Source organism: Trachemys scripta, chromosome 12, assembly GCF_013100865.1.
Source record: "Trachemys scripta elegans isolate TJP31775 chromosome 12, CAS_Tse_1.0, whole genome shotgun sequence".
In the NCBI taxonomy this organism is placed as follows: Eukaryota; Metazoa; Chordata; order Testudines; family Emydidae; genus Trachemys; species Trachemys scripta.
This window is the reverse complement of record NC_048309.1, coordinates 5,363,780-5,504,463: the sequence shown is the minus strand read 5'-3', so window position 1 is coordinate 5,504,463 and position 140,684 is coordinate 5,363,780. Positions and strand designations below refer to the sequence as shown.

The following is a 140,684-nucleotide window of genomic DNA, read 5'->3' as shown; positions in this document are numbered from 1 at the left end:
GGGGGGGGGGGGGGGGGGGGGGGGGAGAGACAGGCAAGGACTGCTGGGATCCTCTGCACGGGGATTAAGCATTGGGATGTCAGGGCAACCGCTGCTGTGGGGAAAGGGGAATGACTTGCAGGGATCCGGTTACACTGCGGGTACAGAGTTTGTCTGCGCTGGGGTGTTTATTTTAATAAGGGGGCTGTGGAGCAGACCCACTTCTGGAAGGGACGGGGAGTGCTTCCAAGACTGTGCAGGGAGACTTTGCTTATACACAGCAAAACCCTGATGCAATCTGCCTGCAATCTTTCCCCTCTTGGTTGTTTCTCTTCATTGACCAGTAACCCAAACTGTTACTGAATAAATAAGGAGTTTTCCTGGAAAGGAGGCCAAAATAACCCGTAGAGCTGGCCTGAAGACAACAATCCATTTTGCAAGGACTTTCAAGGTTTCAAAATTTGGGTTTGTTCCTCCCTGGAATGAAAAAAACCCAACCTCTCGACTGTTTCTGTGAAACAGATTTTTGTCAAAATGTCCATTTGGGGGATCAGAAAAGTCAGGTGTTCAATTCAGGTTCTTGCTCTCTCTGCTGAGACGTGACCCCAGAGTCCACCCTGAACCTCAGAAATCTTCCCATCAAAAACGTTGCTGAAATTGATCCATCTCCATGGCACGTTTCAGTTATGACAAAACAGCGTATTTCAGCCAAAATCCATTTAGTCGAAAGCATTCTAACCAGATGAAATAACCAGTGATATCATTTGTCAGGAAGGAAAACTCCAAACCTCTTTTGCTCAGCAGAGGGGAAGGCTGGCCTTGTGGCTAAGGCAGTGTATCTACATTGCTGCTTTTAGCCCCATAGCATAAGCCTGAGTCAGTTGATCTGGGCTTACTGCCCCTGGGGAGTTGGGGGGGGAGGGTTTCTTGCCGTGTAGATGTACCCTATGAGGCTCTGTAGTCTAATGGTTAGAGCAAACCCTTACGGAAAAGATCCTTTGAGTTTAATGGGTATGAAACTAATAGAATTTGATAATAATTATTCTGAACGCCTTAAAAATCTCAGAGAATTATAGTATTCTATTGGATGGCTTAAAAATCCTCAAGAAAAGTTATATTCTCTAGAACTTTTCTCCAAGGAACCAGAAGATTTCTGGGTCCTATTTCTGGAAAAGCCACTGATTTACTGTGCCACTTTGCACCTAATCAGAAAATGGTATCCAGCTATATGGAAAACGGGATGCTGAATATAAGTTCTAGTGTCCTAGGAGAACACTAATAATAATCAGTCTTTAAGGCAGTGTTCTCAATCCCATTGCATGTAACAGGGACACTCACGTTACAGCTCTGAGCCTCAGTTTCCCCATCAGTAGAATCTGGATGATAAAGCTTGCCCACCTTTCTAAAGCAATTTTGAACTCTGTGGCTCTGAATACATTTCTGACTAAACACGGAATATTGCTCTTAGATGCACTTCTGCTTGTCGTCGCCAGATTGTGTCTGTCAGTGTAGATGAGACCTCTCCAGGACAACCTAAACAGGAAGCAAAGATCTACCTTTGAGCATGTGCTCTGCTCTTCTGATCTGCACTGTGACAGTGAAATCCCTGAAAACTGTCCTGCTGTGTTCTTCTTTCAGTTTTGGGTGGTGGAATACGCATCTTAGGCAACAGGAAATGCTTGTCTAGCTTGTTCCACAGCAGTCTTTACAGGTAGATCCCATGTTGTTTCCAAATAACCCTTTCTGTTCTCTACCATCCCCACCCCACATGCAGCACTCCTCACAGCCTGCAGGTGGCACGGTGTCCTCTGAGGTTGATTCTAATGATGCTCTAACAACAGGAAACACTTGAGTCCCATTGTGGCGGGGTTTGTACCCCCTCAACCCCCCTGAGTCGGGGTGGGGGTAGGAGGTACCCCGCCTATCTATGCCTCGGTCTGTTTTCTACGCTTCCTCCGGTAGACCGCACGGTGTGGCCCACTGACCAGGGCCTATCCACTGTCTCTTCCCACGTGGGGTAGCACGGCCTAACAGCCAGAGTCAATTCAGTGTGTCCCTCTAAGTTTCTTCCCCTAGTGGGATAGCATGGACTAGCGGCCAGAGTCATTTCAGCCACCTTTGTCAGTAGGGTAGAGTGGCCTGGAGGTCTGAGCCTGGGGGGTCGTCCCACGAGGGTGGCAGCCTCCAGTAGGGGGGCCCGGGCCCACCCGACTCCACCAGGCCCCAACCCAGGATCCTAACAGCGGGAAGCACAGCCCACCCCGGGTCAGCGGGGAACCCCACCAAAACACACTGCCCTCATGGGGGTGGGAGGTACCACTTCCTCACCCCCCCCCAGGTCACTTCCTACAGGCGCTCCTGCTGCAGCAGTCCATGTAATATCAGGGTCTCCAGGCTCCTCAGCTCCATGCACTTCTTGGGGTTCTGACAGCAGCTGGCCTCTGGGTCTGATTTTGGGCTCTTCAGTTCTCGCAGCTAATGGCTGCAACGGCTCCTGGGCTGGCGCCTTTGCAGGGCATCCTTCCGCCTCGGCGGTCAGTCCTGACTGAGCAGCTCTGCCAGCTTTTATACCTGAGCATGCCCAACAGAGCTTCAGGGGTGGGGTTAACACTCTCGGTCCCTGTGTGGGGCTGGTCCGTCCTGTCACACCCATCCACATCTGGAGACCCCCCAGGTGTGCCCCTCACACCCATCCACATCTGGAGACCCCCCAGGTGTGCCCCTCACACCCATCCACATCTGGAGACCCCCCCAGGTGTGCCCCTCACCTGCATGTGGCATGAGAGACAAGTGTCCCCTTTGCAGCTCTCCACTGGAGGTAGCAGCTGCCCTTCATTTTCAAAGAGGGCAGCCAGGGCCACCCTTAGGAACAAGTGCAGCAAGTGCGGGACTTGGGCCCCTGCAGTTTTGGGGACCTCGCCATGCTCTGTCGTCTTTGAATTTCACAGGCTGGTTCACCTCACCTTTGGGAGCAAATATAGAGCCAGCTTCTCACGCTAATCAACACCCTGGAGCGCTTGGGGCCCTCTGGATTACAAGGGGTTAGATCAGGGGTAGGCAACCTGTGGCACGCATGCCGAAGGTGGCCCGCAAGCTGATTTTCAGTGGCACTCACACTGCCTGGGTCCTGGCCACCGGTCCGGGGGGGCTCTGCATTTTAATTTCATTTTAAATGAAGCTTCTTAAACATTTTAAAAATCTTATTTACCTTACATACAACAGTAGTTTAATTATATATTATAGACTTATAGAAAGAGACCTTCTAAAAAGGTTAACATGTATTACTGGCACGCGAAACCTTAAATTGTGAATAAATGAAGACTCGGCACACCACTTCTGAAAGGTTGCCGACCCCAGGGTTAGATCTTGCTGCTGTTGACCTTCAAGTAGAGGCAGGCACAGATCCTAACACATTAAATAAGAGATTCTTGCAAATGTTGCACATAAATCACCCAAGGGAGTAGCTTATGTCTGAAACTTTGTTTCACTTCCTGCTTGCCTATCGGTTGTTGCTGTTTTTACCTAAGTAATTAATTCATGTGTGCGTAGCACTTTGCCGTTGGAAAGTGCCTGGATCGTCACTAGGCCCCAATTCTGAAAGCCCTTTGAAGTTTTGGCTGAGGAAGGACTAAATAAATACTGAGCAAAGGATTTAGCCCCACCTCATGCATGATCCTTTCTAAAGGCAGAAAGCAGGTGACTATATTTGTTTAAGTCACTGAGTAAAGCCAGGGGCTGATTGAGGGATCTCAAGTTGGTACAATTACTGGCTCTGCATGCAGCCAAGGCTTTAGTAACAATTGTGTGGTGTCTGTGGGTGATCCTGTCTGCTGAATGGAAAATTAAACAAGCTGGGAGCTGCTAGAGTGCTGGTAAGCCTGGATTCATTTCCGTTTTTTCCACCACCGCCCCTCTTCCTGGCAGCACGGTTGTGTAACCAAAGCTTTGGGTTTCTCATAGGTTAGTAACTATGAACAATTAGCATTTGCCACGTGCTATTCTGGTTTTGAACCAGGGGGGCAGAGGGGTAGATGCAGAGAGGGGAACAGCAGTTCTGTCAGCCTAGGTCTTATTCTATTTTTGTTTCAGTTTTTACACTACTTGGCCATGGAAAAATGAAAAACAAATTGATGGTAATGAACAGCAGAGCAAAGATGCCCATTAATGATCACACATTGGCAGTTGCAGAGTCCTAAGAACCTGATTCAGGCGATGCCACCTGGGACCAGGACACCTAGGATGGCTGGGACCAGATCCCATAGTAACCCACTAACTGCAGGCAGATAGTGACACATGGTAGATCTGAAGTGAGGCTTCGTGTATTTGTTCTTTCATCGCCCCCCCCCCCTCCCAAATAGATTTCAGACAGTGGTCTCTGCTCATTAACATGATTCCCCCCCCCCATCAGTTCCTTGTTGGGCACTTGATTGAACTAGCCAGGGTGGGTGAGAGTCAAAGCTAGTCCAAGGTTTTGGATTCAATTTTTATAACCATTTGATATTATTTTCGCCAGCATCCGTCCTAGATGAAGGGAAACCAATAAAGCAATGGGGCACCCCTTAACAGGGCTGTGATGCACTGTCAGCCAAGGCATTTCAGTGCATCAGGCCATAGCCAGCCATCTGGGGATTCCCTTGACATAGGGGACTATAGCTGGCACCGCTCCTGGACCTCTCAGATTGGGACATATGGAGAGCAGGCCATGGGGTGACTGGAATGTGCCTTGCTCTTCTAAAATGGAAGAGGTTTGAAGTGAAATCCAGCCAAAACCTGAGGGACAGTCTTGAAGGCGGGAGGTTGTCTGGGGATGCTGGATTCCCCGACCCCCGTTGGCTCGGGCATATGCTGGGAAGCTGTTCAAAGGCAGCAGGTCACTTGTATTAGAGGAGGGATTTTATCTAAGGCGAGGTCTACACTACGGGGGGGGGAGGGATCGACCTAAGATACACAACTTCAGCTACGTGAATAGCATAGCTGAAGTGGCCTATTTTAGGTCGACTTACCTGGCTGTGAGGACAGTGGCGAGTTGACCGCTGCTGCGCCGCCGTCGACTCCGCTTCCGCCTCTTGCCGCGGTGGATTTCCGGAGTCGACGGCAGAGCCATCGGGGATCAATTTTATCGCGTCTTCACTAGACGCGATAAGTCAATCACCAATAGATCGATTGCTACCCGCCGATTCGGCGGGTAGTGAAGACGTGCCCTAACAGAGCAGTGTCAAGCCTGAAGTAGCATCTTGATGTTTACTCACTATGTAACTAGTACCTGTTTGATCTCCCTTATTATTGCCTCTCTGAATCTGTGGGTTTTCTACTAAATAAGCACGGCTCTATTGTGCAAACGGTGGCGTGGGGGGGCCAAAGTGGCTGATTTCACACCTTGTGGGGTGACAAACCGGAGGGGAAAAGTTTGTGTGTCTGGTAGTTAAGCACTCGGGAAGGACGAATTTGGAGAGACTCAGGACTCAAAGGATGGTTGATGTCACTTTGTGAGGAGTAACTAGGCTGGTGGAAGCCAGGAGAAGAAGACCTTGTGCTAGTGGGCTGGCCATTGGTGTGAGCGATCTGCCGCATTCAGGCACCCCAAGGTCACCGGGGAGGTGGTGACCAAACCCCACACTGCTCTGGGGGATCCCCAAAACATCACAGACAGTTTTTTACTCCAAGCATCCCTCTGTAAAGTTGGAATGGCCGCTGCTGGTTCCTATAACTGAGGTGAGTCCTTGGGTCTGTGGCGGAAGCACTCATGGGTTGAGTAGTTGCTGGCCTGTACATTAGAGGGAAAGGACTCTGGCTGATTGTTTTAGAATCTTATATACAAACTGATTTTCCCAAGCACCTGTGTACACTGCCAGCCGGTAGGGAACTGCAGGCTGAAAACCACTGAACCCTCCATGGGCACATTGGCTGAGGGAGTTTCTCTTCCTGGGGTCAGAGAGTAATAAGGCCCCTCTTTTCTGTGCTGCTTCCAGCCGGCCCCTCAAGGCATAGCCCATGACAGACTGTGCCAAGCCATATACCTTGGAGAGCTATAAAACAGGGATTTGGCCTGGGTCTGCAGCTTTGCCTCAGTACCATGGCTCTCCCCACTAATCCAAGCTATCTGCTGTCCCTGGGTGAAATCCACCCCGGTGCTAAGCTCCCATCACACCACATAGGCCCTGCTTAGGCGCCTAAGGGGTGCAGGCCTTTAGGGAAGGGTGTGCTGGATGGGATGAATTTGACCCACCTGCCCTTTGACCCCCTTCACCATGGGGAGCCTTTCATTCTTATATACAGTGTCCAAGTGGGTGAGAGACAGAGACGGGTCTTTGGTGCCCACTCTCCTCTAGAACCACAATGTCCCGGCAGTGTCTCTCCTGCTCTCCAAAAGCAAAAGGAAGGAAGAGGTCTTAAAGCTTAAGCACACGGCTGCGGGTTGACCATATAATATTCAGGGCTGGAAGCTGATGTGGAGGGGATGGGTCAGTGAGGTTGACTGTCCCTCCTATGTTGATGGCGAGCTAGGCCATGAGTTTCACGCCTCGCCTACCTGCTGCCAGTCCCACGTCTGAAAGGTGGGGAACAAGGCTGGCTCCAGGCACCAGTGTAGCAAACAGGTGCTTGGGGCGGCCAGCGGAGAGGGGCGGCACATCCAGCTCTTCGGCAGCAATTCAGCAGTGGGTCCCTCTCTCCCCCTCGGAGGCAAGGACCTGCCACTGAAGTGCCGCCGATCATGGCTTTTTTTTTTTTTTCTCGCTGCTCGGGGCGGCAAAAACGCTAGAGCTGGCCCTGGTGGGGAATATACTCTTTTTAGCTGGAGTGGATATTCAAAGGGTTGTTTCTGTTAGGAGGAGAAACTGATGCTACAGCCAGATATTTCACTGATGCAATCCTGTTTATGTACAAAGATTGTTCAGAAAGTCCTGTTTCCCTGAACACAGTAGGCATTAGGCAAAAGGTAGCAGTGTCTTTGCTCACAACTCCAAGGCTCTTTTCAGCCAGCACTCTGCCCAAAAAACCTTCTCAAGGCTTTCTCTCAGGGCCACGCTATGCACTACTTCACTTGTTTTCTCCTTCTGGTTGCTTCTGACTCACACAGACACACACAGCGCCACCAAACAATAACCAGCCCCCCTGAGTTTGCAGTCTGACCCCAGGGAAACTCAGACTGCATGGCACAGCTTCTATTCCAGCCTTGCCATGCTGATCTGTGATTTGGGCACTGGCTTCAATCGTTTCAGCTATCACAAACAAGGGTATATGTTCCTTCATCTAGCCGGAATGGAAGGCAGCTAGCAAGTCTGGCAGCTTCAAGGATGGATGCATAACAACCCTGAGCCAGGAGTGCATAGAATCGTAGATTTTAAAGGGCAGTTCTGAGCATCCAGTCTGATCTCGCCCATCGATCTTACCCTCCGGAGCTGCACTCCTTTTCCCCATATCAGTTGCAGCGAGGGGACATCATGCCAGACGTCTTCTGCTCTGGTCCTGCTCCCAGAGAGAATTGCACCATGAGTGTTTCTCCTGATATCGGGGGGCCAGGGACTGGGCTTTGTATGCCTTCCTCTCTTGTGTGGCTTCCAGAATGGGGCGTGCTTAGACCGGTAGGGCCTTGCTGACTCCCCCCCCCCCCCCCCCCCCACACACACATCCCATAAAGGGTCCCAGACGCCAGAGGGGCAGGAAGCGTGATGGAAACACCTTGCTCGTGCTGCATGTACGGGGCACAATCTACTGCAAGGAACGGTCCAACGGTCCTACTGGGTCAGTTTGGGTTTGAAAGCTGAACCGCGGGCCAGGACTCAACAAACACGCAGCCCCTTTCTGTTTGGTGTCTGGGCCAGCTAAAGTGGCCCCATGCAGTGGAGGCTTTGGGTTAATGAGTCCAGGCTTCATGGATTGCAAGGCCAGCAGGGACCACTGCGAGCCTCTTGTCTGACCTCCTGTATAACACAGGCCAGAGACCTGCCCCCAAATAATTCCTAATAACCTCTCGACTCCTATTCAGGATCCTCCTGTTTGTGCATCCCGGGAGTGCATTAGGCCACATTGGGATTACCTGCCAACCCCCCCCCCCCCCAAATCTTTCTCAGCATCACTGCTTCCCAGGCTAGAGTCCCCCATCCTATAAGCATGGCCTGCATTTGTTCCTAGACGTAGGCATTTCCATTTAGCCATATTAAAACACATTCCATTCAAAACCCTACCCCCCCGCTCATCCCCGGCACCTACTGTTGTCTGCCAATAGATGCTGACTCTGCACTTCAGCTGCCGCTACTAAGGGCTGGTCTACACTGGGGTGGGGGGGGGGGGGGGAATCGATCTAAGATATGCAACTTCAGCCACGCGAATAGCAAGGCTGCATTTCACACCTGCTGCAGCTCAACCCTCCTTCTGCAAACCACAGTTTACAAAAACAAAAAACCAAAACCCTCTAACTAAAGGTCCCTTCAGGACGACTTGGACGCGGTCGTTCCTGTGGCTCTAAACTTGCACTCTGATACCGCGCTTGCTGGGGAATGGTTGCTAAGGGAACGAGGGCTGTCATAGCAATGATTATGAAAACTGTGTGTCAACAATGCCCAAGGAGAAGGCAGGGGAATTCTGCAGGGCTCTCGCTGAATCTCACGCTCTGGTTCTCTGCCTTAGTCTCTCGCTCGCTTCGCATTTGCTAGGAAAGTGCATTGACGCCTTTTATTTGCTTTTCCCTTCCAGGGGGCTGCCCCTCCACTGTTGGGCTTGGTGTGCGGGTGCTGTTGGTGGCCTGTGAGGCATAGGTCAGACGAGATGACGTGGTAGGGGCCTGGCTGACCCGGAGCACGCCGACACTACTAAATACAAGCAAACCTTAAAAGAAAAATACACAAAAGCTCATTTAGGGTGACTGTATTTCCATTCCAACTGTTCATCACAGAAACGCCCTGATATGCCCAGCCTGCATTGTTTGGCTGCTTTACTGATGACAGAGCCCGGCCTCAGCCCGCACCCCATACCCCCCGCTCCTGCACCCCTGCCCCAGCCCTGAGCCCCCTCCCACACCCAAACGCCCTCCTGGAGCCTGCATCCCACACACACCCCCCCGCACTCCAATCACTGCCAAAGCCCTGAGCCCCCTCCTGCACCTCAAACCCCTCACCTCTGGCCCTAGCCAGAGTCCTCACCTCCTCCCGCACCCCAAAGTAAGTGAGGGTGGGGGAGAGCGAGCAATGGAGCAAGAGGGTATGGAGTGCGTGGGGGCGGGGCCTCGGAAGGGGTGAGGCAGGGGGCGGGTCAACGGGGTTCGGTATTGTACAATTAGAGAGTTGGCAACCCTAACCGGAGTCCCTCCACCTGCCAGGGTTGTGGGGGGGCAAGAGCGGCCCCCGACCTGTATCCCCGCCCCCCAGACCTCCTGCCCAGGGCAGGTGGAGGGTTCGGGGCTCTCCACAGCTGCCCGAGCTCCCCAACCTGCTCTTTCCTGGGCCAGGCTCCAGCTTCCGGCCTGGTTGGGGGGTGGGGGTGGGGAGGCTCGAGGGAAGAGGATGGGCAGAGAGCCTGGCCCATGGTGAAAAGTGGATGGGTCAGGGCTGTCCACTTTCAAAAGCAGGAGGGCCATAGCGCCTTGCTTCCCCCCCCCCCCACTCCATTCTGGCACCCTTGCTTTAAGATCACATGATTTTTTTGGGGGGGCCTGGCTCATGGTTTTTGAATGCTTACTGTTGGCAATACAAATTAATGGAAAGCGAGGTCCAGACCGACAGGCCCACAGCTGTTAGCACAGTGCAAGCTTTCATACTTCGTATAGACATCCCCCTGTGAACTGACCCACTGTTCTCTAGGTCAGCTGGTGTGCAAAGACCTCAGCTGAACTCTCTTGCAGCCCATGCTATGCGTAGAGAGATCTTTCATGACATTGCTTTTCCACTTCGCCTCTCCAGTGCTTGTCTTCCTTTTTGCTAACAAGGGAGTGTCATGTGAGGCATTAGAACTGTTTGCCTGGGTGCACAGCAACTGAGAAAACAAGGGAAACCGGCCTGGCAACCTACATATCGTTTACATTAAAGAGGAATAGCACGAATGCTCCTGCCAACGAGCGAGCCAGCCAGCCGGCCAGAACCGCCCCCTGGTCACCAGGATCCCGGTGGCTCAAATTACAAACGGCCAAGGTTGCCTTTTTTCATAATAGCGACTGCGCAGACATATTTCTTTGTTCCTGAGCCAGACAGACAAAGCTCGTCACGCCCAGCCAATCTTTGTACAATGCAGTCTGCAGCCCTCTAGGTTTTTACCACCATCTGGTGGCAGAAAGAATTGAGTTTTCTGTCCACTGATTTCTCTTCTTTTTCTGTGTCGCGTCTTATCCCGCACTTATCACCAGACTAGCTGAGCACTTGCTAGTTGGGCATTAAGCAACATGGCTACGCATCTGTACCTGGGTGGTATCTTGTCATCTCGCCCTGGGGAGAACGGGGTGTGCTGAGGAGTGGTTCAGTAGGGTGGCTTGTTTGTGTACCTGTACATGCTGCTCTGTGTGTATGTTAGAGAAGGGAGGTCAAAGAAGCACGCCTTGCATGTGGCATGGAAGGTGGTGAGATCTGAGCCCTCAACAAAGCTCCATCTCCTGACCAGACAAACTGTACCCTTGTGATAGAAATCCTTTGTGAGTGAGGAGCAGGGTTTTTGAGCACAGTCCTCATCCCGGTGTTTTAGGCTCTTTGGGGCCCAGATCATTGAAGGTAAGGACTCAGACCTGGAACCTGAACTTGCAGATAATGTTCCAGACAACTGGGATGGACGGGGAACCAGAGGAAACCAATGAGTCCCACAATTTACAGCCATTGCTGTTGCCTAAACTGTATTGTGACATGCTGGATGGTGAAAAATTTACTATTTGCCAATTGGGTCTGCTTCTTTGCCCGAGATCAGAGAGGCTTTTTATGTAACGTGACAGCATTTCTAGGTTTGGCCAGATGGGACACAGTCACGTTTGAACACCACATCTGATGAATTTCAAAATGTCTGGGAACATTCTAGCCATCAGTGGGCTGACTGGGCTGGAATGTTGGTGAGAATCGCAAAGCCAGAAAAGCGGTTTGCTCCTTGCTCGCTAGGCCGAGCTGCCTCAGAGTGTGGGCCAGATGCTCAGCCAGAGGGCGAGGAGCAGCTCCTTCCTCCCAGCTGCCTCCCCCAAGCCTGGTCCATGACAGGTACGGGAGAGACACACAGAGCCACTAACATGGGGGGAAAGGAGGAGGGAATGGGGGTGCACAGAGCCACAGGCAAAGAAGGGCACAGTGTGCCGCTAGCATACAGGGCAAAGGGGGGGGGGACATACAGCTGAAGGCATGCAGGGAATGGGGGGACCCCATGAAAAGCCCCCAGAATGGGGTGGGAGGGTGGAATGGGGGCCCCAGAGAGCCTCTGGGAGGAAGGGGAGCACACAGAGGCCCTGGAATGTGGGGGAGGCAGGGAATGGAGGGACACAGAACCCCAGGGATGGGTGGGGCATGCAGAACGCCTGGAAACCCCCCCCCATTTGGGACATAGAACCCCAGGACTCAAAGGGTGTCATGGAACCCCCCCTCCCCCAGAGCCTCTGGCAGGGGGAAGAAGGGACTAGGCAGGACACAGAACCCCTGCTGTGGGAGAGAGGAGGGAATGGGTGAAAGTGGGGATAGCAGGGGATCCTAATATCGGGGGGCGGGGGGAACAGGGAGGACACAGAGCCCCTGGAATGAGGGAGGGCTGGGGGGAGGGTTACAGTTATTCCCTGAAATAAAGGGGGATGGGAGGGTGGCACACACAAATCTTGGGGGGAGGGGCAGGGGAATGAGGGTTGCAAGGAGCCCTGGGTGGATGCCATCAGCTTGGCTTACAGAAGCAATGATGTGTGCAGTCCTCTAACAATTGCCTCTCCAGTCATCGCAGTGGCTGTGATACTCAAACCTCCTCGACATCACTTATTCCTGCTGGGGAGGGGCAGCCCTGCTAGGCCATGAATAAACTCTGACTCCAGCCAATTCTAATTCCCATAGGTGACCAAGGCCTGGAACTGGTTCTTTGGACTCCCCTGCCAACGTCTTATCAACCTAATTTCGCTCCTTCCCTCCCTACGGGCGCTCACTGTGTGGTGATTTTCCCTTCATGCTTAGTGCTCCTCACAGAGGTCACCCCGATTGCTTTATATGTTAAGCAGGGGATGGTATTTTCCCCATTAGCCTTCCATGGGAACATAGGAACTGCCCGACTAGACCAGGTCCAAGAGCCATCTAGTCCAGTATCCTGTGTCTGACAGCAGCCAGCACCAGCTGTCTCAGTGTGTAAGGTACCCTGCAATATCAGTCTTGGGATAACCTGTCTACAAGGAAAGTATTTCCTCCTCACCACCACTAATTAGAGGTGGGGTTATGCCCTAGGGCATGAGGGTTTATATCCCTTCCAATGCCTTATAGCTGCTCCTTCCTAATCAACCTGAATGTCATTGTTTTAGCTAGCCCTAGAAAGTCTAGCCCTGACTCTTCGCTATTCAGGGTGTAGCGTTACACCCCAGCATCTTCCACCTCGACGGTTCATTCTCCTCTCCCTCGTCTGCACTTGGAATCCTGCACAGGCCAGCTCAGATGCTCAGGGTGACAATCCTTCCATTCAGAAGCTGGAGAACTGAAAGCAGGGCTGGGCACTCCTGGGGGAAGATTTCTGGAGGCAGAATTTTTCTTCTGCGGGTTCAACACAGTCTGAGGTTGATGCTTGGCAGCTTTTCGGGCAAGCATTGACCTAGACTTTGGGCTAGGACTATGGCGTTCCCCCCTCCCGCCCAGATGGTGATTTGAGATAGTTAAAATACAGGGACAGTTATGTTGTATAATGGGGAGTGGAGCAAATAATAAAAAAAAAAAGATGGATTGAAAGGGAACATAATGGATTTGGGGCCAACCCTCATCATTCTAAAAACATATCCTGGATTGCACCCACTGTGTGGTGCAGAATTATACATTAATGACCACGATGATGCACTTTTTGAACAGGGGGAGCATCCAGTGACCCCACCTAGCGCAGCAGTCAGTGTATAACAATTTGTATTGAAGCAAAGCAACAGCATCCACACTTGCAGTTCAAGGCACGGGCTCCCTACAGCACATTTTGAATGGAATCAGGTGTTCTCTCTTTCTACTGATCCACCCACCTTTCCCAATAGATTGCCATTGCTCCTTTTCCAAGACCCTGGAGTCTTGCACAGCTGATCATTCTGTTATTCCTCACCGTGGAGTCCAATAAAAGTTCCCCCGGGACATGTAGATTATTGTCATAGATTTTGCTAATCATTTACACATTCTAACATTACTGCAAAAATTAAGTCTTACAGAACACCATCGCGTCTGTGGAGCAGGCGTAACTATACAATGGTCTGGTCAGCAGGAAGTCTTGAAATGAATTTGCAAGGTGGACAGAAGGAATATATTGTCTTTTATAGTGAGAGAATCAACCCCAAATGGTTTTGCTTGTGTTGCTTCAGATTTGTGTGTGAAATGATTGATAAGTGACATGAGTCCTTGCTCCTGAAATAGATTAATCTTCTCTGGAAACAGCGGTTCTTTAAGCATGTATCCTTAGTATATCAGAAAATGACCTAGGAAAAGCCTGCAGATATCCAAGGCTACATTGTGTACTTGTTTCAGAGGCCAGAGAGCTATTGGTTTCATATCCCCGAGGTCTTTATAACAGAAATGTCAGGCTTCAAAAGAGATGAAAGGAAACAGAAAGAGAAGGCTCCTGGTGCAGCTATCGGCCTGGGTTCTCATAGAGCGTGAAACTGTAGAGTTTCCCTTTGAGGTACTGGAAGTCAGGCCTCTGATCTGGACTGAGGTGCCAGCACTTGCGCATGATTTCATAGAGCATGGGTGGGCACTTTGGCGGGCGGGACATTTGGAAACCTGTTTGGACTTTTTTGCAAACCTCGCTGTTACTCATACCTACAAATAAGGAAGAAAAAGTATATTAGAAGCATAACTGCATAACCCAAGTACAGCCAGAATAACAACTGGAATCCAGTATCTTTGGGGGTAAGTGCCATTATTCCTTCTTGAAGCATTCTTGTATGCACTTGGGAAAGTGGCTGGAATATAAATTGCCATGCTCAATTCTGCCCTGAGTTACACTCGTGGAAGTCAGTGGGAAAGATGCTGGTTAACTGAGGGCAGAAAGGAGTCTTTTAATCTTGCTTTATACTGTGATACAATCAGAAGAAGAGTGTTTTCCCAAGCTTTGATGCCTGTAACGTGTGCATCTTGTCAGCACAAGAGCTGGGTGAAAATTTTTGACATTTATTTTCAATGAAGAATGCAGATTTGGTAACATCGAAACATGTCAGTTTCATCAAATAGTTTCTGTTCCAAAAACAACTTTTAAAAAATGCCAAAAGAACCAAAATGTTTCATTTAGAAAATCCCAAATGAAATGTATTCATCTTCCCATTTGAAGTGACTTTTTGTTTCAAAATTTCCTTTATCTCATTTTAAAAAAAATTAAAAACTTTTCCAAAATGCTCAAAATCAAAACAATTTTCTTTCCTTTTTCAGAATAGCCAGTGACCTGAAAAATCCATTATTTGCACAGCTCTAGTCATCACGGCTTCTTGCCAATGCCTCTACCTTGGGCTCCAAACCAAACACAAAGCAGGTGCTTTCCATGATTCCTCGTGAAATTAAACTTATGCTGTGTGCAACTCCTCGCCATTCAGGCACAATACCTGGGTATGGAATCTGCCCATAGGTGATAATTTCATACAGAAGGATCCCAAAAGACCAAACATCGGACTTGATGGAATAGCGTCCGTGGGAAATGGCCTCAGGGGCTGTCCATTTATAGGGGATATTGTGGGAGTAAGACAAGTACACATCATCCTGCAAACACAAAGGATCTGTGATTAAAAGGAGAGGTAGATACAGTTCCTGGAAGCAGCGCTCTGCTCCCTCCAGATGTCAAAAATTGGTGCCATTCGGTTTGGACTGAAGGAAACAAAACTGGGATTTTACAGCAGGTGAGACTGGGTAATTGCTCTCCAACGACCAGGCATGAGACCAGTCTGAAAAACTGGGCAAAGCAGAAAGAGAGGAATCACCCTCCCACACTAGCTGTGGAGCTAGCTCCTCCGTGCAGTCCACATCAGCCCAGCACAATATTCCATGACTCTCCCATGCTCCCGCAATCCCCACAGAGATCCCATCCCTGGCCTTCTCCCTACATGCTACTGGGCAGGGAGCCTCGATGGACGGCTTCACATCCCATATTGGCTCTATATCCTGCCCCCCAACTCTTGGCCAATGCAACCACACTGGTTCCGCAGCTCCCAGGCCTTCTGCAACCACAGAAAACTAGGAGGGATTTGGCCGTAAGAGATCATTAGTGTATTCGGCGTTGATGTTGTTTCGGGGTTGAGAAGCACCTGCTGTGGAAAGCTTCTCCCATCTACTGATCATTGGATCCATTCCAATCCACCTTATTCTACAATCCTTCCTCACCTCTTGTTGCCCGCTGAGTTGAATGGAATTACTCACATGAGTAAACTCTATCCTGCATGAGAATGGGTTGCAGAATCAGGCCCTGAGACAATTCCTTTGCAAACGCGCCTGTTGCTCCATTAATTTGTGTGTCCAAAGTTAGCCACATTTTAACATTACTCAGAGGGGAATGTATTCAGAGCACCGTGGAGGAAATCCATGGTTGCATGGGGGTAACTCTAAGCAGATTATGGCTCATGGTTATTAACCATCAGTGGGCTTATGTTATCATAAGCTCATTGAGGGATTCATCAGGGTTCAGCAATCACATTTCCTTACTTCCCCCTTCCAAACCAACCACTGTCAGCCCTGAATTGATTTACAATACCTTGATAAGCCTGGCCAGGCCAAAGTCACCCACTTTGCAGATGTTGTTTTCTCCAACAAGAATATTTCTCGCAGCTAAATCTCGGTGAATAAAATTCTGAGACTCTAAGTAGCACATCCCATCAGCCACTTGGGATGCCATGTCAACCAGGTCGGTCATTTCCAGATGCTCCCCTTCTGACGCTGATAAAAAGTGAACAAAAGATCCTTCTATTATTATCTAGCTCTAACGGCCATGTGGATCAAAGACAGGAAAATAGCTCTGGGTGGTGGAAGGCACACTGTGGTGAAAAGGCAAAGCAAGATCTTAGCTGGTCATGGAAGCCTGTGTAGAAATCAAACAAGGGTAAGAGCATACCCGCAACACAATAGATCTCTGTATTGCATTTCCTTGCATGACATCACTGAACTTAGTGAATTCCATCCCTGCTGTTGTTAAAACCAATGATGGATGGACAGCAAGGATGAAATTGTGCCTCTGACTTTTCCCCGCAATTAAATTATCTCCGCCATTGAAAAGTATAAGGTAACTACTGACATGGGTTTAGTATCTACCCACCACAATCGTCTTGGGCTAAAATTTTCAAAAGCAACTAAGTCACTTAGGACCCTAAATTTCTTTTTTCTAAAGTGACTTAGGCCCTGAGCCTCAAAGGTATTTAGATGCTTAACTCCCAAGAGTGTAGGGACCTAAAATACCTTTGAAAATCTGCACCTTAGGAGTCCAATGAGAGACTTAGCTTCTTAAGACACTTAGGTGGTTTCAAAAAGTGAACCCTGGGTCACTTTCCACCTGCTTAATCCCAGAACTGTGAAGTACCCGTGGTTCCTAAGAGACTAGACCACCATTTTCAAAAATGTCCACCAATTATTTTGGAGGCCTCAATTGTTGGGGTGCCCTACATGAGACAGCTACTGCCTGAACTACCACAGCTGCCACTGGCTTCACCTACTACTAGATCAGTCATACTTGTTCCAGAGACAGCTCCTTCCTGGAGATCATCCTCTAGTTTTTATGATACATCCTCCAGTGCCCTGTTTTTAACCTAAGCTTGTATCATCGCTGTAAGTTAAGGAAGAAGGGAGGGGGCAGCTTGAAGATCAAACCTCTTTCTCCACTCACCATGGTTTGAAGTCACCAGGGAGCACCACTAATCTGCCTTACCTCGGAGAAAATCTAGCAGGTTTCCTTTGAGCATGAGCTCTGTGATGATGTAGACAGGATCTCCAACAGAAGAGATGGCATAGAGGGAGAGGATGTGCTTGTGCCTCAGATTCTTCATGACCTCGGTTTCGTTCTTGAAAGTGGCCTGGTACGTCAGGTCAGCTGCAAAGGAGCCATGTAAGAAAAGAGAATGGAAAGGAATGAGGTGCTTTAATAGAGATCTTTACATTGAATTACCTCTTCCAAGTCCAAGAGGCTATTGGCAGAAACCTAAGAGAGATGGAGACACGGGCATTCATGTCCATCATAAAGCAACTAAGAATATCTGGACAAAGAAATTGTCCCACTAACACCCCTTCGTAGATAAGAGATGCAGAATCCTAAAATGGGGCATTTCACAGAGCTAGTCTCTGGTGTTACTCTTGAGATGACAATATTAATACTGTTGCCCCTTTTCGACCTAAGCAGCTAGTCAAATTTCGGGGCCAGGAGGATGTTCCAGTTGGAAGCAGAAATTGATGGAGTCTGGCATTTTCTTTGATGCAATCTTGTTTACAACAGGAGTAAGCGACCTATGGCACGCATGCTGATTTTCAGTGGCACTCACACTGCCCGGGTCTTGGCCACTGGTCCGGGGGGCTCTGCATTTTAATTTCATTTTAAATGAAGCTTCTTAAACATTTTAAAAACCTTATTTACTTTACAATCAACAATAGTTTAGTTCTATATTATAGACTTATAGAAAGAGACCTTCTAAAAACATTAAAATGTATCACTGGCACGCGAAACCTTACATTAGAGTGAATAAATGAAGACTCAGCACACCACTTCTGAAAGGTTGCCTACCACAACCTACAAGGAAATAGTCCAAAGGCCTGCTTCTCTGAATGCAGGAGTCGTCGAGAACAAAAGAAGCAGTGTCTTAGCTTATGGCCCCAAGCCTTTTTAGCCAACACCAGACTCTCTAGCTTTTCCAGGGTCACATTGTACTCACCTCAGCCAAAAGCTCCTCTGCTCTGCCCACCCAGTAAAACTTCTGGGTGGGTTCACAACCCGTCGTCTTAGGGGAGGCACTTGTGCTTAACTTATCCTGAGAGTTGTGTTAATTGAAGGGTGTAGTCACACCCCATCTCAAAGAGGTTTGTGACCCATTCAGTCACCCGTACCTCTCAGCATACCAATACTGTGATGGGTGAGACACAGCAGGGCCAGGGAGCAGTGGGAGAGTGATCTTATTGGGTGCTGGGAAGTGGGCGGGTATAAGCCCTAGGCCTACTAAGGCGCGGTTCCCTGTAGAGTAGGGAAGGTTACTACAGGTTAATTGGAGCACCTTCAATTAAGGCCCTGTCAGGAACCTAATAAAAAACCCTGCTTCAGGCAGACAGGGTGGTGGGAGGAAGGAGAGAGGACTAGAGTTTGGAGGGAAGGGAGACTCCCTTCCCCAGTGTCAAGGACTGAGGGTAACCCTACCCAAGGGGGAAGAGGGTAAGAAACCTGCTGGGGTTTAGAGGGGCTGGGGCTCAGGGTGAGGCGCAAACCCAGACTCCTTCCCCGCTTCTCTCCTCTACCACCTTCCTGGGCCACTAGCGGGGCAAGGGACGGTGTCCTAGCACCCCTCACCAAGAAAAGCGTGGGACCCACCATACCAACATTGGCTATTTTGCCATACTGGGTATCAGCTTTAGGACCCTGCATGGAGTCAGGGGACTTTAGTGACTCATTTTGGCAGCTGGACCAAGTGGATCTTATTATCTCCATTTTAGGACTACAAAGCCATGTCCTGATGGGCACAAAGGAAGTGTTTTTCAATCATGTTGGCTAAATTAGCTTCACACAAGCGAGAAGGTCTCTCAATACTCATTAAGATGCAGACTAACACACTTAAATCCATAGAACTGGCTGGGTTTTAACCTAGGGTAGCCTTTCTGGAGCCAGAGAAAGCAGGAGGAAGGTCTTTCAGAGAGAAACCCTAGGAACAGTCTGCTCGGAGTTGGGGCTACCGTTCATGTTGTAGGTACAGGCCTGCCCCAGGGCTTTGTTATTATATAAGTCAAGGATAAAGGCAAGCCTCAGGGGTGGGGGGTAAGTTTGCACCATAACCACTGTGGTTACAAATACTTTGCATTTCTTCACGACCCTTTAAAAAACAAAACAAAAAAACCCACCCACAACAACGACTGATGACCCTCTACCACAGAGTGGAAGGCAGGTCTACAGTGACACCACCCTACCCATGCAGCAAGGCATTCTGGGAGTTGTAGTTCCCAGTGGCACTCTTGCAATCATAGGCCAGAGAAAAGAATCCTGGGAAATGGAGCAGGAATATAAATTAACTCTATTTCCATCTCCTGCCTATAATAATCTTCTGTTGACAGGTAGGAGAGGCCTGCTGCCACAGGGACTGGGGTCTTTGCTGAGAGGAAATCAGGGAAGGAGGTTAGAAGGGGCTGTGGGAAGCAGTCTGAGAAAGATCCAGGGAAAAGGGCAAAGAAGCAGGCAGGAGTCCGGAACTGTGGGAGGGGTAAGTTCTTTGTTCGGGAGCGGCCTGTGTGAGAAGCACTGGACTCGGGGGTAAAGGCTTCAACTTGGGTTGGAACAGTTGTTTGTTGTCAATGGACTCTCGTTATCCTGAAAAGGGCAGAGTTTCGGTTTGGCCAGTGGTTGAGAGTAGCAAGACAGTGGGGGAAGCTGAAGTAGCAAAAAGACGACAAGCCCCCGCTACACTCTCTAGATAAAGAGCACAAACATTCCTCCAGAATAAAAGTTCTCACCTTTGGGGATTGTTTTAATTGCAACTTTGACCTTGTTTTTCCAATATCCTTCATAGACTTCTCCAAAGTATCCAGCTCCCAGCTTCTTGACCAGACTGAATTCTTCTCTGGGTCTTTCCCAGTCATCCCAGTGAGGAAGAGGCTCTTGTTCTTGCTAGATTAAACAACAACAAAACAACTTTATAATGTTTCAGCCTGAGAAAGTCCATTGGGGGAAATAACGGAGATATAGGTCCACCACTGACAGCTGGGCCAGCAGGTGGCTGAAGGCCTGGCTAGAACAAGATGAGTGATGTGTTGTGATCAGTGCTCTCTGCAAGGGCTGATGGACCAATCAATCAGGGTGATTGATGTGATTATACATCCAGAGAAAGGATGTTATATTCGCTCTACATCACTCGGTGACAACCAGATGTTCCAGGATGTGCTCCTACAATGTGTCATTACCATGGAAGTACTCAGATACCATGGAGATGTTTGCAGACCACATTGAGGGAAGCCATGTAAGCACCTAGACAATTAGACCATTTTGGGGCAGGGCAACACATGTTTTTCCACTTGCAAAAATACCACCTTTTCTTTCTTCACTTTCTCTTTTGCAACATGAAAGGCAACATCCACAAGCATAAACCCCATGCCACTTCACCAAGGAAAAAGTGTTTTTTTTTCTTTCAAAAACAAATGAGACTTCACTATCTAGAGAGCAAAGTTGCACCCAGGCCAAGTTCCTAACTGCAGCCTGGGTGAAATAGTCACAACTGGAAATGATTTTTCCCCTAGGGTGAAATCTATGATTTTTTGTTGCCAAATCTCAGGTTTCCAACATGAATATCCATGAAGCAAAAGCTGGTGACCTGGCTGATTTCTCTACAGGTGTCCTATTTGCGAGACAAGGCTTCTTCATTGCATCCTTCTTCTGCTGCAGTGAGCATGTGTGTACAGGCAGCAGTGAAGGGGTTAAGGAATGGTCTATGTATCAGCTGCTATTTCCATGGCACTGGGTGAGCATAAAAGATGCTACATGCTTCCTTAGTCAAATGACATAGATGCATACCCCCTAGATAACACTCAATCTTCTACCCACACAGAGTTCCAATATACACCCAAACCATCTGCCAATCTGAGATGCTATCCTGATACCTTGCTCCTTCAGTCTCCCTTGCCATTTCTTGATATGCTTATGCATTAATTTGCCATCATCCTGAGGGTAACTCCCCTGACTTCAATATTTACACCAGGGATTGATTTTTGCCAAGCAAATTTGATTTCTATAGTTGCTGATCTTACAGAATGGGCAGTGACTAATAGGATGTATATACAACATTGGAAGAACTTGTATAATTTTACTCCTGGGGAATTCTGCACCAAAAATTCTGCAAAATTCTCCATATTTTATTTGTCAAAATAACGCAATATAATCATGCCTGTTTCAATTATTTTAGTAATTTATTTAAACTGCAATACAGAAAAAAGTCACAACAACAATCCAGCATTTCCTAAACACATGAAAGTTACATTGCAGATACTTGGTAACCAATACCCACATTCCAGTGATAACCTGGATTTTCATTGAAATTACATTACAGAACACCAAACTGCAGAATAAAAATAAAGTAGAATGTCACTTTAAATTGCTCAGACTTTCACATATGAAAGTCATTCATTTTTGCTAATCATTGTCTTGCATTTCAATGCAATCCAGTATTTTTATTTAAATTATAGTACAGAAAACAAAGAGCCTTCAAGTTTTTCTCATTTAGTGATTTCCTTCCTGCGCAAAGGATAAAATTGTACAGTGAAAAACTTCCTCTTTCCATCTGCAGGGTTTGAGACAGCATTTATGCAATTCAAGGCCAATTTGGCGATATTTGGAATCTTCTCTTTCACCGAAAGCCAAAAGACTTGGAGGTCTACAAAAATAGGTTTACTTTGAATAGCTTCAAGCACAATCTTTTCCCTGTACAGTTTTAGCTCCTGTTCAGGTACCTCAGAAAAACCAGGTATTGCTTGAAAACACTCACACAGTGTATTGGCAAGATATAAACACAATGAGGATCAAATAACCTACAAGCCTTCAGTAAATTCAGACCTGGTTGTCCAAAGGACTAATATTTGTCAAGCTTTTGAGATGCTTCATGGAATGCCTCTTTAAAGAGATCTAGAAAGACAAGTCTTTCAACAGGAGATACATTTTCCCTACATTTGAAAAACTCTGAGGTGCTTTCTGAAGGGAGCTCTAGATGTGAACTGCAATATATCTGCTCTTCTTCCAGAAGGTCAAATGCTTTAACAGTGCAAGGCTTCCTGCTCTCAAATGCCAGATTTAAACTGAGAATTTGTTCACCTTTCTGTGCTAGAAAAGTGATCTGTACAAAAGCGATCTGTACTTTCAATAACACATATTTAGTTGGGTCATTCAGCATTTTCTGAACAGTTTGCACAGAAACTGAGGAGTTGCTGTTGCTCTCTTCACTGAAGAACTCTTTGTAGAACTGAAAGTTCTTAGCGTGATACTGAATATCATGGAACCAGATGTTCCAGCATGTTCTACCCGGGCTAGAAGGTCTGGATGCTTTTGCATCTGGAGACTCCTCTTGTAGTTTCTGGTTAATGAAACGGAGGTACCGCACTTTCCTACTACCAGAGTTATAGAACATGTTTTTGAAGCACTTTACATGTGTATCAACCAGCTGAAAAGGCTTTCGAAATGATCCACTAATTAAATTAACAATACGTGCGAAACAGATGATATGGACAGAATTTGGAAACAGTGTCAAAAACACAGAATCAAATGCCTTTTACATGTAACTAACATTGTCAGTATCAATTACTAAAACATTTTCATAATCAAGCTGGTACTCATTTCCTGCTTTGACTACAGCCTGTGAAACAGCTGACTGATTAACAGCATCAAAAACACTTTATCCATCAAAAAAGAGCTAGCATGCCCATGGCAAGCAGGTTCTAATGGTGCAAACAGTACAGTCATCAAAGATAACAGCGATTTTCTTGTCTTTAAGCTTCAGTTTTAAGTTTTCCTTTTCTTTGAGGTACACTTTGGGTGAGTGCCTCAGTCAGTTGTGTCCTATCAGGAATTGCACCACCGTTCCGGACCCTGTTGTCAAGAAAATCTTGCACAAGTGGGTGGTCAGTCTTTGACATAGGAATGTTGGCACCCGCTAGTGTCTTCACTCATGCTGTAAAAATCTGAAAGTAGAGAAGTTAGATAAGTCTTGAGTGAGCACCAATGTTTACTATCCATGTGACATTTTTAATCTTAGATTAATACATTTATTCACATTATAGAATCATAGAATATCAGGGTTGGAAGGGATCTCAGGAGATCATCTAGTCCAACCCCCTGCTCAAAGCAGGACCAATCCCCTGACAGATTTTTGCCCCAGATCCCAAAATGGCCCCCTCAAGGATTGAACTCACAACCCTAGGTTTAGCAGGCCAATGCTCAAACCACTGAGCTATCCCTCCCCCTGCATTTAGTTCCGAATGTCTAGATTTTAATTTAGATTTATAGTATAGTAAATGATCACATGATTATATATATATTGTAATATTTAGTAATTTGGCTTATGCCTCTATTCAGGAGACTCACACTCAATAACAAAAGTGCATTATTAAATTACAGTCGACTGTAGAACATCACATGAAAATGCAAAAGTGACAGTGTAGAGTGTATTATTATCAACAGAAAACTGACCATAGTCATCACTTAAAAAAAGTTTAAAAACAGAGCTGTCTATTCAAGATCTCCAAGCAAGCGGAGACCCCATCGCTATAGCTCTTCTAAGCTACTTATCTTATTTTTCTATATTATAACATTTTCTGATATTTCCACTCACCTCCACACGTTCTTTCTCCGCCTGTGTTTTGTTTTTCAGTGTACATGTTTCTGCCTTCCTCTTGAGCCATATCTTCCTTCAGTTTGCGTTTTTTTTTTTTAAGGCAAAATGATCAACAAATTACAGACTGTTGGTCATGATTGAGAACAACATTGCAGGATGCGCAAAATAATTTGTCCCCCTTCGCGTGCAGTTTTGCATGAGAAGCTGGTGTAGCTGTTTTCGGTGCAGGATGTTAAAGCCATTCACATCATGCACAAGAATGAATATCCCTTTGGTAACTTCATCTGGACCTGCCTGGCTACTTCGGGAAGTGCTCGGTTCTGACTGTCCTGACATTTTATTGACTGCTTGACAAATGTTTTATTTGCCCTCAAAGTCTTTTTTTTTTTAAATGGTAAGTAAAATAGATCCTGAACTGTAATCTATCTCCATTGTGCCACTCGGGCAGAGGAAAAAAAAGCAAGAAACCACATAGATCTTCCTAGCTGAGGATTCCCTTCCTGTCATTTACAATAAGGCGCCTTTATACCACTCTGGCAACGTAAAGGAGCCTTAAAATTTTTACACCTGTTTTATGCTGCTGGGAGACTTGATTAAGAATGGGAACAATTCAATAACAGTAGGAACAGTAACAACTAAGCAAGAAGGCTGCTACATTTTCTGCTCTTCTTAGAATAGAATAGAATCATAAAATAGAATATCAGGGTTGGAAGGGATCTCAGGAGGTCATCTAGTCCAACCCCTGCTCAAAGCAGGACCAACCCCCAACTAAATCATCCCAGCCAGGGCTTTGTCAAGCCTGACCTTAAAAACCTCTAAGGAAGGAGATTCCACCACCCTCCTAGTGAAAAAGTTTTTCCTAATATCCAGCCTAAATCTCCCCCACTGCAACTTGAGACCATTACTCCTTGTTCTGACATCTGGTACCACTGAGAACAGTCTAGATCCATCTTCTTTGGAACCCCCTTTCAGGTAGTTGAAAGCAGTTACCAAATCCCCCCTCATTCTTCTCTTCTGCAGACTAAACAATCCCAGTTCCTTCAGCCTCTCCTCATAAGTCATGTGCTCCAGCCCCCTAATCATTTTGGTTGCCCTTTGCTGGACTCTTTCCAGTTTTTCCACATCCTTCTTGTAGTGTGGGGCCCAAAACTGGACACAGTACTCCAGATGAGGTCTCACCAATGCCGAATAGAGGGGAATGATCACGTCCCTCGATCTGCTGGCAATGCCCCTACTTATACAGCCCAAAATGCCGTTAGCCTTCTTGAGGGGATAAAGCCTGCCTTGAGCCTACCTCCAAACAACCTGAAGCTCTATCCCTCCATGCCGGGTGTGTTGCAATAGCCTCTCTCGCTCATTCAGTCACATGCATGCCCAGCCCCGTCCGCCTGGCAGTGATTGATGTTTCCCCACACGTGCCCAGCCCTGCACCCCCCGCAGTGATTTACATCTCCACCGGTTGCTCCAGGTGCTCGAAGAGAGATGTCCGGGCTCCCTGGGAAGCAGCGTGTGTCCCCCGCAGATTTGTTTGCTTCCCCATTTTTCTGTGGGGAGCAAAGAAATCTGCAGAGGATATGAATTCTGTATGCGTTCAGTGGGGCAGAATTCCCCCAGGAGTATATAATATACGTGCAGTCACTGGATGGCAGTGTTCGGTTGACACTAAGTGTGCATTTCTGTGTCGGGGGCGGATTTATTTACTCATTAGCAGCTTTATAAGGCCAGAAAGGACCATTGTGATTAACAAGCATGATCTCCTGGATAAGACAGGCCGTGGGTCTGAATTAATTTCTGTTTGAACGAGAGCATATTTTTTAGAAAAACATCGAATCTGGATTTTAAAATTGCCAGTGATGGGGACTCCACCACAGCCCTTGGTAAGGTGTTCCACTGTTAAAAAAAAATGGTGCTTTATTTAGTCTGAATTTGTCTAACGTCAATGTCCAGCCATTAGCTCTTGTTATACCTTTGTCTGCTAGACTGAAGAGCCCATTATCAAAGTTTTGTTCCTCATGCAGGTACGTACAGAGTGTGATCAAGCCACCCCTTAGCCTTCTCTCTGTTGAGCTAAACAGATTGAGTCTAGAGTCTATCACTATAAGGCATGTTATCCAATTCTTTAATCATTCTCATGACTCTTATAGACTCATAGACTTTAAGGCCAGATGGGACCATTGTGATCATCTGGTCTAACCTCCTGCACTTTGCAGACCACAGAACCTCACCCGCTCATTCCTATAATAGACCCATAACCTCTGGCTGAGTTCCTGACGTCATAGAATCGTACCACTGGAAGGGCCTCGAGAGGTCATCTAGTCCAGTCCCCTGCACTCATGGCAGGACTAAGTATTATCTAGACCAGGGGTGGGCAAACAACGGCCTGCGGGACCATCCTGCTCAGCCCCGAGCTCCTGGCCCAGGAGGCTAGCCCCGGCACCTCCCCTGCTGTTCCCCTTCCCCCGCAGCCACAGCTCACTCCACCACCGGCGCAATGCTCTGGGCGACGGGGCTGTGAGCTCCTGGGGCAACGCAGCTGCAGAGCCCGGCCTGACCCGGTCTCTGAGCTGTGTGGTGGCAGTGGCGTGACCTGGCTCCAGCTGGGCAGCACGGCTGTAGCGCCGCCAGCCACCGGTGCTCCAGGCAGCACGGTAAGGGGGCAGGGAGCATGGGGGGGGGGGTTGGATAGAGGGCAGGGAAGTTCGGGGTGGTGGTCAGGGGTGGGGGTGTGGATGGTGATTGGGGAGGGGGAACAAGGGGTTGAATGGGAGCAGGGGTCCCAGGGCGCAGTCAGGAAGGAGGGGGGGTTGGATGGGGTGGCAGGGGCCAGGCAGGGGACAGGGGGAAGGGGTAGTTAGATGGGGCGGGGGGCCATCAGGAATGAGAGGAGGGGTTGGATGGGGCAGCGGGGGTCCAGGGGCGGTCAGGAGACAGGGAGCGGGGGTGTGTGGATGGGGCAGGGGTCCCGGGGGTGGAGGACCCACGACCCACTCCCCTAACCAGCCCTCCATACAATTTATGAAACCCGATGTGGCCCTCAGGCCAAAAAGTGTGCCCGCCCCGATCTAGACCATGGTATCTCTCTCATGCTATAAGTGTGCCAACTCATGTATCACCTAACAATACGAATATGCAGGGCCAGATTTGTAAAGATATTTACTGACTTGAAGATGCAGGTAAGTGCTTAGAGGGATTTTCAAAAATGCCTAAACAGATTAGGCATCTAACTTTTATTGATTTCAATGGGAGTTAGGGGCTTAACCTGTTTAACATCTCTTGAAAATGCTACTATGTACTTATCTGCATCTCCAGGCACTTCAATACCTTTGAAATCTGGCCCTTGGTGCTTATGAGACATCTACCTCCTAATGATTTTACAAAAGTGGGTATTATTCTCCTCATGTTACAGATTGGGAAACGGAGGCACAGGTAGGTTTCAGGATGTGCCCAAAGTCAGAGTCGGTGACAGAGTCAGGAATAGCATTTAAGTCTTCTGATTTCAAGTCCCCTGGTCTAACTAATAGATTTTAAGATCTCCTGTAGAACACAAACCAGAGAATTTCACCCTGTGATCGAGCCCATCTGACCTCCTATATAACACAGGCCATAAAATTTCACCCAGTCACCCCTGTACTGAGCCCATCTGACTTCCAGGCCTGCATGCAAGAAGACATCAAACTTGTCCTTCCATATCCTGACTCACTCACCAACTAACGCTCCCACCACAAGCATCATTCTGGCAGTTCTTGGCTGGTTCAGATTTACCTTCCAGCAGGGGATTGTCAGTCTCAGGCCGTGGGAGAGGTTCTTCGCTTTGTAATGCTCCACCAGGCTGAGCAGATCTGGGAAGGAGAGCGCAGCGTTCATGTAGAGGTTCCCCTGGGAGTTCCGCCAGATCTTGTAGTGCCTCACAATTGAGTCATCCCGAACTGTGAAATCAAGGAGGAGAGGCGGGAGGAGCACACAATGCAAAGCAGTCATTAAATGTGCTGCTACCTTCCCATTCCAGTAACTGACAACATGCCAGGAGGCAAGAAGTCATTCCTCACACACCTGTCACAGGTGGGGGAAAGGTTTGGATCTGTACAGGGTCTGCCTACCTCCTGCACCTGGGTTTCAGAATCGAACATGGTGATCTCTCACTAAAATCACCAATTTGCTTTAACTTAAGGCCTGGCTGTCAGAGGTGCTGGACAATCTGTTGCTCTCATTGACTGCAGAGTTGTGGGTGCTCAGCACAGGTGTAATGGTGATTGTAATCCCTGGAGACAGTGTCTATAAAGCACCTGGCTCACTCTGGGTACTGAAATAAACCAAATATGGAACCAGCTAGAATGTGTATCAGTGATGACTAGCAATGCTGTCAGGAATTTTAGTCCGTTCCCTTCAAACACTGCCAATGCTTGCAGAGAAGAATCCAGTGTCCTCTGATCTTGTGTTTCTGATCCTTGTTCCCTGCTGCACATGGACTCAGTGCACACCTCTGTTAGACACATGCCTTCCAACAAGTCTTCCTGGAACTCACAAGCCCTGGTTTCAGCTGGAACTATGTGTTGTTTTTTTTAAGGTTTAAATACATGTTTACATTTATGGCCCTGACTAACTTAAATCACTCATTACTGGCAAACCTCTGAGTTATTTTTGCTCTGTTTCCTGGTAGGTATTGTCCTGAGACTTGATGCAGCCGCAGGAGATTAACCACTGGAACTGCCAGACTGCAAACTTTACTGCTGTCTTCCTGGAACAGAGAGGCTCAGAATCCCCATTTCTAGCAGCTGTCTGAGCAGTTGGCTCAAAGGAACAACTTTCAATGCATTTGATCTGGGATGGAGGAGGGGAAGAAGTATGTGATTTCTGTACTATGGAACGGAGAGTGATCACATATGGTTTCTTAAAGAGACATGCCAGCCTGCTGAGCACATAACTTTCCAAAATGTTTGTACCTACCCAGATCACCATCTATGAAAGAAGTGGGTGGAAGGGGTATTGGGGTATCTTCAGCATCTAACACAGCTTTGTTTATGATCAGTGTCACCGATTCCTGGTGTAACAAGCTCAACAATTTCACAGGAAAATGCCTTATTAATAGCAGCAGGCGGAGCAGAAAAAATACCTTTACTTCTTACAAAAAAAAGAAATCAAGACATACCATTGCATGCCAGGGCACTCTAAATTGGAAGAACCTTCTCCTTTCAGATAGGCAAGTCAAAAAAATGGATAGTGTCTTTAGTATGGCTGGCTCCTGTGAAGTTGCTAAATAGTCCAGAAAAGGAAATTCCATATTCAGAGGTCTAAGCAAAAGGGCTGGTGTTTTGTTACAGAGGTTGGGTCAGAAGGAGGGAGAGAAATAGTTCGACTTACCTGAAAGCACGTAGTCAGTATCTTTTTTCTCACTGATTCGGATTAGAAAGGCCCCGGCCTTGTTCTTTTCTGACAGCAGCCTCTGTAAGGTCTCGGAACGTGAGATCTGCCCAAAAAACCAGCTGGAGGAGGAGAGAAAATAAACCTGTGCTGAGATGGAGTCTCCCTAGAGTGTCAGCACACCTGGGGATCTCTGCATCAAGTGCTATTGTAACAACTCCATGGCCAGCTAGAGACGTCAGTGTGTCGCTGTTCTGCATCCCCCAGCCACAAAGAACCTGCTTCAGGGGACAGGACTCTGCCCCCCACGCCATCAACACATCCCTCAAGCTAAGGAAGGTTCAGTCTCTTTCTGCATCTATGACTTCTTTTGGGGTTGCTGCATTGTCTTTGTGGCGCACCCAGATCCCAACTCCCTGGACATAAATTCATGCCATGAGGTTTAGCACCAGGGTGGCTGCTGGTGGAGAGCTTCCTCTTGCTGGCTAATCATATTCCACAGGACCCCACTAGTTCATCACAGGGGTCCAGGCTGCACTAGCCACTGGTTAATCGGCCCTATTAACCCTATGGATGAGTTCGCTTTACAAGTTAGTTAAGTTACAGAAGCTGGTTAACAAAGAGCATCAGCCAGTCACTGGTGGGAGTGGCGTTCCCACCTGCTTTTCATACACACCTTCACTGTCTCTGGGATTCACAGCCAAAGAGTAGGGGACCAGACTTCCCAGGACCATCTTGGCGAGGCAAAACAGCCATAAATGAAGCTTGTTGACCTGAGGTTATGGCTGGTCTGGGTCACTGGCAAGGCACAAAGAAGGCAGCCAGAGGATGCCGATATTCAGGCCCTAGATATCTGGCCCTCCCTATTTCCCTTTCCAGAGGCTGTCCTTGCCATCCAGCGCTGGGCATATGGGTGTCACACACAGGTTCTCTTTGGCCTTGCCTTGCAGGATGCTGCCCCAGTGTTTCATTGTAACACAAACCTTTGTAAAAGGGCTGTAGTTTCCTATACAGAAACAAGCCACTATCTATGGATCAGCTCAGAGACTGACACCCAAAACTGCTTGGCTTGGCTAAACTGCCATTTGGCTACCAAATGCAAAGCCCTCTTATCTTCCAGCATTAAACAGTGGTTAAGATTCCTGACCCCAGCAGGGTTTTACTTACGATTCTGCCTCCATGGTCTCCTGCTCTGCTAAGTAATTGTAAGGAACATAACCTTCTGCTAGGATCCTGTTCGAGCCATCGACTTTCTTGGCCCACCACCATTCTCCTTCTTGCCTGATGACCTGGAAGAGGTCTCCTGCCCGGAAGCTGATTTCTGTCAGTGTCCTGGCCTCAAAGTCCCAGAGGCTGGTGTACAGAGGACTGGCTCCAAGCCTGGAATTCATGCTGCCAGGTAGAGGAGCTGAATTATGGCAGGAGTTCGGTCTCCCCACAGCAAAGCCAAAGTCAACAAGGTTCTCCTCGTTTTCCAGCCATGAGCTCTTTAAAGAGCTGTGTTGAGCAGCCCTGCAATGCTTGTCTCCGGCTGCCTTCCAAAGGCGTCTGTGTAATTCTGCCAACTTATCTCATTGCAGGCAGGTCAGAGGGTACCTGTCAGGAGCAGACTTTGCAATAACGCCCTCTGCACATCATCTTCTTTATAGCTAAATTGCTGCCCTGCCCTTAAGCCACGCCTCTCTTGGCAACAAAAGGCCAGAAGGAAGCCAAGTGAATTGCTGCCTGGTCTCAGGTGGGTGCAAGGCACCAACCCCGTGAAGCAAGCAGGGCTGCCTACCTAAAGGGCAGAGGTGGAGGGGCATGTGTGACACGATGAGGTTTCACTTTAGGGTACCTACAATCTGCACTGCGATCGGGAGGGGTGATTGACGCATGTGCAGACATACGAGGCCTACCTTTAACTAGCTCACATACGAATAGCAGTGACGCTGTGGCAGGACAGACTTCATCCTGGGCTCCGCAAGCCCACCTGGGACCCGAGGTATCATTTGGGTGGTTAGCCGTGTTGTCATGGCTTCATTGCTAGTGGTCCCCAAGCTAGCTAGATTGCAAGCACACCCCCTGATTGGAGTGTAGCCGTCCCCTGGGTGAATTTCACCCAGCTGTAGACTGCTACATGGGAGAGGAGAAAGGGAGAGAAAGGGGGAAACCAGAGATGGTAGGAGAGAAGAGAGGGAGAGGAATTTATAGAGAAAGACGAGGGTCAAGGAGGTTAAAAAGGGAGGAAGGGAAGAGAGAGAAAATGGGGAAAGAGGCGAAGGGGAGGGGAATAGGGAATGAAATGGAATTTTAGAGGGTTAGTGGCGATTCTTGCGTCAGCCTGAGGATTTCAGGCATGTTAAAAAGGCAGTTATTACATGCGACACATAAGGGTGTAAAGGCAACATCCTAGCCTCCGTTTTGGGGCAAGGAGCTATGGTCAATGTCTCTCGCGTGCACCAAAACAGAAGCCAGGAGCATATTGCCTTACATCGTTATGTGCCGTATGTAATAACTGCTCCATAAAAGCCACTCAGGTGTATGTGCAGTCCCACTTTTAGGGATCCCACTCCCCTGTGCCTTTTATGGGGCCTGATCCAATTCTCATTGAAGTCAATGGAACACTTCCTGTTGCCTGTGCTGGACGGGGTCCATACAAGGCTTTTCACCTGTAGATCTCATGACATGTAGCCTAGACAAACCTACTATAAGGTGGGTGCACAACTGGCTGGAAAATCATACTCAGAGAGGAGTTATCAATGGATCACAGTCCAGCATTAGGGGAAATGGAGGCAAAAGGAAGTCATTTTTAAATTCTAATCCTGGCCTCCAAAGCAAAGTGCTTGCAACTCCTCCCAGGGTGGTATCCTCCACAAACGTTATACGTGTATTCTCTATCCCATTAGCCAAATCATTTATGAAGATATTGAAGAGAACCAGGCTCCAGCCAAGTCCCTGCGGGACCCCCATCGATTTGGCCTTCCAGCTGGACTGTGAACCATTGAGAATTCCTCTTTGAGTACGGTTTTCCAGCCAGTTGTGCACCCATCTTACAGGAGGTTCGTCTAGGCTATATTTCCTTGGTTTGCTTATGAGATGGTCATGTGAGACAGTGTCCACAGCCTTACTAAAGTTGAGGTATATCACAGCTACTGCTTCCCCCATTCACAAGGCTTGTTATCCTGCCAAAGGAGGATATTAGGTCGTTTTGACATGATTTGTTCTTGACAAATCCATGTTGATTGTTACAATCACCTTATTATCTTCTAGGTGCTTACAAAGTGTTTGATGATTTGCTCCCATTATCTTTCTGGGTACCAAAGTTAAACTGACTGATTTGTAATTCCCCAGGTTGTCCTTATTCCCCTTTTTATAGATAGGGGCTATATTTGCCCTTTTTCAGTCCTCTCCCGCTCTTCATGAGTTCTCAGAGATAATCACTAATGGATCAGAGATTCTTCAGCCAGTACTGTAAGTCTTGTAGGATGTATTTTGTCTGGCCCTGCCCACTTGAAGACATCTAACGTGTCTAAGTAATTCTTAATACGTTCTTTCCCTATTTTAACCTTAGATCCTACCCCATTTATACTGATATTCACTATGTTAGTGGTCCAATCACTGCAGGGGTTTTTTTGGTGAAAACTGAAACAAAAAAGGCATTTAACACTTTGGTCATTGCTACATTTTCTGTTATTGTCTTTTCCTCCTCATTGAGTAATGGCCCTATTCTGCCTTAGTCTTCCTCTTGCTTCTAATGTGTTTGTAAAATGTTTTCTTGTTACCCTTTATAACCCTAGCTTATTGTGTGCCTTGGCCTTTTCATTTTTGTCCCTACATGCTGGTGTTGTTGTCTTTTTATATTCATCTTGAGTAATTTGACCTGGTTTCCACTTTTTGTATGAGTTTCAGGTCGTTGACGATTGCCTAGTTAAGCCATGGTGGGCTCTTACCATACTTACTATAAACTTTCCTACTGAGATCAAGATAGAAATGGGAGGCAGACCTGTTGCAAGGCTATGGATGGGTAAATGGGGTTAGAACATGGTTGATGTCATGGTAGATGTCTATTGTAGACCACCTAACCAGGAAGAAGTAGTGAATGTGGCTTTTTTAAAACAACTAACAAAATCATCCAAAGCAGAACACTTGGTGGTGATGGGAAACTTCAGCTGCCCAGACATCTGTTGGGAAAATAATACAGCAGGGCCACAGATTATCCAACAAGTTCTTCGAGTGCATTGGAGACAACTTTTTATTACAGAAGGTGGAGGAAGCAACCAGGGGAGAGGCTGTTCTACACTGGATCCTGACAAATAAGGGGGGAAATGGCTGAGAATTTGAGGCTTGGATGAAAGTGATCATGAAGTTGATAGAGTTTTTGATTCTAAGGAATGTTAAGAGGGAAAACAGCAGAATAATGACAATGGACTTCAAGAAGGCAGAGTTTAGCAAACCCAGGGAATTGGTAGGTACGATCTCATGGGAAGCAAGTCAAGGAAAAAAGAGTTCAAGATGTTTGGAAGTTTTAGCATCATTATTAAAGGCACAAGTGCAAACTATCCCAATGCATAAGAAAGATAGGAAGTATGGTAAGAGATGGATATACACACAGTTGATGTGTTTTTATTTTTTAAGAGGGCCCTTCCTAGATTCTCTTGAGAACCTTCCAATAGCTTCACAGATCCTCCTCCAATACTTTGATGAGAAAAACAGAGAAAGTTGGTTAAAATACTTGTATTTAAAGAGGCAGAAAATGTACAGTTAACATTTGTAATTAACAAATAAAAAGAATGTCATACTTCAGGCAGCCACTAAGTGGTGCTAAAAGACAAGGTGATTAGGCTCAGCTCTCCCTGGAGTATGAATTAATGATGATGATGATTTATGGTTTCACAGTTGGGGAACACCGAGAAGCCAGGTTCCTCTGCTGTAGGGCTTACAGTCTAAATGAGGAACGTGACAGACAAATGAGAGCTTAATAATATACACCAGGAGGGGGCAGGGAGGATGACGGTTAGAGGAATACAATGATATCTGAGTGGGTCCAAATTGTGGGGAATGGGGGGGGGGGGGGAGTAGTAATTGGCAGTTCCAGGTATAGAGGAAAAAGTCCAGGCAGATCTGAGTCTCAAATCCTGCCCTTATGTGGGATGCCTGGATGTCTCCAAACCCCCAGGAGGAAGCAGGGCTTTACACGGCTTTTTCTTGCCGTGAACTACAACACAGCCAGGTCTGATCCTGCCACTGATATTAGCAAGTACACTGAAGAGTTACATTGTCCGCATGCGCTGTGAAAACTGGGTGGGTTTACATGCATTGATCAATAAATAAATCAGACACACGTCGTGAATAACTCCATAGCCATCAATAGTTTACACACACAAAGTAAACGGGAAACTTCACTTTCAACGCAGCAGGTAGCTTGTGAAATCCTGCTGTGCTGTTTAGATTAAGAACTTCTTATACCCAGGGTGACATCTTTGCTGTACCACATCTACAATGAATAGTCCTCTTGTGGAGGTAGCAGTCAGACCATAGCAAGGAGGCTAAACTTCTCCAAAATGAAGCACGGTTTTCTGTCCCTCCCAAGGAGAAGGCCTTGTGTTATCTTCATCTGAAACGTGCAACACAAGAATGCCCGCTGGACGCAAGTCGTGCACGGATAGACAATGGATACTCCCAGCAGTGCTGCTACACTTGCTGGGCATGGGAATGGAACCCCAAATAATCATGGGGGTGGGGTGTAGGGCCATTTCCATCAGGAGAGCGAGAGCGAATTGTGCACCCGTCTGTAAATTGAGCAGAGTTTCTCTCTCAGAGCGAGAAAGGTGGGCCGTTCCTCAGCGTTACCCTTCCAACACTCCAGCATGACGCTATAGATCTCAGGAGGGCAAGTGCTTGGCCGGGGAAGGCGGTAGCCCATGCTGATTTGCTGTATTGTTTCTTGGTTTGTCATTCCTGTAAGGAAACAAGAAACTCCAATGACCCTATTCACCATCACATTGTGGAGTTTATCCCCCAAAATGGCTCAGGGTGGCTGTGAAGAGTCTAGCCAGCCTGTATGGAACGGCTTCTCCATCACCATTCAATTCCTCATCAAGTGCACCTCCCATGTGTAGTGAAACCTGTGTCAAGCAACTCTCAAGGCTGCCTCCTGGCCATGCAGTAGCTACTCCATGCACTGTGTGAAAGTCTCCTTTCCCTGCAGCAAGGCTGGATGGTGGGGTAGGGGAGGGGAGCACGTTTCATCAGGGAGGTCTGCTGGGTGTCAGTGAGGTGGGGAGCCAGAGGACAGCAGCCTTGTGTAAGGGGAGCACAATGAGGGTACATCTACACTGCAAAAAACCAAGCCAATCCGTGGCACTGAGTCTCAGTCTGGGGCAATTGACTCGGACTGGCAGGGCTTGTGCCTGAAAATAGCTGGGGAGATATTAGGGCTCAGGTCGGAGCTGCAAGACTCTCCCCCTTCGCCAGGTTTCAGAGCCTGGGCTCCAGCCCGAGCCCGAATATCTACGCTTAGCCCCGCAGTGCGAGCCCGAGCCAGTTGACCTGGGCTCCGAGCGTTGCGACCACAGGCGCTTTTCTTGCGTAGACACCCCGTGAAGGGCGTTCCTGGAAAGAGCGGGGCACAGTAACCCCCGAAAGGCAGCACGGCTGGACAAAGAGGAGGGGGAAGGGTGGGCTCCATACCTTCATATGGGGTCTGCCCGTACGTGAAGACTTCATAGAGCAGGATCCCATAGGACCAAACATCGGACTTCAGCGAGTAGGTGTGGTAGTTTGCTACTTCTGGGGCTGTCCACTTCACTGGGATTTTGGTGCTGCCGCTGGTGGAATAAACATCGTCCTAAAAAGCAACAGGAGATGGGCTATGAGCACAGGGGAAACAAACACAATATCCCCCCTCTCAAAGGCACGGGGGCAGGAGAGGCCTAAACTGCCATCTCAAGTAACCCTTACTAGCCCTACAGCTCTCTCCCTGCAACAGTGCGACATGGATTTGGCAGAGACCTGGGACAGCCGAGCAGAGCACGTATCAAATTGTGTCCTGCCACACGCGATGTAAATGGAGACCATGTTTCAGTCCCTTGGTCTAGTTGTAGCTCTGGGCATTGTCAACCCGGGACAGCCAAGATTGGTTCCCTGGCGCTAGTTTCTCATCCTCTAGGCAGGCAGAGACTGAGCGGAGGTAGGAGAGTCAGTGTTTGGGGAGAGGTGGAGTTGTCTGTTCTGTGGCATTCAAAGGCAACCCCCACCCCCAGCCCGTTAATCAGCTGTCTCTAGGTTTAACCAGTTGGTAGGATGGTGCCACCTTGTAAAAGCCTCAAGGGTGGGGCTAGCAGGTTCCAGTGTGAACTGGGAGCCCCTTAGGGACAGGGAAGGGAATGTGGAAATAAGCAAGGCAAAGGGACCAACAGTTTCCAGCAGACCAACCTTGAGGAGCCTGGCGAGTCCAAAATCAGCGATTTTGCAGGTGAGGTTGTCTCCCACAAGGATGTTCCTAGCGGCCAAGTCCCTGTGAACGATGTGCTGTTCTTCAAGGTACGTCATCCCGTCGGCCACCTGGCAAGCAATGCTGATCAGGTGGAGTGTGCTCAGAGCCCTCCCTTCCAGACCTGTTAAACCAGGGATCGAAGGACCAAAATCACTTTCTGTTTTAGGCTGATCCATTAAAACCCTCATAGAGCACGTTATGGAATCAGTACATCCTTGTTGGGAAAGAGACCCACCACTAGGAACTGACAAAATAAACACTCATGTTATGGAGGGAGGGATAGCTCAGTGGTTTGAGCACTGGCCTGCTAAACCCAGCGTTGTGAGTTCAATCCTTGAGGGGGCCACTTAGATATCTGGGGCAAAATCAGTACTTGGTCCTGCTACTGAAGGCAGGGGCTGGACTTGATGACCTTCCAGTTCTATGAGATAGGTATATCTCCATATATCACATTCCTATACCAGAGCATGAACGTGTGTAGCCTTCGTTATTCGGCCCCCACCTCTGCAAAGCGCACACGCTTAACTTTGAGCACGTGCAACTTCCACGTCTGTAACGTTAAGTGCGTGTTTCAGAGCTTGGCAGGCGCTGGCCCCCGGTGAGCTCTGTTGCAGTGAGAAAGATGGTCCTCATAAGTAGTTCCCTGTTAGGAGTAGGAGCGACAGAGTCTAACGCGTGGCTGGGAGTTGTGTTTCAGAACCCATCCTACTTGGGAGTTGCTGCTCCTTGGATAATGAGCCCTGCTGGACCCATTCCCCCAAAGGAGGTCCCATTAGTCAATGGAGGACGTTACCTAGGAAAGAACAGGTCCCAGCTGGGCGCTGTGTGACTTGTTTCCCTAACAACTATTTCCTGGTTGGGGGAGTGAAAGAAAAGAACGAGAGAAATGAACACCACCACAGGCATGTTCTTGGTGCCGTTTCACGGCTGACTCAGCAAGATGGTGACAGGAGACTTGCCCTTTTGTCAGTTTCAGATGCACAAGTTTTGGCAATTCGCTTCCAACAGAGGCCGTGGCCGAGCAGACTGGGGAGCTGAAAACTCCCTCTCCCAGTCCCCCAGTGAAACAACCGCCTTTGGCGTCGGTGAACTACGAAGTAGCACGCCATTCGGATTGCGCGACTGTCTCAACGCGCCACAGCAGCTCTTCTTAGAGAGGGGGGGCAAGCGAGGGCAGGAGTTCAAACCGGCAGGAGCTTTGAGGAAGCCTATGCCTTGCCAACATACACAAGTTGTACCGCTTTCACTACGCTGGTATAGTCTGAGCAGTACCACCCTCCCAAAAGGAAGGGGAATAAACTGTACTGGAATAAGACAGCATTATACTGCTATAACTAGCACACGAGGTACTAGTCTGGTATATCTATTTCAGTAAAACAATCACTCCTGGCCAAGGGAGTTATACCAGTGCCAAAAATGGCGCGAAGACCAGGCCTTACATTCAGATCTGGGTGCTCAGGACGACTGAGGCTTTTCTGCAAAGAGGCCTGTTGCGTGGTTACCGGTGGTAGGGGCGAGGGCTTCTACAACAGCTTTAAAATTTAAAATGGCGAATTGTCCCCGGCCGACGTAGGGTGAATTAGAATGTACCCGGGGCCAAATTCTGCTTTCCCTTACATGGGAATTGCTCCATCGATTGGGATGGAGCTGTCTTGCCTTCGCCCCCATGTGAATGAAAGCAGAGCTTGGCGGGCTGCCTCTTTTGACATTAGTGCGTTGTTGCCGTTTTAATTTGGGCAGGGCAGAGGCCCCCGGCTGGGCCTTGCAGTCCCTTCGTGGTGCTCTCGAGTGCCCAGAGCGGCAGTGCCACACGGGTGACTCCCCACGCGGCGCTAGGCAGTAAGGGCAGGGTGGTACTCACTGCCGAGGTAACTCTGCAGGTTGCCTTTCCTCATGAGTTCGGTGACGATGTACAGGGGCTCGCCCACAGAGCAGACGGCATGGAGCTGGATCAACCTCTCGTGCTTCAGCCGCTTCAGATTCTGAATCTCTTTGGTGAAATCTTCCGCCTTCATGTCAGCTGTGGAGGAAGCCGAGACATTGCCGGGGTGAGTAAGTTTCTCGCTAAGTTCATCCTGCCATTCATAGCTTGGCTTTCTCCACGTGACTGCGGGAGCTTTCCAGCCCCAGCCCCACCCCTCGGCGCTCATGCACCCCATTCCCTCACAGCTCATTAACAGTAACATGTATTGAGGCTGTTCTCGTTAGGATTGAGATGCCATTTTCAGGTAGCTGGCTGAGTGCAGCAGGGACTTCCACACTAGTGCCTTCCCCCGGGGAGCGGGCCGCAGAGATCTCCCAGGGGGTACATCAACGCATCTAGATATTTGCCTAGTTTTACAAGAGGCTACATAAACAGCACTGGTGAAGTCAGTACAAACTAAAATTCCATACAGACAATGACTTGTTTATACTGCTCTATACAACACACTGAAATGTAAGCAGTGTTTATATTCCAGTTGATTTATTTGATAATTATCTGGTAAAAATGAGAAGTCAGCAATTGTTCAGTACTAGTGAGCTGTAATACTTTTGTGTTTTTATGGCTGATTTTGTAAGCAAGGAGTTGTTAAGTGAGGTGAAACTTAGGGTACGCAAGACAAATAGACTCCTGAAAGGGGGATAGTCATCTGGAAAGGTTGAGAGCCCCTGTTTCACACAACAGTGCAGTGTCTTAACATGAGGCCTCCAGAGTGATTGCAGGGAGCGGGGGTGGGAAGCCATTTTGTAAAGACCTCAGCGTAGATCGGACTGGATTTTCGAATGGGTGTGTGCAGATGTGTCACAGGCAAGTAGCCTTATGAGCTAGGGTTGCCCGACTACACCAGGCAGGAGATCCTATCTACAGTTAGTTTATTCAGTCTGATTGTTGACATGAGGGGTTGGGTGATCAAGGGGGAAATGAAACGGACTGGAGAGATCTTTCATGGCAGTGAGTGAAAGACAAGGTGGCGCATGGTTAATGTTCCCTGCCTTCACATCCACGCACCTTGTTTTATGATTTTGATGGCAACTGGCACCATGTTCTTCCACAATCCTTCCCACACCTCTCCGAAGTATCCTTCCCCCAGTTTCCTCCCGAGGGTGAATTCTGAACGGGGCCGTTCCCATGCATCTCTCATCGGAGGGGTCTGTATTAAACGTATAGACACATAGACCATTTCATTTCAGGTCTGCGCCGTCAGGTAGAGGCAGTGTTATGAACCAGGGCAGACGTGGGCATAGGCTGAGAAAGCAACCGAAGTCAGCATCCAGGCCAGTCCCAAATAGCACCTCTTCATCCTGATTCTCCGTGTGCACTTCTGGCCCTCAGATGTGTCCCAGAATCCTTTGCAGTGGCTGCTGCCTTTGGAGCACTGGGCACATTTGGGAGCCAGAAATGCCCATGAGAACAGAACTTTGAGACTGCAGGAATCTGTCACCATTTTAGGACCAGGAACTACAAAGCCTCAAGGGATACGGAGGGCTCTGGCCTCTCTCAGGAGGCGGTTAGGTCTTGCAGGAAGCGTGAAGGCAGAGAAACTGCAGGAAAGGGTATGCAGCGGGAAGCAGCCACTCAGATCACTGGGAGAGACCATTCCACCTGCACCATTAATATTAATTTGTATGTTAAGAGGGTGCTCAGTGAAGATATAGGAAACTGGTCTCTGTCCCCTGCAAATTAAATTTCTCAGTAGAGCTGGTTGAAACTTGGAGTTTCTGTTCCAGGGGAAATTCCTACATCTCAAAGTCTTTTTCACTCCGAATTGGAACCAATGACCTTAAAGCTGGCCTTGAATATGGAGTAAGCATTTGAGAAAACCCTGTGCAATTCAACTTGAAGAAAGGGAAACCAGATAAAAGCTCCAGAACAAGACAGACTCCTTAGCCTTATAATTAACAGCAGAGCCTGAAAGCAAAGAGGCTGATGGACGGATAAGAGGGCAGCTATATTAAAAGGACACTTAAACTCTTCATTTAATAAAGCGTCAAAAATTGAGCTGCTCAAAAAATTATGGACACATTTCTGTGAAAAAATGCTGAACAAAACGTTTTTCATTGTCAACATTTTTTTTCACTGATTTTTTTTTTCTTTTGACAGAATGAACACTGATTTTTTTTCATTCTGGCCCCATTTCTCCCACTGGAGAATTTTTACAGTTTTCTGATTAATTTTTGTTTTGGCGCCTCCCCCCCCCCCCAAAATGCAAGCAGTTCTATACGAAACCGCCTGCGTTGTCCTTCAGAATGCCTCTGTTCTAATGGCCAGCATGTCCCCCAGCAAATCATAGAATCACAGAATCTCAGGGTTGGAAGGGACCTCAGGAGGTCATCTAGTCCAACCCCCTGCTCAAAGCAGGACCAATCCACAGACAGATTTTTACCCCAGTTCCCTAAATGGCCCTCTCAAGGATTGAACTCACAACCCTGGGTTTAGCAGGCTAATGCTCAAACCAAAATCACCTGCTCCCTACCCTATCACAACCACAGAACAAATTACAAGATTAAAATGAAATAATGAAGAAAGAGAATGGCCCAGGCCAGCAACCAAATGGTGAGCATCAGGTTTAAGATGAGGGTAAGAGTGAAAGAAACTAATTGACACTAGTGTTGTGTACACAGACCTTAGGGATGCAGGGTTGTAACAAGGGGCTCTGTACAACTTTCCAATTTACTGTGTAAAAGGTGAGCAGCTCCTCCATGCTGGGAAAAGGTTGTCCCTTTTGTATGTACAGACCTCCGTCAGGCCCCTTACAGATCCGGAAATGACTGACTTTAGCATGATTACGGACTGTGAGGGAAAAAACAAAGGAGATTGAAACAGAGTTCAGTCACCCATGCAACCAGCCCTAGTCCCCTCCCTTGAGCGTTGCTGGTTCTGGCCTCAGTTCCGCTCTCATTTATACCAGTGTAACAACACTGACTTCCACACTAACAAAGCTCAATCGACAGTTTACCCAAGAGGTGGTTAACAGGTGACTTGGTCTATAAATGGTCTCTAAATACTAACATATGGCAGAGATTAGATAGTAGACAGCTCTTTATCTAGCAGACCAAGGCCAACGGGATCCAATGGTTGATAGCTAATGCTAGACCAGGGGTAGGCAACCTATGACATGAGTGCCAAAGGCGGCACACAAGCTGATTTTCAGTGGCACTCGCACTGCCCGGGTCCTGGCCACCGGTCCGGGGGGCTCTGCATTTTAATTTAATTTTAAATGAAGCTTCTTAAACATTTTAAAAACCGTATTTACTTTACATACAACAATAGTTTAGTTCTATATTATAGACTTATAGAAAGAGACCTTCTAAAAACGTTAAAATGTATCACTGGCACGCGAAACCTTACATTAGAGTGAATAAATGAAGACTCGGCACCCCACTTCTGAAAGGTTGCCGACCCTGTGCTAGACAAATTCAGACTGGAGAGGTAAATTTTTAACAGTGAGGGTAATTAACCATTGGAACAATTTACCCAGGGACATGGTGCAATCTCCAATCACTTGAAGTCTAAGTCAAGACTGAATATCACTGTATGCTAATTTGCAAACAGTTTATGGGCGTGATGCAGAAATTAGTGGGTGAGGTTCTTTATCTTGCGTCATGCCAAAGGTCAGACTAAGTGATTAAAATGGGCTCTTCTGGTGTTAAAATCTATGAATTTACATCACTGTAAATCAGATCTGAATCAGGCCCTGATAGCTTGAAGTGGGAATTTCTTTTTTTTTATATAATCCACAGAACAATAGAACAAACCACTGGAAATAAACCCTGCCGCTAAGGACTATGAAGCTGTCTTATGAAGCTGTAAATTGTTTATGGCTTTCATATCCCTGAATGAGAGCATTGTACTTCCCTTTCCCACAATGATTCAGCGATCAATATTTGCATAGATACGCAGGGCGCTCAATGGCCATTGGCGTGGCTTTCTGTCCCTTTTCAGAGCTGAAGTGAATCCATCTTAACAGGATGCTATAAACCGCTTTAAACACATCCCTGCATCTTGGTGAGCCCGGGTCCTCAGGCAGAACGTTCCTTTGCCCAGGGGCTTCTCCCACTTGCATGTGGTACATGCTGATCGCTTCCCGTTCCCCTCATCTTACCGAATCTATAGCAGGGCCTGGCACAGCCCAGAGAAGGGCGACCGAGAGAGAACATAAAACTGACTCTGTCAAGAAGCACCCTGAGGCTGATCTAAATTGTGCCAGGGGTCAGTTTGGCCTCTGGCCGGCCCCAGGATGGAGGTAGGTGGCAAGGTAGCTCACAACCATCTTCCCTTCCCTTCCCCACCAGCTGTGCCACCCTCTGCTCCCGGGCAGCGCTGAGCCCCATTTATGGCGCAAAGGCAGAAATGAACCACAGCCAGCTACAGAACAGCAGGGCTGGACGCCGCGGAGTGCTCGGGGTTACCTGACAGAGAATACTCCCCTCGGTTACTCTCGCTGTCACGGATGAGGAAGGAGCCGTGTTGATTGGGCGGTGAGAGAAGGAGCTGCTGGGCCTCGTTTCGACTGACTCCTCTGAAGTACCAGCTGCAAGAAAGATAAAAAGGCCGATCAGAGCGGCAAAACCCCCAGGACAGACCCTCGCTGCGCCCGGGCCCCGAGAGGCATTGAGACGAGATGAGTCAGAATAAAACCCAATAATGCACCTAAATGGGCAGCATGGACCGTGCTGGGCTCTGCACTGCGTGGCTGCAGCTGGCTACGTTTAGCCATAGCATGCACCAGGGGACAAGCGAAGGAGGGTCAGGTCCTCAGCTGGGGTTAATCGACGGCACTGCACTGACTTCAACAGAGCTATGCTGATCGACGCCAGCTGAGGATCTGACCCAGGTGGGCTCACGGGCACGACTCTGTTTTATGCAGAAGGTCGCGTGATACGGGAGTGATGGGCACCAGTAACACCTCCTAAGGCAGGTAATAAAAGACTTGGTGAAGAAAACTCCAGCCCTCTGATAACTAGCAAGTAAAAATGGGGTGGCCAGTGCCCAGGGTGCACAAGAGAGAAATGTGCCTTTTCCTTCTTTGCCTAGAGCTATCTGCTGCAGCAGGCACAACCTGCATGGGTTAGGGTAATGCACAGGCACAGACCAGCATTTGCACCTGTCAGCCCAGGTACTAGGAGACCTGCAGGGAATAGAAGGGCTCCAGCGCCCCCTGTGTGTGAAGAGGGGAAAGCGACTATCCCCCACCTGCCGGCAGGTTTAATTTGCATATTTATCACGTGCCTGGGTGTTGCTGAAGTTGTATGATCTGGCATTTCTTAGGAATGGCGTTTAGTGGGTTATATTGGTGCATAACTGTGTTTGCTCATGTGAGCCTGGACGTGGGGCTGGATGCGGAGTCCAACCGACCATTTCCTTTGTTTTGAAAAGACCTTGTCATCTGTAACCCAGCCCTGCTTAGCCCACCGAACACCTGGTGCGAGGGATGCCCAAGCAAACGCCAGAGAAAAGGTTTGCTAGTTTCCAGTGCTCACCAGTATCCAAGGAGCTGCCTTTTGATGTGGATTTCAGTTCAGTAATGTATATTGTGGCTGCACACGTACAAGCCAGCAGGACAGTTTGCTAGCTTCACCCACACCCACTGCGGGGGCACGTGCCCCAGGATTGAAGGCGCTGCCCTTTGATGTCAATTTCTGTTCCTTAATGTACAATGTCGCTCCCTGGACTAGTCACATCAGACACACACACTGTTTTCTGATGTCTCCCACACAGCGTCCTTCCCCTTGGGTATGAACCATGTTACAGTCATTCCCTGCCCTCTGCAGCGGCTTTGTACGTCTCATGCGGCACAAAGGGAGCAGAAACCCCAGTCCCAGTGCTGAAGGTTGGTCAGAAACTGCTTCTGTCCAAGTGGCAGGGCTGGACAGAAGATCAGGAGGCCAGATGTTCTCCCCCATGTCCCCACCGAGCTGGAATAGCAGGGACGCTGGTTCTTGAGTTCCAGCCCATAGGACTGTGGTTATCACGATTTGTGTTTGTGCAACTGCCTAATGAGCAGCAGAGCAGCTGATTTCCAGGGCAGAGACAGTAGCACCCGCAAACAGTCGCACCGGCTGACTGACGTCAGTGCTAACCTTTGGGCTCAGAAGCTGTTGTTGACGGATTAGCTCAGTTTCACCTGGGCCTTTTGTTATCTGGTATCACAGCTTGTTAACATTGAACTATTTCCTTCATTCTTTGGACTCCAGAGGAGAGTACAGGGAAGCCCGGTGCTTTGCCCCAGATAAGAGCAGGTCTTTAGAACCAATGGCATGTCTCCTTTAAACACTTAACTCCACCAAAGACACTGGCCATGTTGATCTTAATTCAGCAGTTAAGGAACCAGGAAGAATTAGAAGGGGTTGGTAGCACTTAAAACAAGGCACTTATTTGCCCTTCAGTTCTAGAAAATCCAGGTTCAAATATGGATTAGGTCACAAGTAAAAATGTGCTGGCGGTCTTTCTTCTCTTTGTCCTGTCACAAAACTACCCTGTGCTTGGCAAAATGCCATATGATCGTCAGTCTCTGACCAAAGGTGGTCTAAGATTGGAGGAGCAACGCAGGGCAGGTGTGAGGTGCTCTGGGCAGAGCTGTGCAAAGTATGCTATTGGAGACAGGACCTTTAAGGGCTGAGCTTCCCAGCCACAGACACAGGGCTCCGGGAAGCTCTTTGTTACAGGTACCAGCCAATTGCAATTGGACACAGAATGAAGCAGAACTCTTGCAAGCTCCTTAAGTGTGGAGGGTTCACTAAACACCACACCAGGGACATTTTGCATAGTCCCTGCCCAGAGCCCGATCAGGACTATCCCATCTTAACAGGCCTGGGTACTAAAATTTGTACGCTCAAATGTATACGTGGCCAGTGTGTGTGTGTGTGTATGTGTGTGTGTGTGTAAAAGAGTGCAGGGGGCCAGGAACCCTATTATATGTCTCTTCTCACCACTCTTCTAACTATGACATTCTTTATTTGTATGATCATAGTGCCTAGGGACCCTAGTTGTGAAGCAGGACTCCATTGTGCTAGGCGCTGTACAAACCCAGAAAGAGACGGTCCCTGCCCCAAGAAGCTTAACTAACCTAAACTGCACTGCTCCTAAAATCCTGCCGGTGAGGAATTCTGATGGATGCAAGTGGATCCCGGCTCCGTCCTCCCCCTCCAACTCCTCTAGTCCTATAATTTGTGCAAATCTATTGTTAAAAATCATCTGGGAAAGGGTCCGAGGTCATTGCTTCCCAGCCGATACATGAGTAAAGGCAGATGCCAGGGTACTTGAGGCCATTGCTGCAGAAAGCCGCACTGGTGTTTGTTACAAACGGATGAGCAGTGAAAGGGTCTGTTAGTATCCCCACACACTCCCACACATGCACGGGGAGAGGCTCCCACAGGGGGCCGGGTGAACGGTGCCCCTGAGCCTGCATTTACCAGTGACTTGATCCATCCAGCAGCTTCGTATACTCAGCCCAAAGCACAGCTGGCATGTCCTGTTCTTGTTTGTACCTCGCTTGTTTGTTCTTGTTGGGAGGGGCAGGGGGGAAGACAGGTTGAGCCTGTCCTGGGGTTGGTGTAACTGCACAGAAGGGAGAAGGAAAGGGAGTATTTGCCTCAGCCACAAGCGCTGATGGGGTGTGGATCTGACAGGCTCTTGGTCTCGCTCCCCCGCAAACAGGCTCACTTGCGATAAACCCCGGCTAGCTGCTTCCTCCCAGGCTGTTAGCACCGTACCCCCTCCCGTCTCTTCACCCAGCGTGAAGGTTCTGGGCAAGCTGCAAGCGCACATTCACCCCCGTCAACGAAAAATGAACGTAGGTTGCCAGGCCTGGGGCCAGGCGGTGCCATCAAGACCCCCGCCTGCGATGGGAGCAGAATCACAGCATCACAGGCAGGCCGCAGGTGAAGACAACCCACTGCCGGGCTGCGTAGGAGGGTGTAAAGTGCACACACTGCTGTGAGCAGGAGGCTCGTCCACAGACCCTGGCCTTCCAGCCGCTGTGTTACACCTGGGTGAAAGGCTTCTTATCTCCCTTGGGCCGCAGTCTTGCCCTCAGCATTCTAGCCAGCTGGGGGAATCCTGGCTACCTACTGGCGGGGGCAGAACCCGATTTATCTACAGTCGCCCTTACAACCAGGTTGGTGTTTCCATTCCAAAGTCACACCCCTCTGGATAAGCCTCTAACTTTTATTTTCCAAAATAGCAGGCAATGTGGGCTAACGGCTAGGGCACCAGCCCAGGGCCAATTCCTGGCTCTATTGCTTGGGCTAGTCACTTCCCTTCAGTTTTCCCCCCCACAATTTATCTTTCGCCTTTAGTTAGCTTGCAAGCCGCAGAGAGGGACCGCGTCATGCCTGCGTGCAGGGGCACTCCCTCGCACAAGGGGGACCTGACCACAGGCGAGGGCGGCAAGAAGCTACTGTCCTGTGAATAGCAATGCATCGCTGCAGTTCCTGAAAATAAAATGACTGAATCTGAAAAGAATCCTTGGCCTTGATTGGTATATGGGTAGGGCCCTACCAAATTCATGGCCATGAAAAACGCGTCACAGACCATGAAATCTGGTCTCCCACCAGGAAATATAGTCTTTTGGGTGCTTACAGATTTCACGGGGGAGACCAGCATTTCTCAAATTGGGGGTCCTGACCCAAAAGGGAGTTGCAGGGGGGATCCCAAGGTTATTTTAGAGGGGTCGTGGTATTGCCTCCCTTACTTCTGCACTGCCTTCAGAGCTGGGAGGCCAAAAAGCAGCGGCTGGTGGCTGGAGAGTGGCAGCTAGTGGCCAGGTGCCCAGCTCTGAAGGCAGCGTCCTGCCAGTGGCAGTGCAGAAGTAAGGGTGGCGATACTATACCAGGCCATCCTTACTTCTCTGCTGCTGCTGGCGGTGGCTCTGCCTTCAGAGCTTGGCCCCCGGCCAGCAGCCGCCGTTCTCCAGCTGCCCAACTCTGAAGGCAGCACCGCCGCCAGCAGCAGCGCAGAAGTAAGGGTAGCAGTATCTGAAATTTAAATAGCTGAGATCATGAAATTTACTATTTTTAAAATCCTATGACCATGAAATTGACTAAATGGACTGTGAATTTGGTAGGGCCCTATATATAGGCTTCAACTCAGCCATCAATCTTGCACCCCCAGAGAACTAGGGGCAGGTGGTGGGGTGCAAACAATTGCAGGTGTATTTGAGAATACTTGGATACGTAGGTGGGAGTCTCAGAAAACATTCAGCGGAGGCGCAAGGCTTCTGCCACGGAGGCGCCCCTGGATTTCAGTCAGCTAAGTTACTGCTTCTGAAATTCCCACTCTACCAGGTGCTGTGTGGGTGCAGCCAGCGAGTTGGACGACTTAGTGAGATCAGATTCTTTGCTCCTGCAAAACTGCACTCACGATACTATTCGGTAACAAACTCAGAAGCCGTTTTTCAGAAATCGGGAGCCTTCTGCGTAGGCCCCACTAATTTCTTTCTGCCACACTGATTATTGCTGGCTGCAGATTATTAAAGAAACTATGAATTGGTGAGGCATGAAAGTGAGGAATGTATAGCATCAATGGAGCCAAGTACACTCCACAGGTGCAGGATCAATTTCTTCCACATACGAGTACTAGTGACTTTCACTCCTCTCCTGGAATTATTCTAAATCAGCTATTCTCATTCATGGGGCCCATGAATGAATTTGTCAATGAAGCTTTGCCTGGACTTGCCTTCTGCTGTCCTGGTGCGTTGCCAGTCATAACAACTAAACTGCACTGTGGGTTTATGCTTTACACAAGCACTACCACCAAACATTGTCACTCCGGATCGAAACTGAGGTTTGATACCACCAGCAAGAAAAGGTGGGTTCCTTTACCCCCCATGTCACTGTAATACAGGTGTGAAACACAGGTGTACTGGGAAGAGACTGACCCAGCCCCAATCAGTGGATGAGGGTCAGGACTCCACAAGGGTCATGCCCCTGGCATATGACAGGCATCGGTATATACTGATGACTACTGGTACAATGCCCACCCTGCCATTGATACTAGGGCTTGCCTGGGTTGTGTGGAGAGTTGGAGGAATTTTTATTTTTTGGCAATTACTAAATTCACTGAAAAAATGCAGTTTTGGGGTGACCAACCCTACCTGTGAATTCAGATTGAATCTGGTGGACAGTGTGGGCTGGAAAAAAAGATTTTTGGGAAAAAATTCAAAAATGGCACAGTGGTTTGTTTAGAAAATGTTGATCCCTCCAACCTGCAATCATTTTTTCATTTTGATAAAAACCCTCCCCAAAAATCAATTTTTCCTTGTATTTTTCAGTTCAGCCCCCAAACTGCTTGCTCAGCCCTATCTGGAGCTTGATTAAGTCAAACTATTTTATCGGTGCTGAAAAACGTAGATTCTGGCTGTACCACACAACCATTTGTTTTGTCGGCGTCCTGTCTATTTGATCTTAATGAGATGGAGAAATGGAACGGAAACTTATTTATTTTAAAATGCAAAGTGATTTCACTTTGAAAACTGTCTGTGGTGTGTCCTGGATGCTGTCATCCACATTCCATCCTCCACCCCTTTGATTCCATATTCAGGAAGATAAGTAAGAGCTCAGATACCACCTGAATAGACTTGAAAGACCGGAGGAGAAACTTTTACTGGGAGTTCACTAGGAGTTTTCACAATGCTTGCTTCCAGCGAGTGTGTAATATGCTAATGATACTGACTGACTCACGGGCCTGAGACCGGGAGAACGGAAGTGTCTCAGGTGTACTTCACAAAGCATGTTGGAACTGGATTATTGTGAGTGGGGAAAGAAACGCTGCCTTATATAATAGTAAACTCACGCGCCCACTGGGCAGGAAGAGGTGAATGTTCTAAATTTAAAATCAGTGCTGCGAAGGTATCGATGGGGAGTTGTGGGGGTAGCGGGGTGCTGCTGGAACTCCACAACATCCTCCCCTTGTGCCGAGCTCCTACAGTGCCCCCTTGTGCCAGCCCCTGAGCTGGAGAACTCAACTGGCCCACGGCTGTGCCGAAACAGGGGTTTTGTCTGGTGGCTCGGGAGTTCAGCATGGCAGCTCCTCCCTCTGCCAACCTTGCCACAGCTGTCCGCTCCGCCTCAGCCCCCCCGGCCTGTTCCCCCCCGTCTGGGAGAAGAGGACAAGCGGCGGTTTTGGGGACGGATGCAGCACAAAGAGGGATTAAAAGCCTTGTCTACACACACACACCCGTGGCATTGCTTTATCAAACCGGTCTAAGCCCCCTGGTCTAAAGGGCAGCTATACCAATAGAAAGGTGATGTATCCTGGTACAGTGTATTCTCAAACAGGAAGGGGAATAGCTCTACCTGGGACAAGACCCCTTCAGACTGGTATCGATGTGTCCAGGCAGGGGGGTTTACCAGCATCACTATTTCAGTTAAAAAAAAAAAAATCACACCCTAACTGACAGAGCAACACTAGTACAGAACCTGTGAGTGGAGCAGGCCTTTGGCTGCCACCTGCCAGGGAACGTTATTACTTGTATTACCAGAGCACCTCGGAGCCCCCGACCTGGAGCAGGACCCTGTTGTGGTAGCTGCTCTACAAACAGTACAAACAGCTCAGACGTCTCTCTGCCCTGGCCCAGAACTGTGTGATGCGCCGGTTCCAGCCCCCAGCCCAATAACAATGGTGTGCCCTAGGCCCTGACTGCCGACAATACCAAATGCAAATTACAAAGAAAAGAGAGACAAGACAATGCTGCAATTCGAGCTGACCGGGGAAAGCCTCAATGTAGAGGCAGCAGACCCAGCCCTTGTCCTTTGTGCCTAGCTGGGAGGAGAGCTCCCGGTGCCCAGTTCTGCAGGGCCTTAGACCAATATATAGCACTGGTGCCGTGAGATCCAGCTTGCAGTAGTTCCCCCCGCTTTGTGCTCCACTTACAAAAGATTATCCCCACACAAGCCACAGTGAAGAGCTGGGATTCAGATACTTACGGCTGGTGGGAGGTTTCCTCGTTGATCCTTGCCACGTAATTAGCAGGGATGTAGCCCAGCGCTGGTTCCCCCTTAAGCTTCCTGGCTAAGACATATTCCCCCTCTTCTTTGAGGACGCAGAGTTTGTCTCCTCGGCTGATGCTCAGCTCCTCTGCGCTCCTGGCTCTGAAATCATACAGCGCACTAAAGAGAGAGGCACTGGGGAGGACAGGATCCGGCTCTAGGTCTGGCCGCAGGGCGACAGGATCGGGATCAAAATACCCCTGCGAGGGCCTGTCAGCAGAGACGGTGTTTGGCCAGAGTTTGTTCCAGAAGGAGGTCAGGAAGGTCAAGCGCTTCCTGACATGTTGTTCCATCCCTGTTCCAAACAAAGCTGTGTCCAAGCGTGGGGCTGCTATGCCATAGAATTTCTCCACAGCAGAGCGGGGACTTTCAGTCCCGAGCCCTGCACATCAACGCTCAGGGGCGTGGGATGCTAGCTCAGTGCTGGAACAGGCGCCTGTGCTGCCTTTACCTGAGAACTTCCTACTTCTGAAAGTGAAACTAGAAGATCAGGTGTAACTCGTTGCGGGCTGGGGCCATAGGCTCAGACCTGCACACACAGCTGGCCTGAGAATCACAGCTGGAGTTTGCTTCATTAGTCAACTCTGTTTACACTTTAAGAATTAAGGGAGTCTTTTGAACTAGAACTTAACCGAAAATATGTTCTGGTAGCAGGGCCGGCTCCAGGCACCAACTTAACAAGCAGGTGCTTGGGGTGGCCAAGGGAGAGGGGCGGCACCTGCGGCAATTTGGGGGCGGCAGGTCCCTCATTTGGTCCAGGAGCGAAGAACCTGCCGCTGAACTGCTGCCGCCGATCGCGGCTTTTGTTCCCCCCCCAATTGCTGCCTCCGATCGCGGTTTTTTTTTTTGCTTGGGGCGGCAGAAATGCTGGAGCCGGCCCTGTCTGGTAGTTACCAGTTACTGGCAAACAAATCTCTGGTAGGTAGCAGGGACTCGGACGTACAAGTGGTACATCTCAGTTAAATAATAATCTCCCTCTATTTTGTGCAGGATCTTTCATATAAATTATCTCCTCAAATGTGCACTTTAGTAAAAAACAAAAAAAACACGATTTACAGAGACAGCAAGTGAGAGAATGTAAGAGGGGGAGGTTTTCAGCTGGAGTGGTCTGGATTTTTGCCTCAAATATTTTTTTGCTTGCCAGGTACAGCCCTGGGCAGGTTCTGACATCCGGCTCTACCTGTCTGGATCACTAACTCCCCCTCCATTGCAACTGCCTTGTTTTTTTTTTTTTAAACTGGAGCTCTTTAGTCCATGCAATCTGTATAAAACAGACTGTTGAATAAAAAGGGAGAGGTTTATTGCATTTCTTGTCTGGAGTTTACCGTTTATGTGGCCTCAGGTTTGCTTCGTAATATGAAAAGTCCCAGCCGAAATGATCTGGAGTTTGCATGGAGTTTCCATGTAAGTGAGATTTGCATCTCTCTCACCAGGTGATCTGCTCTCCCTGAACTCTGCCCCTTGTGCCACTTATTTTTCCTCGGCTGCCATAGTTAGGGTGCGAGGATTGGACTGGTCAATGTTAGTAGATGTCAATTTCTCTGTACACACACAAACCAACCAACAAATATTTCCACCGATAATCAAAATTCACTGCTAGGCAAAGTAAGAAAAACGCTGCTTGAGACCTTAAGAGCTTGATTTAAAGATATTTACTTTGTATACTTTGACGTGTGATGTTAACCTTGTGTTTGAACGATTATAAAACTAACTTTTTGAATCTCAACGTCTACTGTCAATTAAATAATTATTGTCTGCCCCCCCATAATTTTCCACAACTGTGAAAATTTAAATTGATAAAAATCAGAAAAAAATGTTTAAAAATAAACATCGCTATTATTCATAGAAATGATAAAAAAAATAAAAAATTGAATTGAAAACTAGTTATAATGGTCTGGAATACCATTGCTGACTCTAGTTTGTTTTCAGGATGCAAATTGTTTGTTTGAAAGAAGTGGTTTAAAAAAGAGAGAGGGGAAGAGATATGTTGTAATGGTTTGAACAGAGGTATATTGAATAATTATGCCATTTAAGTGGTCTCAGCTACTTAAGAGTTCTACTTAAGAGGATCACAGTGCATAAGTGGCGAATCCGGACAGCCGAAGTTGCAATTTTCAATTAAGTGGCAAAACTAGATCACTTAAGTGGTCAACTTAAGGCCACTTCAGTAGCAAAATTCAGACCGTTATAAATTTATCTGAAAACCTCTCTTTTATCTGGATCTCAATTTTTCTTTTCATTTGAGTTGGGCTCTAGGAATTGCATCTGTCATGGTTTTGCATCTTTTAACTCACAGGAGCCATTTAGATCCTGTGGTCACGAGCGCTGTCTACTCACCTGGATATATTATAAAGTTACATTCCTTAAACTTCACACCCCTTAGGTAGCCAATCCTCCATTCCCTGATGCAGTCAATCCCTCCCTCCACTCGCTGTCGTAGCAAACATGAGTGGCAAAAGGCATAGGGTTAGCCCCTCAGGCAGTGGAGCTATGAGGATTTACAGCAGCTGAGGGACCAGCCCTTGAGAGTGGGTGCTTGGAGCCATGTGCAATTTAGGGGGTTCGGGTGCAAAGACACTTGGCAATCACCCTTACACACACACACACACACACACACACACACGCGCCAAGTGCTGGCTTGGAAGTTTTTCTAAAATCTGCTCTGGGAATTGCTTTGGGGCAGGTCTCTGGCCTGTCTTATACATGGATCACAATAGTGCATTCTGGCCTGGGAATCTATGGATTGTTGTTCCAGAGTCCACAGGGCTGCTCAAAGTGGGGCCACCGGGTTCCCGAGTGACCTGGGATGGGGTTGGAGTAGAGCGCTATCGGCTCTCCTCAGGATAAATGCTCGTGAGCACCGAACGAACACACACACACACAGCTTTATGAAAGTTGTAAGTCCATTGATGTTGAGTGCAAAAATTCACACGCAAGTTCACTGGGCTGGTAAATTTGCTTTTTGTGAGGAACAAAGTGTCTCAAGGTGCTGCATTAGTAAACCACACTGGGTTTCCCATGGTACAGACAGAGAGGTAATTCCTGGTTCACAGCCACCACAGAGGGCAGCTGTAGGAGTCCAGTAATCAACACGAAGAGGGGGCACAGGGTAGCAAACCAATGTGTGCAAATCCCGTGGCTCGGTGCCAGTGTTCCCTGTGTGCTCCCCGGGATTCTGACGATACCCAAACGATCTGCCCCAAAACTCGATCAGATTTTAGGGGCATCTGGCCCCACCCCAAAGGCCCAGAGAGCCAGAAGTGCCACTCAGCTTGTGTCCTCTCCACATCTACCATGGACCTGGGCTCCATGAAGAATCATTGCAGGCTGCTGCATAGGAGTTGTGGGGAAGGTGGGTCTGTAATCATGAATATACGCCAGCTACTCCCCACCTACAAGAAAGCAGCACAGCAAACGTGCCCTACCTGGCCAAAGAGGCTCCACTGATGGCTGCCCATCAGATTTGCATCATCTGCATGAGCACCGGGCACTGGAGAGAGGATTTTCTGCTTAGGGAGTTTCACCAAGTGGTGCTTTTCTTACTTCTAGCATAAGAGCAGGAATCAAAGGGGTGGGGGGGGAGGTAGAGGTTCCAACTTGTAGGGAGAACAGACAGCAAGTTCCGCATTGCCCACTGGACTATGCGTAAAACACCTCTGAAAACTCTGCTGTTCACATTACGCTCTGCACCCTCCCACCCGCCTTAACCATGTGCATCAAGAGAAAAATCCACCATGGCCCTGCGTCTTTAGGCATTTAAACTGGACAGTCGGTATCAGCACATTTGTCCCTTGCTATGTGTAACGAGGGCTGCATAAGCTTGTTGTTTGCTGAAAGAGACATGGAATATTGGACTCACTCCCTCTGACCTCTGTCAAGTCCCACGGGGCCAGACCCTCAGACAGCGTAAAGCAAAAGTCAACGGTAGCCGATTTATACCAGCTGAGGACAGGGCCGGCTCCAGGCACCAGCCTAGCAAGCAGGTGCCTGGGGCGGCCAATAAAGAGGAGGGCGGCACATCCGGCCGTTTGGTGGCGGGACCGTCACTCCCTCTCGGAGCGAAGGATCTGCCGCCGAATTACCGCCGTAGACTGGAGCGGCGGTAGAGCTGCTGCCGCTTGTGATCGCGTTTTTTTTCCCCCCCCTGCTTGGGGAGACAAAAATGCTAGAGCCGGCCCTGGTTGAGGATGTGCGCCTGATGCTTCGTTTCTACCATAGCTAGAAAAGTAGAAATGACACTTAGAACCAGACACTGCATCTGAGCTGAGCCAACCATCCATGTGTAGCTTATACCATCCCTACAAGCAGGCACTTGCATCACACGCCCAGTCCCACAGAAGTATGTATACAGGGTCCCAGGATATGAGACACACAAGGTGTGCGAGGCAATCTCTTTTATTGGACCATCTTCTGGTCCAATAACAGACATTACCTCACCCACCTTGGCACACCAAGAAATAGTTGATAAAATCTCATCAGCCACACCCCTTTTCTAGCATCATTTTATTTTCCTAATAACTTCCAAGTCCTAGCAGGGGCAGCACAGGCTTTGGGTCCCTTCGATTCAGTAACAGGCCTAAAAAGAAGAAAAAAAAAGAACAAGCATATTTGGAAAAGTTTATGATCCTTGTGCTGTGGGAAGGGGGAGGATACAGGGTGGGAAAAAGAGAGGGACGATGGGAGGAACAGAGATAACAACTAAGGACTCAGGTATGTTCTTAGAAAAAACCTATCTGCCCGTGACTGACAAGTTTCAGGCTACCCTGGAGTCCCATGGGTATAAATTATAGCACCACTGAAAAGCACCTCTCCAAAGTAGCCCCCAAAAGCTGGTTACATATTTCTTGTTTAGCTGTGGAGCACCTGGGAATAATAAATACAAGCAACACTTTACATTCATTAATGTGTCAAATACAGCACACGGTATTCTCCACGTAGCTAACTGATGGAACACAGCCGCTCCTGGCTATTAACTAGAGGGCTATTACGTTTAATTATCTGCAGTTGTGTGTCAGGTCCTGTTACATTTACACTGTAAATACATCTTCCAGCTGAAAGCCTTAGGAGGGTAAAGACAAATGGAAAAACACACCCAGCTAAAACGCGTAAAGGTCGAAGCATGGAGAGTGCAGTCCAGAGCGAAAGAAACGTTTGTGACCATGGGGCAGCAAAAGGTAGATTCGCTCACAGAGATTTAATTGGGGAGATTCCACTAGTTTTAAAATGAGTGAGGAAGTAAAGCATCAAGGGTAGCTGACCTCCTTTCTGTTTCCAGTACCGCATTCTTGTGCACCAAACTCTATGCCCAGGATGGGAGGAATATTTCCAACGGATGGGGGGTTTCTTGTCACTACTTGCGTTAACTGCAGGCCAGGCCAGTAGTGCTTCACAGTCCCTGAAGCTCTCATTCGCTCAATTACATAAGAAGAGGATTTTTTAAAATTTAAACACGTGAGATCAGATTTTCCAAATCCTTGCTGACCTTGCTGTTTGAGACGGCTGGTCTGGGCGAAGTGTTGCTAGGTACGCTATGTTCCCAATGGGGTTGGGTGCCCTGGGAATACCTGCTGCAAAAGCAGCGGGAGGAGGAAAGCGTACAGGATGACGGCATCGAAGCAGTTTTAACTTGTCTCCGCTTTCTGAGTGAGGGTGAAAAGTGCTGGTGAAAAGCGAGATCCTAGGAGCACAGGGTCTGCTTGCCTAAACCAGGGCAGTGCAGAGGTTTGCAGGCTGGAACTCCTGGGAGGAACCTTTCCCCTGCGGCGGAGGGGGAGCAGAGATGGTTCAGGGGCTCTAAGCTGTCAGTGCAGAGAGTCAGGTACCAGGGAAAGCACAGTTGCCCTGCGGTGGAGTGGTACAGGAGGTGTCAGACTGGATGGAATGTTGTTCTCACTGGCTGTGATGTTGGGGTGGAGAAGATTGGCTGAGAGGTGAGCAGTGTGAAGTGTACAGATCACCTGAAATAACCTAGGGAGGAGGAAAAGAGACCGTGTGGATTGTAAGCGCTTTGGGGCAGGAATCATCTCCTTGTTACATGTTTGTACAGCACCTAGCACCAAGGGGGTGGGGCCTCTAGATGTTATTGCAATGCAAACAGCAGCATAACAACTCCTATCAAATAAAAGCAAGAGACTCCAGACCCCTCTAATGTATAAGCTATACCTTCTGTCCTCCTCCATCGCTCTTCGGGAACCTAGCTTTCCAGCCTCTGCTGTGAGCGAACTGAGCTCGTTTAAAACTCATGCTTCCCAAACATGTACTCTCTGCAGAGGACAGCTCCTGGGGACGCACTGCACAGGTGTGCAATCTGTCTGCCCTTGGCTCTAGAGTGCTTGGTGAGCAGCACCGCCGCACAGAGTAGGGGCTTCCTGTTTGCGATGCACGCTTAGTGGATTGGTTTGGTTACAGGTCCCCCCTCTTAAACTGGGTGTACTGCCAGCCAGGCCATTTTTAATCTCCTTCAAGAGTGTGAGAAGCTCCATGGTGCTTTCCTAAGGCAAACAATTGTTAAGTGGGCTCATTCTGCTTCCCACCAGGCACCACTCCCCATGAACGTAGCGAACTGGATGGAGGGCACGGCTTTGGGGTACAGACGGATAGCTATCAAGGCTGCTAACACGAGAAGGAGCAGTAGTCCACAGGCTAACAGTCATGTACAGCTATTGCGGAGTTACAGGGGAACACAGCTGTACAAAGTATATATAGGGAGAGTCCCTCCGTCCACCCCGGTCTGTGATCTGAGCTCCCCACATGGCCTTCTAGAGACCCATTTGGGCTGTGAGATTTGGGGGCATCATTGGTGGATAAATTAAATCCACTTACAGTACTTAGAGTGTACATTCTTTAGGGAAGTGACTGTCTTTTTGTTCTGCCTATCACAGTGGGGTCCCGGGCCATGTCTAGGGCTCCTAGGTGCTATGATAATACAAATAATAAATAGTAATAATAATAATAATAATCAGCCGCCTGGTACCGATCTAGCCTTCCCTGCACCCTCTCCCAGGCTGGCGGCCCAGCCGACATGCTCTGACCTCACATTAGCAGATGGGGTCATCATCTTTTTCTCCATTTCTCTCCAGTCTTCTTCCACTGTCTATATTCATTAGTGCTTCTATGCCACCACCTCAGCTGACCTTCTAACGCGTTGACCTGAGACAGCAAGACAAAGATCACACCAGCTGCCAGGTGGGGAATTCTCCAAGCTCCTCTCCCCACCCAAAATTCTGCAGCCTGCACTCCCCAAACTTGAGTGCACCCTGAGATTAGGCAGAGGCTGGCTAACGTTTCGTTCCCACTGCCGAGTGCAATTTGGACATGCCTCTGCACTGCGGGGTCTCAGCTGAAGCAAATGCAGAGGGATGCTGAGAATGAGTCCCATTCTGGAGGTACTTCAGAAGGCCAGGCAGACTCATGGAAGATGCGAGGCTGGACCTCAGGGCTCTGGGACGGAGTCTGAGAAAGGTGAACCCCCCAACAGTAATCCTTACCCAGCAAGAATCTCCTACCAGTCCTGCCCTCCTCCTCCTCTCTCTGCCCTCTGGCTCCTGGGGCTACCCCTAGTTCCCTCTGCTCAGTCACTCCCACTTCTGAGGGAGGGAACAAGCCACACCCACTACACTTGGCAGCTTTATACAGGGCATTACATCCTGTTCACGGGTGGTTGAGGGGAAGAGCCCCGATGCCATATGAAGTCCTACCTGTTTCCGTAGGAAAGAGACGGTCTTTTCTAGGTCAGCCACAAAGGACTCAAGGTCCTGCTGGGAAGAATGGTCATGGGAAGAATCTTCGTTTCTGTAAGCAGGGACAGAGAAAGTGAAAACGTTCACTCGTGAATTTCCTGGCTGTGCGGGTATTTCAAAGTGTGACCCTGGCTGTACACTCAGGTTCTGTGTTTAATGTTCCTGCTTTTCTAAATCAAAAGGAGTTTATGGGCCAGATTCTCAAGGGTTCAAGAGCCCAGAGTCACCGGCAAAACGTCCATGCAACTGTTTGCCTAATTTGCACAAGCACTTACCATGACTGAGTGCAACCCCCAAATTTACACCTTTGGTGAATGTACATAGTGATTAGATGTGCAATTACAGATTTTTTTGCGTGTGTGGCCTTAGGCTCCTGAGATTTTGAGACTCTGCCCTACAATGTTCATTCTCTCGTTTTCATGTGCTCTCACCCAGCGATGACACGTCACAGGGAAAGAGCAGCACACAATACCTGCATATGTACGGTCAATAATACAGGACCCCGATGCAGTGCTCATTAAAATCAACGGAAAGACTCCTACCATCTCCAGTGGGCTTTGCATCAGGCTCAGAGTTTGTATTTGTGTGATATCGTAGTTCCCTAAACAGCACCATAACTCAGATCTTAGCAGAATCCAGCACTCTATCTAGACAAAACAGTTTATTCAGTCATATATAATTTGATCTATTTCGTTTTGCAAATATCTCTGCAGTCTAGTCCTTAGCTCAGGTTGGCAGATTTCAAATGATCACATGCCCGCGCACACAAAAACGGAAAACCCTTGTGACGGTAGAGAAAGGGAAGGTGAAAAATGCAGAGGTACCGCACCTTGGGACGGCAGGGTTGTGCTTAGAAGGGTTTTCTTCTGGGTAGCTGAAGCTGGGAGACCTCTTGCTCCGGAATTGCTGAGAAAGAGCATTGAACTGCCCTCTGGTTCTGCAGTCTGGAGGAAGGAAAGGAGACTTTGGAGTGATGTTCGGTCTGGAAATCCTGCCCTTTTGCTTGAATTTCCCCTCCTTCCAATCTCCCCACTCAGCATAAGCCTCCATCGGCCTCTATGCAGCTAGAACAATTACATCAAGCAGTTCTGAGTTGGTGCGTTCCACTGCACAAGCACATGGAGCAAGAACCTCTCCTGGGCTGGAACACCATTCGACGTAGGGGCGAGAGCACCAGGCAGCCAGCTCCAGGCCCCGATTCTGAGCGCCGGCCCCCACTGCCACTTAGAACTGCAGCCACGGGTGCCAGTGGAGGACTGACGTCACTGAGTGTGGCTTCGCCATGCCCTTACATGCTGGAGGGAGGTGGGCCTGCTGGGATACAGGGCTTGGAAGGGGTACAGCTGCACCAGCAAGGAGGGGTGCCCAGGTTGCAGCAGACGTTAACTTAATAAAGAATCCGGCCAATGGATTTTCCAGGACATACAATTTATTCAGGGCGTCGGCATCCTTCCCTATGGAGACGACAGACCCAAGTTTGCTCCTTCAAAAGGTCCCTGGTGATCACTCCGACATCAGGAGACCCAGCCTTCTCTGGGCCGCTCCAGACTGAGTTACGTTGATTCAAAAGGGACCCAAAGGCCTGACGCTGCGAGGGGCTGTGCTGCTTCCACTCCCCCAGAAATTAGTGCCCGTTACGGCACTGGCAGCTCAGTCCCTGACCTTTCAAGATCAAACCTGACTCCTCCAGGACTGGCCTGGGGAGTGCGGGGTTTGATTCCCACGCCTGGTCACTTGCAGGGTGTGGAGGGGGAAACAGGGAGTGGCACTGATGGTCTCTGGAGTGAGTCCGGTACGGCCCTCCTTGGCCAGTGGTTGTGACCTGATGCCTTCAGAGCGAAAGTGGGGAAGGGAAACCTCTTGAAGCTCAGAGGAGCCGGGAATAATAATCCAGAAATTCTTGGAATTGGCGCCTTCTCTTCCTTCGTTTTCTTCCCCTCTTTACTAATTCCCATGGCTTGGCACGAGCCAATCTCTCTCTCCAGCTCCACCTACCAACAGCCCCTCTTGCCCAGAGCAAAAGGCGGCAGCAGCAGCAGCATCTACCTTCCACGGAGACTCCAGCCAGTCCCTTCTACAGTTGCCCCCTGTTTTTTAGGCTGCACGCTTTGGGGGTGCAATCATGCTAATGCTCCACTTGAACTAAGGGGTGGAATCCTGGAGGCTGCTGGGGATTGACTGGCCACAGGACCAGAAGTGCTAGGATCAAGGGGAAGGAGGAACCCATCATATTTTGAGACCCCTGCCTAAATATAAGCAGATTGTTAAATATACAGCGCGCGTCTGTATTTAATGGTAATAATACCACCTCACTCTTAGACAGTGTTTTTCATCAGTAGATCTCAAAGCATTTTCCACAGGTGAGTGTCATTATCCCATTTTACAGTTGGGGAAACTGAGGCACAGAGAGGGGAAGTGGCTTGTCTAAGGTCACCCAGCAGGGCAGTGACAGAGCTGGGACTAGAACTCAGGTCTCCTGGGTCCCAGTGCAGGCCACACTGCCTGCATAGATATACAGATATTTCTTGTGTGTTTGTACAGCGTCCGGCACAGCGAGGTCCCGGTTCATGACAGGGGCTCTTAAGTGCTACAGAAATACCAATGATATGTAATAAGAATGAGCTGTGACTTCCTGCCTGCAGAGGAGTTACGTACATCATAAAACCATCCCTTGTATCTCTTTCAGAGAGAGAGAGAGAGAGAGAGAGAGAGAGCGCATAAAAGGACTCCTCCCAACCTGAACCCACGTGCCGATCGACACAACAGCGGCACTGAGCCCACCTTCGCAGCAGTCCTGCCACATGCGGAGATCAACCGCCGGGATCTCCTCGCAGTTGACCATGCCTTGGGGGTAGGATGCCACCTGGAACACGTCCCTCTGGAGTTGTCGGACATGGTCGCTGTTGTCGCAGATGATGCGAGCCAGCGATGTCTGCCTTATCTGAGTCACCTGGGCTGGGGTGAAGACTCCAGGATTCTCGTACCAAAACCTACAGGGGATTGCAAGCCATGGTATCGCTGAGGCTAACCAGCAGTAATGCCGGGCGAGGAGAGGCCAAGATGTGGGGAAAGGCCAGGCAGGGCGGGGGATGTGCAAAGGGGTAGGGCGCCAGTATTTACATTTCAGGACCTGAGTTTAATTTGTGGCTTAAGTGGACTTGAGTCTGAGGGTCTCACAGGCCTTACGGAGTGACTACTCAAGTCTGACCCTTCCCCTCCCTGCGGGATACCTAGTAGAACCAGTTCCATCCCAAGACAAGCTCAGAACGGCAAAAGCTATAGTGTAGTGGGCTAGGATTGCGACGCCCTCGCATTCTTTCTGCAGGTAACCAGAGCGATCAATGGCACTACTGACATCACATGCACCAAATTCGCCCCGCATTAAGCTCCCAACCCTGTCCCCACACCCATACTTTTCTAGCATTCCCACAGCAGATGACAACTTAAAACCTTGAAAGTACAATGAAGCCCAAGTGAATTAATCTTTAACTAAGAACAAGATAAGATTCCTGAACTGCCATAAGTCCTTGAGCAGATACACAGAAGGGAGGAGAACAGAGCCTGCCCTACATCCTTATTCCCCTACCCAAAGAACCATCACAGCCTTGGAACCCAGGGGAAATTAGGAATTGTTCCTTTCATGTCTCCCCAAGAGGAGTGATCTCCCCAAGCAGAATACTGGGGGGGTTGGTTTGACCAGAAATGATGGTACCTATCCCCATCTCTGAGTCTTCGGAACTGTGTTGCTAGCAGGCACATCAATGTTGGTCCAACTCTGGTCCCAGGGACAAGATCTTCCACCATCAGTGCTGGAAACAGGTCAATGTTTTTGGTAGTCCCATATAAACTGCACAGTGAGAGGCAAAAAGGAAAAGATTATCAGAGGGCGGAAAGCAATCTTGGCTGGAGTATTGCTTCATTTGAATAGGAATCTGGGTACAAGCAGCTCATCTGGGCAACATTTGGACAGTAAGTACTGTGAGCTATCTAGACAACAGAAGGGAGGGCTTAACTCCGCAATAAGAAGTAGTAACCCAGACAGACAACAGGCAATTTAGTCCTCTTGGAAAACAGCTACCAGGGACTGAGGTTGAAACCCAAAGAGTAACATACCAATCCCCTGATACAGTACTAGAGGTTGAGAAGTAAGGGATTGCTCGCTTGGAAATTTCCAGGTATTCTAGTTGTTATACCACGGCTATCACCCTGGCTTCTGAACCCCATCGCAGTAGAGCGGATCAGCTGATAGGTGCTAGGGGAGGGCAATACCATTGGTAGATTGATCTCATGGGCCAAACCACAGTACCTCCTGAGCTTTTCCCTGATCTCCAGGTTTTTGATCTCGTTCCGGAGGTCTTCAAACTCCTGTGCCGACGTGAGGTTGCAGAAGACCCTGAAGTCATTGTATGGGGGGATGCCGTGGTCCCTCCCCCGCTGGATGTTGATTGCTGCCAGATCCAGTGAGACAGAGTGCGCCATGGAGAAGAGCTTCTCGGTCAGTTCCATGTTCAGGAGCTCGGAGGGAACCCGCATTTTCCCAGGGACCCCGAACAGACCACGGAGGAGAGGATCAATCCCTCCTTCCTGGGTGATCCTGAAAGGGGAGAAAAAGGCCTTGTGGAGGGGGACGTGGCCTTGGCGAATGGGCTGGAAGGTTTCATTCAGCCGATACAGGACGGGGTTGATCAGCGTGTGTCCGAACCGGAAGGCCGCGGTGGCGAAGGCATTGAGGATTCCAGCGTTGACGTTGGGGTCGTAGCCTTTGTATTCGCCCAGCACCTTCATGCCAGCTTCCCCGAGGATCTTGGGGAGCCAGTGCGCGTAGGTGATGTGCTGCATCTGGGCGCCCACCATTTTGCGCGCCTCGTGGTAGAGCGTATCCCCATCCCAGTGGGGATTCAGGGCCCACAGCTCGGCAGCAAGGCGGTTGTGCTCCCGGAACCAGACGGTGTGCATGGCTGTGAGGCCCAGCTGCTCGTTGGCCCGGTGATCCCCCGCCAGGAAGCACAGCACGGGGCTCTCGTTCTCATCCCGCATACACTCAGTGGGCGGCCCCACTGCAAATGGGAGGAGGTATTTTCCCGAGCTGGGCACCGCTTGTCCTTGTTTTAGCAGCCCTCTCTGGCTGCTCAGGTCCCTCAGCTCCTGAGATTCCTGCTCCGTGCTGCCGTAGACGTTGGAGGCGTCGATGTAAGAGGTCAGGTGGTTGATCTGTTCCCTGGGGTAGACTGAGTTCATCAGCAGGGAGGTCATCCCGCTGCCGCACACGGGGCTGGAGCGGACAAAGAACATGCAGCGCCCGTTCCTCACCCGGGGGTCATTCTCCGGGATCACGACGGAGAAGCACGGTGGGTCATTGGTGCACACCTCACTGCAGGGTGCCCCGTCCGAGAACCGCGACATGCTGATGGCTGCCACCGTCTGGTCCATGTCATGGTCCAGAAACTGGCCCCACTGCATGAGCATGTGAGTGAACTGGTCGTCGGAGGTGATGGTTTCTGTCCCTATCATGGCTGTGGAGACAAGACGAGGCAGCGGCAGGGGCAGCTCCCTGGAGTCTTCCGCCAAAGAGAAGCCCCGCGGCAGGTTAAAGCCGTTCTGGTAGGCCGGCTTGAGGAGGCGCTGGAAGGCTGTGAGGGACGCACCCCACATCGGGTGCTGGAGATTGTTACAGGAGCCATCATGGGTCCTGTACTGCTTGTGAAAACAGATGTCAGAGCAGTTGGGCGTGCGGCGGTGGGCGGAGCAGCCAGACAGGTTGGCGATCACGTTCAGGTAGTGAGGGGAGACCAGGTCGTTGTAACGGTAGCCTGTGAGGGAACCCCAAAACAACACATTAGAGCATGGCCATCGGAGACACACACCCTGCCATCCCACACGAGGGCTAATTGGGGTCTGTCATCAGTACCCTGAGGGTGGACAAGGCCAACTTGATCGCTAGCCGGTATGTGGAGTGTAGGGACTGCGACTGATTGTGGGAGGGTGAAGGAAGAATAGTGAGGTACTGGCCCCATCATGGAATGGTGGACGGAGGCAGGGTAAGGTATAAACATTACAGAGAGGGTAATGTAGGATGTTGTGGTGTCTGGGCCATGCCATGAGCGTGGGCCTGGTTTCCAGTCCCTAATTAGGATGTTTGTTTTGTTTTTATGTCTTTATAGTCATTACAGGGCTGCCATCTGAGCACCTCACAATCTTTAATGTAGGTAGCCTCAGAGCAGCCTTGTGGACTGGGAAGGCATTATCCCCACTTGACAAACGAGGGGCTGAGACACCGAGACAGACCGGAGCTGTGGCTACACGACAAGCGCGACAACAGCATAACTGCAGCTACTCCGCTTTTGTCTAAACACTTGCTCCGGCAATGGAAGGGGTTTGTCCGCCACTGTCGTAAATCCACCCCCTTCATAGACGGCTGCTAGGTTGATGGAAGAATTCTTTCATTCATCCAGCAGTGTCTATGTTGGGGCTTAGGTCAACTTCACTACGTCTCTCAGGAGGGTGAATTTTTCACAGCCCTGAGACATGTAACCAGGCCAACCTAAGTTTGAGGTGTAGACTGGGCCTAAGTGACTTGCCCATGGTCACTCAAGAAGTCTGTAGTCGAGTGGGGAAGTGAACCCAGGCCTTAACCACTGGGCTATGCTTTCCACTTTGCAGGGCATTCTATGCTCTTCATGCCTATAGCTGAAAGTTGGATGGAAGATGATGGTCAGGATAAGGAGCAGAGTTAATCACTGGTGTTGGATCCTGGATAGTCCATGTCTCCACTTACTGATATTTAAGTGTTTTGAACTTTTAGTACAATGTTCTAACTTCCCACCTTGCAACAGTCTGGCGTTGCTGTTTTTTTAACTTTATTCTCCCCCTGAATTTCCTGATGTTCTACTGTCGGATCAGAAATAACCAGTCATACCTGTGCCATTCATGTCCACGATCAACCCCTGTTGGACATGGTCTTGGATCAGTTGCAAGGTTCTTTCGAAGATCTCGCCAGCCCGGGCTGTTTCGATGGTGTAAGGGTCCCGGGGGTAACGGAAGAGTGCCAGCAAGTCATTGGGAGTTTTGGGTCGCCTGTTTCAGAAAATTAAAAGTGGGTTACAAGGGATTCTTGATTACTGAAATGAATATTTCCCTGATGTTAACAAGATGTTTCAGGCAACCTGGGTCACAGTCTAGACCTATTCAGGAGAGATATCCCAACAAGTATTCATGTTAGTGATTCAACTTGTCTGCCTGCTAGAGCTGATCAGGAAAGGATTCCACCCCCACCCCAATGAAAAAAAATTAATGAACATTTTCACAATTATTCATAATTTCAAAAATGTTTCAGTTTTTGGCACCTGAACACCATAACATTTTGGTTGAAGGCCAAAATTTTTTTGGATTTCTTATGAAAACTCCCAAATGTTAAATTAAAATACATCTTTTATGAAATTTCCATTTAATCTAAAGCTACTTTTTGTCAAGAAAAAAGTTCAGATACATATTTTTTGGCCTGCTCCACTGCCCCACAATGAATGAAGTCATCTGCATTTATATACTGACTGTGCTGATCCTTTATTTCTGTGTGTGCTCCGTCCCTTTGAACAGCTCAAGGTTACAATCCCATTCCTCTTCCAGTTGTATTGTCTCCTACAAAACAGTCTCAAGGGACTTGAGAGATGGGGTTCCTTTGTAAGACAATTCTACAGTCAAATGGGTCTCCCCGTTATGATTTTTTACCCTATCAAGCCTATGTTTACTAACTTGGCTCACCAGAAACCTGAGATGGAACTATAGCAGTGAGGTATAAAACATGGTTTCAGAGCATCTCCACCCAGTATATTTCTGATCTCCATCTGCTGTCACTTTTGCAGCTCAGATCTTATCCCCAAGCAGCCTTACTTGCTAAACAGCTCAGTGCGCGTTGAATTGATAGCATGGTCCACACTGCTGATGGCTTCCTGTATTGACGTGGCTACAAAGGTGTCGCCACTCCGACCAACGTCCGTGGCTTTCAAGGAATCAAGAGAGAATAAGGAAATTAAATGACTTCATTTTACTTTGGTTTTCCAACCTTGAGAGAACTTGGCGAGACTTTTGTGCATCAGTGTCCACTACAAAATAGAACTTCATTGCCGTGTGCCGTCATAAACAACTTGGGGTAGATTTGGGTCTCAGTTTGCAGGATAGTTATGAACTGAAATCACTGCCCTAGCATACAAGAGACCACACCGCAGGATGACAACATGCCAGCTTAGACCGAGGGGAGCACCCCAAGATTTTGGTCTGTGAACATTCGCTTGCATAAGATATCTGAATTTGCTTCAGCTGTAGTTGTCATGTTCACAGATCTTCTAAAGAACATGTTAACTGACAGGTACGTTCATGGCAAGAGTGAGTTTTTTTAACATGAGCCGGTATGCAGGAGTATGCGCTTCAGAAATCTGATTCTAAGGGTCTACACTGCAATCGGGAGGTGTGATTGTATCATGTGTAGACACACCTCAGCTAGCTGCAATCTAGTTAGCTTGCTCAAAAATAGCATGGAGCAGCAGCATGGGCAGTGGCACAGGCTCGCTGCCCATGTACAACCCTGCCTGGGACCCTGGATATGTATTCGAATGGCTAGCCCATGCTGCCACTGCTTCAGTGCTGTTTTTAGTGGCACTAGCTAGATCAAAGCACCTTCTGATTGCTGGGCAGAATCAGATAAACCCTACGTGTTTCCCCTGCCCACTCAAGAACCAGACAATACCTCGTGGCCAGCACGTCACGCCAAAGGTAATCAACCCAGCTCAAATGTGGATATTGACATTGGGAACCGACATGCAACATGTGCTGTTGGAAAACAAGCTACCAACCACGAACGAATCACATTAATTATCCTGTGAGTAATTTCAAACAACAAAGAAGTTAGACAACATCCTAAACGCCTCACAGTCAATTCATGCACAGAGAAGGAGGCTAAATTAATCTAATAAAGGATTGACTATGCACGCTCTTCACCCCTGCGTGCTTGAGAAATGCTTTTAAACCGCCCTTGCTTTGCTTCCAATTTTTTCCTCCTCGATTCTTCCCTTCCCTCCAAGGGTTACCACCGTGATGCTTAACCTGCGGTCTGATTGACAGATGAGTGTTACCTCTCTGACTGCTATTCATTACAATCTCTGCTTCTCCTACCTTCTTACACAGAGCAGTAGTGTGAAAAATGGAGCACGCCTCCCTTCCCCCAATGGATTAGGGTTATAAGCAAGCATTTAAAAGCTTGTCATTGTATTGGCAGAGCAGGAAATAGGTAAGCAGAGCAAGAGAAAGAGAGAATCTTGTAGAGATAAAGCCAAGGGACACTGTACCAGTGATGGTCAGCTGCATGGTCCTGGACGTGAATCCAAAGGTATTCCTGGCTATACACTCATATCTGCCCTGATCAGCCACTCCCAGGTCTCGAATGGATAGGGTCCCATCTTGACTTACATGGAACTTGCCGCTCTCTGTGATCTGAATACCCTCCTGTAGCATGATCAAAAGACAGGAAGACGTTTCAGAGAGAATCCCTCAGCCTAGACTCTGCTCTACCTAGGAAACACACACACAGCTGTCATTGATCGACATGGCCAGCAGATGTCAGGAGAACTCTGTGCAACACAGAAAAGGTATCTGAAAGCAAAAAAAGACACCAGTCCGTTTCACCCCTCATCGCACCCCCAGCAATTCTTTTGGCTAGTTACACTCTTGTCCGGCTTCCCACCCCCCTCTGCTTCCAAACATACATTGTATAGTTCTGAAGGAACTCCGATATGAAATTGCAAAACTACTAACTGTGGTATGCAACCTATTGCTTAAATCAGCCCACGTACTAGATGACTGGAGGGTAGCTAATGTAACGCCGATTTTTAAAAAAGATTCCAGAGGTGATCCTGGCAATTACAGGCCTAACTTCAGCACCAGGTAAAATGGTTGAAACTGTAGTAATGAACAGAATTCTCAAACCCATAGATGAACATGACGTTGAAGAGTCAACGTGGCTTTTATAAAGGGAAACCACGCCTCGCCAATCTATTAAAATTGTTTGGGGGACCAACAAGCATGTGGACAAGAGTGATCCAGGGGAATCTAGTGTAGCTGGACTTTCAGAAAGCCTTTGACAAGGTCCCACACCATGGGCTCTTAAACTAAGTAAGTCATCATGGGGTAAGAGGGAAGGTCCTCTTATCGGTCAGTAACTGGTCAAAGAATAGAAAACAGAGGGTGGGAATAAATGGTCAGCTTTCAGACTGGAGAGAGGTAAACAGTGATGTTCCCCAGGGATCTGTACTGGGGCCAGTACTGTTTAACATATTCATAAGTCATCTGGAAAACAGGGTAAGCAGTGAGGTGGTAAAATTTGCAGACGATAAAAAACTACTCAAGATAGTTAAGTCCAAAGCTGACTGCAAAGAACTACGAAGGGATTTCACAAAACTGGGTGACTGGGCAACAAAATGGCAGATGAAATTCAGTGTCGATAAATGCAAAGTAATGCACACTGGAAAACAATCCTAACTATACACACAAAATGATGTGATCTAAATTAGTTGCTACCACTCAAAAAAGAGATTTTGGAGTCATCGTGGATAGTGGTCTGAAAACATCCACTCAATATGCAGCAGCAGTCACAAAAGCTAAGAGAATGTTAGGAACCGTTAGGAAAGGGATAGATAATAAAATACAAAATATCAAACTGCCAATATATAAATCCATGGTACGCCCACACCTTGAATACTGTGCACAGTTCTGGTTGCCTCATCCCAAAAAAGTAATATTAGAGTTGGACAAGGTACATAGAAGGGCAACAAAAATGATTAGGGGTATGGAACAGCTTCCACCTGAGAAGAGATGAAAAAGACTGGAACTGTTCAGCTTTCAAGAGAGACAACTGAGGGGGGATAAGATAGAGGTCTATAAAATCATGACTGGTGTAGAGGAAGTGCATTAGGAAGTGTTATTTACCTCTTCATAGAACACGCAAACCAGGAGTCTCTCAATTAAATTAATAGGCAGCAGATTTAAAACAAACATAACTAAGGAAGTACATCTTCACACAGTGCACAGTCAACTTGTGGAAATCACTGCCAGGGGATGTCATAAAGGCCAAAAGCATAACTGGGTTCAAATAAAAATAAGATAAGTTCATAGAGAACAGGTCCATCAATGGCTATTAGCTAAGATGGTCAGGGACGCAACTCCTCTGGGTGTCCCTAAGCCTCTGACTGCCAGAAGCTGGAAATGGGCGACAGGGGATGGATCACCTGATGATCACCTGTTCTGTTCATTCCCTCTGGGGCACCTGGCATTGGTCACTGTCAGAAGACAGGATACTGGACCAGATGGACCTTTGGTCTGACCCAGTATGGCTGTTCTTACAATCCACATATATTCATTCATTTCATGTATTACTTTCTCCTCCAGATTCTATACTAGCTTAGAGGCAGGAAGTTGGGATCGTTCTGCTGCAATACAGACATTAAAATTTGAGAAGAGCAAGGGATAAGTCTCAACAGGTTTGGTTCAGATGAGGAATCAAAGTTTAGAGGCTTTTCTGAACCTCTAGGAACAGGTTCTCTCATGAGATCTCAGACTTTCATGGCCTTGGGTGGGTCAGACATATCCAGTATTAAGAAGCCCAAACATTCAAAAATCTTGAGTCAGGCCCATAGAAATCATGAGACTGGGATAAAATCATGAGATCTAAAAAATAAATGTAGGGTTTTTGTTCTTTGCCTTCTGAGTTTTGAGCCTTCAATCTTTTCTTTGCAACCATAAAGGCTAGACCCCCTCAAACTGGGGGTTGGGACCCCTCAGGGGGTCACAAGGTTATTACATGGGGGGGGTCGCAAGCTGTCAGCCTCCACCCCAAACCCTGCTTTGCCTGGGTGTGTTTTTAATTTATAAGTGGGGGGAGGGTTGCACTCAGAGGCTTGCTATGTGAAAGGGGTCACCAGAACAAAAGTTTGAGAACCACTGGGCTAGCAACTTATTTTAAAAAATAAATGAAAATGAGAATCTCATGCAGCTGCCTGTCTCCAAGAGTTGGGGCTTTGGGTAATAAATAAATAAATACATAACTGTCGTATAGTGCTTTTCGTCAGCCAATCTAAAAATAGTTTACAAAGAAGTAAAATGTCAAATATTGAGAGACTAGCAACAGAATCACAAAAGTTGGAGCAGCCCTTCTCTTTGGATTGTGGTGTCTCCTCTTGGCTTTCCAGCTGAAGCCAAGGGATACGTAAGACCTGGTTCTTTTCTCATTTACACTGGTGTAACTCTGGACTAACCACACTGACGTCAACATAGTTTCATGTGCATTAAGCTAAACAAGAACAAGGCGCCCTTATTCCAGAGTAAGAGGGTCCACACATGGAGTTATTCAGAAATAACTGCTCCTGTATAGCTCCATATGTAGACAAGCCCTAAATGAGAAGAGTCAGGCCCATAGAATTCTGTACAGCGCCTAACACTATGGGTACTAATCTTTATTGTGGGTCCCAAGTCCTACCATAATACAAGTAATAAACAGCAATAATAAATAATAGGAATAAAATAAAAACAAACAAACAACAACAAAAATAATAAAAAGTTTCAGTTCCTATTTGAACTGTACTGCTATCCCTTCTTTTTCTCTCCTCCCAGGATTCACTGACGCTCAGCAGATGCTTAAGGAAGACAGTCTATGTCTGAGAGAGCTCCCAATCGAATTAAAATTGAACCTCTTTCACTGCTCCCGGGCCCCAGCCTGTCTGTAGCATTACCCTAGTAGCACAGCTCTGCCACGCCAAACCCAGAGCCAAGTAGAACTGTAGTGATGCAGCCCGCTCCCACCAATGGAGATCCCTGAACACAAGGACAATTTGGACTGTACTAAAATATCCCGTCTTTGGGAGCGTCAAGGATCACTCAAGTCATAGGTTGGGATTAAGTGAAGGCTGTTAAAGTGGAAAGGACAACCCATGTTGCCCAGCTCTTTGTTTTTGACATATAAAAATCCAGCTGGGAAAACTTAGTTCCTCAAAACCTTATTGTTTTCTATCCAGTGTATCTTCTCCCATATTTACTATGCAAGCTTATTTCAAACCGTGACAGCATTAGGTAATGACTAGAGCTGACCGAATTGTTTTTGGTTAATAGTAAATTCGCTGAAAAATACATTTTGGGGGGCACTGAACTTATTCATGAATTCCGGTCAAATTTGGTGAAGAACGTCGGCCAATAAAACCCCCCAGCCAACCGAAAACAAAAATTTGGGAAGTGTCGAAATGGTTCGTTTTGAAAAAAATCAAAAACAAACTATTTTGAACATGTCATTTTGACTCAACATTTAGTTTTGAAACATTGATTCGAATCAGTATCAGAAACATTTGTTTTCTACCCAAATGCAAGTTTTTTTATTTTTTTGTTTCAGCAAGAAAAAAAAAACAACAACAACAAATTCAGTTTCGGTTTGAAACTAACCGAATTTGTTTCAGATATTTTTGGCTCAGCCACTGAACTGGAAAAATCAATGATTCACACTGCTCTAGTAATGACACAGTACCAGGAACACTGCAGCGTGGGGATTGTCAGCTGGGTACAGGGTGACTACGGAATTATAATTCTCTTACTTTGGCCCAGGTGATGGTGGGTCGTGGATCTCCTTGGGCAGCACAGGTGATCACAACATCCTGTCCAGTCTCAGCTACCACATCTTGCGGAGGGTGAAGAAACACAGGGATCACTGTTTAGTGTGAAGAAACAGAGGAATAAATACAAGAAATTTCTTCGTTAAGGGTAACTGAGAAAGTTTGAGTAACATCTCACCAGAGAGTGATGATAAGGCTCCCAGACTCCTGTCTCAAACAACATTTAAAGGGACACTGTCAAGTTAAAACATCATCTGCTTTCCTTGTCTCTGTTACGAACAACACTCTCTCATTTAAATTTCCCTGTTCATCTTCTGCTGCTGTTTGTATTTCTCTCAGCTTGGACAATTACATGGTGGATTTCCCCATTACCTGGAGTTTTTAAATCAAGACTGAATCTCTTTCTAAATGATCTGCTCTAGCTCAAGCAGTAATTATGGCTTGATTCAGAAATTACTGAGTGAGGTTCTCTGGTCCATGTTACGCAGGAGAGAAACTTGATGAATCTATGAATTTACAGAAGCTAGTCAGTTTCTCATGTGATTTTAGTCAGTTTCATTTCCCCAAGGTATGTCTACACTTACCCTGGATCAAGGCTGTGGCGATCGATCCACCAGGGGTTGATTTAGCGGATCTAATGAAGACCCACTAAATTGACCACAGATCGCTCTCCCATTGACTCTGGTACTCCACCGGAATGAGAAGCAGGGCAGTTTCTCCCGTTGACCCAGCGCGGTGTAGACATCGCAACAAGTCAACCTATGGTACGTCGACTGCAGCTACATTATTCACGTCGCTGGAGTTGCATAACTTAGGTTGACTTAACCCTATAGTGTAGGCCTGCCCCCAGTCTCACCAATGCTGCAGTGGGCGATGTTTTTTGTTTAAGAAGATTGTTTCCATAGGAATTTAAAAAAATCATGGAAATACTTCTGTTGTTCTTGTCTTTTGCAAAAGCTCGATTTCAGGAAAATCTAAATTTGGGGTGAAATTTGGCCCGGCAGTTAGTGTTCAGAACAACGATCTCTCAGTAAGATTTACCATTTATACAGAGTGCCAGAACCAGCACTGCTAGGAAAAGAGACAATTATTTTTCCACAGAAAATATCAAAATTGTCATTTTTCAAAGTATCCTACAAAAAATACTATTTTCCCTCCAGTGGGAAAAAAAAAACAAAAGCATAAGAGGAAAAAAAATGGAAAACCATTTTTGGTTAAAAAAAATTTTGTTTTCAAAAACTGAAAACGGTTACCAAAAAATGAACCCAAAGCTAATTTTCTTCAACTAAACAATGCCATGTTTCAGGTTTGGTGGTTGTTGAAATACCAGGACATGTCAAGCCAAATGAAATGTTTCTGCTGGGATTTCCAAAGGAGTCTAAAGCCATTCAATGCCCAGTTCTCATTCCATTATGCTCCCTTGAAAACGTCCCAGCCTGAATGTATTTTTCAGCATTTAAATGTAGGTTTTGGAAGGGCACCACTCAGTGAAAGATCCAGGAGGAGCACTAAAACTAACACTCACCAACTAGATGAGCACTGGTGTAGTCCCTCTCTCCAGTCACTGTCCATGTCAGGCGAGTTTTGATCTGATGTAAACTGGGCAGCTTCATTGACTTCAACGGAACGATGCTGATTTACTGTGGCTAAGAACCTGCACTTGTGTATTTCCCCCCATCCGCTAAAGGAACTTTACTATGGTCCCTCTGCTCCCAAGGCAAAGAGAAATCCATCCCCTAGGAATTCAGGCAATTGCCTTCCTCACCCGATAGCGTCAAACTCAACACACTGTAAAGTGAATGCAATCCATTTGCCAGCTAGTATTTCCCACACACGCTGGCCTGCACTGGTGTACCTCGAGGCGTCACCCAAAGCTGCACCGGGAGGCTCTTGACTCCGATGGCACTGATGGCATGGCATTCATACTGGCCTTGGTCATGCAGGGCAATCCTCATGACGCGCAGGGTGCCGGTGGAGAGGATACTGTGCCTCCGGTCATTTGGCAATGGCCCACCTGATTGCGACAGCAGAATGATGTGTTAGTGAAGCTGTGTGTTACTATTCCATTCATTGAGGGTGGGTGAGTGTGTGTCTGGAATCGGCCCATTCGCACTCTACAACCCTGACCCCCTGCTATCGATGCCCTGAAGCACAATCATCACCTTTCCAGCCAAGGACAAGAAGAGCTGCTGCTCCTACCTTCGTGTCATCCCTAATTTGCTTTACGGCTGATTATGAACTCGGTCTGCATGTGAACTCTTTCTGTGTGGTCAGGTGTCATTTAGGGCACGAACAATACTCCACCAGACCTCTTTATCCTGGGCTGCAATTTGCATGTCCTCTATTAACCACGGGAACAACTTACCCAGAGATGTGGTGGACTCCCCACAATCAAGATGGGATGTTTTTGAAAGGGGTCGGCAGTAGTTCAAACAGGAGTTAATTCGGGGAAGTCCTATGGCCTGTGTTATACAGGAGGTCAGACACTAAAATGGTATTTATTTAACCTTTTCATTGCTGGACAGCCTACCAAGTCCATTCATGCAACAGCCTTGCTAACTCCACAGCCTGTCATGGCACCCCATTCAATGTCCATCCTACAGGAAAACTGCTCCTGGAACACGGGCAGCAACAGGGAAAGGGTTAAAGGAAATGGAGAACATGCTGGTTAAGGAGATCTCAGCTGGCCCTTCTGAACTTGATGGCTGGTCTGCTGCTGTGGAAGCCACAGTGCTGGCAGGGAATTCTTCCCAGCTCGAAACAATTAATTACGGCTTGTGGAGTGTCAGGAAAGCTGGAGGGCCCCTGGGCCAGGGATAACTGGCTCCTGGCCCAGAGACTGTTACATGGGGTCAGTGCCGAGGAGCCATGCTGAGAACCATCCCAGAACTTCAAAGTTCACCCAAGGTCAGTTTTCAAAAGCAAAAAAAGAAACCCCAGGGAGGCATCAGTGGCAAGTTCTCTCCTCTAGCACCCGCTCCCATTAGAAAGAACCCGGTGATGACCAAAAGCCATAGTGCGGTGACACCAATCAGCCACGGCTGTCCAGCCCTCGCTCTCTCAAACCAGGTGAGTGACTGGAACAGACTACGGTTCAGCGTTGCCAAGGACTTCATGATGAAAAAGGGAGTGAAGGAAATGCAGTCTCCAAATCCCTCCTTCCTTCTGACAGTCCTACTTAGGAATGCATACGGGCTTAGGAGTCTCTGTTCTTTTCCTGATTCTTAATGTTACCCTGGATGATGTAATGTAATCAGGGCCAGCCTTACGGGCGGGCAATGAGGGCGACTGCTGTGGGGTGTCGTGGTCAAGAGGGTGCTGGCACCTGGGCAGGGTAAGAGGCATGCGCCTGCCAGGCGTGCTCTGCTCCCTGCTTGTGGCTTTGTTGGCCGGCGCAGTGTCCCGGCTTGGTGGAGGGGACGAGTGGGTCAGGCCAGCTCCCAGTCAGGGGAGGGGCTGAAGCTGTGGGGGTTACTTGCGACTGGGGAGGGTCTGCCCCAAGGGTGAGCTGCGGGAGCCCTGGCGGGCCCAGGGGAGCACCCTGCAGGGTGGGCTGGGGCCAGGGCTGGCCTTGCCCCTGGGGTTGTGCCATGCGCTGATCCATACTGGGCTGGATGAAGAGACTGCCGGGGGAGAGCCGCTTCTGACCAGTGTCTCCTGCACTCACCCCCGGCTGCCTGGCACAGCCCACCCGCCACGGTAGCCACTCACCCACCCCCAAATGCCTGCAAGCTACTGGCCCTGTAGGCTCAGCCCAGCACAATCGCTCTTGAGAGAGTGGAGTCAAGGCTACAGCCCTGAGGCCAGCAGTTAATCCATCAAAGGTAAAGGAAATTCAATCCAAGTGAAGCAACTGACCTCACTAGTACTTACAGGCTACAGAAGCCAAATTGCCTCTTTCGACCCCTAAGGAAGAGTTTCAGTGACTGCCTTAGGCCCCCTGTACTCTCACAGCAGCCTCCCCCATTTCCCACCAGAATCCTCCACATCCCCGCCAGAGACAATAGGACAGTGCCATGGCCTCTTGGCACCACCTTCCAATTGCTGGAGGGATGAAGGGGGACCACGTTAATGCCACTCCTGAAGCAGCTGGAAGGGTGACTCAGAACCTGGGTATTTCATGTAGTATAATGAACATTTTTTTAAGAGTTGCACTGAGTAAGGATGGGAACGGAGTAAGTGCTGGGAACAGCCACGCATTATACATCCACCTCAATCTCAGGCCAACCACCAGCCCAAAGGATGTCGTGAGATCCAACATCTCACTGGGGTGATAAACCTTCAGCTCAGCTGGGTGATAACTCACCATCGGCTGCAGAATGTCCCACAGCAGTAGCCTAGCCATCATCGTCCAGGCCTGGTGGGTATTTACAGGAGAAGGTAACACGGGGGGAGTACCTGCCCTTGTCCAGGTGATAACAGGTGGAGGATGGCCTTCAGCAGTGCAGGAGAAATCCACGCTTTGCCCCTCGGTCACAGTCTGATCAATGGGAATGACCAGGAACCTGGGAGTATCTGAGGGGAGAAGACACTGGCAGAGCAATAGGAAAAAACCAAACCCAGCCACGCAGGAATAGCCACTGAGAGCGGAACAGGGCCCAGGACTCTGGGTTTAGCGGCCTGACCAGCAGTTGAGTGCTTAACACCAGCCAATGTCATCGAGTCCCTCACCTTGCACTATAATGTTTGCCGTAGCCTGGATGGAGCCTTCTGAGTTGCTGGCATTGCAATTATACTGGCCCTGGTCCAAGAAGGTGACGTTTTGGATGTACAGCCCTCCCGAGCCGGTGATGGCGAAGCGGGAATCGCTCGGGAGTGGCGAGCCCGTGCCCAGAGTCCAGATGACATGAGGGGGTGGGTGCCCAGAGACCCCACACTCCAAGGTGACGCTTTGCCCAACCAGCACTTCTGTGTTCTGGGGTTGGATCACGAAGCTGGGCTTGGCTGAAAGCAAGGGACACATTTCAGACACAAGCGGCCTTGCTGCCCTCTCCTGCGCAGGCCCCTCCAGAACGGGACAAATCAAGCTTCACTGGTAAATTAGAACAAATCTTCCACAGAAAAGTGGGGCTTGACCCAGAATGCATTTCAAATGTGTTCAGAGTCTGCTTGGTCTCATCATGCCTGGCAAGATGAATGACTCCTCTACCACTCTGCATCTCCACTGACTCAGCTGCGATATCGCTCTACTCCGCTCTCCCTTTCCCCTTTGCTCTCGTCAAACACGGCCAAAAAGGTTGCCCCACAAACCTCCCCACCCTGGCTTACCCTGAACCCACGATTCTTCTGCTTCTGCTCCCATGCTCTGCCCGGCCCTGGAGAAAGCCTCAGGGCTGTGCAGATCCTCTTTACTGGGATGTTTGTCCTCTCCTTCTGTTCTGTTATATTCTTCGGCCTAGCAATCCCCAACACCTATTTACCACCTTCGATTCCCTCCCCTCAAACCTCCCCTTCTCCAGTCCCCATTTCTCTCTGGACTCAGGACCCTGCCTCCAGAAGACAAACTTCAGCCTTGACTCCTGTCTCGAAGTGCCTAGCACACCACGGGGGCTACTAGAAATAAACATCAGCGGATAATGAATGTAACCCCACAATTCCAGGGACTTTTACTCAATGAATCACAGGGGCCTCCTGACCCTCTCTGCTACACAAGCTGAGTCCTTGGGGAAAATCCTCATTCCTGCACAGTCTGAGGAAACAATCCAGGCTCCAGGGTGCTGTATTAGAGTTACAGAGAGGAGGCCCTTCTTTCTGAAGTTTCTGGAGCAGGAGCAGAACTTGTCCCTACCTGCTCAGAGCAGCAGTAGCCTTCATGTGTGCTACGTTAATTTTCTGAGGGGTTGGAATGGCTGGTGGAGTCATATAATAATGGCTTCACTGGTACCATCCCTCCCTTTGCTCCATAATACCCCTCCAACCAGGTAGGAACTTTCAAAGCACCACGCGTGTGAAGACGCTTGCCAAAGTGTACATAAATAAAGGAAGGGCTTAATCTGACTGACTCCCTTCCATAATCCGGACCGTCAAGAAGTGTTTAAGGCTCAATTACATGGAGTGCCAAAGTAGCGCAGAACTACTTCCTGTGTCTTGACCTCTCCGGCTATGTTCTTGGCCATGCACTGGTAGATGCCTTTGTCAGATTCTTTGGTGTTTTGGATCATCAGGGTCCCATCCTGCAGCAAGTTAAGGCGCCCATCGTCTTTCATGTCAATTTCATTACTGAAAAGCAGAGCCAGGCACAAAGGGGCTGAGTTTGCAGGGACAGAGGAAAAACCCTACCATTTCCCCCTATTCATCATCGTCAAACTATTTACTTATTTACTGCATGCATAATATCAGGTTTGTCTCTCTTCACATTATTTTTTAGCGCCCCATAATTGACAGCAAATATTTTTTTTCCCACCAACTGTCATATTATATGGAATCACAGAAAATACAGAAAACAACTACAGGCAGAAACATTCCAGTTTTCTCTCAGCTTGAGTTCCAGCTTTCTCTCCCTTGTTCACTAAGGATCACACCCTATCTGGAACTCAAAACAGATATATTCAGCAGGTGAATAATATAGTGCAAGTAAATATACCATTATACCAATGGATCCAATAAAACCATCTAAATAATTTTTAGCACTGCTTCTCCACCCCGATATACACAGATACTTTCAGTCACAGGAACCTTTATTGCAGGCAAAGAGAACTATAAAGGAAGAAAGAACAAAAGTAAAGTCTCCCCTGACAGTCTGCCCTAAAATGACTACTAAATGGTTGCCTGTCTTTGTAGACAAGAATGTCCTTGAAAATTTAAACATGCAGCATAGCAGTTAGGCAGCTAGAATAACATTTAATTTGCTAACTCTTAGTAGTAATCCCATCAGAAACCCTGCTTGCTTAGGGAGAAGTGACAGGTTTTATGGTATTCAATATATTAGACTGAGCTGATAAAAAAAAAAAAAGAATGGAAAACATGTGAAACTTCTATTTCAAAATGTAAAATTAAAAAAAAACGTTCATTGAAATTTCAAAATTTGGAAAAAAAATGTTTATCGGCGCTATAAGCTGTTGAGAAATAGGGAAAAATGTGAAAATGATTATGAAAAAGTATTTTTTCACAAGGTTCAAAGTTTTGAAAAAAATATATTAAGAATAGCACTTTAGTAAACTTCCCCCAGCTGTAGTATTAACTGTTTTTTAAGATGTTTAGTGTAAGAGTAGGAATCTTTTTATAGCTAAGAGATTAAAAAAATAAAATCGGTGAAAGCACATATAAAATAGCATCAAGTAATGCAAGCAGTAGCCCTGACGAAATCATCCCGGAAGCTTTATGAGAAGCCAACTTTATTTCAGCAGGCTGGAGGTTCTTCGTTAGGAGAAGAGCTAGGTGTAAATTCACTGTGGAGTCCTAATAAATATGAGAATTCCATTCCAGGGCCTGAGAGCTGTGAAGTATTTTTTTCTCTCCCCACATTCAGCTGCAACTCCTGGAGCCCAGCCAGCGTTAGAAGGTCACCCTGTTGGATATCATTTGTCCTAGCATGATGGAACATTGGAGGGCTGCAGAAGACTAACGAAGGAGAGGAAATTTCTGTCCCCAGAATATAGATGGATCCACCAGGCAGAACAACATGCCTGATGAGCATTTATTAATTCCCCTTCCTGCCCGGTTATAGTGGTTTCCAGTGTGGTGAACATATATTAGTGTGATCCCATTCGCACTGCTCTGAGTGGGAGCTTGCCAGCATTTCCATCACAAAACCCTCTTTCAAGAGCAATAACACTCAGCCACAAAAATTTGCACTGGAGTGAAACTCTGCCTGCAGGGTGACAGCAGGGATGCTAACATTCATCCTTTTGGTTTTATTTTTAAAATCCTCCTATTCACCCACCCACATTCCCATGACACAGAAGCAAGGGAAACCAAGGAATACTTTAACATGCAGAATGGACGACTGCTCAAGCCCAAAACATTTTGTTGTCAGGCATTTCCCTGTGACTTTTCAGCACCTAGTGTCATTGTGCGGCAGCGGTGTTTGCACTGGCAGGAGAGCATATTAACCCCTTCCCTGCCACTTTCCATTGCAGCCTATGCACCACAATGGAATACAACAATTTCCTTTTGAAGTGCTGACATTTCCATGGGCAAACCAAGTACAGGAGGCACCATTTTAGTGGTTAATATATCACAAACATGGTGGCTCCAAGGCAAGCACGCCAAAAGGCTAATAAAACGTTTTCAGCAACAACAACTTTCAGCCTGCAGAGTACATTTATGGGCAAGTATAAATCCTGGGAAAACATTTCAAATGGACATGAAGACAGCACTTTATTGACAGGGTCATTGGAGAGTGCTACTAAAATAAAGGTAAATACAATTAATGAAACATGCATTTCTGATTTGCGTGAAATGACTCCTGTAATCACAGGCAGTAACTGAGGAGTTTGCCGCTCGATGGAAGCGGCCACCCCCACAGGGCCTATGTGCACAACTCACTTGTTGTGTAGCCAGATGATCTCTGGCTTTGGGTTTCCTTCTGCCCTGCAGGTGAAATAAACAGTGTTTCCCAACTTGACATCAGCATCATGGGGCTCGGTGGTGATGCGAGGCCTCTCTGAAAAACACCATTTAACAAAACCCACTCTAGTGTTGATAAATTGTATAGTCAATTGCTTGGCCACACATTGGCTCACTATGAAATCTCATAACCAGTATCAGTTAGGTTTATTGCTAAAAGCCAGTAAGAACATAGTACAGGAAAAAGATTCTACATGATACCAGTCTCCAGGAAGCGGTCTCATGCAGCGTGGTGACATTCACCTTATACAGAAGGTGTGGTCCCACAGTTACACATTTCAGCTGGGAGTATTTATAGGATGATTTAACAAAGTTACAAAAAACTCTTTACAGGTCACTAAAATCCAACCCCCCAGTTTGTCTCAGTTCCTTAACTTGTTGCTCTGCGTCTTCCTTATTTCTGTTTTGGATGCTAGCATTCCGGGTATCGGTGCGCGAAGGTACCTTCCCAGCTTTACTACGTCATAGAACAAACTTGACTTTGACAAGTTTCCTATCTGCTTATGCCAAATGCTGGGTGGTACTATGGGAGGGTATTGTGAGATGTAGCCTAGCATGAATGAACAGAACTCTGGGAAAACCACAGGCCAATTCAGCTCTTATAACTGCCAGGCATTTGTATAAGGTGGTGTATACTAACCTAACATACATGTGTTGGGGAACTCCGGGGTAGGATGAAGTTAAAGCCTAATTAGACCAAGCCTAGAGATGAATAAGTCACCCCCCGACCCCAAGCAATCCCAGGCCAATTCTGACCCAATGGCTTAAAATATGGGTCCAATATTCTAGGCCTTACCACTTACATTACAAAATGGGCTTCCACACTGTGACCCCAATGCAGCAGTCCATCCCTACTCAGCAAAACACACGCTTACGTCTTGTGGACTTCAATGGGAGTTAAACGTGCTTCAGTGCTTGTTCTGCTGAATAGGGATGAATTTAAGCACACGCTCTGGAGCCTTTGACCCTGATTCAGCCAGGTACATAAGCTTGTGTCCAACTTTAAACCCATGAGGAGTCCCACTGAAACAAATGGGGCTGCTCAAGTGCTTAAGTACCTTGCTGAATTGGGGCCTATCACTATTACAGTGAAAGAGACATGCACTGATGGGGCACTCACGTCATATCTTATTGCTCAGTCGCTACGGTACCTATGACAGAGTATTTAACTAAGGCTATGGACACCTCTACTGATGCTCATATGCAAAGAAAAAATGACTGCAGCCGAAGTGCTCTGTTAGCTTAAGTGTATGGTCTATTCACCTGGGAAGCTGACAGCACCAATCTCCATCTTCCTACTTGTAGCACTGGTGCTGAAAAGTAACTGAAATAGGCAGTGTTGTCTAGTGGCTAGAGAAAAGGAGTAATAGCCAGAAGGGTCCTGGGCATAAATTCTAGGTGTGCTGTTGACTCCCAGTATGTTACTTTGATCAAGTCACTTGACCTCATTAATCATCTCTCATTTCAGCAGTGGAAGTGAATGCAAAGCAGGACCATCGGGGGAAAAACCCCACAGATGCTGGGCCAAGCCCTTTTCTTGTTTACACCGGTGCAATCCCACTGACTTTGGAACGGAGCATTACTGGGTGAATAGATTTAATAATAAAAGCACGCTCACCACAGTTGAATTCTTGGGTTGTCAAGGTGGTGATAGACCGGCCCTGCAACTCCCTTGGATTCTCACAGGTGGCAGCTGTCTGAATATTGCCCTTTTCAGAATATTTCTTCAGCAGTTTGGCGAGCCACATCAAGTCACAGTCACAGAGCAAGGCATTGGAGTCCAGCCGTCTATGAGACATAGATCAAAGAAAAGTTATTTAATCCCCCAGCCCCTTCCCAATCGCCCTCCCCAAACATACACAATGGTTTTGGCTACACTACGAAATAGACTCAGGGCCAGATTCTGAAAAGAGCTCATAGCTCCCACTCAGGGACCTAACTGAAGTGGGCAGATTTTCAGAAGTTATCGGCATCCAACAGCTCCTATTGTATAGGTGCCTAAAATGGCAGCTGTTGAGGGCTGAGCTCTTTTGGAAATCTGGCCCTCAATTTATCAGTGCTTCAGCCCCCCTTCCTCAGAAATACGTATCGGTTCAATGACACCATGAATTAGAGCTGGTTCGATCCAAATCAAAACGTTTCGGTTTGTTGTACTGACCTAAAATGTTTCATTTCAAGTCAATTGAACACTAAACTGGATTCTTATTGTGGCACATTGCCTCATGGGAGTTGTAGTTCAGATCCTCATTCTGTCCTATGTGCTGGACTCCCTGACCAGATTCCATCTCCCATGATGCAATCCAGGGTCCCCTCTAACCGAAAGCGTGGTGCATCATGGCAGATGTAGTCCAGCCAGGGTGCTTGACCCATAGGGGAGAATGGACCATCAAGCAAATTCAACTACAGCCCCTATGAAGCAATGCACAGCCATAGGGAAATACAGTTTAATGTTCAGTTCAACAAACCAAAATGAAAGTTGAACTGTCAAACTGTTTCATTTTGATTAGAAATGCCAAAATATTTCTTTTTTGGCATTTTCAAATCTAAATATTTCAGAACTTTTCATTCCATGAAAAAGTTTGAGATTTCACCTAGAGCTATGCAGACAATGGAAATTTTGTTTCATTCAGGATTTTGTGATTTCAAAATTTGTTTTCATTCCAATTCAGCCAAAAATCTAGAAATTCTCTGCAAAAGAAAACTCTTAAAAAATGTTTTAGATAGAGCTAAGTAATTAGTTAAGATTTCGACTTTATTTTGTTATCATATATAATATAATATATGATAATATAATATAATATAAAAGAAACATTCAAAATCAAAAGTTGATTCAAAACTTAATTCAAATGTATCTTTATATTCAAAATAAAAAATTAAAACGTTTCATTCCAAAATGTCAAAATGGGACATTTCGACATTTTAAGACTTTCCTGCCTGTTTTCTTCCCTGAAATGAAACATTAGCAAAATTGACACGATTTCCTGAAGCATTTTGATTTTGACTGAACTGCATTTTCCAACCAGATCTAATTTTAGCTTTGTGCCTTGATTTGGGATAAAAACAAATGTTGAAATATCAAAATTTCCTGCAGGATGGAAATTCCAGTTTTTGTTCAGCTCTACTATTAACTGCTGAAGGTAGAAATCCTTTTTTAGCACCCCATGCTTGTTCGTTCCAAATTATACCAGGATAGTTAGAATACGCACCACCACTGCCCATTACGCAGATATTTCATCTGGTCTGAAACTAGAAAATCAGTTCACTAACTGTCCAGCTACCAATATTGGTGTCCACAATTCATTTGTGGGACCACAAATACAAGCACAAATGTTATGGACACATTTTTACATCTAAACAGTTTGTGGGTTCGTATTGTGCCCATACAAAGGAACACAGCGGTATAAAATTTCAGATGACTATATAAGGTATATACCAATCTAACGTTCCAATTCTTGGTTTAATCCAATGCCCACTGAAGACAGTGGAAAGATTCCCATTCATTTTAATGTGCTTTGGATCACTTGCTTGGTACGCCCAGTGCTAGGTGCTGTATAGCAAGTGCTGCCATGACTGGAGAGAAGTTTTCATCTCTGTAACCCATTCCCCACCCTTGGGAGATGGGCGTAATGGTATCTCAGTCCATTCTGTCCTTTCTTCCCTGCAGATCTCATTACTGGGGTCAACTCTAGGTGCAGGGCTAAAGGAGACCGAAGAAAACTTTAGACTATACCACATTCCCTTTTGGAAGTTCAGCTGTGGAAGGTTCCTGGGTTTCACTTTGTGAAAATTGCATAAGAAAAATGAAAAAGGGTACAATGCTTCATTAAACAAATATTTGGTAGTACAAAAATTCATACCATGTAACCATATTTTGCAAACATCTCACTCATCCTTGACACTGGGGCAAAATTTTACAACTTCTTATAAATTATTATTATGCAACACGAGAAGGAGTTTTTTCTGTGGGCAGCAAATGTAGAGAAGGCTGGAGCGGAATGGGGAAACATGATCCTACCGCAGATTTTTCAATTATGGCAGAACCCCGTGATTTGTGCACAAAACTTTTCACCCTGCTCATTTCCTAAGACAACAACAACAAATAACTCTAAGGTCTGAGGGATTTTTAAGTGAAAGAAAGAGAAAGCCAGGTTAAGTGAAGAACACCACATGATAAGCTTTGTGTTTGTTGCAAGATAACCATGCTCCTTGGCTATGTAGTGAAGCACAAGGTTATATCGCAAGTCCCTATAAAAATACTAAAAGACTTCTCTTACCGCTATATTTCTCCTTTCACTGAGTGTATCGATCTAAGGAACCCAGGATGGCTAACGAGCAGAGTTATTTCATTGACTTCAATGAGCTTTGGATGAGCTATGGGAGTGGAGGGTACTGAGCACTTTGTAGGACTGAGCCCTAAGTGGGACCCTCAGCTGCAGCGTTGTGCAGAAGGGACTACAGCAATTTGAGTCACCAAAGTGAAGAACCCACTAACTGGTTAAGTCTTCTCTTGTGCATGGCTACCACAACAGTGTACTAGACATAACAGTTGTCCCAGAACTACATTAACTGGAACCTTTGTCAGCCAGTCAAATTGGTCTCTAGGTCCTGGCCATGTGATAAAAGACAAAACAATTGTTCTTTGTAGGCAATGTTGTCCACTTACAGCCGTTTGAGGGATTCCAGTTGAGAGAAGGTTCCTGGCTGAATTCTGGAAATTTTGTTGTTGTGCAAGAATCTGCAATGGGGATATCAAGAGTGCCAAAGTGTTATACAGAATTCTATACCAGGGATAGGCAACCTATGGCACGTGTGCCGAAGGCGGCACGCGTGCTGAATTTCAGTGGCACTCTCACTGCCTGGGTCCTGGCCACCGGCCCAGGGGGCTCTGCATTTTAATTTAATTTTAAATGAAGCTTCTTAAACATTTTGAAAACCTTATTTACTTTATATACGACAATAGTTTAGTTATATATTACAGACTTATAGAAAGGGACCTTCTAAAAACGTTAAAATATATTCCTGGCACGCGAAACCTTAAATTAGAGTGAATAAATGAAGACTCGGCACACCACTTCTGAAAGATTGCCGACCCCTGTTCTATACTATACAGATAACATTTAAACTGAGCCTTGACCTGGGATGTTAAGATTGGTCACCAGAACCTTGCTGATGTGCAGAATTTATTTTGTGTGTGTGTGTGTGTGTGTGTGTGTGTATATATATATATATATATGATACTTTGGTACTCTCTAGGAGCTATAGGGATATTGTTAATTTGCTTGTGAACACAATGCAATATGCAACATCAAATGCTGAATGTGTACTGGAAATAGCAACAGAGGGTCCTGTGGCACCTTTGAGACTAACAGAAGTACTGGGAGCATAAGCTTTCGTGGGTAAGAACCTCACTTCTTCAGATGCAAGTGAGGTTCTGATACTGGAAATAGTGACTCAGGATTTGAAATAAAAAAGTCCCCAAACCAGATTCTTAAATCAAAACCACTTCAAATTCTGCAAGGGGCAGGGAGGAAGAGGTTGAATCTCTAGGATTGGACCCATCCCAAGCATTTTGTTTCTAGCTTAGATCCAAAACCAGAAGGGACCTATGGATGGATGGATTCAGATACTGCTGAAATTTTGCGAGAGCAGCCATTACTAATAAGATGCCAACGCAAGGAAGCAGACATTTCATTTTAGCCCAGTGCCCTTAAAAATCTAAACCCAAACCTAATCCTAGAATCAACGGGACCTTGAACCCGAACCCAAACCTTATCCTAAATCTAGTACAGATCCAACACCAGCCCCTTGACCTATTTCTAGGTAAAACCAAAGTCCAGCTCCAGGTTCTGAGACATATGGTTCAAGACCCCTGGATCTTATAAGAACAGGAAGTTAGTTACACCAGTATGCGTAGGTGGGGAGCAAGATGGAATAATTAGTCTATGATTACTGGGAGGAGGTCTGCAGCCATATCTAAAATTCAGAACAAAGGAAAATTGGCAGATGCTAGTGAGTAACTCACCGTATTAAACAATGGACCAGGAAAGGAATATACAGGCAGCCTAGTGTGTGAAATGCGTGCATGGGTGCCCTAGAGTTCAGCCATGCCTCACAATTTCGATTTGAGGTTTAAATGCAGAGTTTTAACTCCCCTGAAATTTAGATCCAGGGTTTTAGTTTGTTAAGTTACAAAGATCAGCTAGAACCTCTTGATCCAGGTCCCGATTATCCTAAAGTTCAGGGATGTTTGAATCCTGGCTTTTTCTTGGGGCCTCTTTCTAGTGTTTGTGGATGTAAAGCACATTTGTTTGCCAATGTAGAGAGGGCTTGCTGAACTCAAGGTGGAATGTGAACCTCCACTTGACTTGTTCTGGCTGCAATGTTGTTCCTTTAAGTAGTACTGGGGAGTAGGAAAGGAAAGCTTTAGCCATTCTAGGGCATTACATACATTTTTCTTGTTATCTTTTTCTGACTGCATTTCCCTCTCATTTTCTCATGCAGACTGCCCAAGAGTCAAGGACGCCAGAATCTTTGTAGAAGTGGGGGGGGCCAAGGCGGATTTCTGCGCCCCTTCCCCATCTCTCTCCTGAGCCCCCTTTTCTCCTAACCTGCGCTCCCGCATGGACCTAGCCCCCTGCAGCCCCCTCTCCCCAGCACTTGGTGCAGCCGGTCTCCTACCTCCAGCAGCTGCACGTAGCTCACTGGGAACCAGCCATGCAGCCTGTCCTCCTCCTGCCCTTCCCACCAGCCGCTGTCTGGCACCTGCAGCACTGTGATCAGCTCCCCCATTGGGATGCGCAGCCCCTGCCGGCACTGCTTCGAGCCTGCCCAAGGCTTGCAGTCTGGGGGGCAAAGCCCCCTCTGCCACTCCAAACTATGCCCATGTTAAAAAGGGAGGGGCTTGGCCCCTTGCTCTCCCCCCACCCCGTTCCGGCATTGGTGCCAAGAGTTGACTAATGTTGACCTGAAAAGAAGTGTAAAATCGTAGCATTCTAATACGGCTTGACCAGTTACAGGGCTAGCGGTGGATTCACCCCGTTGTGTGTGTGTCAGAATGCACAGAATACATCCTGGGAAGAGCCCCTAATATTCTCACCCACCTTTCTGTTTTGCCAGGACCTAAAGTCTTCTGATTTGAGGAAACTCATTTCCAGGTCTCCCTTAATTTTAGAGGCCCGGCTTTGCTCCATGGAAATGAAGCAGAAGAAATCAGATCCTGAAATTAAAGCTTCAGAAACTTTCCTGCCCATCACCCAAGATGGAAACTCTTCCAATGGGCCGCATGATGAGAAGTCAAGAGTGTTGTGAGCAAGGGAGTCCCCCTTGCTCTTCACTTACAGTCTTTCCAGTTTGGGCAGGTCGCTAAAGGTTTCTGGCTCCAAGGTTTCCAGGTTGTTGAAATGAAGGTAACTGGCACAAAAAGAAAAGCACAAGGGATGGTGTTATAAAAATGGACTTACAAGGCTGGACAATAGCTCACCGCAGGAGAGTGGTTCAGACAAACGTCCACCAGTCAATCAGCCAGTGCACAGTCAAGGGCAGATTTTCAGAAGACGGTCTTCACATTTGTATCTGCAATTTGCATGTGCAAAACCAGCCCGGGTTGGGAAATCATGCCCTATCTATCCGTTCCAAGAAACTTCTGTCAGCTGTCAACAATTCTACCCTACCGAACCATAAAAAACCCCATAGGCCAGACTTTCAAAGCTCTCCGCTTAGCCCTAGAAACACCACCACCACACTGTACTATAGCTTCAGAGAGAGACCCTATTAACCTGGGCTGAGCTTTACGTGGTTCTTCTGAAGCTGCTGTCATTGGAGCTAGTGGCTGCAACAGTACAGGGCTTTCCCCTCCTCCCTCCTGCTACCTAAAGCATTCCCTAGCATCTGTATAGGGTGGTCCTTTGCAAGACTGGGGGAAGGGGAGACGTAGCCTTACATAGGGCCCCCTCCCCCAACACCCGGAAGACACAAGGTCGGTGTCAAGGATCTGTCCTCATCAGAGCGCCCCGTTTGGATGTTACTTGGAAAGTGCACTGGCGTAAGTCCAGCCTGCCTAGGGGAAGCGTTCCGTGATGGTTTCATGGCAGTGGGCTCTCAGCTCTCCAGCTGAGACTTTCTGGCTATTTCTCCCCTTTGTGGGGTCTCAAGTGAAATGAACAAAACCCAAAGTCAGCAAAAGAAGTTAAACAAAGGGGCAAAGAAAAAAGAAAATCCGGGGGCAGTGCTAGCCAGGTTATCGGCCGCTTTCCTCAAAGGGGCCCTGCATGGGCCACAGTCCACGCCAGAGTCCACTGGGTCTCCAGCGCAAGTCACAGGATACAATCTCGCCATCCTTTTAGCTCAGGGGATCTGTGCTCCCCATTTGTGAGGGGAGAGGTTCCACTCGCTCTCAGACATCTTCTGGAGAGCTGGGAAACTTAACAGCCTGCTCCCTTCCTGGACTGCCTCTTATTGAGCGGAGCTTCTGCCTTTTAAACTCCTTCTGCATTCCTGGCATGACTTAGCTACTCCAGCCCAAACAGCTCCTTAACCGTTTCCCTGCTGGTGCGGGTTTATACACCCCACCATAGTCAGGATAGCCGTCTCATAGACTTTAGGGGATCACAATGATCCCTTCTGGCCCTAGTCTGCCCTCCTGCATATCACAGGCCACAGAACCTCACCCACCCAACTCCTGCAATAGACTCATGACCTCTGGCTGATTTGTTACCTTCAGCAACTCAAAGTTTAAAGACTTCAATTTACAGAGACTCTACCACTGATTCTAGTTTAAACCTGTCAAACAATGACAGTAGAAGTGGCACTGAGGAAGGGATTCCCTAGAGGGGAATGGTCCAATGGAGTGGCAAAGTTTGACCTGTGCTTAACATGAGCAACCCAGCTCTGCCAAAATGTATTAATTCCGGGCTGATGTTCTCGGCTCCACTAACATTCCAAGCCACGTCTGCCATCCAATGGTACAGGGTTCTAGTGGAACCTTTTGCATGGATGGGATGAAGGAGCGCATAACCACAAAAATACAGAGACAGGGATAATCAAGGTTCCACTCCCTCCCCCCACCAACTAGCTGTTACATCAACCCACAACATTAGCACTGTTCTGAAATGATTAGGAAAAATACCTAAATATCAAAGTGGCAGGAGTAGCCTCCTCCCCTTATGTCACCCAAGTATAGCTCCAGTGGTGATCCCTGATAACTCTACAAGTCTATGTTCTACCAGTTGCATCCAACTCGTTCGAGAAACGATTGCAAAAGCCAGCGTGCAGCTGTTCCGTTCATAATCGAATGAATCTTGATAGAAGATTGGCTATCAGAATAAAGACCAAACCACTGTGACTCAGATTCTATAGCCTGGAGTTTGTTTTAATAAGTCTCAGTTGCGTGCTTTCATTCCTCTGAAGGAAAGCAGCAGATACTGTCCATCAAACAGGTTTTAGTTTTACTTGAAAAGTTGGCTTGTGAGATGGATTTGAGCAAGGCCAATTTGCTGGGAGAAAAGCCTTTTCAAGGATTGGAAACAGATGGGGGATTTTATCCCTCTGACACCAAATCTGGTTTGTTCATCGTTAAAATGTGGTTGTGGCTAGAAGTGTATCTTTAAACAGGGCCCCTACGCTACAGCACGTACAGTATCTGCTCCCCAGGAGTCTTCTCAACCTTTCTGCTGAGCTTACCATCAGCACTGCAGAGAGCAAGTGGAATCCTATTGTTCCTCATACAGCAAAGTAGCCAGTTATCTTCCAGCTCCAGAACCTTGGTTGCTGGTGATGATGCACAAGGCAGAAAGGACTCACCGTTGGCTGCATCCACCAGCATGTTCAAGTAGTTTTTGTCCTCCTGCCCGCTATGCTCACAATCCCTCACTGTGCATGGGCACATGCACACCCGCACCAGGGATTTCTCATGAACCACCCCTCCCCGCCATCCCCATGCATGCACAAAGCCATCCCAACTTGCGAGGATGCTTTGGAAGATTTACCCCTTGATTTTCTTATACCACTTTGGCCATGAAGTGCTGACAGTTGGAAAGAAAAATGGCTCTAACTGACAAAGAGAGCAATTAGCTATGGACAGAGAGGGCACCATTACAGAACACTGAAACATCATTACAGGATCCAGTGACTAGACAGAGTGTAGGCTCCCATCATCCCGGAGCATCCCAGGAGGCATGGTCTGAAAGTCTTTCTATTGTTTAGTACCTCTAAGTTGGACTTCAGCAGCCATTTTAATGCATGCAAACACCACAATATCGACAGTTGCTATAAATACTCAACCATACTGCCTGTTCGCTTCGCCCATTTGCTTCCAGCAATAGACGAGCTGGATTGGAGAAAAGAAAAACTGAGCCTAGCCCCCAAATTCAAACAAAGGGCCAGATACTGGGCCCTGCTCTGTGAAGATCTGCCCCACTTAGGATAAAGATCTTCTAGTGGCTCCCACACTTCCCCATCACCTCCCAGCACAAGGAAACTGTCGAGGGAAAAGGAGGGAAAGGGAAGCATGGACAGAGCATTCCTACACTACAGGGATCTCCAGCTGCTGGAATATCCCTTGGGGCCATGGGCAACTGAATGAAAGTAAGAACAGTCTTCAGCATTGACCAGTCAGTGTGGAAGGACCAAGCCTTCTTGAAGTCCTGTCATCAGTCTTAAGTGCCAGGCGTAGCAGTTCAGAGGGGTCTTAGTGAGGGTTTCCAAAGTGAATCATATTCCCAAGCAGCAAACAGAGCTCTTTTGTACTTACAGCTGTTCCAGAGAATGGAGCCCCTTGAAGGCATGTTGCTGGATACTCTGAATTTCATTTTTGTACAGGTAGCTTTGGGGAGAGAGGAGAACAGAGAAATGTGAAGCATTAGGATAACTGGACATTGCTGTATTCACGATACACAGAAAAGAGCTATAAAGCTGGACCCAGCTGGTGTGTTCTCACTGGGTATGAGCTGGGATATACTTATGTCAATGCCATCTAGAAGATCTGGCAAACAAAGTATGCACTTGACTGGCAGAGTTATAGAAGCTAGTGGATTTTATAGGATTTAGAGGTGCCAACTCACAGATATTTCAAGTTCTGCAGAGCGTCAAAGGACCTTCTTGCAATTTGTTTGATCAGATTATTGTTCAGCAGCCTGTTCAGAATCAGAAGGAAAAAACAAACACACGTGAATGCAATACGCCCGAGACTTGTAAAGTTTCTGACAGCAGCACAGATACCTGTTGAGAAGTCTTAGGTATAAAGTGTAGTAACTGAGGCCTTGTCTATACTATAAAGTAGTTATGGCTGTATAATTAGACCAGTACTTCCCCTCTAGATGCAATTCTATTGGTATAAAGGTGCTGTATACGACTCTAGCTATTCCCATGCAGGAAAGGGAATCGCCATCCCAGTGTCAGTGTACCTTTATACTGTATAATTGCATCCACGTTTGTACCGGCCTAGCTGTATTGGTGAAAACAAAAACAAAACCCACTCCCCTAACTGACACAGTTACACCGATTTAACTTCTGAATGGAGATGAGGCCCAAAGCTTGTGCCATTGCAGTAGCTGCCCCACTACAGATTACAGCCAATCCCCAAGTGCCTCCTAAAGCCTGGTTTACACTTAAAAATTGGATTGACTTAGTCACATGGCTCTGAAAAAGGTCATGCCTTGTGTGACTTTGTTAGGTCCACTAACCCACTGTGTAGCTGTGGCTAGAATTCCTCCATCAACCTGGCGACAACGGCTTGGGCAGGTGGGTGGATTAACTACATCAATGGAAAAATCCCAGTGTAGGAAGCGTGTACGCTATCGTGCTACAGCAGCACAGCTGCAGTGCCGTAGCTGCGCCGTGGTAGCAGCTGTAGTGTAGCGATATGGTAAGAACTCTCAATGCCAGGCCATAGGTAAACTGAACCCCCAGTGGCATCTCTTTACCTCCACTTAGACTCATCGACTTTAAGGTCAGAAGGGACCATTGTGATCACCTAGTCTGACCTCCTGCACATCACAGGCCACAGAACCTCACCCACCCACTCCTGTAACAGACTCCTGAGCTCTGGCTGAGTTACTGAAGGCCTCAAATCATGGTTTAAAGACTTCAAGTGACAGAGAATTCACCATGTACACTAGTTTAAACCTGCAACTGACCCAGGCCCCAGGCTGCAGGGGACAGCAAACCCCCACCCCCCGAGGGTCTCTGCCAATCTGACCTGGGGGAAAATACTTTCCTGACCCCAAACATGGTGACCATTTAGACCCTGAGCATATAGGCAAGACGTTGCCAGGTAGACACCTGAGAAAGAATTGTCTGTAGTAACTCAGAGCCCTCCCCATCTAGTGCCCCTTACAGTTATTTTCATTCATGCGTCAAGTAGTTCTAATTTTTAAAAATGAATTGCAGTGTTGTGGTTTTTATGTGACAGTCTCCCAATCCTTGGTGTTAATAAATACTAGAGGGTGAGTCTTCCAGTGGGACAAGCTTTGATAGGGCATAAGAGCACAAACGACAAAGCAAAATAAAACCCCATTCCATAGGTTAAAAATAATTATAAAATGGCAACAAATTGTTCTGTGATCTAAACAATTTAGGGGCAAACATGTAAAAACAAAAAGTAAAGAACACCATCCAGACGTATGAAGCTATTCATAAAATGCTAATATTTTCTTTCTGGTGAGCGTGGAAGTCAGATTTTAATACAAAAGCTACAGAGGTCATTGCCCATGCAATACACATCTGATTTGCACATACAATTTCTATGATTATCCAGGCAAATGAATGATTGCATGTGCCAGCAACCAAAAAGGTACATTTGTTTGTACAATTAACCAATTTGTGTGTGCTGTCACAGCAGGTGCACATCTAATTGGTATGCAAATCTGATCTGCAATCCGTCAAAACAAAAGCAACCTCAGTTAAACTAAATAGTTTACAAGTAGTTTTAGTAGAATTCAATTTTTATTATGTTGGTTTTTAAGGATTTTTTCCAATTTTTATCCATTTAAATTTTCACAGTTGAAAGAGATTGGAGGGGGGGGGGGCGCATCAGAAAACAGGGTGGCACACAATCATTATTTAATGACAGTAGATGATGAGGTTCAAAAAGTTCAAACTTTATAACCATCAATACACAAATTCTCAACATCACAGGTCAAAACATACGAAATAAATATCCTTAAAACAAACCCTAAGAAGTTCTCAAGCAGCATTTTTCTTACTTTTGTAAATTTAGAGCTCGGACTGCAAATGTCACAGGCTGAGAAGTTCAGTTTTGAAAGTGCTGCCCTGCATAGCGCGGATAGAAATGGAGAAGAGGGTGGGCAGTGGAACTACCTGCTGGGAGCGCCTTCATTGCAGAGAGCTGCTTTTCTGATGGTGTAGAAGAGAATGCTGCTTTTTCTCCACAGTTTTGGCTCGCCGTAGATTATACTGGGTTCTATTCAAAGTCTTGGTCCTAATTTTCCAGGATCTGCATGGAACTGACCCTGAGTAAGTTACAGAACCTCTCTCTCTAAGATGATGACACCACCTTCCAGGGTCTAGCTTACCAGCGTGGGACTTAGAGCTTTCTCCGCAACAGGTGCAAGGTCTGGCACCATTGCTGGGGAAGGCTAGAATGACCGCAAATCTCACAGCCTTCCCAAGGAAGTATAAAACTCACTTCTCTGACAGAGACAGGAAAAGAGGTGAAGGCGAAAGAGAGGGGGAAAGGAATAGCACGAGCGGAAAGAGCAGAACAAGAGTTTAGAAATGCATTGGGAAAATAAAACCATGGCTCCAACTGCCAAAGGGGATGCAGGGAAAAAAATCAGACTGCTGGTCTATTGGGAATTCAGGCTCTCAAGGCGGGTTCTTAATAGCACCTATGACTTCGGAGCACAAATATCATTGACAGTCAATGGACTTGCACCCCTACGTTACATGGGTGCTTTTGGAAATCCAGCCTGTCGTCTCTTGGGAGCTGCCCAGATATTATATTATAAAAACATCAACAGACAAATTGGCAGGTAGTAGGGGGACGGACAGACAGATAGAAAAGATTAATACAGACAGATACTGCAAGAGAGATCTCCACAGCTGGAAGCAATGGTTCCATAGACGTGGCCTAGCCTGCTTTACCCATGAGGACGCAGGGCGATGGCAAAGCCTTGGACCAGCCTACTCCACTCCAACAGCCAGCCAACCTGAGGCTAGGTCTACACTACCCGCCTGAATCGGCGGGTAGAAATCGACCTCTCGGGGATCGATTTATCGCGTCCCGTTGGGACGCGACAATCGATCCCCAAATCGGCGCTCTTACTCCACCAGCGGAGGTGGGAGTAAGCGCCGCCGACAGAAAGCTGTAGAAGTCGATTTTGCCGCCGTCCTCACAACGGGGTAAGTCGGCTGCGATACGTCGAATTCAGCTACGCTATTCACGTAGCTGAATTTGTGTATCTTAAATCGACTCCCCCCTGTAGTGTAGATGTACCCTGAAGAGGAAACAGCTCCTAAATACAGAGCAATTAGCTTCTCTGCTGATTGAACTCTTGAGTGCCAGCACAAGGTGTCCAAATAGCCCAGGAGAATAATGTTGTCTATTTACCCACAGAATAAGTACAGCACAAGACAGCAGCAGCAGTGCATCTTCGCAACTTTTCCCTGTACGTGGGCTTAATCCTGAGCAGGAGGGATCAACTCCGATGGGAAGAAGGCAGGTCGGTCCCCATGGCTATGATGTCATTGCTAGGGAGGTGGACACCTGTCCACTACAACGGACATCAACAAGTCATTTCATGCAGGCTGCCAGGTAACCACCAGGTAGCAGGGGCAGGGCCTGTCTCGCGCGGTGTTTTGTACAGCCCCTAGCACCACGGGACCCTGATCTTGGCTGGGGTCTCTAGATACAAATGTAATAACCATGAGTTTGGAACTGGTATGACTTCAGCAGGTGATTTCAGAGTGAAACCCTCTGTATTTCCAAACTCTGCTGCTGTTTAAAACCTCAGCGCACCCCATTTCAGCCTGACAGCTATTTGGCTGACGGTACTCATCCAGTCCTTTGCCTCGATCAAAGCAAAATAACCCCCTCTGTAAATGCAAACTGTACACACAGCACCAATGTATTTGTGTTTCTGTTACCCCATTGTTTAATGCATAAAAATCTGTGGAGAGTTTAAAAAGCAATTAGAAGCAGAACTATCTGATTCCTGCCACAGGCCCCCCTAATGCATGGAGGGGCCTGACCCCAACTCTCACACTTCCAATGTGCCCTGGAATGTACTCAAAAGTGAGGGTTTTTTGCAGACAATTTATAAAGTACAATGTAATCTGCTGAGCAGCCAATGCTGATTCAAGCACATTAGAGACAGGGAATAAAAATAACGACAGTTCTATTGGTCCTTAGTTGGTTACACATTGCAACATCCCCTGAAAATACAAACTGGATGGAGAAAGGCCAGGATTTTTGGTTGTGTTTTGTTAATTTCAGATCCAAAAGATACAGCCGTTTCTAAGCAGGGCAGCGCGCTTCAAGGCAGTGGACCTCCTAACCAAGAAAGCTGCTGTCACAGAGATCAGTAGATAAGACAGCGATTCAGTGTCCTGCCAAGAGTTTAGGTCCCGATCCCACAAGCTGTTCCCTATGAACAGACCCCTGTGGAAGTCCATCCACATAGAACAGCTTGCAAGATCCGGGCCATTCACGGTTTGCCAAGATGGGACCTAAAGGCTCGATCCTGGTTCCCCACTGAAGTCAATGACAAAACTCCCAAACTCCCACCAATTTCCATGGGGGCAGGAATCTCGTACGAACAAGCTGAAACTAAAGTTTGCAGACAAGCATATGTAAGTAAATGTTCTAGAGGAGATAGGATTCGATCAAAGGAAAATAGTTAACCATGTGTGCCTCAGTGACCCCCTGTGGGAAAGGAAAGGAAATAAAAAGTATCAAAGTTTATTTGTTTGATACCTTATTGAGAAAGCACCATTGAGGATCTGGCCCTATGCCAGTTTGCACCAGCTGAGGATCTGGCCCAAAATATCTAAATTGGATCCTCAGTGACACAGGTCGTATTCCTGCAAAATTGGTTTGGGGTGCACAAGGAACAACCAATCAGGCCCATAACTGTTAACAAGAATATTAAAAATCAAATTTCTTTTATGCTTTGCATCTGAAATTTTGTTCTCATTTGCTGAGCACAGCTGAAAAGTTACTTTAAATGATTCTTTTCTTTCTTTTTTGTAGAATTTACAATATTATCGCTATTTGATGATGGGAAAATAGTGAATGTGGATTTAACATGTGTACTTCTCTTTTCCCATTTGGCAAGCCATGGGCTACAATCAATATTACTTGCCTTTTTTATACTCCTCCCCCCCTCCTTTATAGTAAATAAGCTGTGGGCATATTGGAGGGGGGAAATCAATTTAAAATAATAATATAAAAAGCATTCCCCCAGGATGTTGTACGTACTTGTGAGAAAGTTGGAGAAGTTACAACTGCATTTAAAAGTTATTTCAATGTGTGGCCAGAAATTCCTTCTTGCTGATAAAATGGTTTGGAATTGAGAGTTTCCAAACAAGAAAGAAACAAACATACATTCTGGGGATTGAGTTAATCAGCTCTCAGTAGACCAACATTCTTTGGTACAGGACTAGCACTATGTAGTACCTCAAATGGCTAGATAATTCAAGACAGAACCCTCTGGTTCCTCTAATCCCTCCCCCAAACACCTTTTATTCTGAAATCCAAAGGAAGGCCACAGAGGTCCCCATAATAGTATTTTGCTTTTATCTAGTGCATTGTATCCAAACATTTCAAAGCACTTCACAAAGAAAGACAAGTAGCATCACCCCCATTTTTCAGACAAGGAAACTAAGGTACAAAGAGGTGCAATGCCCAAGGTCAAACACTATGCCAGTGGCCGAGCCAGGAATAGAACCCGTAATGCCAGATTCCTAGCCTAGCTCTGGACCATACCACCTTCCTGTGAAGCTTGCTGGAATTTTATTTCTCAGGCAAAGGCCTATTTTAAAGCAGTGGAGTCTATGCCCTTCACAAATGCCAGCTACCGTACAATAATGCTGTCACATGGTCCCCAAAGCACTAGACTATAATACAGAGTGACCACGGTGTGGACTCTGGGGAGAGCACACATAAACTGGGTGGGCGGCTTGGAACACTCAGCACCGGTCTGCGGCCAGAAGGCATTTGGACTGAGGACCCCACATCCCAAGGAGGAGAGCCAGACAGGAAGTTTACACCCCAGGAATGTGCCAATTGTCTTGACAACACAGGGATCTAAAGGTTGAGCCCAATACAACCGGCTAGTGACCATCCTTAGCCAGGGCTGTAACAAATACATTTCACCAAAACAGGATTGAGAGGAGCAAAAGCAGGGAAGTTAACCTCTCATATGTGCAAATACAGACTTTCCATCGGGCATCCTAAATGCTTGGGTCTTGTTAGTCTCCACACCACTGCTCGTGACCTCACATTGCGGTAGATCTCCAGCTGACTTCAGTGAATTCCCATCTAAACAACTCCTGATTAATTGCCTGCATTTTGTGGAAGAGAATAAGAATTATGTTTTTTCTCCTCTCCCCTCCTCCCCCAGGAATAAAGGCTGCATTGGCAATGACATTCCATTGACATAAGAGTTTCCTCCCAACCTTGTGACTCCATAATGGGAAATAGGTAAACACAACCCGAGCCCTCTCGTGTCCCACAGGGGAAGGGGGGAAGTGTGTCATGGAGAAGTGACAGGACCAACCGTGCTGGAGCATTTGACACACATCATGGTTTGGTTTCTTGTTGAGAGCTCCAGAGAATTAAGCTCTGATATGAATTAGGAAAGCAGTGATGGGGAGCTCGCCAGGTGTAACTTTAGACAGCTGAGCAAGGAAGAACTGGCACATGCCTGCTAGTTGGAATTTATGTGTGGGGAGTGGTGTGTCTGGCACATCACATTTAGTTAATTTAATGGACCAGAAGCCTAACAGCAAAGGTTAGCTAGATGGCCGGGGAACTGAGAACATAGAGGGAGATAGTCAAAGGCAAAAAGACACCCAATTTTCATTCAGTCAATGGGAATTAGGCACTTAAAGCCCATCTCTGCCTTTCGAACCTCCTCCCCCACGGTAATTTCTATACAGGCGGGCTCCAATCCTGCATGTGACTTTAGCCCCAATTCCACAAAGCATAGAATATGCTTAATGTTAGACATATGCTTACGTCCCATCTACTTCAGTGGGATTTAAATATGTGCTTAACTTTAAGCTAAATGCCTTGGTGCTTTGCTCACTCATGGCCTATAAGCAGGAAGGCTTCAACGGGTTCCACATGGGTGAAAGGGTCCATTTGGATGGAGTCACTTCCAGGATTGGGGCCAAATGATATGCTCTTTGGGGCAGGAGCAGTGTCTGCTTCTGAGTTTTGTGCAGAACCAAGCGCACTGTTGGCATTCAAATGATGATTATGGAAGTGCCACCTGTTAAGTTAAGGATGCCCTGAGTTCAGCCCTTAAAACAGGGATTCAAATGCTTTGTTACATATGAAGGATAAAGCACGTTCTCCCCAAAACGTATAGGTATGAAATGACATACTATATCTTACATTTATATAAGCATACGAGCTCTCAGAGCAGCAATCTTTCTTGATGAAATGCACAAGTGGGTGCTAAATTTGGAAACAGACGGAAAATACTAGATTTTGCTCACTTTGGAAACGCAGCCATCTCTGGAGTGAAAGGAAATGAACTACCATTATCTGCTTGCAGAAACTCAAGGCAACAGTTTGGAGCAGGAAGTGCAGAAGCAGCACATGTGCAACTGGAAGAGCAAAGGGGTTGAGTCATGCAGAGCATGATCCTCCTAGGGAGAATAAATCCATGATCCGAGATCCGAGATGAATACACCCCACTCTGATGAGCACACGTCTTCAGCTTTGCATTTCATCCAGCAGATGGCTCTGCCAGTAGCACAGAGCCCTGTGACACTATGGTCCAGGGTCACCACCGCTTCCTAACGTGCTTCGGCAAAACGAGGAATAGTTTTATTTGCCTGTTCGAAAAACTGGCAAAAAGCAAAAGTTTGCCATTTGCCCGGAGGTGTTTGCACACTTCTCATTCCTATCTATACATCTACCCTAGGTTTCTCTGTAGCATCCATGACCATAGCATCTAAGCACTGACTACATACCCAACGTTCCTTCTATTAGCAAACTCCCAGCCGCTACTGGGTGTGCGGTCACTGCACAGTTAACCCAGACTATTTGGGTGTTGTCCCTAACCCCCCACTCCCATTCACACACAAAATCCCTCACCCATGTTTGGAGATGCTTTCAATGTGGGCTAGCTGGCCCGGCCAGGGAGAGGGTTGGACCCCGGGGCCAGTTTCACTGTGGCTGGTAACCCACCTACCTCTCAAGTGCTGATCGTCCTCCAGTGCCTTCCCCCAATCCCCCATATGCCTAGAAAATCAGACAAGTTCTCACACAATTTACTGGGAAAAACTCAGAGCAGCCCAGTTGACTTGCAATGCAAAGAACCCTGGGATATGCCCCCAGACATCCCAGCAACACACACGAGTGAGTGCACCACCACTGAGGACGAAATAACTTGGGTAGGGCTTTTCTCACACCTGTGCTAGGCTAACCCAGGTGCTGATCACCTGGGCTAACCCTGAAGTAAAGACATACTCAAGGGCACGGCCGGTGGGAATTGCAGAAACCTCTCACATACAGCTCTCTGTTGCCTCATCTCCAGCTTCCTTGTTATTCCAGCTCAAGGCACCAGGTGTCAATGCACCTCAGCCTTGAGCTGCAAACCTGGCGATGATTCTACTTCCGGCCTCTTCTGAGGCTTACCAGCCATATCCAGCAGGCCCGTGAGGCCTGGGCTTAGGGTGCAGGGCTTTTCCAAGTGCCTTTTTGTAGTGGCAGACTGAGCAGGCCTGAGAGTGCAGGGGGGTTCTGGATGAATGGCTGCCCGGCATCTGTCTAGCAGCTGCAGCTGCCTTGGCCGAGGGGAGAAGCCGCAGTGGTGTGTCGGCCGCACGCACCAGAGGAGCAGCGTGCCAGCTGGCTGGGGCGGGTGGGTGCAGCGAGTGGGAGGAAGGGAGACTGAGGGCATGGGAGAGCTGCAGAACCAGCACAGCAGAGCTAAGTCTGCAACCCAATCCTTTGACTTTTGAGTCATCCTAGATGCGGCACGCAGCGGCTTGTCGAAGCGGGAGGGTTAAGGGTATAAGGGAGGGGTGGCACCGACAGGTCTAGAGCCTCAGAGCTAAGATGGGATCAAACGCATTCACTTTGAACCCAACTGCAATGCAGTCCCAGATCTTTGGCGGTGAAAGGCTAGTGCAGGTGAGGGGTTGTGCCAGCTTCCATGCCACCAAAGCACCTGTCTTCCTGATACTGGCGTTGGTTACGGAAATAGGCACAAGAAACAGGGGGGGGGGAGACCCTCAAGACTCATTGTGCTGTGTTAAGGAGAACTCTGTCCACAAGCTCATAACCACAAGGCTGAACGGCTCTGTATTTACCCAAGTTCGTTAGCGATCAGCATGGGCCACGTAACAGGGGCCAGAAGAGCTAGGGCTGGGAGAGTGCCAGCTAGCTAACAGGCAGCTGACAGGACCTAAAAGCTCACCAAGGTGGAAAACTCTTTCATTGCCGCTGCAGGACCCTACCGAGAATACTAGACAAGGTCTGTCTAGGAGCATATTCTGCTTGCAGCCTTTCAATACTCTAACTTGGATTTGTTTCTTTTAAAGCACTGCAATTTATCAAACCTGCTTCAGGGAAAGAAAGCAAGGGGCTGGAGCCAGCAGGGAAATCTTACTCCAGCCCAGGCTGTTTAGAAGCCCCAAGAGACCCTCAGTATGTTTGCAGTGTGCTCCTTTCATGGCAGTTTCAAAGCCCACCTCCTTGTCTCACTCCCTGTTAGATTCTGAGTACAAAGGTTTCCTTAGCAGGGAGGGTTTACAGATGTCAGCTCGGATATTCCACAGCCACCCTGCCTGGAAAGAGACGCAGAGCAGAGACTTCGCCACACAATCTGCTGCCCTTCCTCTGCCAGCCTGCAGGAAGGCCGTTTTTATGTATTTATTTATTTAACAGCGGGGGAGCAGCATTTAATTCTCCAGCTCACATTGCCTCTGGGCCTCGCACTGCATGCTCAGGACTCCTGCACATGGACCCTGACCCAGCCTCAAACCCTTGAGAATGTTTGCATCAAGCACATTAGCAAGAAATGAAAATCCAGAACAAATCTCACAGGGGGTTGTTTTTAAAAAAAAAAGTCATTTTCTTTGTGATTTCAAAACCCATAAAGATGCATGGGGCAAAAATTTGCCCTGTAACAAGCCAAATTCCACAGCTTCTTTCAGTTTTGCTGCAGGAAACAGACTAAATAAATGACAAACACCCAAACTGTGTAGGGCTGCTGTCTCCCATTCTCTGTGGCACATTGCAATGTGACCACCACCACAGACAGGATGCTACAATTAGAACTGTGCAAATATCTGATTTTTCTCTTCACTGGCAATTCTGAAAAAAATCAAAAAGGAAATCCATTCTCTCATTTCTGGTTGAACAAAATGTTTCAATTTGACAAAAACGGAAATGTTGTGTTTTGATTACAACCATTTTTAAACGTTTTTGATTTTTTTTTAAATGGGATTGAAACAATCCGAAAAATCAAAACGTTTTGTTTCAAAAACGTCAACACGTTTCAATTCTTTTTTTTTGAATTTTCGTTTCACATTTTTTTCCAGCGGAACAATCCAGTGAAACGGACACAAATACGTGAAACATTTCTGTGTCACCAAATCTGCAGTTTTTGTCCCCACCCCCAAAAAAAGTTTTGTATGAAAAAAATCGCACCCAGTTCTAGTTTTACGTCAACCCCCAAAGATTCTCGCTCTGCTTTACTGTCAGCCTGGTCCTATAGTAGGACAAGTTACAGTCTGGTTAAATATCAGGCCTGTGCATAGCAATTTGGAACGATGGCAATCCCAAATGCTTTGGTGTCATGAAGGGGCAGAAACAGGAGTTAGTCACCCAACTCCCATTGACTTTCAAAGGGAATCGGGCACCTAACTGCCCTTTGTAAGCCTCCACTGGAATTCTTATCCCGTAGTCCCAGGACGCAATATCTGAATCAACAACGTAATTACTACACCTTGATTTTACCGCATGTATGCCATTCTTCCTGCTTAAAGCCCCAGCACAGAACTTCAATTGGTTGAAAGCGTGTGCTTAAATGCTTTCCTGAAAACCTCATGTCAAATGTTGCTGTATACTTTTAAGACACACTTTTGTAAGGGTGCATAGGTGTAACAGAGCTCTGATCTATTAAACTTCCACCCTGACTTTGTTTGTTTCTTTGTTTTAAAAAGTCTGTTTCCAGTTGACTTATATAAACCTGGGAAATTCCACTGCAGCCAGAGGAAGGGATGGCTGTTGCAGCTTGATGGGAAAAACAGCCATATCGTGGGTGATTTGGTAAAAGGCCGTTGTCAGTTTGCAAAGTCAGTCAGTCACTCCTCTGCACCATCCATGTGGGATGCCAGCAGACTCTGAACCTCGGACTGGCAGCCATAGGCGCCAACTTCCCCTCTTTTCCGTGGGTGCTCGACCCCACCTCTGCCCCCATCTACACTCCATCCCTTCCATAAGGCCCCGCCCCCCTCTTCCCCACCCCCATTCCAACCCCTTCCCCAAATCCCTATCCCGGCCCCACCTCTTCCTTGCCTCCTTCCTATAGCACGCCATGTTCCTGCTCTTTCCCGACTCCCGGAGCATGCTAACGCTGCCAAACAGCTGTTTGGCGGCAGCCAGGCAGGAAGCGCTGAGAGGTAGGCGGAGGAGCGGGGACACGGCATGCTCAGGGGAGGAGGATGTGGGGCGGGGGGTGAGCGGAGCATGGCTGTCGGTGGGTGCAGAGAACCAACTAATTTTTCCCCATGGGTGCTCAAGCTCCGGAGCGCCTATGCTGGCAGCACTAAAAGTAGGGGTCTCTGCCACTTGAACTAAAGGAGTAATGCCTTTCTTTGGTAGCAATACTACTCTTAAACCTCTCAGGTGGACCAGCCATGAGAGGGAGACATGACACACACTGTGCTCCTCTGTTGTGTGCATAACCTGAAAATCAGCTGTTGGATTCAAGAAATATTTATCCCAGGCTGCACTTCAGCCAAGAGAAATCAAAGCCCTTTTTAGCTTTCAACTTGTTCCAAGCGATTGGGCAGACAGAGGAAGACGCTGGAAGCAGCTTGGATGGATGGACCCCTTCCTCAGCAAGTCGTTGGATTTGTTGCTGCCTGGGTTTATTTTTCCCATCTGAACGCTTTCCCCCTTAGTGCCGCTTGGATGCTGGTGAAGTTGCTTGTCAGCTACTCTCCACACAGTCTGGTTAGTCATTTTCTGCTGCTTCAGATGGCCACAGGGTGTTTTCTGGGCAAAATTTGCAAGCCCGTTCCTCTGTTTGATAGGAAGCAGCGAGCTGTAAGGTTGTCCCAGAGAGAAACTTGCATGTGCAGTTCCAGGGCTTGCTCATATTTCTTTCCTCAACAGTAGCCTTGCCCAACTCTGGCAAATGGTTACATTGGCACCCCAATGCAAAAGTTTGTGTGTACACGGGCATGCACGCAGAACCGTGTTGCCTAGAGGGCAGAGAAATCATTATCTTCTTTCCCTAAGCCAAGGACAATTCATTTGGGAGACTACCTAGCAGCACTTTCACTGAATGCCTGATCTTTTAATCACTAACGTATTTCTAAAAAGTTTGCCCCGCCGAGCAACCTTTTCTCGGTAGGCGGTAGATGAGAGGCTGCTACCAATCAAACAGATAAGAAGGCCAGTTCAGCCATCCTAGCCCTCTCCAGCTGGGCTGGACCACATGCCCTCATTTATTGGAGCCTGAAGCAGAACCCAAGGAATTAGGGACTGGAACAGCAGAACTCTTGTACATTTCACTGCCCTGTCTACTCACAAGTAGCTGGTCAGGCAGGTAGAGTAGATCTGCACGCAAGCCTACCAAAGTAAAGGTGAGGTGTGTGTTTCCAATTTTAGGCCTGCCAGCCTGAAGATTGTCCCTCTGAAAGTAGCTTGGCTGTCTCATTTTGCTTCCTGCCGAACATCTGTCCACATCGCAAAGCCATGACCTAATTTGGAATGAGTTGGTTTCTTTACTCAGGACAGCTCCAGGGCTGGAAGAGCAGGGAGCTCATCGCACCTAGATTGAGGTGATTTGGCAGGATTGTGTGGAAAAAGTCTGCGTGGCTTTGTGATAAGATGCACACCTGTCTAAGGTCTCTCTGTCTCTACCTAGGCATTCATTCCACACTCCTCGCCCTATCTAAGTCCCTTGCAGAATGACACGAATCCACCATGTTGGCCTTTTCTCCTGATTGCTCTTGGTAGTTACATATCCCATGGTGCTATTTGCAAGATTAGGAATATTGGTCCTGGTGTTCTAGACAAGTAATAGCTTCAGCAGTTACATTTCACCTACCTTTATTTACCAGTCACTTTAATTGGATAGGTATTGCCTCTTTGTTTCCTGTCCTTTTCATTGCTGCGTTTTATTGCTGGCCTAGTATCACAGCTGCCCCAGACCAGCACAGATGTAGCTGAATTTCAGCAGTACAGAAAGTGCAGTGATTATTGCATGGGATCCGCAAGCACATTGTATCTGACCTTCTGAAAGGTGCTATATAAAATCAGTACACCATCCTAATAGCACCTACCTACCCATTGCCTGATTTCCAGCTAGCATTACGAGTCCCTCGCTTCCAGGAGGATTAAGTTCAGCTGCAATTTAATTTTAACTCTGGGAAAGGGGGGAAGCGAGAGAGTGACCCGTAGCCATGCCTGGGGGGGGTTGAAGTTTTAGTTGGCCTGGGAGCGGAGCAGACAGTTGTTGGAACGTATAATGTGCCGGAGCTAGATGGGCACGGACAGCACAAGTTCTCTTCCAGTCCATTTGACTCAACCCAGCTCTGCTGCCAGGGATCAACACACAGCAGACTGACTGCATCAGCTTTGCACAGCCTATGCCATCAGGAGAAGGAAAGAAATCCTGATTTAGAGGTTTTTGCAGGGTGGGACTAGGGACAACATGTGCCCGTTTTAGCACCACATGTGCCTGAGAACTCCCGTGGCTGTGCTGAAGCCTCTGATTAATTTTACCACATGCTCCCCACGAAGACCTGCAGTATGGCCAATTCCACCGCCGAGGGGTGGCACACAGCTCTGTTCCCCAACCCGTCAGGACAAGTTATTGTGACAATATCGCATGTCACCATAAAGCCTCCTATGACCACTGCTTACTACTCTAATTATAACTGTCCCACTGCCACATTGTCCTTCCCACACCTGTTTGCTGTAACCAGCCGTTGTCTTTTGCCAGACTAGAAGCTCTTTGGACCAGGGACTGCCATTTCATTAGGTGTCTCTACAATGGGGGCCCCAGACATTCAGGACCGGCTCCAGGCACCAGCCGAGCAAGCTGGTGCTTGGGGTGGCAGCTTGTAGGAGGTGGCATTCCGCCCAATCCTAGGGCGCCACGGCCGCTTTTTTTTTTGGTTCCGCTCCGGCCGCCCTGTAGGGGGCAGCGGCGCAGAGGATGGGAGTGCCCTGCAGCAAGCCCGGCAGGGAAGCCCGCGTCCTTCCCTCCCAGCTGACTGGAGCGGTGCAGAGCCCTCCCGGCAGGGGGCATGGCGGGAGGGGCTGCGTGGCAGCGCCCCGCTGAAGCCCTGGCTGCCCCCCTTCTCTCTCTGCCCCCGCTCCCTCCTCCTCCCCCCACTAGCCGGGGCATATCTGCAGGGCAGGGAGTCCCTCTGCACCCACGCTCCGGCCGTGCCGCAGGGTGTTTTTTTTTTTTTTTTTTGCTTTGCTGTTCTGGCCGCCACGGTTTTCTTTTTCTTTTTTTTTTTTGCTTGGGTCGGGCAGAAAGCCAGAGCCGGCCCTGCAGACATTAATTGGGGTTCTAGTTGCTCCAACAAATAATAGGATAGTATTGAGAGCTATTGGGGGTATCTCACAAGTTGTGGCATGTGACGGGTGTGAAATTAATCGGTGCCCGATTACAGGTCCTCAAGCACAGGGCTGGATTACCAGCATTCTCCACGCAGCACTGAAATCTGGCACACTGGTAGATCTGACTAGAAGAAGCTTCCACAGTACCTATGCTGGCGCCAAGCAATGCCGGCTCTTCTTAGTAAGGCCAAGGACTGGAACAGCACAGGTCAGAAATCAGGACAACCAAGCTCTGCGTAAGGGGGGACGTGACCTTGCACTGCATTTGGCTCTGGCTATCAGAGCTCACTTCCTCCAACCCTGTCATTCACACAATTGATCCACCTATCCAGGGCTATTAAGAGCCCAGAAACCTAAGCCAACTACTTTAGCTCCAGTTCCCATTAGGAACAGGCCTGGGTAAATAGCTACATGGTACCAGCACGAACAGGAGTCTATCCATTGACTTCACTGGCCTTTGGATAAGATCCTAGGATATATAAATATTTAATGATTGCATCATGTTAATTCCAAACATACTAGCTCCCAATGCTCCACAAAGGGGGAAGCATGTGGCAGATTGCTTGATTTTTCTGACCGAGGCAAACACACACACTGTAACACTGTCTTATCTTGCCAGGATCTCCCTCGTCCAATGTACAACAGGCTTCTTGGCTGGGCTAGATAACAGAAGATCTTATATTAAAGTATAAACAAGATGGCTCAATTAAGCAAAAGCAGCCCCATGACAATACTTTCCACTGAGTGCACTTGAACTGGAACGAGAACGAACAACTTCTCTCGCTTAGCACAGAGCACTTAGCACACAGGAATAAAAAATTACACTCTCTCGTGATTTTGTATTTGTATTACAGCATGCCTACAGAGTCCAACCAAGATCGGGGCCCCATTGTGCTGGCTGCAGTGCAGATGCAGTCCCTGGCCCCCAAAATTTACCATCTGTAGAGATGAGACAAAGGGCCAGAGAAAGGAATCAGATTATCCCCCTTTTACAAGATAGGGATTGAGGCAGAGAGAGATTAATAGTGAAATCTTGGCTCCATTGACGTCAATGTCACCCCAAGAGAACTGAGCTCGGTGGTCCAGTGGCTAGGAGACTGAACTGGGAGTCAGGAAAGTTGGGCTGTATATTCCTGGTTCTGCTAGTGATCTGCCTTGTGGCCCGTGGTGAAATCTCTGTGCCTCTTCCCATTCCTTGTCTGTATAGACTAAGCTCTTGGGGGCAAGGACGGTCTCTCAGGGAGTGTTTATACAGTACACTGCACATTGGGGCCTCTGCTACCAGACTGAATCCCAGTCCAGTAACGTAACGATTTATTTACAGTAAAGATGGGAGGAAGCCCCAACTATCAGATCCAAATTTTGGAGGAAGTTCGAAGGGTCTGTTTGAATCCAGGGCTTTTGGTTTGGCTCATTAGAGAGTTAAAACTCGTCTGGAAAACCTGGACCCTGATCCAAACTTTGTCCAAGTGCTGGGATCCCAGGTTTTTGGTCCGACCCATGTCTTCTAAGTAATATACATAAGGCTTACTCAATCAAAATCTGCTTTTCCACCTCAGGGTGAAATGATAGCCAGACACTGGGATGTTCTTTGCATTACAATGAGAGCTTGTATTAAACAACTCAGAAATATGTATTTAAACTTTCCATAACATGCCAACAAGCGAACCCAGGGCCTGCTGCAAGGTGCAGGCTGCAGCTCATCCTCTGCAGTGTGGTCATCTCACCTTCCAAGGTGGAGGGTGACCATTGCTGCCTGCAGCCACATCCCACGTCCTTATACAACCACACACACATCCCTGCTGCCACCCCTCGACTGAAATCCTCCCAGTGGTACATGTTACTCTCTGTGGGAGGAGGGATTGGATGAAGGATTTGAGGACTTGTTTCTAGCCAAGACTGCCCACCCTAAAAGCTTCCTAGCACTTGTAGGGCACATTTACGAGCATCTCCACAACACGGTGAGCGGTACTTAAATGGCGATTCCTGCTCCCACTTTGCAGATGAGGAAACTAAGGCAGAGAGGTTAAGGGACTTTCCAAAGGCCACACTACAAATCAGTGGCACAGCCAGAAAGAGCTAGTTCTAACTCCCAAACCTGTACCAATAGCCTCTTGTTACAACACAGTCAAGAAGAACAAGGAGTTTGGTGTTGACTTCACCCCTCATGCAGGACCTGATGTGGACAACACCTGCCCCATACCCTGTGTTTGCTCAACTGATTGCATCTGCAAAAGCCATCTTGCAAAATGGGCACTGAGGCCCCAGCTATGCAACTGCCAAGCAAAAGTCTGGGGTTTGCATACTTACCCATGTCTAGCAGATGGCTACCAACCAAGCAAAAAGCACTTAAAAATCCCCAGCCAGACCCCCACCTCCATATCATGAGATGTATTTTTAAAAAAAAACAACTTCAGATTCATTTTATTTGTCTGCTGGTTTCTGAGTCTTTAGAATACATTTTCCTTCATGGGTTCCAGATTTTTCATGCAACCATGAGGACTAGAAACTTAAAAAAACAAACAAAAAAAAAGAAGTAGAGATTCATAGAATCATAGAAATGTGGGGCCTGGATTCTCAGGTAATCCCTTAATTCTATGAGATGGGACTGTAGGAAAGATGCAAGTACCAGTTGCGAGACTCACAAAAAAATCATGAGAGTTGGTTGATGTCCATAATTCAAGGCTGGCTGAAAACCTCTTTCCTTTCCACCTGGTTTGCTCTGGCTCAGAACCTCTAGAGGAAGGTTTCTGCAGGATGCATGTGGTTTGGCCAACCGGCTCCAATGACAGGAACAAACCAAGTCAATAATGAAGTGGTTCTTTCTGATAAAGACACCAGACACTAAGAACACAGGCAGCCTCCCCTCACAAACTAAACTGAAATCCTTATTGCATGGATCTTCCTGCCACAATCCTTTCACTACCCTGGTTCTCTAGACTGGAGAGTTTAGGCTTCTCAAGAGGCCAGACTGGGAATCTGATTGAGGTTTTCTTTTTAAGTTTAGATCCAAGAACACAAAAACCTGGCCACAAAGTCATTCTGAAAAATGCACTTGGAGCTTTCCTCTTGGTATTCATTACAACTACAACAAAGGCTTCTATAATTTCCTTTAATTCAAGTACGGAGGGGGAGGTTGTCAGTGAATGGTTCAGTAGCAAATCTTGCTGAAGGCTCTAATAAACCGATGGGTATTGTCAGAGGCCAAAGAATATGGAGTCCCCGTTCCTGAATGTTATAAACTAGCAAGCCCCAGAACGACGCTTCAAGTACAAAAGGTCAAATATTAATAGGAACCAGAGATCTCTACAATGCAAAACATGCGCTGTTACAATAAAGGCTCCCCAAACCAAACTAAGGTCAGTCCTACCCTGTGGAACAAGTAGCAAGGTCTATTCTGGCTCACAAGTAAGACTATAGTGAAGGGATTGTGGTCGAATTCCCACCGGCACTAGGAGGGGCAATGGGAAGTGCTAGACTTGGAGTGAGCACCAGCAGCTCGGCAGAACACACTTATTTTAGTGCAGCTAGTGAAGGCAAAGATAGTATGTGGATATTGGTTCTTCATCTCACACTAGGGTTACAGAATATCACAGAGTAACTGGAGGGTAACCACCCAAGAGTGGTATGTGCACAGGGTGTCCTGGTCTTCAGCTGTGTAGCTGAGGCAGGCAAGGGGGGTGGGATGGGGAAAGATAGCTTTAAGCCACTGCTCTGTTCATCTGTTCCTGGGTCAGCCAAGGCCAAAACTGTCCTTAGGGGCTTCTCTAAGCTCTACTGGCTGTACGTGTCCTAGGCAGCTGGCAGGATGCACCACGAGAAAAGACAGTTTCATTGCTCAAATGGAAGTCATTAAACTCCAGCTTTCACTGAAAATGATAAGAAATGTTGCCTGGGTTGGACTGGGGGGAAAATTGTATGCAAAGAATTTAGCTGCATCCCACAGCTCTGGGCACAGCTAAACAAACCCACAGGACTGATATCTTCGCTAAGCCATTAGGAGTGGCCAATGCATTTATATAGCAGTTAGACGTATGGCACATACTCTTTATCTAACCCAAACATCTTTAGTCCATTATATGTCTAAGCTCCCCCAGCCCAGAGAATGGTGCCTGTCACATTGGCACTAAACTACCTGTTTGGTTCCTGTAATGATCGGGGCAGACAGCACCTCCACCAACAGGTGGACCTGCATCTTTATCTTCATGCTAAGTTATCTTGTTTTGATATTATGCTGCTATCTTGGTTCATGGGGGCTAGGAGGAAATTAACTCATGAGTGAACATGCTGGAGTTGTTACTTGCAGTGTTCCAATAACTCCTTTAATTTCTAAAAGCGAGAATTACATTGCAAAACCAAGAGGGTCTCATGTTTCTGATTTCTTCCATTCTCCGTACCATGACCACACTAAGATTGGGCGTCTTTTAAGATGGGGGCAACTTACAGTGTGTTGAGGTTCTTCAGTCTCCTGAAGGCTCCAGGTTGAATCTCTTTGATGCGATTGAAGCGTAAATCCCTGAAAGTGAGAGGATATCAGTCAGTGTACATCTGAGAGCGAGATTATCCATTAGCAACGAACATCATTAGCTGTCCTGGTGCTTTAGACCTCAGCATGTGAGGCCTAAAGTTGCTTGAGAAACTACATCAGATGAATAACCCTTTCTGGGATGATAGAGTGGCTACCACTGTTTGCTGAGGCAGTCTGAGCTTCCCTAGATTTATGAGCTCCACCTTCATTTCTTAAGAATCTGACACATAGTTGCCACATTTTGAAAGGAGTCAGGTGATCAATTGCATAAGTTTGTAACACGCAATTACTCTGATTGCTAGTGGTTAATGTTCTGTGATTACCTGTGCAATTACCAAACTTGCATGCACAAAATGTGGTAACTGCACATGCAACTTGGGCAAACCTAACTAAAGCATAAACTTTGCCCCTCGTTGCCAGAATGCAGGTGGGTCTATTTTTAGAGACTCATAACAAGGATTCGGGATTTCCAAATGGGCACGGAGGCCAAGTTTCCAGCTGCAGGTGCACAGAGGAGCACACATGAAACCCTACATTTGCAGGCAGACTCCCTCATGTGCGCATGCACTGTCTTTGCAAACACATTGCCTGAAATGGAGCTGCACATGCTGGTGTATACAAGCATGCACACAGTTTTGCGGACACTCTTACTAAAGCGCAGGGCCAAAATTTTGGCCCTAAAATGGTCAAATCTGACTGAATAGCCTCATCCAGTTAGCATTTCAAATGAGCTCCAAAGTGCTGCCGGACTCAAAGGCTTCTCCCATTCTGCATTTTCAGTTCGTGCCATTTCATTTAGAACTAGCAGAGTCCATTGTCGCAAACTTAAAGGGCTCTCTGTGTAACTGCACTGACTTGGACCCTAAAACATTACATGTTGACTGCTTATTAGATAAAATAAGTGCTAAGTAAAGAAGTAGAAACAATTCTACAGGGAACGTGCATCCATTTGGCGCCTTTCATTGTCCAATGCGCTATGGCAAATTTTGCCTTTACTGCTGTAAAGGGCCGTAGTTAGGACCAGGAGACTGGGTTGAAATACGTGGATAATCTCGCATTTGCCATAGAAATACCAACACACCTTCCCCGGTGAAGTTCACCCGGGGAAGCATGAAGAATGATGGATGATAACAAGGGGATTTGAAATCAGATAGTAACAGTCCAACCTGAGGAATTATGTTGTATTGTTTCTGATCCTGTCAGCTGTTAGCAGAATAATCCTTCCCGAAATCAGTATGTTGAATCATTAACAATGAGAACATACAAAGCAATCAATGGCTTCAGGAATCAGTTTTCATTTGTATTTAGTTAATTTATGCTTTTACATACACACATCACTAGGTTACCTAGGCAATTAACCAACTGCAAGTCATTTATTGCAAGAATATTGCAATGCCACAGAAATTATTGCTAGCACTGAATTTACTTTAATGTAACACCTTTCACACGCAAGGTGCTTTACACAGCAATGGATTAGATTTTGGTAGTTCTCGGACCATTCACCCCAGAACTGGCTGAGCAGATGTCAGCTGCCCATCTGTTATTAGCAAAGACATGACAGCAGAGGCTGTTTTACCAGAGTTAATGGCTAGGACATGGGGATTATCCCCGACATTTCTTGGGGAAGGGAGCAATTAGGCACTGTTTTTAAATGAACTTCTTGGTGGCAGAAAGAGGCAGAGTGATGGCCCTGGATACTGACTTCTTCCATTAAGCCCCAGGACAAGAGCGGCAGCAGTCTGCCAAAGGGCATTAGCCCTGCCACGAAGGGAAAACAAGCTGGGCCAGATGAAAACGGAGTCTTCACGGCTCATTCAGTTCTTGGCTTCTCAGCTCAGGCGGCCACTTGCACACCTCAGTTCACTTTCATCTCTAGAATTCAGTGATTTACAATGGTGGATGAGCATTGCTATCCCCGTTTTACAGCTAGGGAAACTGAGACACAGGGAGGTTAACAGCTGTGTTTTCCAAAATGGCTGCTAATTGTGGGGTGGCCCAATTTGAGATACTGGGGCCTGACTGTCCAAGGGGCTGAGTACCTGCAGATCCATTGGATGCAAATGCAGTTAAAGTACCATTTCAGTGAGACCCAACTGTTGTATAGTCCTTATGCTGCCCCTCTGCACCGGGCTGAACTTTACTCAGCATTGAAGAGATCTTAATTAACATGCATTAGCGCTATGAAAATTTATACCAGCTGAGGATCTGTCCCTCTAAGGATACATCTGCACAGTGAAAGCTAAGCATGGGCTAGTCTACCCGAGCACACCATGGTATCAGTAAAGACACTATAGGCGGAACAAGCCCAACATGAACCTTGGGTACATATTTGGCTTGCTAACCTGCACTGCAGCTTGTGCGATCTCAACTGGGTTCAAGCTAGCTTGAGCGGGCTATCCTGTGCACAGCTTTTGATGTGGACACACCCTAAGTCTCCAAGGCCTTGCAGAGTTGCACTGGTTTAGCTAACGGTGCTAATTTAAGCTCATTTAGTAAAATGGGTGCATGGATGCTCATTTTGGTTTAAACCAGGATTAATGTGGTTTAGTTTAAGTCAATTAGGCATCTGTTTATGCCAAACCAGAATAAGGCCCTCACACCAAAATAAGTGTCCAGGCATCAGTGTATCTAAATTGGTTTAAAAATAGATTGAGGTTAGGCAGGTGCAACTTTCTTGTGTAGACCAGGCCTGTGAGACAAGGGGAAATATTTGTCGGTAGCAAGTATCAGTAAACCAGATTACATTTAAGGATGAAAATGCAGGAAAAATCAAATATAGCCAGTGTTGAGAGCCTTGCGCTATAGAGCCAGCTGTTGTTCTCTTTTGAATTTACTGCTGGACTGCTTAACTTTAAGGGTCTACAGAGAGAGGGGAATACTGGTAACACTTTAATTAAAATCCGGAGCTATTCCTGAGACCAGTCTTCCTAAATTGCTCAGCACCAGATTTTCTGTGCTCCGCACCCACAATTGGGCCCAGATTCTCCCAGCGGCTCCCATTGTGACACTTAGGACAAGAATTTCATAACTCAGCAGCCAATATGCAGAGCTCGTTTGGAAATCTGGCCCTGGTCTGTGGATGTTAGTGTGATGAAATGGCAGCCGTTTAAACAGAAGATGGCATTTCAGGCCATAACCACCTCGCTCAGTTTCCCACACAACACAGAATTTCTAGGAATTAGTTCAGTAGTAACTAAAAATGTATTTCACTTTCCTTTCATACCATTAACACTTTGACTTGCCTTTGTCTGCAGCACCCCAGACAGAATAAATATTTGGCCCTGAGACAGATTTTCAAATTGGCAGATTACACGGCCAACTGCTGACCCAAGTGATCCCAGATAATTTGATCTATTAAGTGAGAACAGCAGCTAGGGGCTCTCTTCTGCAGGGAGGAGATTACAGTCTGATCCTAATCAAACCAGATCAGCCTCTTCTCGGAATTCATGTCCGCAAGCAGCAGGGCTCCCTCAATGAATTGGATCTTGCCCATATGTTGACTGTTCAGACTTTGCCCAAATCACATAAAGCCCGCTCTCCCCTCCTCCTGAGCTCCTGAAAACATGCACCGAATCTGATCCAGGAGCAACAAAAGGAAGTTTCAGAAGCACAAAGGTAAATTTATCCCCATCAATGGGTCCAACAAGGAGACATAGACTTTCTTAGTCTAAGATGAATTGCTGCTGCATGCCTTTATATTGATTCATTAGTAGAATCTGTTCCGCTTGTTTCGAGCCACAGCCCATAGATCTTTACTCTGCCTGTGCACACACATGCAAATAGAGGCACTTGCTTAGAGAAAGATGATGATTTGCTTCACCCACCCACTACTGTAACACTGCCACCTCTCTGAGGAAATGCGGCAGCTGTATAAACAGCACACAGAAATTCTATGCTTTATTTCAGGACAGCAAGAGGAAAGAAGATTCTGCTGAAATTGCAGGGCAGAGGTGGAGTAGTGAGGCAGAATACAAGTACCCAAGTTAGAATTTGGTAACCACTGCCCTTACAAAGAGCATCTTGGGATCTTCGTCACCATAAGATTTTCCATCTCACTTGAAAGATGCAGAAGTGCTTCCCAAGGGAAAAGAGTGATTGTTGAATCATCTTTCCTATTTTCCTTCTGATAAACTGAGGTTTTCAGAGAGAAAATTCTGATCTACACTGAAGGGTTTAATTCTGAGGGCTATTTACATAGCCTAAATAAAGAGGATGAACTGGAAAGAGATAACACTTTGTATTAAACATATATGTGTAATATACCGAGAGGAAGTTAACTGCTCAATTCCCCCACATTCCCCCCAGTCCACCCATGCAACAGAAATTTTGGGCAAGAGGATAGAAACAACGTGAATGGAGCAGCACTTCCAACAAGGACACATTTGCTCAATATGGTTTCTTAAGGCAAATATGCTAAATTTTTATATCACAACTTTTATCCCCAGTGATCCCAAAGAGTTTCACAAACTACATGCATACATGATTCACCCACTAAATGCAGCCATGTCTGGGGAGGAGAACAGCAGCTGAGACAGTATGCTGCAAAAACAGCGAGGGAAGGCAAAATTTCAGATTGGACAGACACAGAAAATGCATAATTAGTGACAAACTCCGTGAAAGGGAGGTGGACTGACTGGATCATCTTCAATTCATGCCAGCAACGAGTTCAGGTCACAGAAGCTGCATGTTCTTTCCTTCTACCCTGAGTTAAATTTTGTAGCACATAACTCAGAAGTAGCTCTACATATAATGCAAAGGAGAATAATCCATGTATAATATGATTGGAATCCATTAGCCTCCAGCTACAGGGAACTTCTTCCCACTGGTGCCTTCTCCCCATACCAACATGTTTCATAGTTTATGGTTGGAAATGTCATGCTATAAAACAAATGGCTTAGAAGGTTAAAGACCTATTGAAATTTTCGGCGTGTATGTTTCACAGCTGTTGCCTTCTTTGGGCTGTTGGCTAAACGAACCGCCTTAGTCCCAGTGGTAACCAACAAATCACATCTGGCAAATCCCGTTCCAGTGGAATGGACGACAGCCAAAATACATTTGCAGTTATACATCACGCATTTTTATAGCTTACTTATCTGTACACATGTAGCCATTACTGCCATCATGTTCCATACTCAGAATAAAATGAACAGACTTCATTACCAAATATTCCACTGCTAAAGCCAGACACTGGGGCCAGATCCTCAGCTGCACCCAGCTGCGGGGGATGAGAATCAAAAGGAGCCAGTAACAGCTTATCAATCCTGGGGATTGATCTAAGTCAGTCTTGGGATCACCTATATCAGGCTAAGGGCTGCTCTAAGTTACACCAGCTGGCTAAAGCTCCCCAAGGGCCATCCTGTAGCAGGAGATTGCTGCAGCACAGTCTGTGCTGGCCACAATTCCTCCCGCTTCCCTACACTGGGTGCTCGAGAGAGAGAGAGAGAGAGTGGCACTGGAGCCAACTACACTGGATCTACACCACCCATCACTGCCTCCATCAGAGGAATGCCCATCTTGGGACTTGCAGCTGCTTTCGATTTTATAGCGGCACAGACAGAGCTGGGGCCCAGGATCTGGGTGTTCGTATTTGTATTTCATACCAGTACGGTCTGTTCATATCAAACTATGACTTATGAACATAATTCCATATTTTTTACTCCAAATAAGAACTTCATGATCTGGCTGTTAATTTTGCCAGACCTCTGGATGCTCCTCCCACAGATGCAGTGTGCCTTCTCCTGAGAGGAAGAAGTATGACTGTGTCATAAAAATCTGGAACAGTTGGCGTTTTTAAGATGTACCTTTTGATCGTTGGCAACTTTTAAACAGCATGTGAATTATTAAACATTTTAATAACAGATAAAACAGAAAGCCGCCTCTTAGGACTATGCATTTCAATTAGATTATAAAATCCTCAGGACGGCCAGAGAGCCAGTGTATTTTTTTATTTGTATATCTTTGCAGTCATCTATGAACAACAGAGAATATTTAACTTGGCTCAGGTAATCCATAAAGATTTATCAATATGAACCTTGCTTTTAATTAGATGGACCACATTGGATTGAGCCACAAATCTTCCTCAGAAAGTGTCTGAAATATTAAACGCAGTGCAGGAATATACATCAAAATGGGATGGCTCTTATTTAATTTGACATCTGGGCCCAAGCCTGAATAATCCCGTTCAGATCTCAGTAGTTTGCTACCTTTGCCTGTCACATTAACCCAAATAACTAGATTTTTTAAGCTTTTAGACATGCAAAAAGTACCAGGAGTAGTAGTAGTAGTAGTGTGAACTGCTAACATTTGAACCACTGTGTTGTCTAACCACTCTCAGGGCGGGAATATGTCATAGTGGTTAAAATGCCAGTGGCTGATGGCATACTGTCTCCTGCAGTGGTCCCATTGGTGCCAGGAGTAAAGCTGCACTAGTAACAACAGTGGAAAAATTTTAGGGAGAAAAAGCTAAGATAGACACCCCAGCTGAGATCAGAATTTGGTCCATTAGAGTCACATGAAAGTGATCCTCAGCTAGTTAATTTGAACAAATTCCATAATCAACAGCAACATAACTGAGAACAAAACTATTTATACATCTTTAACAATTTCCTGTCTGCTTTTGACACTGCCCAATTCCTCCAAACCAAGAAATCATATCTGGATAACATGTGTAAAGATACTTTGGTACGGGCTAGATATGTCTTAAAACCATTCTGTAGTTTTAGAATTTACCATTCCTTAAAAGCATAGGAAGTTTGCTCTTCCACATCTATTACCAGAGGTTCTACAGAAGCCCCAGATTGGCCTCAAAAGGCTACATGAACTCCCTCTCTTTTTGTTACTCCAATCTTCCATTGAAATAGGCACAGCCAACAATTCATAGTCTTCCCCACTGTAACCCCCTTCCAAAAAAGTACTATCAACCCAGTGGATTTTCAAGAATGTATAAGGTTTATCACTATTGTTTGGCATCCCAAATAAACCTTCAGTTCTTCCCCTCTCCCTTCCTCCAGTTGGGTCTGGAAAGTAAGAACCTACAGGAAAAAGTAGATAAGGGAATGGAGTTGCATTTATAAGCAAGAAACAAAACCACCGTTTCTTTGCATACACAAAACTGGAACACCCAGTGCCTCCCCATTTCCCCAAAGCTTTCTCTCCAATAGTAAAAGGTGATCTATCGTCTTCCTTTAAACAAACGCTGCTTAGGGGTTAGCTTTGGAGACTCAAAAAACATTTTCTGGTGATCTTAGTTGTTTTTTAGTTTCCCGTAGGTGTCCAGTTAAATATCATTAACTGATGCTAAGTGAGACAATCTCTGAAGAGGTGAGGCTTTTGCAATACAGGCATTCCTGCAGGAAAAGCAAGGTGTAGAAAGCATGGCTTTTCTTTCCTCTCCTCAAAGGCTGATCATGCAAAATAAGCAGTAAAATTAAATCAGCTACTTACAATATGTTTGTCTGAGGTGGAACTTCAGGGATGTTTTCCAGCATCAGATGCATGCATCTTACTGTAGTCCTAAAGCACAAGCAGCGGCTAGGACATGAGCAGGAGAAATCAGGCAAGAGAAGAAAAAGCAAGAAGCCGGGAACAACTGTAGATTTGACCAGCATTGTGTTTGCTGGAGTGTACTTTCCCTGATTCTGAACTGTAGGGAGCTGACAAAAACGTTTCCCAGCCTTGAGGTCCAGGAGGAGGAGGGGACTCATCAACATGTGTTTTCAATTAAATTAAGGCAGTTTGACAGTGTAACCTCCACCCCCTCTGCCATAATGTACATTATTTGAGATCACACTGCTCCCCCACCCTCATTTAAAAGTTTGTACATAGTCCCCCACAATTGATTTTGACTTATTCCCGCCTTGGCTCCCAGCTGGAATAGTAAATTAACTCCTCACGTTCCTCTTTGGCACATTTCCACATTTGTTTAAAAGTGCAAATAACAGCTCTCGGACATCGGTAAAGTCAGCTTTGTAGAGGCGAAAGAAAGGATGGCTTTGTGGCTAAAGCACTGGCCCAGGGCTCAGGAGAGCTGGGTTTAACTTATTCTGCCTGACCTTGGGAAAGTCACGTATTAATCTGTCGCTTAGGGTAGGTCTACACTTCAAGCTGGAGATGTAAATTCCAGCTGGAGGAGACTGCGCTAGTTCTGACCTCTGAGCTGGCATGCTAAAAATAAAGCGTAGACCCAGCACCATGAGTACAGTGCAATGGGTCCCCAATTTCATATGGTGCTACAAATAACAAAATAAATCAGCAATATTCAGCTAAATATAGTGGTGGGTTTGTTCTATACAGTTAGTGGCTAACTAAGATAAATAACCTGAAGATAAACAGTGCTGTAAGGAGCAATCCAGCACAGACTAGGAACGCAAGAGTGAAATGGACTAAATGACCTAACTTGTCATTCCCATCTCTCATTTCTAGGATTCTCTGATTGTTGCAATATGGACTAATTTGATCAACTAATAAAATGCTTTGTTGATGGGATGCCATGCCCCACATGTAAAAAAATATGGCATTTTTTTAAATTGCCTTTTATTTATTGTATAAAGTAACACAATGAACCCAGCGTTGGAAATAGTGATACTAACTATCCAAATTATGGAAATTCAACCCCCTGCGCCCATGTTTTGCATTGTATGAGAAAATTCAGAAGTGAAGGGAAGACCGAATGGTTCTTCATACTGGACATCCAGCCTTTTATAAAAAGCTTAAACTTGGAGTCTGGAAGTTTCATAATGATTTTTAAAAGCGATGTGCAGTTTTAAATTTGTGTATTAAGCATGGAAGTTCATTAGTGGATAGGGCTATTTCAGGAACACTGAACATGGCAAATTTCCAGGCTTCTCTGTCTGCGGGATCCACTGAAAGTTCTTTTTAAGTCAGTAATTGTTTCCACTTTGTAAACTGTAAAATACAATTAAAATGACAACAACATAATTAACAAGAGTCTGATTTAAACCTTCAAAGCCCAGGAAACTAGGGGACGTGAGGATGGCGTTCTAGCCCTAACAGATTTTCTCAACATTAGGCTACAGACATAGGTGTTCTAGAATGCAAGCATGCCAGAATGAGTTAATGGAGTTTTAGCCTTCATCCTGTATTTCCTTGCTTTGTGTGGTTCCCTCTGTCCCCAAGCCTTTTATATTATTTGAGCATTTTACGTTGGGGATTTTTTGCCAGCTTGTTTTTTTTTTTTTTTTTTTAAAGCCATTTTCCCATACTTAATGACCTTCCAAACCAGGGTTTAGATAATATATTCCGGAATGTTACCAAAATAATTCCCCGCAGACACATACACACTAGTTGTAATTCTCTTCGCAGAGACATAATGAACCAACCGTATTATAATAGTTTGTGGCTGCTGCATTATATCTGACCAAACCTTTTAGGTGGTAATCTTATAGTTGATGTTAAAAGTCATTCACTTCCCAGCCAGAAAAAGCAGACATTTTACACCAGGTTTATGGTCTAACCCTCAAGCAATTTTCTGTCTGTTTACATTGGCACCAGTTTGAAAACTAGGCAAATTTGCTGGAAGTCTTCCACCTTTACTCTGTAGACTTGATTTTTGTTTATGAACAGAGTGACCTCTAGTGGCCAACAAAAATCCCTCGTGATTACGTACTGTGAAAGGCTAAAAAATATCCACTTCAGTCTTCATGAAATTCAAACTGCTGGCATCCAAAGAGCAGATAGCCTTAGATTAATGGCAGCTTGAAGTTCTAATTGAAACAAGTTAAATTCCTTCCTTTCTGGGATTTATAAAATAAGGCAACAAGATTCTGATTGAAGTCTTGAGGCCCTGAATGGCATGTATTCTTCTGACTCTGTGGTGGCTCCACATCTCTTCTCTTTCCAATCAGACTGAAATCTGTTGGAGCAGTATAGCATTATAACAAATACTTAGGTGCAGTTCTACTCTGAAAAATTACTGTAAAAAGGCCAAGAAATGTCCCACACTTGTCAGTGTCTTCTAGATCAAGTTTCTTCAGATTACTAAAGTAATATGGTTTTTCTAACCATCAGCTATGAGCTTGGAACCTTTAAAAAAAATCCAGTTTGATTTTAAGAAAATAAGAATGGCCATACTGGGTCGAACCAATGATCCAGCTAGCCATCCTGTCTTCTGACAGTGGCCGGTGCCAGATGCTTCAGAGGGAATGACCAGAACAGGGCAATTATTGAATGATCCATTCCTTGTTGTTCCATCCCAGCTTCTGGCAGTCAGAGTTTAGGGACACCCAGAGCATGGGGTTGTATCCCTGACCATCATGGCTAATAGCCATTGATGGATGTATCCTCCATGAACTTATCTAATTCTTTTTTAATTCAGGTATATTTTTGGCCTTCATAGCATCACCTAGTAGTGAGTTCCACAGCTCGACTGTGCATTGTGTGAAGTACTTCCTTATGTTTGTTTTAAATCAACTGATTAATTTCACTGGGTGACCCCGGGTTCTTGTGTTACATGAAGGGGTAAATGACAGTTCTTCCTCTGCTTTTTCCAGGCCACTAATAATTTTATAGATCTCTATAATAATCCCTCCTCCCATTAGTCATCTCTTTTCTAAAACGAATAGTCCTAATCTTTTAAATCTCTCCTTACACGGAAGCTGTTCCATAACCCTAATCATTTCTCTTACTCTTCTCTGTATGTTTTCCAATTCCAGCATGTCTTTTTTTAGATAAAAAGAAGAACAGGAGTACTTGTGGCACCTTAGAGACTAACAAATTTATTAGAGCATAAGCTTTCGTGGACTGCAGCCCACTTCTTTGGATGCATATAGAATGGAACATATATTGAGGAGATATATATACACACATACAGAGAGCATAAACAGGTGGGAGTTGTCTTACCAACTCTGAGAGGCCAATTAATTAAGAGAAAAAAAACTTTTGAAGTGATAATCAAGATAGCCAGTGACCAGAACTGCATGCAGAATTCAAAGTGTGGGCAAACCACAGATTTATAGAGTGGCATTATGCTACTTTCTATTTTATCATCTCTTTCCTCATGGTTCCTAACATTGTTAGCTTTTCTGACTATCACTGCACATTGAGAAGATGTTTTCAGACAACTATCCTCGATGGCTCCAAGATCTCTTTCTTGAGTGGTAACAGCTAATGTAGACCCAGTCATTTTGTATGTATAGTTGGGTTTATGTATTTCAACATATATTACTCTGCATTTATCATAGGGTTGCCAACCCTATAGGATTGCCCTGAAGTCTCCTGAAATTAAAGATTAATCTTTAATTAAAGATTATGTCATGTAATGAAACCTCCAGGAATATGTCCAGCCAAAATTGGCAATCCTAATTTATCAACAGCGAAGTTCATCTGTCATTTTGTTGCCCAGTCACCCAGTTTTATGAGATCTCTTTGTAACTCTTCACAGTCAACTTTGGACTTAACTATCTTGAGTAATTTTGGATCGTCTGCAAACTTTGCCACCTGTTTACCCCTTTTTCCAGATCATTTATGAATAATTTTCCTGGCTCACACATCTCCCAAAGACATTGCAATCAAAGTTTAATGAATTCCATTGCTAAAGCCAGACTAGAATTCAGTGCACTTTCCCTATAGCTGCCTTGGCTTGGGTAACAACATATTTTGGGCCTTGATCCTGCAATAGATAATATGCAAACATACCAGTGCACCCAGTTGCTATCATCTGCAGAACTGGACCATTAATAACTATACACACAGGGAACAGTTCTGAATAGGAAGATTCTATTCATAGTTACTTTAAAAAAAATCAACCTTCATTTGAAAATGAAGCTGATGTTTGAAATTAATGTCTTCTCCTACTCATTTTGTCTTTTCTGTTTGGAAAAGAGATTGCTGTTGAGGTCTTTATTATGGAACACTAGCCATCATAGCTCCCTTTTGTTTATGTATTTAATTTACCTGTTTGTCCATCAGCATCAAATGATATTCAAAACAAATGTGCAGTCCTGGAAACAAAGTTTGAAACTTAACAGCTGTTGGGAGTGACAGAAGAGAGTTTGTGCACATACTTGTACTCTATGCCCAATAATGGCCAAAACCCATCCCTCTTCCATACAAAAATATTTTGAAATCAGTGGTATATATAATTTATTGTGCTTAGATTGAGGACCTCTATCTCTTCTCCTTCCACAAGACATTAAACTTTGCATTTGAACAATCTGAATGGACAATTGCAAGGGTCTGCCAAAAAAGGCACACAAATACTGGCTTCTGCATACTCCACAAAGAAGAATATCCAGAAATAGTGCAGGCACATTTTCAGTCACCCTTTGAAAATTCAGTCCCAAGAGCATAGATTTTGAATCACCACTTTTGCTAGCAAAATAGGTTGCACGTGTTATTCACCAGTTGGACACCCAGCTACCAGAGCTAGGGCGTTTTTGTACATGTAAAACAAGGGCTTGATTCTGCGAATGCCTAAAGTACTGGCATTATTCAACTAATGCCCAAGTTGTCTCATTGGCTGTGTTTGTAGGATCAGGTCCTAAATGTACAACCAATTTATGCAACAATAATTTACAAGCACAAAAAAAATGTGGCCTTTCATGTCTCTGAGCTCCCATACATATTGTCTTGACACAATACATGATTGTTATTGTATGTAACCAACTGTGAAATTAGTTAGTTTCATAAACAATATTTATTGCAAAAAGTAATTACTATACCTACAAATCAGTCATGTAATATCTTGTTCTTTTTAAAAAAATTACAGGGGGAAAAGGGGGAAACAAAGGAAGAATTATGTAAATATCAAAAACCTATAGGCACTTTATTTATAAATTGATTTCCTCTACGAAGACCAAAGCAGGAGAGGTTATAAGGGAAAAAATAATTTTTGGCACCTACTAGCCTGTGTTAAGTACATTCTGCAGTAAAGATCTGATTCTAAATTAACATTTTTCCATTATTTCTTGTAAACAATTAAAATTATTTTGGGGGTATCAAGAGAAGAAATCAGTTCTTGTGACTAGAAGTCACTATATAATCTTATGCCATCTCAAAAAACAATAAGGAATGAAATAACGAGAACTTTGATATCAATAAATAGGCAGGGATGCAGTATCTTTAAACAAGTGAGATGAGCCCAGCTCTCTTGTTAATATAGGACAGTAGCTCACTTCTATTTTAACAAATTAAAATCAAAATCTGAAGAGGAAAACAAGTTTATCAACTGTATAAGAATAACAACATTACTTTTTGTTTGTCAACTATTATTTATTATATTAGCACCCATTAATATCACTAAGATCAGGTTTTCACAGAGAAGGTCTTGTTTTGAGAGATTTCAAACACACACACCCCGCCCCTCAGTTAACACTTATTTTTGTTAATTACAAATTTTACAGTCCTATCAGTCTGAAAGTGTGAACTAGGCCCACTACATACAACCCTCTACATACAGTTATAAAAGCCTGGTAAGGGAGTAGCTACTGTGCATGTGCATTTAGTTTGTATAACTATAATTACTGCAACACTGGCTCTTACAAATCCATGGCATGCAGACACATACTATTATTAACGTGCATTTAAAGGGTACACTGTAATTCATATTACACACAAATCGCTAAGTCATAGCAAGTCCTTGGAAAAAGGCCCATATTTTTCCTATATGTGTTTAATAGTACTGTACCATAAGAGAAGAAATTAAACCACAAGAAGTATGTTCAAATGATATTAAGGGTCTGCCTCAAGGTCTCAAAGGAAATCAAAAATCAAAGGGTAAGCCTGAAACATTCTGACCTTACTCAGGCTCAGCTGGGCTATTATCAGATTCCCAAGACAGTGGTTGATTTTACATACTATTGGTTACCTGGAGCAGCAAACAACTCAAATGAATATCAACAGGAGTTGCAGGTACATAACAAGAGAATGGTATAGCTCTATACATTCCATTTCTGAGCATCTTCCTGGGCTGAGTGGAGTTTCAGGTATTATCAATGAACTTCGAAAACTTGGCAAGTTAAGTAGTTTCTGTAGATATTTGAACATAACTTTTCTGGTTTAATTATGGAAGTTACTTACACAACTTCAGTGTAATTGGTATACTGTTATACACGCTCAAATGCCTCACAGAGACCAGAATGGATACAATGGCAAAACAAGTTCTACTCTGTTCATGAAGCTCTACTCTGAATTCAGACAATATACATTTAACTCCATGAGACATTATGAAATACTGTACTTGTTTTGTAACATGAGACACCACAAAAAGGAACAGCTTTGAGACATTTTGTATAGATAAATATCCACAAATAAATAGATATCCAATTGTCATCCAATGACACAGGACTACAGTTTTGAAAAGAAAAAAAGAAAAAAGTCTCTGGCTTAAAAATGCTCTGTTTCACTCAACAGACGGGAACAAAAATTCCACCTTACTAAGAACATCTTGGTGGTGTCTGACACGTTCCAGGGAGCTGTGATAGCATGCATTTTTTACCTGGATAACGTTTCATAGTAAAGAAGTGGAGTTAAAGCATATGCAAGTTGTTAAAAGCTTCCCTCCAACGCCTTTTGAAATATTTCTCATGGGCTCTAGTCAAATGTAGATTTAGGATGTATTGTAAATGCAACTGCCATAAAAACACTCTTATTGAGAGCTAGTTTAAATGTTAACATACATACAGTAGACAAAATGGCAAATAGCAGTTACTTGTAACCAATAGGTGGCTTCTCAGAAACTCTTCCTACCTGTTAATGACAGACAGTCTTTTAAAACAGGACCCTTTCTTTTTTAATTAATTCTGTGACACAAATAATAATTACATTGGTCTCCTTAGGTAGGACGTGGCACATTCATCCCTTCTCAAAGTAGTAAAAGTATTTCTAGGAAGCAGTGGATGGAAACGGAAGGGATTAGTTGTAGATTTACATACTATCCTACTGTTTTGATTCGGAGAAGAATATGTTACCTCCACACACACATTTGTCTAGACTAACCCAGAGGATATAAAGATGAAAATCTATACATCATCATCATATTGTAGCTTAAGGGTCAACAGATATATCTATTGCTAATGAAGAATACCTGCAGTTGACTCTTCTTGCTGCATTAAGATTTTCCATTTAATCTGATGCTGAAATGGAGTTTTCACAGTACTAGTGAGACAGAAGCCCTGAATGGTAACTATTAAGTTCACATTTTAAAGATCTAGCTAAGGAAACTGGCTTGCCAGTATATTGTGGTACTTATTAAATCCATACCAATTCCATGTGCGCTCCAAACTGCCAACCATATCTTCCACTATTCCATTAGCTACTGATTTGCGATCACCAATTGTGCTGCTTTTGGAAGATGATGTTCCAAGTTAAGATGAAATCAATGTAAACTACATAATTGCTTGGCATTAAGAATTGTCTTTTCTAAGAACAGAAATTTCTTCTTGTAGTTTTGATAATACTTATTTTTGCAAAGTATTCTTAACACATGATGCAGAAGCAATGCTAAAAAGTCATTACTGCATTTATTGATATAGAAACACTCATTTTAATAAAATTGTTTTCAATTGCTTGACATTTTTGCATGCCTCATGAGATTAGAAATGACAATAAAAATTGCTTTACACACTTATTTTTCAATTTGCATACTTAAGATTTCAACAGTTTGAAGCTTGTTTCCTTATGTACTTACTATTCTATCAAAATCTACAAAAGTCACGTGCATTTTAAATGCAGACTATCTGGAAAACAAAAATAAACACTAATCAGAAAAGCAGGTAATATTTCCATAAAATGTATGGACTATACAAAAAACAGTATGCTACAGTTAATCTAGTAAACACACAAATCTACTGTACTAAACTACAGTGCAAGTGCTTGTGCACAGGGAAAATCATATTTACAATTCCCCTTTATTTACAGGCTACAAACCACACTATTTCACAGTTATATTACACATATAGACTTTCTACCATGTTTTTTATTTTGACAATGGGACACTGACAACCTAGAACCCAAACTGCTTGTGTGTATATTTACTGTATTCAGACATACACAGGAAAAATATTTTTCTATGCATTTTAAAGAGCCCTACAAAATCTAGCAAATGTAATAAAAAAGGCAAATCTGGTGAAAATCTGACAAAATATCTTTTATAGTTATAGGAAAAAACATCAAACAGTGCCAAATGCAAAGATAAAGTAACTGAAGCAACAAATAGGATTATTCATATAAATATCCACTTCAAGTTGTTATTGACCATTTTAAAAATAGGAGACTTCTACACGGTATCTGTAGAAAGGCCTGCAATTAATAAATAAGAGGGGGAATTGGTAGCCCAAATCGTGAAAAAGGGTGAAAAATTGTCTTGCCACTGGAGAGAAAGGCATATATCTATGACAAACATGGAACATGACTGTTTAACAGTTAAAAATAATATCCTCTGAGGTCACAACAAATGCAGTTCATAGGGATTTTATTGGACATCCATACATTGTATTTTATAGAAAAAGACATGTTAATTGTCACAAGTACAGAGTGGGTATTTGGAGACTTTTAAAAAGGGAGTGAGCATAAAAGCATTGCTTAGACACAGACTAATTCCTACATTTTCAAAGTGCGGCACAAGATTTAAAACACACAACTCAGTCAATGCAAATTGTGTGATTCGGTACCATGTAATGAAGTCCAGGTTAACGTGTTTTGGCAAAACAATCTTCATTCACTCCTCTTAGCAAGTTGAGGAGACCATACAAATGAGCACAAGATCAAACCCACCAACTGCAACTGATGAGGAAATATCCTTCTAACATAGCTGGATTATCTACTGATAGGATTATTATGTAGTTAGCCTTTGAGTGATCCAAATCAATGCAGCCTCAATTGTTTCCTTCGGGCCCCAATACCGTACACAGATTTTTTCAAACAGGCCAAAATAATCAAGCAATCTTCCCCTCAACACATGAATATAAATCTCCTCCTACCATCATTACAGGAAGACTTGAGAATAAAGATTAGAATTTATACTCCATGAAACTGCAGGTTATAAAGTCTTTCTACACAAGCTACTTAAAGAAACAAACAAAAATTAAATGAACTAGTAAGGCTGTAAATCTAGTTCCTGCTAATCTACAAGGACAAGGTATATGTGAACAGCATTGCAGTCTCCTTGCTACAGCAGAGCCCCAAACAGGGCACTTAAGCATTATGTGTCAGTAGCATAACCACTCACTTTGGCTTCCTAGACTGTTTCCACTTTCTGTGCAACCTCTGAGAAACAAAGTTTGGTTCATTTCCCAGGACACTGGCTACTTCCTTTAGTTCAGGCTAGGAATGCCTGAGACTACCTGCCTTACACGATGTTCAGCACAGCAGTCACACATTAACTCATATAAGGTCTGTTGATTGCGCTATCAGAACCAGTCTTAGTTTAGCTCCTTGCTAGGTTTGTCCTTTTCTCACCCATTTTTTCAGAATTACTTTATAAGTGGTGCCAGAGGAAACAGCCACAAACTTGATCACTCTAGCAATCTTTGAAAGTCAGCTGATCAGTTTAGCAACTCTAAATTAATTTCACTCTCCTTATTTCTTTTTAAACCTTACATAGCTTGCATCTCACCTCAGACTGGATTTTACAAAACAAGCTGTTTTCTGTGAAGGAAACACCAACTCCCTGCCAAACATTCCTCTTCCCCTCAAATCTAAAAAAAATGTAAGGTTTATAGCTAACCTGAGACCCACCAATCGAAAGGTGGCCAGTGCTTTGTTTCAGTGTTCAAAACCTGGATACCTCGAAGTACTACCAAAGTCTGATTTTGTACGTTTGTGTTTTTTGCAGATTACTGGAACAAATAAGGTTTACCAGGTCAGATTTTATCAATATCTCCGTTTAAAAATGAAACCAAATGTGTACTCCATTTGTGTCAAAGTTAGTAGGAGAGCATGGACAATGAAGTCTTTAGAGCACTGCCTAAGAATATTTAAAACTGCAATTTGGTGAAAGTGCAGCCAAGAGATTTCAATAGACATCTCTGTGTAGTTAGTTTTCAGGGAATGATATCCTTCTCTCTAAGGAGCTGAGCACTTCATCAGCTTGCTTTTTAAAAGGGAACACTGCTGCAGGATAAAACTATAGCATACAACCAAGAAGGAGAGGAAACTTAAAAAAAGCTATGATGTTTAAGAATACAGCAGCCACATTCCCCAGCTAGCCAGCCTACTGCCATGTGTGGTCATGTTAACAGGCAAGCAAGTGGTACACATTTGTCAAGCCCTAAGAAGTATTTTATTTTTATGTCTACCTTTCTGCTTTCTATGAAAAAGAAACTTATTTTTCTCTGTAATAAAGCAGGTAATATTTCAGGGGATCAGGCAAAGGCAAACTCAAGACCTTCTCTCTCAGAAAGTTTACAGGGGGGTCTGGCTTCAGTTCAGAGATACCCTTTTCCTCCTCTTCTCGCCTCTCCTCCTCAATCTCCTCACAGTTGTTGTTATCATCTGAAGGGTTTGAGATACGACTGGCAAAGACTTCTTTATCCAAGAAGACAATGGTTTCCATGCGACGGCGGCGAACACGTCTTCGTTTAAACCTTGGAGGGTTTTTCAGACCATTTCCATTTTTGCTCATTGTTTCTTGATGTATTAGCCTCTTAATAGTTCCTCGGATGGCAATGCGAGCCAGATCCTGTAGGCTGCGGACAGTTATTGGTGCTAGAACACAGAATAAAAATATGAACAGGTATGGAAGCAAAAAAATCTGACAGTACAGGCTGAAGAGTTGTCTGAAACGGAGTGAGGATAACTACTTCAATTCCCTGTTATGTTTATACAGAATAAAATAAAGTTAAAAAAAAAAAACACAAAAAAACCCAACAACTTTATTTTAAAAAGCAACAGAGGGTCCTGTGGCACCTTTAAGACTAACAGAAGTATTGGGAGCATAAGTTTTCGTGGGTAAGAACCTCACTTCTTCAGATGCAAGTCTACTTCTGTTAGTCTTAAAGGTGCCACAGGACCCTCTGTTGCTTTTTACAGATTCAGACTAAAACGGCTCCCCCTCTGATACTTGGAACTTTATTTTAATCTGTCAACTCAGATAAACTTAATGTTTTTCCCCAAAAAACATGTTGTGTTATGCACTTCTCCCATACTCTGATCACTGAAAGAAGGAGCCGAGAGAAAAAGTTCAAATGCACAAACCCACACTGTGCACAAAACACAGATCAGTAGACGCTGAATTAAATATTTAAAATAGCATTTTGGTATGGTATACTCAAGGAATTATTTTATGCTACCATGTTTTAAATCTTAAGACTTTGCAATTCAGACTGTACAATAACGTGGAGAAGTTTGTTTCCAGACTTCTCAGTAGTGTGGAAACAGTCCTCAATGCGCAAGACAGAGTGAGTAGATCTAGATTCGACTCCCAGCTCTGCTGCAGATTAATTTCGTGACTTTGGGCAAATCGCTTAACTTTTGTCAGTTTCCTCATCAATACTTTTCTACTTCAAAAGGTGTAGGCTAACATCATTAGCATATGAAATCTGTTTCAAGTTCCGTGGATAGAAGGAGTTAGAAGCATGTGGCTGTGTATTATATACGGTACATACCCACCCTCTTCAGTGGTTTAGAGAAGCAGTTCTCAACCAAGGGTACGTGTACCCCTAGGGGTACACAGAGGACTTCCAGGGCTACATCAACTCATCTAGATATTTGCATAGTTTTACAACAGGCTACATAAAAAAGCACTGTTTCATACAGACAATGACTTGTTTATACTGCTCTATAGCCTATACACTGAAATGTAAGTACAAAATTTATATTCCAATTGATTTTATAATGATATGGTTAAAAATGTATTTTTAGGTTTGCTTTTGTAAGCAAGTAGTTTTTAAGTGAGGTGATACTTGGGGGTACACAAGACAAATCAGACTCCTGAATGGGGTATAGTAGTCTGGAAAGATTGAGAACCACTGGTTTGGAGGACTCTACATTCTTTTGTGTAGCACTATTCAGTCAATCCAAGGTGTGCAAGAGTCAACACTACTGCACAATTCCATGTCTCTCACGTAATGTAAATAAAACCTGTATTTGCATATATCTATCCCTGCACTGAGAAGCATCAAATTAAATTGAAAAAACTGTTTCATTGTGGATTAAAAACATTTACAGACGTTCTTCTGAGCAAAGAAGGGGGGAAAATAAAGTACGAAATACTTGCAGGCTTCCTCATAGTGGACACAATATGCAAGTATGCTCAGATGGACAGTTAATATGCTCTGTACAGTGAGATAAGCAGATATCATATAAGAATAAAAACATATTAAGTAGTAATTTCTTGAGGGTAGGGACCACGTGTTCTTATGTGTTTGTACAGGACCTTGCACAATGGAGCCTCAATCTAGATTGGGATCACTGGGCACTACCTGCAATACAAATAAAAATAATGCAACTCCCTCCTGAAGGGTATCATGTTTGAAAGAAACTCTGCACAGCCATGCTATTGATATAAATTGATATATGTCACTTCTAAAACAAATGCTGTGTGCATTTTTCACTTTGCAATATATTCCCTTAATACTATAAAATGCCATGTAAGAATCTACATGGGCAAGGCAGTACAGTCTGACAAACCGGAAACTGAAAATGCAGGCAGATTATTTTAAAATTCAAAGATACGCACTTTCAATTTCACAGAGCAGACACTAACATTTCTGGATTTGTTTTGCAAATTGCTTTCCTAATACCACACCTCTTCAAATACAGAAAAACTGGTAACCAGCATAGGATGGACAAAATTGGACAACTGTCAAAAGAATGAAACAGCTTGCATAGTTTTCACCAGAAGAAGGAAGCTGCACTTCCTCTGTGTATGAGCACCATGCTTGGATCAAGATGAAACTAACAGCCAAAGGGACAACAGAAAGAGGAGCAAACGTACCTATAAACATTTATACTTACGCAAGTGAACAAGTCTCGATTTCCCTGAATCTGCATGAATGGGTTGAATCAGAGGAGCAAAAGAAACAGCAAGGATCTTCTTGGTTTCCCAGGCAGCAGGACCAGTGCGCGTTATCTTCGTCAGCTGCATCAAAAAGAGAAAGTGCTGTCTACTATGTAAACAGTAGAAATCAGTTATCTATAGTTAATTTTTTATGCAGAGAATGAACAATCTACTGTTTGCCTTTTGGATTTCAGACAAAGTGTTCGAAATACACAGAATTAGTGGTGACAAGATGAAAAGCCAAGTAACACACAGGTTCATCATAATTCTTTCTTTAAAGAGTGAATTTAGAACTCATGAAGAGAACCAGGTTTACAGCCCTAATGGACGAAGTTGTCTAACCACAGAACATGTACAGTGGCAATAACAGATTTCATCACACTGCCCTCCCAATTTCTCCCCATTCTGAACTATAGGGGCTGCTTCAGAGTTCAGAGGTTAATTCAATCTTCAATAGACATTCATTCCTTGGCTGAAAGTTATTGCAAAGAATATTGGTGGGTTTTGCTTTGTGAACGGGATACCAATTAATTTTACATATTGTAGGTGACCTAACAGCCTCTGAATGGTAATAATTTCTGTGAGCTGCTGACCGAAACTAACTACTGTACCTAGAGATGAAAGGTTCCATATGTCACTTCCAATCCTAAACTAACCGGTCCCGTGAAACAATGTATCTTTACTTGCAAGAAATGCCAGAATTATGAAGATATATTTGAAAGTTTGGGCATGGTTATTCAGAGTTTCAAATTAACAGTGACCTGTGGCATACCAGTAAAAATGGCAGATCATTAATAAAAATTTGTAACTGACCTGTTGAGCCAGTAAATAACAGCACCACAATCCTAGGAACAGTAGAGTCCATAGGGTGTTGCTGCCACAAAAGGCAGAAGCACACAGATAAGGTAACAGTAGTCTAATAACTGTCTTGTTAGTTTTCCACAGTATAAAGAGGGTAGGCCGAGAAAGCTCTTTTTATATCAGTAGCAGTTTTTGCTATAGGCTGTTGGACTCTGTTTATTTAACCTATGACTTGCAACTATTTTGAATGCTTCCTGTTTGGCAAAGTAAGCTGACACTTTTTCTTGCCCAATTTCACTGGCTGTATCTGGAACTCTGAACAAATTTCCTGCTGGAGAACACTTCAACAGTGTATGAGATAAGTAGAAAAAGAAAAAGAAAAAAAAGAAAAAAAAAAAAGAATAACTAAACCCAGATTTATTCTTGCAGAAAATATTTGTTTTTTTAATAGTGAAAGAAAGTTTTAGCTAATCTTTAACTCCTTGGTTCAAATTTTCAACTGACTTTCCTAATACCTGTATTATTTACATGCATAAGTTGGTATATTTGTACTTTCATGTACACAGAAATTACCCAATTTGTGTGCACAAAGTGCTCACTGGCACTCATGAATGTTGGTATTTTGGATGCCCCTTTAGAGGACAGTTTGCGAAGCTGACTCTTAAACACAAAGAAATGATCCCAAGCATTAAGTATTCTTGACTTATACTTTAAAAATTCTTTTCCGGTTACAATAAATATAACAAGACGCTGCACTATACACTTGCAAAATCTATTTATGAAGTAGTTTACAATCAGAAATTCAAGCTAATCTGAAATCAATTTTCTCCCTCTCCAAGCCTCAAATGAAAGATATCAAGAGATGTAAGATTCACATAGTTACAACGCAGCCCAACCCTGCACCACTACCTTCCTTTTCTACATACTGTACTTGCTATGAAACACTTTTTATGGACCATCTAATTTACCACTGGAAAGCACAAAGTGTGGTATGGTATCTCACTCCAACAAACTTTGACTGAAACATTCTCGAAGAAGTACAGCAATGAAGTGTGAAACTAACTTGGAATACCTCACAATTCACTACAAAATTAAATACAAAAGACCTGAAGAAGGACTGTCCGGTAGAAATATGCATACTTTGTAACATATAATTAAGACAAGTATAGTTAAGTTTCTGGAAACTGCTCTCTTTATTCCTAGTAAAAACTTAGTGTAAGAGCTGATATGCCAAATAGTTGCCTATAAGGAAGGTAGTGAACTGCACCTATAGCTAAATAAGAATAAAGAAATCAAAATCATAGGTAAAGAGGCACTCAACCTTTTCCTCAAGTGGCATGACGAGAATTCCTCCAACTTTCAGCAGACTCTTCATGTAGTCCTCATGTTCTTTCTGTACCCCAGCACCACAGTAAACACGGTCATACTGAGTAGAATCTGGAGAGATCTCTAAACAATTGCCAGTAACAAAGGAGGGCTCACAGAATTCAAATCTGAAAAAGAAGAAGAGGTCCAATTATAACACTCCAAACTTGATAAGAAAAGAAAATTTCATTGCCCATTTCCCCTCCCAAGCCCCAATTTCCTGGATCTCAAAAAGTTTCATTCTACAGACTACCAGAAAGGGCCATAATTTGAGGCCCTCCAGGCTAGAGTGATTCTGAAATTACTCATACATGAGATTTTCCAAAGATTCTAGATGCATAATCTGAACATATACACTGAATAACTGCTTATGCAAATTATCAGGATTGGGATTTGTCATACAATTACCTGATTTGTGGGCCCAGTTACAATATCTGTGCATAAATATTACAAGTGCAATTTGAACTCTAAGCTCTTTTAAGACAGAACTAGAATGTCTTTGGCTTAGTTTTCCATAACCTTTCCCATAAACTGCTAAATGGGTTTCAACACTAAGAGTGAGTTGCTGCCTCCATTGAAGTCAATGGGAGTTCTATCATCAATTTCAATTGAGCCAGGATTTCACTGCAAATTCATAGTTTAGACAAAAATTCTTGCAATACAGTACTGATATAGTTTGAGAGAAAAGAAACAATTTTATGCTAATTTCTGTTTTTGCAGAATGGCCAGAATTCACAAAGACTATAATAATCTTTTTTCTTATCTATGACAGTATTAATCTCTGAAGTACAAATTGGTCAGCTGTAGAGCAGTGTGGTTTTATATACTATTTTTCTGACTCCAGGTACCCCAAAGCATTTTACAAACAATAAATTATTGGGCAATTTGTTTGCCAATATAATTACTGCACTGTTATCAACTCATTAGTAGTTTGTAAATAAGACTTGGCTATTAGGACAGTTTTATTAAAAAAAATTTTGATCAGACACTAGACCACCTATTCTTTTTGATATAGTTTTCAGTGAGATATACCAGTTTCTATATACCACAGATGGGCAAGGATCTCATCTAAATGACACTATCTTTAATAGTGTCATAACCCCCACTCCTTTTGTACTTGCACTGCAGTGTCACTGATTTTTTTCAAACAGGTCTCCAGATCTGAAACTTTCAACTTACACTGGTCTTTGCCATTAAGCTACAGAAATGCAATTACTGTAAAGTGAGATAGCATGAGAACAATAACAATAGGCTTATTTATTTTAGCAATGAAGGGGACTGGTTGCCTATTCACAGGAACTCTTGCCTCTCTGCTTACAACAAAAAATTGCATGCTAAGGGGGGTTACCTGTTCCCTACTGAACCATCAGCTTCTCAGTGTAGTGACAACAGTGTACGATTGGTGAAGTGGCTGCAGAGGGGGCGCATTGGTTTGCGCATTGGCCTCCTAAATCCTCAATCCTTGAGGGGACCATTTAGGGATCTGGGGCAAAAATCTGTCTGGTGATTGGTCCTGTTTTGAGCAGGGGGTTGGACTGGATGACCTCCTAAGGTCCCTTCCAACCCTGATATTCTATGATTCAGCTCTTGTTTAAAGACTGCTATACCCATTTTATTAATTCTAGCCTTGTTACCGTTCCAGGTGGTCAGAAGCATTTCTTCCCACAAACAAATTGCAAAATAAATCCAAAAAGGTGAGAGCTACAACTTGTATTGCTAAGGTAACTTTTGGTTATAGAAAATTGCAGAAAATTATTAGCTGTGACAGCAGCGGAGTGAAAGTTGCAAGGAAGAACATAAATCAGATTCCAAGCAGCTTTAGTACTGACTTAGTCATCATAAAAATACCTTCACATTTTAACCAATAAAGTTTTTCTTCCAATAAAACCATATTAGAGCACCATGGAAATTACTTTACACTCTTTGGGGGGATTCAAGCTGAGAGGTCACAAATGTAATTTTTTAGATAGATGGCTATCACCATTTGCAGCCTCAAATATATTGGCTGTAATTAAATCTTATTGCCAATAACCGATTTTGGCTTCTTTTAACCTGTGTGGCATTAGAACAGCTAAGAGCACAACAACATAGCAAAAATTTCTTACCCTCTCTCCTTCCACTTACCCGTCAGCTTAGAATGTCGTCACACACTCCTGCTCAGCAAGCCTAAGGAGCCAGTGTCCTAAAATCACCCTTAAATCTGCAGTTTGTGTGTGGGAATAGGGGGAGCTACCCAAAGAACTAGTAGTTCTGTAGTGATAATTATTAAATTTAACATCATGAAGTAGGATGCCACAGGTGTTCTCGACTCTTACTTGTCAAAGCTGTCACTTGTTCTGATGAAGACATCCAATTTCTGCTTTGCATACTCTATAACATCAGAGTGAAGTTCCACACCATGGTTAACACCAAAAGGACCTGCAAGTTTAAAGAGTGCAAAGAAAATGGTTTTAAGGGCAACTGGATAAAGCCAAGCACAACCGATCCCTGTTCCTTTCTCAACATGTTTCAGATAAACTACTCCTTAAGAATGTTTCTACAATTTAAAATTTTTGTTTCGAGGTCTGCACTTAGAAGTGCAGGACCATTTACTATTAGCGATGGCTAGTGCCTTGATGTGCAGCAAGCTTCTGTGACTAGTGTGCTTCTACTTACACAGGAAATGGTGAGGTAGGAATGCTGATGTCTCAGATGTACCACTGCTATAGAACACAAAGAATCCACTATAAATCACTAAAGATTATTACTATGGGAAGTGACCAAAAATCGTCAAGAATTACAATTCACATGGTAATTTTAACTGGCTCTAGAAATCAGACTCATTACTATTATAGGAACAGTGCTTGCATTATATTTAATTGAGTAATATATAAAAGTTCAAGTTTCTGACAGAGCAACCCTTAAAAGATATATCCTGAACTTAAAAAAAAAAAAAAATCTTTTAAAATGTTTTAGAATGATTTTTCTGCTCGTATTAGCATATTTATAAGGGTCTTTTCAACAAGGGAAAGCGGGTTGGCTTAAAAACACCACGAGATGTGTTGCCAAATGCAACAGTTCCCACAAAATTAAAGATGCTTATGTTTTATTTTTCAGTTATAATAATCTTTAGATATTACTAGTAAGTAACAATAGGTAAAAAATTTCAGACTAAATATGGTTAATATGTTGGAAACATCCCTTTGAACTGTAACTTTAATATATTAGAGTAATACTATGAGTGCAGCTGAGTTCGATAAAAACAAGGAAAAGACACTTACTTAGTATGCCATGAGTAAGATTTATTATTCTGTGTTACACCTGAAAGAACTTGAACATTACAGGAATCTGAACAGGGCTTATAACACCTTTGCATTCCAGAAGTTACTACAGAGGCAATAATGGTTAGCAATATTCTGATTCTTCTGAAGTGCTGGGAGTCTAAATTCTACCAGAGGACAAAAGACGAAGTACCATAGCCTTCAGAAGATTCTAATAGTTTAGGGATTAATCTTTGATTGATTATTTTTTGTTTTGTTTTGAAGAGTTTCACTCCTCTGAATTAGAAACAGAACAGTCCCTGTGACCTACATATTTTGACAAACTGAATCCTTGTTTAATGTCATAACAAGTTCAATCCAGTTATGTCATGTGACTTTACATAACATGATTAAACGTAACAAAGAAAAATACACAATATGGCAATTTGCCTTCAAATATTTGAAAGGAAATTGTTGCAGAATTACAGTTATGCACAGTTTAAGAGTCCTGCTATTAGGCACTGAAGACAATAGCCATATTTACATTATAACTAAGGCTATGCAAACCCCTCTATTATTTTGATATGAGACAGGCTTGCTAATTTTAAGGGAGAAGTAGTTCAAAGGCACCTAAAGTTATAAGTGTTCATATTCTAATTAGCTTGGTCAAAGCTTACTGCAAATCAATAAATAAGTTCCAGCTTCATGCCCACTCACTGGAAGTGCGACTAAGACGCAGCTCCGATGACACAAACATTTAAACAATTAAAATTTCCGACCCACAGGCAGGATAGTAACGGGGCCCCTCCTGCTATTAGTAGCTGTACTGGAAGTCAGAAGCAGTGTGTAAGCACTGACTTTGGATTTCACTAGAATCAATGCAGTTTGAAATTTATTTTGATAATTCTCCACACAGAGTGATTATTACCACCATGCTAATGAGAGGTGATTTGCTGCATTTTCATATTCTGTATGATCAGCCACACGTTTACATCCTCGAAGAGCTATTCTACTTACACATTTACTCCTGTGTGTTTGTTTGGAGGAAGGCAAGGGGAAAAGAAGGTTGCTAACTGTGGGAAACCACCGCCACTGTTCTTATATTAAGACATAAGACTATTTGCTAAATTGTATTTTGAAGCATCACCTTGCTTGCACTCTGGAAGTAACTAGAACTAGATACCAGGTTCTGATCTTACACTGGTAAGAATCAGCAGTAACACCAGTATGAGATCACAATCAGACCCTTTAAACGTATTTCAGGCTGATTGTGCGGGATTAAGAATAAATGGGCACAGATTCAGGGCCCTTCCCTGGTCAAACTCAATCACCATCCCACACAAACTTCTCTGTCTTCACTCCTGATACTGATCTCCTCCTTAAGTGAGAGTCCAACAAGCCTACACTCCTGTCAGTAGGAGGCCATGACAATCAGCTGTGCACTGCATCATTGTCTGTTCTGAGTCATCACTAGGTTCCCCTGAATCCTGCTTAATTGGCCAAGTCTGATTAACATATTCTTTATCTGCACTTAGACTGAATTTAAAATCTTGAAATTAAAGAGAGGAATGTTTCCTCCTAACATGAAAATAGAAGATAATGTAATCAATAATTAACTTGACAAAAGTTATTTACCCAAGATGAGTCCGATCATAGAACTCAGGTAACCGGTGCCACTGCCCAGATTCAAGAACGACAGTCCCGGCTGTAGATCCAAAGCTTCCATCACCTCAGAGTAAATGCACGGTGCAGAGAGATGAAAATTTCCATGTTTCCACGCCAAGTCTTTGTAAGCATTGTCCTTAAAATCATCAAGATAGTAGTCTGCTCGATCAATGGCACGGAATGCCTGCTCCACCAGCTCTGTTCGGATATACTGTGCTTCTTTCAGATTATCGATTAACTCATCATTATCTTCTCCTGCACTCACTGCACCTCCCATCTTCTTCAACAATTTTTAGCAAGTTCTAAAACTAAATTGGGGTGGGGAAGATGAGCAAGACATTTAACATCATTATAAACGCTAAGGCTGTTGAACATAGAACAATTTTAAATCGTAAAAATAAGACAACTCCTTTGCAAAGATATCAATATAAAAACACTAGAACAGAAAGTATACTCAAAAGCGGACTTTATTATAAAAAAATTATCAAATATTAAAAACAAAATCATGTACCTAGAGTTTCAGAATTACATACATGTTTTGGGGAGGGGGGTAGGAAGGTTATAATATAATATTCACATTTTTAGTTGTATAATACCCTCCTCCAGTGACACCAGCTTTTTACCACTATGTCAGTTACTGTTTCCACTTGAATTGCTAAATAAGATTATGGGTTCTGGTTCCCATTCTTATTCATTGTCTCTTTTCCACTACGGAGTCCAAGCAATAATAATAAAAAATAAGTAATAAAAATATGGCCTGCGTTGGCCAAAATTCAAGGAACATCCAGATTCCCTGTTTGCAATAAAACCAGAAGGGGGTTAATAGACTTCAAAAGAAGCAGGTAGAAAAAAGAACCAGGGAGCCTCCCAAATTGCCTGCAGTGAAGGGTGAAAGAAAATATAACAGGATGCTAAGTCCATGGACATACATTACAAAAAAAAAAAAAAAAAAAGATGATGATGATGATAATCAAGAGGCACAGGCAGAAGTGAAGGGGGAAAAAATATATCCACCACCTCAATAGAATACATACTTTCTTGTGGCTCAAGCTTCTGCAGCTCCAAGCATCACCTTCAGTGGAGAATGCAATAGAATAGAGAGCAACTGTTGGAAAGAAATTTCCTCGGAAGTGAGTTCAATTTCTCATTGTCTCTTCTAAGAGTAAAGTGAGATCATCCCCCTCAGAAACTATTTCAACTTCATCCGGCCCTTACAAAATAATGACACTGCTATCACCACTTTTACAGACTCACAATTCATTCTAGGAAAAGAAAGCAAACCACTTACTCTCTATTTAGGAGAGACAGTTTATAAAGTACATCTTCATCTTTTAAAGAATGAGTTAGAGAGGGAAAGCACTTAATTTATAATTCCAAATTAATCTAGTTGTTTCCCACCCACTAAAAAGTTCCATTCCAGAAAGTACAATGCAAATTTTTATCTGCAGTGCTTTGCTGTGATGTACTAACAATAACTGCAGAAGCAGCAGCTTTAGTGTTGTTTTCTAGATTCAGTAGATCTGCCCACGGCTAAATTGTTCTATACATTCAGCAAGAGAAAAATTACATACTTTACCAGTTTCAAAAGAAACGAAGAAGAAATTGCAGCAAGAAAATCTCAACACATGTATTCTCAGAGAGTACTGTCCTGTCTGTTTGCAAACATATGAGGCATGATGAACTTCACTCAAGTTCTTAGGAAGGACCTTTAGCCTGTTTAATAAATGTATGCCTCCAAGTATACTAATCCATTGGTAGTGT

General features: G+C 45.6%; 4 protein-coding genes and 1 pseudogene across 8 annotated transcripts in view; all 5 read right to left on the bottom strand.

Annotated features, from left to right (window-relative positions):
• Positions 1–13,174: 13,174 nt before the first annotated feature.
• Positions 13,175–30,575, bottom strand: PTK6 (protein tyrosine kinase 6). Its single transcript, XM_034787902.1, has 8 exons — positions 30,143–30,575; positions 28,976–29,097; positions 27,380–27,543; positions 19,758–19,911; positions 16,987–17,148; positions 15,823–16,004; positions 14,684–14,837; positions 13,175–13,907 (listed from the first exon to the last, which is right to left on the bottom strand). Exons 1-8 carry the CDS (start codon positions 30,364–30,366, stop codon positions 13,717–13,719), a joined length of 1,353 nt encoding a protein of 450 aa, XP_034643793.1. The 5' UTR covers positions 30,367–30,575; the 3' UTR covers positions 13,175–13,716.
• Positions 21,418–23,953, bottom strand: LOC117886238 (annotated as a pseudogene).
• A 3,101-nt stretch (positions 30,576–33,676) lies between the features above and the next one.
• On the bottom strand, positions 33,677–50,756 carry SRMS (src-related kinase lacking C-terminal regulatory tyrosine and N-terminal myristylation sites). The gene is made up of 8 exons (XM_034787903.1): positions 50,358–50,756; positions 42,843–42,964; positions 41,057–41,223; positions 39,442–39,583; positions 38,314–38,472; positions 36,392–36,573; positions 35,648–35,804; positions 33,677–34,915 (listed from the first exon to the last, which is right to left on the bottom strand). The coding sequence occupies exons 1-8, from the start codon at positions 50,711–50,713 to the stop codon at positions 34,716–34,718; spliced, it is 1,485 nt and encodes a 494-aa protein (XP_034643794.1). The 5' UTR covers positions 50,714–50,756; the 3' UTR covers positions 33,677–34,715.
• Positions 50,757–54,567: 3,811 nt separating this feature from the next.
• On the bottom strand, positions 54,568–118,637 carry LOC117886182 (peroxidasin homolog). 3 transcript variants are annotated; one of them, XR_004647892.1, is made up of 24 exons: positions 118,344–118,637; positions 110,817–110,888; positions 91,425–91,496; positions 91,115–91,186; positions 87,706–87,777; positions 85,031–85,102; positions 81,986–82,155; positions 80,287–80,404; positions 77,849–78,018; positions 76,471–76,743; positions 76,198–76,314; positions 73,655–73,813; positions 71,782–71,894; positions 67,498–67,654; positions 66,047–66,155; positions 65,076–65,233; positions 62,466–63,969; positions 61,872–62,006; positions 60,941–61,149; positions 58,989–59,103; positions 58,118–58,211; positions 57,452–57,569; positions 55,679–56,387; positions 54,568–54,996 (listed from the first exon to the last, which is right to left on the bottom strand). XR_004647892.1 is itself a non-coding variant. In XM_034787843.1 (23 exons), the coding sequence occupies exons 1-22, from the start codon at positions 118,607–118,609 to the stop codon at positions 57,474–57,476; spliced, it is 4,323 nt and encodes a 1,440-aa protein (XP_034643734.1). In that variant the 5' UTR covers positions 118,610–118,637; the 3' UTR covers positions 55,026–56,387; positions 57,452–57,473. The 3 variants fall into 3 exon arrangements, 2 of the variants coding, with proteins under 2 accessions (XP_034643734.1, XP_034643735.1); XM_034787843.1 differs by lacking the exon at positions 54,568–54,996 and having other exon boundaries at positions 55,026–56,387; XM_034787844.1 differs by lacking the exon at positions 54,568–54,996 and having other exon boundaries at positions 55,026–56,387; positions 57,457–57,569.
• A 5,469-nt stretch (positions 118,638–124,106) lies between these two features.
• Positions 124,107–140,684, bottom strand: part of PCMTD2 (protein-L-isoaspartate (D-aspartate) O-methyltransferase domain containing 2) — a 19,091-nt gene continuing 2,513 nt past the window's right edge. For 2 of the 3 annotated variants that reach the window (XM_034786940.1, XM_034786939.1), the window contains exons 2-6: positions 138,894–139,231; positions 136,335–136,437; positions 133,976–134,147; positions 131,811–131,934; positions 124,107–129,560 (exon numbers count right to left, since the gene is read on the bottom strand). In XM_034786940.1, coding sequence (XP_034642831.1) covers positions 129,178–129,560; positions 131,811–131,934; positions 133,976–134,147; positions 136,335–136,437; positions 138,894–139,200 — 1,089 coding nt within the window. In that variant the 5' untranslated portion in view covers positions 139,201–139,231 and the 3' untranslated portion in view covers positions 124,107–129,177. Of the gene's footprint in view, positions 129,561–131,810; positions 131,935–133,975; positions 134,148–136,334; positions 136,438–138,893; positions 139,232–139,957; positions 140,679–140,684 lie in introns of those variants that run through there. The other variant, XM_034786941.1, reaches the window with a different exon arrangement.

Excerpts from the sequence above, each read along its gene's own strand:
- PTK6 (XM_034787902.1), bottom strand. The coding sequence starts at position 30,366 with ATGAATTCCAGGCTTGGAGCCAGTCCTCTGTACACCAGCCTCTGGGAC. Across the intron at positions 16,005-16,986 it reads CCTGCTAGATTTTCTCCGAG|CGTCAGAAGGGGAGCATCTG; the intron begins GTAAGGCAGATT and ends ACTTTTTATCAG. Across the intron at positions 13,908-14,683 it reads TGGGCAGATTCCATACCCAG|GTATGAGTAACAGCGAGGTT; the intron begins GTATTGTGCCTG and ends CCTTATTTGTAG.
- SRMS (XM_034787903.1), bottom strand. The coding sequence starts at position 50,713 with ATGGAACAACATGTCAGGAAGCGCTTGACCTTCCTGACCTCCTTCTGG. Across the intron at positions 42,965-50,357 it reads GAGGAAACCTCCCACCAGCC|CTGGTACTTCAGAGGAGTCA; the intron begins GTAAGTATCTGA and ends TCTTTCTTGCAG. Across the intron at positions 41,224-42,842 it reads AGGGGAGTATTCTCTGTCAG|TCCGTAATCATGCTAAAGTC; the intron begins GTAACCCCGAGC and ends TTTCCCTCACAG.
- LOC117886182 (XM_034787843.1), bottom strand. The coding sequence starts at position 118,609 with ATGTTGATGAGTCCCCTCCTCCTCCTGGACCTCAAGGCTGGGAAACGT. Across the intron at positions 76,315-76,470 it reads GGCAAACATTATAGTGCAAG|ATACTCCCAGGTTCCTGGTC; the intron begins GTGAGGGACTCG and ends TTCTCCCCTCAG. Across the intron at positions 63,970-65,075 it reads CGTGGACATGAATGGCACAG|GCTACCGTTACAACGACCTG; the intron begins GTATGACTGGTT and ends GTTCCCTCACAG.